The sequence below is a fragment of the Aulonocara stuartgranti genome (assembly GCF_965226115.1).
Source record: "Aulonocara stuartgranti genome assembly, chromosome: 19".
NCBI lineage: Eukaryota > Metazoa > Chordata > Actinopteri > Cichliformes > Cichlidae > Aulonocara > Aulonocara stuartgranti.
The window spans coordinates 8,061,587-8,176,876 of record NC_138955.1 but is presented as its reverse complement, the minus strand read 5'-3'; the positions used below and the strand labels follow the sequence as shown (position 1 = coordinate 8,176,876).

At 40.9% G+C, this 115,290-nt stretch overlaps 2 protein-coding genes across 4 annotated transcripts; both read left to right on the top strand.

The window, feature by feature from the left end:
• Nucleotides 1-41,088: 41,088 nt before the first annotated feature.
• ddhd1a (DDHD domain containing 1a) lies at nucleotides 41,089-61,626 on the top strand. 2 transcript variants are annotated; one of them, XM_082515856.1, is made up of 14 exons: nucleotides 41,089-42,366; nucleotides 43,617-43,793; nucleotides 47,348-47,449; nucleotides 50,425-50,553; nucleotides 51,566-51,713; nucleotides 53,824-53,933; nucleotides 54,055-54,161; nucleotides 54,248-54,510; nucleotides 55,323-55,398; nucleotides 55,630-55,779; nucleotides 56,540-56,604; nucleotides 56,705-56,877; nucleotides 57,552-57,749; nucleotides 58,647-61,626. In XM_082515856.1, the coding sequence occupies exons 1-14, from the start codon at nucleotides 41,721-41,723 to the stop codon at nucleotides 58,829-58,831; spliced, it is 2,529 nt and encodes an 842-aa protein (XP_082371982.1). In that variant the 5' UTR covers nucleotides 41,089-41,720; the 3' UTR covers nucleotides 58,832-61,626. The 2 variants fall into 2 exon arrangements, with proteins under 2 accessions (XP_082371982.1, XP_082371983.1); XM_082515857.1 differs by lacking the exon at nucleotides 47,348-47,449 and having other exon boundaries at nucleotides 41,090-42,366.
• Nucleotides 61,627-63,934: 2,308 nt separating this feature from the next.
• Nucleotides 63,935-100,960, top strand: fermt2 (FERM domain containing kindlin 2). Of its 2 annotated transcripts, XM_082515858.1 has the most exons (16): nucleotides 63,935-64,247; nucleotides 65,412-65,569; nucleotides 78,244-78,477; nucleotides 84,468-84,596; nucleotides 89,418-89,643; nucleotides 89,774-89,876; nucleotides 90,237-90,344; nucleotides 92,300-92,434; nucleotides 92,981-93,030; nucleotides 93,592-93,716; nucleotides 93,906-94,012; nucleotides 94,094-94,309; nucleotides 96,634-96,654; nucleotides 97,880-98,004; nucleotides 98,141-98,282; nucleotides 98,656-100,960. In XM_082515858.1, exons 2-16 carry the CDS (start codon nucleotides 65,413-65,415, stop codon nucleotides 98,827-98,829), a joined length of 2,052 nt encoding a protein of 683 aa, XP_082371984.1. In that variant the 5' UTR covers nucleotides 63,935-64,247; nucleotide 65,412; the 3' UTR covers nucleotides 98,830-100,960. The 2 variants fall into 2 exon arrangements, with proteins under 2 accessions (XP_082371984.1, XP_082371985.1); XM_082515859.1 differs by lacking the exon at nucleotides 96,634-96,654 and having other exon boundaries at nucleotides 63,937-64,247.
• The last annotated feature ends 14,330 nt before the right edge of the window (nucleotides 100,961-115,290 follow it).

The following is a 115,290-nucleotide window of genomic DNA, read 5'->3' as shown; positions in this document are numbered from 1 at the left end:
TTGTACATGAGGGCTCATTTGAAATGTTTTGTTTATTTATGTGTGTGTGGATATCCGGGGGCAGGATCTAAAAAAGATATGTATAAACATCTTCTCCAAAATTTGATCTTAACCAGAACACAACTACAAATCTGAAAAACAGTGAATGCAAGTGAAACTTCCTCCCTCCCTTCCTCATTGTTGTGCAACCGACACCTTTTAAACCAAGCTGCTTTTACTCTTCTGGAGCTGTAGGTGCAAAAAAAAATAAAAAAATCTATTGTGGGATAACACTGGTTACCATGGCAGCTACCTAAACATGCCAGTGGTTGGTTTGGGGTTTGCTGCCAAATTTGTTGCCTTACTCCTCCAGTTTCCTCTCCAGGAACCTGGATCATACCATGGGGTAGGGGGATTGTGTGCTAAGAACCATCTTCTGCTGCAGGGCTATCAACACAAACTGCTTCTGTAATGACTGCAGCAGAAAATAAGCAGAAATGTTATGCGTTTCATCATCTCATCAACATGCACACTTACACTATGCTGAAAATGCAGGATTTTCTTTTCTTTTTTCTTTTTTTTTTGTCCACACCAGTACCTCATCCTCTTACCTAAATGAAATTCAACGTAAAAGGGAAGGAGTTGTAGACACACAATTTCAGGTAATCTGAATTTAACTTCAATAAAGCTAAAAACTAAAATCAGAATAAGTGGCGGAAGTGGTGCACTGAAGGTGATGACCCATAAGAGGAAATTTAATTGGAGATTATGTATCGGAATTTCAGGAGCGGGACCACGCCTCCAAACACGCTCCTTCCGGCTGTCATCTATATAGGTTCCCCCAGTTCTGCAAGCTGTTCATTCTCGTTTACGTGCCCCACCCTCCCTCCCTCCTTGTTCTCAATTCCATAACTTCTTCACTCCTATTTAGTACAAGGGGATCTGCCAGGCCCAGCAGCCGTCGCCAGTCCCCTTCGAGGCCTTCCCCAAACCGCAGCTCAGTTCATGTCCAATCATTCACCTTTACCTACTAAAATGCTGTCAAACCTAAAATGAGGACGTGGGCCCAGCTAGTGAAATAAGGTATGATTTATTTTAATTGTCCAATCACACTTCATACTTCTCTCTGCTACAAAAAGACTGCTGGATTATGTGTCTTTGTCATTTTTCCTTTAGTCAAAAATTTAGCACAACCCCAATTCCAAATCAAGCTGCCACACTGTGTGAAATTTAAATAAAAATGAAATGATCTGCAAATTGCAAAAACATATTTTATTCACAATAGAACACAGAAAACATATAAAAAATGTATTGGAGAAATTTTTCATTTTGAATCTGATGGCAGGAATATGTCTAAAAAAAGTTGGGAACAATGTAGAATAAAGTTCCGCAACAAAGACTTTGAATATCTCATCATCTACAGTACATAACATCATAAAAGATCAGACATCAGGGACGAAGCCAAAAATCAATATTGGGCCCCCTCAGGTGGCACTGCATTAAAAACAGTCCTGATTCTGTCATGGAAATCACTGCACGGGCTGAGGAACACTTTCAGAAATTGTCTGTAAACATGGTTCAATCTGCCAAGAAACAAGACCTAAACGTGATCCAGAAACATATTTATCCACAAAGCAAAGTGGTCCCATTACATTGGATAACATTGGATAACATGCCCCCACCACATCTTATAGATGGAGGGACTATCTGGCTTGTTATCAGCACTTACCGGTAGTTCAAAAGCCTGCATCTCTGATGGTATGATGGTGCATTAGCACCTATGAAATTGGAAGCTTGCACATGTGGAAATGCACGATCAGTGCTTAAAGATATACTCAGATTCTAGAGCATCAAATACTCCCATCCAGAGGGCATCATTTTCAGGGAATGCATTTCATATTTCAGCACCGCACATTGCATGCATTACAACAGCATAGCTTCATAGTAGAAGTCTGGTTGCTGAACTGCCCTGCCTACAGTTCAGAACTTTTACAATCTGAAAGCATTTGGTGCATCGCAAAACAAAAGCTGCAACAAAGAAGATCCAGGACTGCTGAGCATGTGCTAGAATCCTCTGTCAGACAAGAACGGGACAACGTTCCTCTCCCAGCAATGGTACATATTCTCACTTATAAATTGATATGTTCTATTGTGAATGCCATATTATTTGTATTTTAGTAAGCATCCTATCTTTTTTTTTTTACTTTTTTTTTTTTTATTGAGGCTGTAAAGTGTTTAGAATATCAGATGTTTTCTTTTAATTTTTTGCCCCCGCAGGCTCAAAGACACTTCAGCGGGGTTGCTAAAGGATGGCAGAGAAGAACAAAATTGTCATTTTTTCCAGTAAAGATTTAATCTCCTTCCATTGTGTAATCAGTATTACATACACTTGGCTGACTCATGCTTAAATTTAGTTGATCCACCTTCGTGTCACTTCGGCACGATACCAAATTAGCAAACATATTTGAATACAAGGTCCTCAAGAGGGGTTGTTGACAAAAGAACAACAAACATTTACAGAAGCTGCTGCACCCTCCTTGGCAAGAAGAGCAGGAGATGACATCAGAGGGGGGAAAAACACAGAAATTCACTGTTTATGTGGTGTATTTTTGGGGCTTGATTATGTGGGACTCCACAACGTTTTAGAGGCTTTAAGAAAACTTTAACCATTGGAGCCTCGGCAGATCTTATTATTGCCTGCATCTGTTGAAAACCAAATAATGGCGGGTGGTCACCTTTCATCATGGAATGATGAGAATGGGTTCTGTAAGGTAAAACCACACAATGCAAGCATGGATGTGACATCACTGCTTTTAAATGTGTTTTGTGTCCACTGGCTAGTAGAGACAGGAACCATCTGGGCTTGTTAGAGAAGGCTGGATGATAAATGGAGTAGCACTGTGACCGTGTGCATGTGTTTGTGCCTCTGCACTTGTGATAATGCATGGAGAGCAATATGGAATGTTTGAGGCTCACTTTTCCTCAACACTTCTAACCCATATTTAACTACGAGATACTTTTCTTAACAGCGCATGAATAAGCAACAGCTGAGACTTTATCTTACTGACATATATGTATTGTATTGCTGCTGAGTTTAGGGCTACATGGTTGTGGCCAAAAGGATTATAACGATTAATTTGGCCTGTATTGTGATCACAACTATTGTAATGAATATTCATTGATTTTAGTGACAAAAGTTAAGAAAAAAGTTTTTACTTTACCTTCACATAAACACAACATTGCATCCATATTGTGTTGCATTTGTGCTAATGTACAAATCTTTGCAATAAAATAAAACTGGTCTACCTTAAGCATCTAAAATGATTGGATCTGTTAGAAAAGAAATATAAATACAATTTAAAAAAAAAAAAACTTTAAGTACTTAGTAAATTACTTGACAGCTGTGAGATCCCTCTGTTTCCTATGTAGCATTTTGCATATAGTACATGTACTGACACTATCAAAGTTTTTATACAGGTTCGCTTTTATGGACCAGTTGTGCTGTATTGATTGGCTTTAATACATTATTATACTGCAGCCTGCAGCGTTTTCAGGCAGCTAAATAAGTCTTGGTTAACTTTCCCTTTTGCTAATTCCAAAATATTTCCAAACAGCAGATTAATGATCTGTTCCAAGTGACAAGTTGGTTCAAGATACTGTGCCAGATATTGATTGTGCAGCTCTAACTGAGGTTAGCATGCTTACCAGCACACAGGCCTGCACCCAGTTGTTACAGTTTTTTCTTTTATGCATCAGTAGCTGGTTCCATACATGAATTCTGGAAAATGTTCTAGGGAGCAGGCATTTTGAAGACTAAGGTTAATGGTTGCTCACACACGTACCCCAAAAACCCATGGCCACAGTGCATGTGTTAAAAAACACTCAGTATTCAAATATGCTAATGGACAGGCAACAAATGAAATGGTAAATATATCTATTATTCATGATGTGATTTAATACTGATCAGCTAGGGTTAGACTTTGGTAAAGGTCCAATTAGTTCACTTATCCTTCATCACACCTCTTTCAATTATCAAGAAGACAGAGGACTCAATGGCAGGACTCAGAGAGGTCAAGTTTAGAGCATTTATTTACAATGAAAAACCAGGGAGATATATACAGGTTGTGATTCAGGAAGCAGGGGATCCAGGGAACCAGGGAAAGGGACACCTAAACAATCCAAACTCTCCTCACTCAGCTCAGGCAGTTTCTCCAAGCACTCCAGGGCGAAATCCAGGGAAGGTCTGTACACGAAGGAAAGAACAATGAGATTAGTCACAAGGGGAAAAAGGCAGGGAAACCACACTAGACTAAAGAGCTGAGGTTTTACTAACAGCACAGTTCAATGCTCCAACAAAGAATGAACCTCAACCGCCCCGTTAAGTAGTACCTGCTGACGAGATCATCGGCAACAGGTGATTGATTATTGCAGGTGTGTTCAGCCAGAGGCGGGAACCTGCGATGAGTCCTGCCCATGAATCCAGATACAGACACACAAGCACAGAGAGAGGAGAGCGAGACACAGAGAGAAAATGAAGGTCAGGAGGACTGAGGGACCGTGACAGGAATGGCTTCTCTCTAGCTACCAGCATCAAGAGTAGTCTGGAAGCCTGTGAGCATGAACATGCTGTTGAACTGGTTCCCATGTGAGACAAAAATAGAACTAAAGAGTTCTATTACAAAACAATAGCAATCTCTTCTTGAAATAATGTATTCTACACATTGCACCTTTAATGTATTTGCAGGACTATGATTTATAGGACTGTCAGGGATGTCAGGTTTTGGGTGAATTTCAAAAACACTGGTGTTTGTGATAACACAGGTCTGGAATCGCTAAGAGATGATCCACCTTAAAACTCTCTGACACTCTTCCGGCCTCTTCAACTAGGCTCATGCTATTTATGCAACCCTGCCTACATTAAATACACATATAACTGCACACACACAACCACAGAGACACACTCACAAGCACACACATAGCTACCCACTACCGCCACCCTGCCCACACTCTATTTCAGTCTGGACTTTACCGTTCCAGAGACCACAGGCCCCACCACATAGAGAGGACTGTGTTGGGCTCTCTAAACCCAGTCAGACCAGGCGAGCTGCTGGGGTGGGGCGGGGCGGTGGTGGTGATGGGGGTGAAGGTGGTGGTGTAGGTGGGTGGTGGTTGTGGGGGTGTAGTGCTATCTCGCAGCTGTTTCGCTAAGGACGGCGAGGTCTCTCAGCATAAATTTCACTGATATCACCTCCATCAGAGGGCCATAAAGCTGATTTATTATAAATACAGCTCTCATGTGTTTACTGCGCACATTCTTGAGCCTGCAACATCTTTCAAAGTGAGCACTTGCAGGTGCTCTGGCTCGGTCTCCATGGGGCAGACTAGAGGAAATCAAGAAAAAAACAAAAACTGAGAGACACACCGCGAGGGGGGCCGATAGACAGGAGGGAGAGAAAGAGAGGGATGAAGCCGGTGAACTGGGAAAACATGGCAGCCATTATGGCAGTGATTTAAGTGTCTCTGTGATGATACATATGTGTGCTAAAGGATTGAGTTACTTTGCATCACCTTGCATTATGCTCTGAGAAAATAAATCTGGAGGTGAGATTACAGCTAATCAGCCTCTGCTGCAGCTCATACATTCCTCCAGTTGAGAAAGAACTAACAACTGTGGCAGATGATGGATGATGGCATAGTTTATGCCAAGTAGGCTTTAATTGTTTTTAGAGATAAATGAGAATTAGGCACGGTGCTTGAATTTTAAATTCGTATGTGCCTTATCACACCTTGGGCTGTTTGATAAAATGGTAATGAGCTGTGCTAGAGTTGTGCTTTTTGTTGTTGTTGTTTAACACTGATATTAAAACTTAGCAGATGTAAACAGTACGGCGATGGATCCCTGCACTCTAACCACATTACTGTTGGTATCATTAGCTTTTACGTCTCAATTAACAACTGCATCTCTTCTTAAACGAGCAGCATTTTAGGATAAAATCTTATGTGTCTGTTTCTTGTGTACCAGCAGTGCTGACAAGGAGCATGGGGAAAAGAAAACATGTTTCAGTGATGACATGAAGTGGCATTTAATCTTGTTTATGAAATAAAGATTTGGCGCTTCGTTTTAGTGTTGAGAAAATGAGCACTTCTCATCTTACAACCCCTGTTTATTTTAAGCTGTTTAATCCACTCACATAACAGGGTTCCTCTCCCTTAATCTTGTCACTTTATTGTTTGATTGCAAAGCAGCATGACAGGAGGATAACATCTAAAGGAAACAAAATGGAGTCCAGATGACCAAGAAGGGAGTATCCTTCACCGCAGCTTGGTGGATTTGCTTTCTCTTGATCTCACCTCAGTTTCCGACAGTGACACAACGGTGAAAGGACAAGTCAGAAGGGAGAAAGGAAAGAAGGAGGGAGAGGGGGGGGATTTCCAAAACATCTTGGCTCTATTTTGGAGATCGGCAATAATGAAAAAGATGACAGAGGGGGAGAGAAGAAATGTGAGCCATTCCAGAAATGCGAGGGAGCTGCTTGCTTTGTGGATACAACAGGAGACTGAGTAAACCTAACACCAGGAACTGTGAACACACCGCTGCACCACTGAACTGCATCATTGTGTCTGTCTGACCTCACACTCATATATTTTCTTTTCCAAAACATATGTGATGCAAAGATGATGCCAACAGTGGAAAGACAAAAAAAGATTTGGACATAGGAAACACTGAAGGGCTGAGGTTAGTCTGAGGATCTGCAGTCAATAGACAAAAAAGTAAAGTAGCAGTGGGAGCACTGGATTTTTTGGCATGCGAAGAGACAGAGAAGATTATGAAGAAATCCTTCACTTTGATGGAAGCCTTTTAGCAAACCTGTCAGCGATGAATGTGTTCAATTCGGACTCAAACAATCCGCTGCAGCTCTTCACTTTTGGCCTTCGTCCCTCTTCTCTTTTATTTGCCCAACACTTCAGAGTAAAAGCAGGGGAAGTGGCTTTGGTAAACAGTAACATTAGGTTACAATTGTTTCAGAAGCACCTGCTATGCCAATTTAGGGTGGTTAGACTTGGTATTTATGCATGCACACACACAGGCAGACACACATGCACACTGAGAGACATGTAAACAAATACCCACAATCGTCCTACCACTAGTCCACAATCTGGCTTGTGTTTGCTTTCCAGCATTTTTTTTACAGGGTGGAAATATTTAGCCCTGATGAAACATGCATTTATCTAGTGTTTTTTTTTTTTCCTTCCCAACCACAGGCCCTAAAATCAAATAAACGAAGGAACTCTATTCTGTTTTTTCCTCCATAAAACCCCATCAAGAGGAATGCTGGTAATCCATGTCTACTCCTCCATCGTGTCCTGTTCCTATCATTACCAGCCATGTTGTTCCTATTACGCCTCAACATCCTCTGCTCTTATCGAGATAAATGTGCTGAGATATCATTTCATGTTCCCTCATTTTGCTTATTGCCTGCCCAAACAGAGAACGCAGGTTCACTGCACTGAACCAATTTACTGCATGGTTGTGGTGTAGGATATTTTTTTTCTTCTATTCTTCTCTTTCTTTTTCTCAGGAAAAGCATTTCCACTGACTTTGTGGGCTGTACCGTTTGCATTTTTTTTCTAACTTTAACATGAGGAGTTGTTTACTTGGATCCCATTAAACAGGGAACACAAGCCTCCGAGACTTGAGTTAGTTAAAGTGATGCAGGGGGAAAAAATGGTATAAACATGTACATGGAAGCCGTCCACACAGAGGAAGGGCAGTGAGCAGAAAAAGGGACTAAGCTGACACAAGATGTATTGTGTCTCTTCCCAAACCATAGTTTGAAATTCTTCGTCGTTTTAAACAGGAGAAAACAGCTCAAGACCCCGAGGTATTACGTCCACGTTGGGCGATTCCACATCTCAAAGTGTAAGTCCCATGCCAACATCCGTTGCTAGTGAAGGGAGAAATGTATCCATGTTAAGTTTTCCTACATATATCTGCATTTTTAACAACTGCCACCACCACTGCACAGTGTTTTTGCCTCCTGGGTTCAAATATGCGATCTGGCTGGGCCTTTCCATGTGGAGTTTGTTCTCTTCATGTGTGCATGGGATCTCTGAACACTCTGGCCTCCTCCACCCATCCAAGAACATGCTGTTAAGGGAGTTAGGTTAACTGGTGATTCTAAATTGAATGATTCTTAAAGACTGCTATTATACCAATAAATAATTATATTACCAAGCAAATCAATTGAATGTGAGTGTCTGTCTTCCTGTACTAGCCACGTGACAGACTGGTCCCCTGTCCATTGTGTACCCTACCTTTCACCCTATGACAGCTGGAATCGTCTACAGTCCTGGAATGGGCCATTTGAACACCTTGATTCTTTTCTTTTTCAGTCATTCTGTTATAGAGTTCCTGCTTCGCTCAGCATTGTCCTGTTTCAGCCAAGTTTTAGCTGTTAGACAGATGGCTCACATTTGACTCTGGCCTTGTAAAGCCAAGTGTATCATATTTGATACTTGAGTTTTTGTGGGTTTTTAAGACTTCCACATCATCAGTGTGATGTTCCCTCCCCTCAAAAAACAAAATTAATTCAGCAATACATGTGTAAGCATTAAATTCCAAAAAGAAATCTTTTTTATTTCATCAGAAGGTTCAACATATACTCCATTTTTTTTAAATGATTTTTTTGGTAATTATTTCATGGTTCAGGCTTTAAAGGGCTAAAATACTTTGGTATGCTTAGTTTTTCACACGACTACATCTTGACCAAAGTCAGATTAAGCAGCTAAAACGATTCCCAAAAAGAAACATAGCAGGTGTATGATGTGACCCAAATGTATTACATGGCTACCCACAACTTGCGACTAAAATGACTTGTTGCTGTGAATGGCATCAGACAGCTGCTTCCTTTCTGGGAACACTAGAATATTGACTAAAACCAAAGCCAGGAACTGTGACCACACCGTAGGTCATCACTGTCTGCCTTGTTCGTTCTAATTCACACGTACAACCTCCAACACTTTTAGCCCCATTTGAAAACCTTATGACGACGATAAAGATGATGATGCAAAAGTGACGCTGAAACTTACAGTAAAAGAGCAGCACAAAAGCTGCAGTCAGTACTGTGGTGTTTAACCTCTAATAGTCTGGGACTTGTGCTTCTTAAAGACTGCTATTATGCATATAAAAATAAATGATAATATCATTACTAAGCAAATCAAGTGAAACGTGTTAAGGAAATTATATCACAGGTGTATAATTCTAAATGGGGTTTTCCTACATCTGGGATAAAAGCTCAAAGATCCAGTTTTATATCACGTCCTTCACTTTTTTCTTGTGTGTCCTCTTAGCACACGCTGGAAATTTGGAAAGGGACCATGGCAAAGAGAGAGAGAGCGAGAGAGCGAGAGAGGAAGGACAAGAATGAGTACAATTAGCCAGTGTGTGAACAAGCTCTTGTTTATTGACTTTCAGGGGGAAACTTTATTAACCTGCCCAGCCTTGAATGGAAGACACCTGCTGTTGGCACTTAGGCCGTTATTACTGAAATAGCCACAGGGAGGGTCCTTACTATGCCCAGCACTGCCTGCTGTTCCATTGTACAGCGCTCCATCGTCCAGCAATTGAGTGCTACAACGTTTATAATGAGATTGCCCTTTGTTAGATATCGTCACTAGGCTGACAGACCTTTTTCCCCTCACTTGTCAGCAATCAAATTATAGTGGGCAAACCCACCGACTTCGGTTTTGTTCCTATTGTCCGTCAGTAAAAATAGACTCTGCCCGTGATTGACTTTTTTTGTTGAGGTTGCCACTGGTGAAGTGAATGAGTGCAAAAGAATTAAATTCACGACAATGCAAACACAAAACAGCAAGTTTGGAAGGATAAAGAGCCAAAAAGAGAGATACTGAGTCACTGTAGGCTACAAGCGAATCAGTGTGGACACCATAGATATGGCTGGTCTTTCTGATTTGACACAGTTCCATGTCAGCCAGGAATTCAATTGTCTGATATTTGCTTAAAAAACAGGTTTATGGTAATTTACTACAGTTTGGGTCTCATTTTTCATGTTGATCACCGTAACATTAAATGGACTGAAGATATTTGAGAACACATCATCATCAAAAAGGACACACTCAGAGATTCAGGTGGGCTGTAAAACAAAGTTTGTGATCTCAATGATTACTGATAGAATGTAAAAGAAAATTTAAAAAAGTATTTTCTCAGTAAAGCCTCAGTCTGCAGCAACAATTCTTGTAATTTCTATGGTCACTACCAGTTCGTCACAGCTATTCGCAGTTTGCATGGAAAACACCAACTTGTCTGCAAAGACTCGTCCATTACCTTCCGGACTATAGTGACAATTAGAAAAAAATGCAGTGCAAGCTGAAAGAAAAGTGTAAAGTGACTGGAGCCTTACCGCTGCAACTAACACACTTCAAAAGGTGCAACTATTACTTTGAAGCGAATGGGCTCGATGTCCAGTTTGCATCGCACCTAGTCTCGCTACTGTTTGGTGAGCAGCTTTCAAGTGTTTGCAGACAGGTTAGCTTGTTCTATGCAAACTACAGAAAACCATGCTAGCACCTGCTAGCATCCAAAGCAATTGCAAGGAGACATTTGCATAGATTCACATGCTATTATGTGAATCTTTCTGATGAATTTCAACTAGCTAATGCCAGGAATCTTCCCTAACCAGTCAAAAAATATACACTTAGTGACTAGTGGAACTTTAGCGATCAATTTCACAGTAACTGGCAGCAACCATTCACAACTGGTCAGAGAATATTCACATCTCCTTTGCTGACTGGTGGTTGCCAGATAGTCCTTGACAGATCTCCAGACCTGTGTGACTATGGCTTTATGAGCCTCATTGATAGATGGAAAAATAAGGAAACCTTTGTATAATTGCATGAAGAAATTTTACAGGTAAATTTCAGGGTCGATGACTGAAACCTCACAAGTAAGTTAAGAACAAAGAGGCTGAAAACTAAGAATTTTCATGTTTGGGTATTGCAAAGATCCAAGTGATCCCAAGTAGACTCCTGAGCTAGTCTACAGGAGTCTACTTATCTTCATTCTGTACTTCGTTCTGCAAAAAATGTAAATTAGATGAGGTGTCAGACAAGACTTTATAACCAATAAATGTATAAATCATCTACATGATCATGGAATAAACATGCTAAGTTAATTCTGATCTATGCCCAGAAAGGGGACGTGTCACTGAGGAGATGAGAGGATTGATGGGTCTTCCTACTGAGTGATACTTCCTCTAAAGTGCATAGTGTCAATAGCTGACTTTCAGCAGAACCGATAAAACGCAGCTACTCTGGCTTTTATCGTCCTTCCTGAGCTCAGGGAGCGCTGATACCGGCCATTACAAGGACAGCACTGAAGGCGAGCCTGGATGCGTGGGCTTCAGCATGTCTGCAGCTAAAAATAGTATCTCTGTGTAGACTTGTGTGAGTTCTTGCCTACTCATTGATGATAGTCTACTTAAAAAGATGGAAGGGGAAGGAAAATTATGGCCATAAAACCAGAGTATACTTAACCGTCTAAAGTCTCTTTATGTAAGTGTGTATTTAGTTATTTGTTCTTATTCAGGAAATTAGGTAACTGGAAACCAAAAGCAGTTTAGAACCAAATATCCACAAATATACAAGCTGTGCACATCCAACTTTTAACCTTACTGGGGCCAACATGTACTCTGTAGACCCCTCAGGCAAACACAATGTTGTGGATCACAGCTCAATAAAAATAATGTTGCAAAGTCAGCCACTGGCTTGTCCTTCCGTCCTCCCGGTGCCCAGCAACAAACTATTCATTTGTTTATACACTGTTGGAAATTATTTGATAGCAGACACTTAATTTCCTGCTTTTGCTTCTTTGTGTGTAACTTTTGTTCTCATTCCTATCAGATGGACCCACAGTTCTGAGCATGTATAAGAGCTGAAATGATTAACTGTAGCAAATTCCCAAGGATTACCAGTCAACTAACAGCTACAGGTCAGCTATGCCTGCCTTCAGAAATGCCAAACTATAAACAAGTCAAAGAATGAGATAAGTGTGCATTTTAGTCCAGCTTTTCTGCAGAGCTGGGTTCTAGTAGACCCTCAAACATGCTGCTGTATGATTGCATTTAAAGAAAATCACTATAGTGCAAATGAGCTGTGAGTCTCTGTGCCTGCATATGTTGTGTGAGGACTGTTAATTAGGTGTGGAATGATGACCTTTGCCTGGCCTAAAGGGACCCTTATGCATAGCAGCCATGGAGAGATTAATAGCTATTGCTAAGCAACATGAATGTGGGGTCTGAAAATTCTGCCTCAAGTCATTACAAACACTTAATTTGACCATGCAAACACCAAAAAGCTGCACAGAGGGTTTAGATGTGGATCTTAAAGCTATGATTTAATCCATATAAATTATCGGCATGAATTCTGTTAATTCTAGGTTATCCAAAATAAGTGACATGTAAGGCTCCAATAGTTTGTGCTTGTGGCTTCTTTTTGCCTACAAAAAGTAACTGCATGTTAAACAAGATAACAGAGTGTATTTGGGCAAATGAGGAATGAAAGGTATTGTTAGAGCCTTAGCTCATTGTTGTCTCTCATAGCCTCATCCTAACAATAACATGTATCTTCCAGCAGAAGCCACGTTAGACGGATTGATGTCTGTATAAATATAAATGCATTGTTACCTTCTAAAGGCATTCATTTGGTGCCTCTTAAAACCTCCCTTCAACCATTTGTCTGCTGCTTGCTGGCCAGACACTGCTAACCAGCCCTCTCAAGAGAAAAGGCAGAGGAGCTAGGGTACTGAATATGCCTGTTTAAATAGATATTTTAACACAAAGGCACCGCCACTCTCTCTCTCTTTCTCGCTGTAGCTTCTTGTCTTTCTGGAGTCTTTCGATCTTCTGCATTACGTATTCGACCGGCGCTGAAGCCACTTCTGTGGTGCTTTTCAAGAGGAACCCCTTTGAGAGGCAGCTCCTCAGGGACTGGGGACAGGCAGTCGGCCAGCTTCCAGAGTAAACATATAATCATCCCTCGGACAGCTATAATTATATCTGGGACGTGAAGGAACAGAAGCAAGCAAGAGCCAGGCAGATACACAGTAGCAGAGGTAATGCAGAAAGCCATGCACTTAATATTTGTTTTCTGCTGGAATATAAAGCTCGGGTTGTGTTTGTGCAAACAGTGAGGGGAGAGCGGCTGATGGAAAAGCAAGTCAGCGCTCAGCCTGTTGTGGCGGGTTTGGGGCAGTGGCAGTGTTTTGCGCTCATGTGCACACACCGGCTTTGAATGTTAGGACACGTCTGCGTCGATATGAGCGCTGAAAAACACACAGGCGCACACACACACACACACACACACACACACACACACAAACACACACACCTTGCATGCACATCTCCACCCTCATGCAGTTGAACCACACATGAAACAGTGGGTGGTTTCAGGGGCAGTATGGAGAGTTCCCCTTAGCCCTGTTCTTTAATCCAGCATCTCTCAACAGTGCGACTTTAATGCGGTTAACTAACTAGCAGGCTTTGTGGTCAACTACCATTCCAACAGTCCATGCTGAAGAGCAATTGATTATAGTGCCTGGCTGGAAAAAATCTAATGACTTCCAGGATGCTTTTTTTTTCTATAATTAAAAATGAATTTGTCACAACTGAGCAGCAAAAAAATGAACCCAGCCTGTGAATGCCTGTTTTCCTTTACATCACCTGACTCTCTTCTAAACCGGCCAAGCCTTGGTCTTTTATGTGAAAGTTCCCCTCTAATTTTCCTTGTCTGCGATGCCCTCGAGCCAGGTTGGATGGGGATGGAAGGGGTGGGGGGAAGGGTGACATCACAGCATTTAGGCAAATTCCATATGTAAGAAAAAAAGAAGCTATTCTCTATAAAGCAGTGGAAACACTATAAAGTTATAGGAAGCGATTACCTGATAATTAAGCAGCCTAAACAAACCCCCACCGTTCTCACACATCATTACTGCCTCCCAAACAGACAAAGCAGCACACATGTGCACACAAACACATGTTGCGGAGGCTGAGAAAGGGCTGTCTCTAGGGCTGCAGGTTGAGGCATCGGGAGCAGCAGGGACCAGGGAGGGAGGGCTGAGGGACCAGGCTGCAGCTGGGGTCAGGAGAAGGCACGTTAATCACTGCTATCCTGTCAACAACAAAGAGTGGGCCTCACCCAAATGCTCTGCTCAGTAGCCATAATAACGCCATGTTAGTCAGGCAGAGGTGTCACTAGAGAACCAAGAAGAAGGAAGAGGAGACATGGTGTGATGATGCAATTACAGGAGTAAACCTGGACAGGGGAAACAGAGTAAGATGGGAAAAATTCTCAAGTGATTCCTTCTCTTGCTTGACTATCACTTGTTAAAACCACAGGGTTTTTTAGAAAGAACCCCCCCCCCACCCCCCTCCCAAAAAAACAAACAAAAAAAACCCCAACACACACATACACACCCCAATGAAAATGCAATAAATTATCGTCATTGGCTGGTATCTGACATGACTTATTACTTGCATGCCCCACCCATCCCAGTAATCACAGCTAGTTGTTTCATCTGCACCAGACATGCAGACACGCTGGAACTGAGTGTCGGACGCAGAACTTGGACACATGCACTGATCCGTTGTCTTATTTCTTTTCTGATAGCTTTATGGCTTTGCTTCAAATGATTTAACAGGACGTCTACATGCTGAAGATGCTTCCTTACCTTTTATTTTTCTTTAAGTTTCCCCAAGAAAAATGTGTTGTTTCAAGCTCCGGTAAGTGAAATGCAAACCCTTTCCTGCAGTGACCAAACCATGACCCCACATCAGGTCACATTACTGAGCAATGGACATGTTTAGATGTTTTACTCCAAAGGAAAACATCATTAGGATCTGGGAGCGTATTTCACTTTTCCCTCATGTCCGCAGCTCAGAGGTAATGGCCACCCAACCCCAACCCCCATCCCTCGCAGAAAGTTCGGCCTTAGACCTGACCTTCAGCCTGCCAGGCTTCCGCAATATACACACATACACGCGCACAGACACACACAAACACGCATTATACATTTCGTCATTTGAATTTTGAAAACGCATTTACACAAGTGCAAACTATTTTGAAATGGTCTTTCTTTTCTCACTGTTCCATCTGGACTGTCTCTGCTTCAACAGTTGTCTGATCTGACACGGCCTGATAATAGGGTCGGGCCCAAGTGAAACCAGAAACAATTTGTTTTGGTCTGAGCTATCATTCCATTTCCCATAAGCCATGCCTCTCCCTTCTCTCCTCTCAGCCCCTCTTTGTATCTCTTGCCAAGAATTAAAAGGCATGACTTTAGACACAGTTACAAAAAGCAGCTGCTGAGTAACTTTCCTCTCAGAAACATACTAAAAGACCATTCCAGATTTACATATCTTATTCCAAATCACAAACTGCATGCCTTTTAAAGAGCCCCAAGGCCCACTGCTCGCTCAAATGGAGCAGCAGTTCATAGCCCACCTCTGGAATGAATAAGGGAGGAAGTGGAGAGGCCACACTCACCCTAAGGCAGGAAGTGACATACTCATGATGCTAAGCAGCAGTTGTTTTGAATCTTGTAAGACAAAAAGAAAGTTCTTAAAAGGAATAGCAGATTGAAAGAGAGGGGATCAGGAAAGGAATAAAGTAATCTGATTAAAGTCGTTGCCTACAGCAGCATTTCCAATTCTAAACATGTCCATCCTAAACCTGCTGATGTAAACACGGCATGCTCTTTGACCTTAGTGGTAAACATCTGCTCAAGGATAGGCTTTCACTCTTGTTCAAGCACTGCCTGAGTTGACATTGACAAACTTACTTTTAATCACCCAAAGTTACACATAAAATGAATCTTGATTATCTCTTTATGTTAAAAGAAGAAGAAAAGGAGAGGCCTGCTGTAATACGAGTATCCACTGCAAAAGAAACTGAGGTTTCAAGCTTATGATTTGTTTACTGTTAGGTCTCTGATCTGTAAGAGCTCCAAATATCAGCTCAGAGGAAAAGGGATGCCACCATCTGTATAACTACTCAAATTATTCAAATCTTATTTTGTCTTTATTTCAGAAGACACAACTGCAACTACTGTGCTTTATACAGAGTACTGAAAACAAATATACCACCAATACTCCTGTTTAACAGTGCACGCTCAGGTTAATGTGCATTCTTGGCTTTCTTTAATAGGAAATGAGGTCCTGATGTTTTGCTTATCACATCAAAATACTAAAAAGTAGAGTGAATGGAGACTCTTGTGCTATTTTGGATTTTATGTCAAAAAATGATACTTTTCCCACATTCCGCCACTGAAGGATTTGTCTGACACAGCCTGCCCTCTTTTATGTCTTCAACTGCCTTCTTGAAAAGGACAGTGTTGCAATATTTGCATGTATCCAAAACCTGTTGCTATCCAGGTCTTTCATGATGTTTAAAAATAGATCACTCTCCTTTTAATCTGAAATGTGGGTTATTCTTGTCGGCATGCATCTCTACCACAGCTTTGGAAAGTGTTGGTTTTGTGTATGCTCAGAGCTGACTGTAAACAAGAATCCATGAGCTAAAAGCTGTGGTAAAACCCCCATTTGAGACGCATATCCAAAATGTGCTAAATACATCCAAAAAACCTCCTAAAAGTTCTAAAAACAGAATGAAAAAAAAAAAAGATAAATCAAACATCCAAATGGAATATGCTGTTTGCTTGACGTATATCAAATTCAGACTATTGTCATATTTAGAATGACAGTGGAATTGTTCATTCATAGCTATCTATCGTTTGAAAATGAAGACATGCTTTAGGAGACATGCCTTGGGGGAGAAGGAAGACCCTTGAAAGGGTGAGCAGCAGCCGGTGGGTCCGGGGCCCTGGGGCTCATAAAATTGCCGCCACCAGTGAGGAAGGAGGGGGAGGAAGGAGGCAATTAAAAGAACTCCAAGTGGCCTGAACGCTGTGCACCAGCTGACTTTCTTTCTGCTGTGATATGAGTAGATGCAGAGGTGGAGGAAAACGAAGTGAGAGAAAGAAATGGGGAATAGCGGTACAGTTGATAAGTGCTGTGACTCCGCTCTGGATTGAGGCTAGACCTGGCCAGACCACCACTGAGAAAGGGGCAGACTATCAAGACAGACGACTTCCTACTACCACTGCAGTCTGATTATCCCCTCGAGGCCCAGAGAGAGAGGCCTATAAAAGCCTCCTCATTAAGACTAGACCATTTATAGATGGCTTAATGAGTCTAGGTCTCTAAAAGAATAGAGGGAATGAGGGACTGATAGAGTGTCCACATACTACTTTGAGGTTCCCGTCTCCGCACCTCCCTGCCCTCGGAGGTCTTGTCGAAGAAATCACAAACATGAGTGAAAATCAGACACAGCAAAGGTTAGTTTTCCTGTAATCTTTGTCTATCTCAGTTAGGATCGTTACCTCAGAATGGAGGTAGGCTGTTTTTTGTTATGTTCAGTAAGACACCCTTACCCAATTCGTTCCCTTTAGAGGTTCTCATCAAAGTGTGTGAGCCTAACCTCTCTCAGAAATGCCCTGAGCATGTGCATTATATGCTTGAATGAGCACCCGTTCTAGATAAGTTGCGATAGCGATCTAACTAGGTTGGACTTAACATTTCTGTATCACTTTTAATGCTGCATAAGTCAAAACTGGATTTAGTCAGAGTAGCAGATAGGCACCTGCAGGATTACACATAGCTGTATCTCATGTCTGATCAACTGTGTCTTGTAAAGAAAATAATAAAACATTCCTCTATGATGCATTTTCAGCACTGTCTCTCGGAGCCTGTGAGAGAGCAACGTGTAACTAGTTAGAACGAACATGATCCGAATGACAGAATAGCATAACTTTAACAGAACTGCTGTATGTGCCATATTTAAAAAAGGATGAACATGGCCACAGCACTAGTTGTTATTTAATGGCTTATAACACAATGTACTAAAAGGATGAATAGACCGTAAAAACTTGTTATGTGGGTGACAAACTGTTCTTGGTGACAAATCAAAACCACTAATTGCTCTGTTAAGTTCTCCAACACGTAATCTTCACAGGTTCAATCATCAAAATTCGCTGGAAGCCATCAGACATTACTTTTAATTAATCATTCTTGGAAAACTCTACACAACAATTTACATTTTTTCCCACAGAGACACAAAGAAAAAAAAGAATCTCAACCAAGCGACTGGATTGGTTCTCAACATCTGATAAGTTCAACAGTACAAACACAGCGATAAGCTCCTGTAGGTCATTCATCATACCACTCCCCCCTAAGCTCCATGCATCCTGGTCACCGCCCTCCATGACTTGATAACCCACATTGATTCTATCTGTCCCCCCAAGAACAATAAAAGCTACATATTGATACCATGTCCCATCAAGTTACCCCATGTGCGTGGGCATGCGTACACACCTGTTGTAAGCACGCACAAGTACTTAGATGCTTAAACGCAGGCAATTACAAAGCACGTACAGCTGTAATCTTTATGAGAACAAAATGCTATTTAGCGAGATGTTTTAAGAATAGCTTTAATTTGTTTAATAAGCGAAGAAAGCGAGAAAAACGAACAAAGTTTTCCTCTTTTAAACTTAATCCAGCACTATTGTTGAGACCACATTGTAAAATCCCTGTCAGACTAATCAAGCAATACTTATAATAATGTAATGCCTATAAATGGTGCAATAAAACTGCTGGCAGTAGTCCTGGAATCCTTTCACAGAACATTTGTAATGAGCGCAGATGGATAGGTCTCTGCCTCCTCACTTTCTTGGTGGCACGGTGGGTGTTATTCTCTTCCCCACAAAATAACGAGGTGTTTTGTTCTGTGAGAGAATGGATTAGGGATGGTATCAGTGCGCCACTTTGTGCCAAAGCAGAGAAAAAGAAAGTGAAAGCAAGTGAGACAGGCTGAAGAAGAGCCTGAGAGGAGTTAAGGATTAATGATTGTCCTGCAAGCAGAGACCTGTCAGGTGGGAATGAGCTGCCAAAATAACACAGGGTGATTAAACTCTTACACATTTAATTAGATAGTTCCCCTCCTACAGATCTCTTTAGCATATGAATCCAGGTTTCAGCGTAATGCTGCGGAACCCCAATGTGACAGGAATATCATAAAGAAAAGTAGTGTCTGACAATCGAATAATAGCTGGACTTAGGAGAACTTTTTTTTTCTTTCAACCAAAATGGGAAGCACCTTGGAGCATGAAATGTGGCTCCAATTGTTTCTCTGTGTGTGTATCCACCCATAGCGCTGGAGAAGGGTTATTGGCAGGCAGGAGGAGGGGAGTTTGGGGAGGGGATGCTGAGCTGAGAATGCCAGGAATGTCCAACCCTGTTTACAGCTCGGGCCGGTTCACACCTGCAGGTCAGGGTGCTATCACCAGCCCCGGCCCCTCCTCTCCCTTTGCCCCCCCACCCCCACCCCCCCACCCCCCTCATTACAAGGGGGTCAAACTCAGAGGTGACCTAATTAGAAGCTCATTACATCACAGACAATCTCCATTAGCATGCCAAGCCGGCCTGTTAATCCATTAGCACCACAGAGGCCCCCAGTGCAGTCTTTACATTCCTACCCCTGTGGCCCTCACTCAGGGCCCCTGCCACACACAAACACACACTTCTATTGCTCCTATGGGAGATGCTGAAATAGCCCAAACATTCTTATCAAGGACACAAACAATAACAAGAACATTAATAAACTGCTACCTATCCTCATAAGCAAAAATTAAGATCATACATTCCTTCAAGTGAAAATCTAGTTTGTTGGTTGCACCTGTCACCTTCTATTCTTTCGTCGTCCTTGAGCTAAGTGTGTATCTTTTTACGAAACACATTAGTTAAAATTGAAGCCGCTCATTGAGCAAATTTGTTTCAGGGTTTTTGTGAAATCACACATAAATCACTTTTTATTTATTCAAAACACAGGAGATTCATTCTGATGAGGCAGTGACGTCCTGACACGTCAAGGTGTTATAGGCGCACTGGGACAGGTAGGAGAGGATGACTGAACTTTTATACCACAGTGGTCTCTGAGCGGGTCTACACCTGCGGGTTTTGGCTGCCGAAATACACTGTTAGATCCAGTGTGTCTTTCTACATCTGCTGATGCTGCTGCTCCAAGATAAATCCTTTCTTCTCCCATTTTGACCATTAGAGAGAAATGAGAAAAAATGAAAGTCATATTTCAGTGAGCTGCTTTTGGCATTGAGCTCTCAGAATTACGACCCTCTAAATACTTTTGTCCTAGGTCTGCTTGTCATTATTGTACAAAGTTTTTTAAAAGTTTTTAAAAAATTACAACTCGTCTCAGAGCGAGAAGCTGAGCTGCAGTCAAGCATGTGTCAACAAATTTCCCTGCTTCTCTTTTCAACTGTTCAACCCCATAAATGAACTTCCCTCACTGAGTCTTTGTTGGAAGAGGCCTCTAAAGTGCTGGATGCAGCTGTGGGGTTGTGGCCCAATACAGGAGACTGAATGAATCAGTTTCTATCTCGTCACTGGGGACCTGGGAGACACTGAGCCCCACTACCTTCCCTTTGAAACCTCTCCCCTCTGGTGACTGGCAGACCATACAACGCACAGGGCTTTGTAAGTGACTCCATTGTTAGGGGCAGATTGAGAGGAAAAAAGGGGACTAGCCCTAGGGATAGAAAAGCAAGGTGAAATAAAAAGGTCTGGCTCTGCGGTCTGAAGAGGGCAGGAATGGATCAAAGGACTGGGTACTGACCTGCGGCCTTTGTCCATCAGACAGCCATGGCTTCATTTAACCTCTCTCTGGAGGTCGACAAAGTCCATTGGGATATCGAGCTTCACAGGAGCTGTGCCCTATGGGCACATCTCAGTGCCTCCTCTCCAACCCCTCCACCTGGGACAATATCACAGGTGAAAGTGGATGGGAGGGGTTGGCCTGTGCATCGCCCTAACCTGTCAGGGATCCACCACAAAGGGAGCTGAGCCCTCTCCCCGGATGCCCGGCGGCCAAGTCTTACCTTACTATACGGTATTCACATGGTCTTGCTGCCTCCCTGCCCTGGCTCCACTGGGAAAGCCACAGCATGGAGGGAATCAGAACAGAGAGGAGCTCTCAGCTGCTCACCTGGGGATGGTAAACCTCAGCTATGTGGCAAACAAAGGTGAACTTAGAGGCTCTCTGCTGCATTGTTTAGTTGTGGAAACTTAAATCTTCTAGCCTTAATGAACTGTTGAATAGAGAGGATTTTCCATGGTTCAAGGGGCCATGTGTGACTTTCAAAAGCCCGTCTATCCTGCTTTCTACAGAGCCAGACCTAACAAACAGGCTGTGTGCAATACATACAGGACATATTCTGAAATAGCCAATAGCAATTACACAAAATGTTCTCAGTTTTCCATGATACCATAAAGCTTGTTGCCAGACGAGCTGATGCTGAGTAAAATATTCACATGCAGAAATAATGAAATTATTAAATTGTTAAATGTCCATGTTGCTATTCATTACATTCACAAGTTACTGTTTTACAGGAAATGCTCAACTGTTGCAATACGGCAACTGTTAAGCATTTCCAAACATTTGCCCAATTTGTGGGATTACCAGGTCACTGTGCCCCAAAAGGAGAGGAGAAGGAGAGGGAACCAGAATAGAAGATGTGGAGCAGATGAACAGGAAAAAGCAACACTGCGGATGGGAGGCAAATAGAAGCAGGAGTACCTGCACTCAAATGAGGATGGGGGTCTAACTATGTTGGGAACGAAAGCGGCCAAATTGTCCTGCTTTCATTAATGCGCTGAGTGAAGCCTCTGCCGAGGCCTCGATTCCCAAGACTCTCAGATAACAAGTGGCTTCCCACACTGAGGCTTTCTGTTTTCTGTTTCCTCTCCAATAAAACCAGCCACAGAAAGAAAGCGAGAGAGACGGGGAGCAAGAGTGATAGACGGGTGGGGAAAGGGGAGAGGGGACCCCCGTGGTCTACGGTTATCTGGGGCAGTTTGGTTTATTTTCCCCAACCCCAATGAATGGCTGCCGACAAGGCATTTCTGATGGCCATGATAAGATATCCCACCCCCGGTGTCCTACCTCTGTAGCCTTGACCAGACCTCCAGCTCCATCCTTTCAAGTAAACAGGTTAAGCATCCCATCAGGAGGTGGAGGTACTGACAGACAAAGTAAGGTGGTCTTGTGCTGAAATGCACAAATGTAACAGACTGAGTGAAAGCGGAAGGCAACGAGTGGAGGTCACTAATATGACCTCCCACACACAGTAATGCACAGACTACGACAAAAGCATTCCATTGGCATCCTGTTAGTGATAGGTCTAGATAGGAACCACTGAGCACTCCAGTGTATGCAGCTGGCTAGTGGATGGAGAAAATGTTATGATTCTCTGAGGCCTAACAACAATCAAATTGATGCAAGCGATTTAAATGGCTGTGTCTTGAATCATCTACTGCCATACTTATCCATTTGCTGTTTTGAGAGAATAAGAGTGAATATTTTTCAGGTAGGCTACAGCTTTATGAAGTGTACCCAGAAGGTACTGTATACACAAAACAGTCAAACCCTTCAGTATGAAACACTGTAAACGTTTCACAGTCAGCAGCTGCCATCTTCGCCACACATGGAAAGGGAGGGTCCACCAAAAAATATGTATCCATCAGAAGTAGAATATATTGTCAGCATGAATGATGTCAACAGGTATCGAGCTAACAATGGCAGATTTTATATCACATTAAATGGGCTGTGACATATTTTAGTATTTACGTGTGTTAAACTGTCATCTAAATTTTAGAGGAAAAATTGTATTATGTGCGATCTGAGGCATGTTTTTGATAAGTTCATAACTTGTACATAGAGTATAGTACACAACATGGACATATAGCAACTGAACTATCTTAACTGAGGTAGTAAATATGACTTCTATACAGTCATTAGTCACTTTGTTAGGTACACTTGTTCACCTTCTGGTTAATGCAAATATTTAATCAGCCAATCACATTGCAGCAACTCAAAAGACAATAGCCAGGCTGCATTGATCTGATATAGAAGAGCAACAAGAAGCTCAAATGGCCAGTCGTCACAACCAAGGTATGCAAAAGAGCATCTCCAGAACACAGACGTGCTACAGAAGCAGAAGGCCATATTGGGTAACACTCCTGCCAAGTAAGAACAGGAAACTGAGGCTCAATTTGCCCAACAAAATTGGACAATACAAGAAAATGTTTCCTGGTCTAATGAGTTTTGACTTACATTGCAACATCAACTTTTGTTAAACACAAAGTCAAAAATTATAGTTGTATAAAATCTGTATATAAACATTAATCATTATAACATTAATCTAATCTAGAACATGAATGGACAGTTTCCTCTAGTCTTTAAAAATGACTTGTTTAATACCACATAAAACGAAGTAAGAAGGCAGGCATTTAGGGAAGGCAGAGATAAAATCCACCTCGGGTTACCTTATTACTTCCTGTCATAACAGCTGTCCCTCCGTCCTCACAGACACATATTTGTGTATTGCCATAAATGTGAACTAAAATGTATGTAACTGCACATCACATCGCAAAACACCACACATAAACATCCAACGTAACTGGATGAATGTAAGATTTTTAGTACTTTTTTTGTCCACACTGGGAATACAGCAAAAGGGATTGTGAGCATTCATGGTTGTAGAAGCTAAACACAAGTATACAGCCACAGCATACTGATGCAACTGGATTCAAATTTAAAGGTTCCACTCTCACATCTGCACCAAATGGTCTTCACCAAACCTTCCTGCTCTCCCCTCACCTCTGCTGATAGCAACTCAAGGACTCTCAGCCAGCCGGCGGAACCGATGCTGAAGGTGGAGGAAGAGACAGAGGAAATACCAAGAGGGTGTCTGTGTTGGAGAGGTAGGGTGGCAGGAATGATAAACTGCGACCTTCTCCTCATACTTGCAACATGCCTAATGGCTGTTCTGAGTGCCACAGCTCAAGGTGTCTGAGCCTCTAAATGGAGGGGTATTTTTATCCTCATCACACACTCACTCACATATTAACAAACACTGTGAATTGTGTGCATATCCATGGCTGATGTCCGGGTGCACCACAGGGTGAACGAGGACTGGCGAGTTGGCACGCAGTGCTGGCAGTACTCAAGTTCCTGATAGCTTTCAGGGGCCTTTGATGTTCTTTGCATCCCCCTTAACCGCTCCATCCCCCGGGCCTCCCCCTTGCAGGAAATTGCATTCTGTCCACTGCCATAGCAGATAAATGAGGCAGGAGAGGGTGCTGCACACTGTCACCAGCCGACCTGGCCTGTCTCACACCACACCGCAACCTGTGTGTTAGCCGCGTGTCCTCTTATTCAGCACCCATGGCAGTCCTTGGGGAAAGAGAATGTATTTAGACACATAAATGCAGTCCTGCACCTACACACTGAAACATACAAACTGCAGGCAAGCATGGCGGTGTATACAATACAAAACATTGTGAGTTTAACGTTTATGCTAGCAAGTGGATCTTTGCAGGCTTAAAACATACAGTATATTATTATTTTTACAGTACAAGGTCCCAATCACACCACAAGCACATGCTCACTTTGACTCTGTAAGATTAGCTTTAGCATCCAACAAGGATAACAATGCATTTCACACTTCAATCAAAAGTCAGTGATATGTGATTACATCATTGTTAGAGTCCTGTAATCCCCCCATTGACATTGTCTGGGAATGTCAAGAAATAATACAGCTAAAAAGAAGTGCTCACGCAATGGGGACCCCAGTGGTACTTAGAGGGATGGAGGCGGCTAGAAATTTATGACAGGTTGAACGTACTTGGATGTGTGAGATCATGCTTTTTGTTGTATGCAATGACGTGTAAGTGTGCACTTGTGAATATAGGTGCATGTCATGGGCGTATGTGCAAATATGTTTGATTAGTGTTTCACTACATACAGCACAGTTAGTGGTAACAGAATGAGTTAGAGCTATAAAATGATGTCAGTCCTATTGGTACCCAATGGTACAACCCCACCCTAAATCCTGTAGGTTTAGATTCCCTACACTTAACAACCACTATGTCAGAACGAAGAAAAAACAAACTGCTGCACTAACATGCTTAAGCTGAACATGTACAGTGTTCATAGATGTGCATAGATTTCACAACAGCTTTAGCCACCAAAATGATGTAAGAATCCTTTCAGAAATGATGCCACAAATATTTTTATTTTTTGCACAGAGAACAGTACATAAAAAGGGAAAAATGGTATGACCATGATTAGCTGTGACACAGCACCAGTTATTTGAGGTGAACTTGAGTACAATGGCCAGTTATATGAGCACTTTGCTGAGTTTCTTCTGTGGATTTAGCCTGTCTCAGTTGCCTCTGTCCCTTGACTTATCTACAACCAAGTTAGGGCTCAGGACATCTGTGTTTTGGACTGCTTTGTATGTTGTTTCAGGAGACAATTCTTTATATTTCCTGATGTACAGTTTGTGATTTTGACATGGTTGCTGTGAAACCAACCAGATGCCTTCTGTATGGTGCTGTATATCCATCAGATACTTCACTGAAATTCCATTTTTAGGCCAGTTTCTAATTACTCTTATCTTCCTGAGGTTTTATCACAGTGTTTCAGGGTGAGTCGTTGTTATTACACTCTCCCACATCACACATTGTGTACATCAGTATTTACAGAATTACTTATATATTGTAGTTCATTTGTAACTTATAAAAAGTGAAGATCTCAAATACGTTTGGCTTATGTTCCCAACCATGTGTGGCCTAAAGCAAAGCAGGAGGCTCCAGAGTTTTCAGTCATTCTACTCTCTGTGTTGTTTTCCTTTGATTGATCTCTGCCCACCATGTCAGCATTAAATAAACAGGAATGCCAAGTAGACCTCTGATCAAAGGTAGAGTTTTTCTTTCATTCTAAAACCCCACCCTGTTGTGTTTCTTTTCCATTTAACATGACAGTAAAAGCAACACCAAAATGTATTATACTACATGTCAGTTACAGTAAGAGTTACAATAAGCCTTACAGTAAGCCTTTTTTCTTCCCTGCGTGTAGCTTCTGGTGTTTCTCAGGTTTTATGTTTGTAAGAAAGCAGGTGTCCGAATGACACAAGCACAAGTCATCTAACCTAAAAGAGCTGTGAGTAAGATAATGTAGATTTCATTGCTCATTTTTCAATGATTTGTGATCTTTTCAGTCAGGTTAATTCAGGTTAATTTGAAATTTTATTTTAAAATCTGAAAAAGAGCAACAAAGTCAAGATAGGTTAAGTCTATTCAACCAACATCTTTCCCTTTTTCCACGCCAGCAGCACGCTCCTGTTGATGTGAGCGATCCTGCGTGTGGTGAGTGAGGAGAGCAAGGACACCATGTGGTTCTCTGCTGTGTAACACACATACCACATGCACACGCACACATTTATGTACACATCGACCCCATTACCCACCACCATCTCCACAAGTGCTCCATGTGACCCTTCATCCTATCCTGAGCTGTAGCAGAGCCCCCCTACACATCAGCAGGCTTCTGATTGACAGGCCGTGAAGATACACCAACATGGTCTCCATTTAGCTCAAGTACCACACCACCATCACCTCAGACACCCCCACCCTGTCCTCCTCTTCGAGTCCCAGGAGAAAACACACTTGAGCCAAAGTGTTTCAGAGCAGGATGTTTCCTGGGGAGAAAAGGTTTCGTCTCAGGTCAGTGTGCACTGCTGTGATGGAGGGTGCTTTTTCACGAGGGTGTGGGGGAGCGGGGGAGGCGGCGCGTTGGGGGGGAGGCGGTCAGCTTACGATGAGAGGGAAACGAGGAAGAGGAGGCGCGGTGAGAATTAGAGACAAAACTTGTGGATGTTTGAAGAAGCAAACTGCAGCACAGGCAGGGTGGCAGAAGTTTGTGTGTGTTTGGAAAGGGCCAGAAGTGGAAGTTGGGTGATTGTGTGATGAAGTAGTGGGGTGTATGGAGGGGGGGTTACAGAGTTTGGAGAGGCGAGGTGGTGGCGAGGGGTGCTGAGGGTGTTTAGTCCTGAGAGGAAACATTAGCAAAGCGAAGAGGAAAAGCTGCCAAATTAACTTCTCACCCTTTCAATCACACCCCTGAGAATTCTTGCCCCACTTTACCTCTGCTGATCTGGCTCCACTTTTTGGATGAAGGAGTTTCTTTTTTACTCTTTTCCTTTTTCTTTTTTTCCCCCCAGCTGCACACTGTGGAGAAACATCACACCCTCACACCAACCCAAGCGCAAACTTACCCCTCCCCATGCATCTTGTCTTGTTCCCTCAGTTGCAACCCTGTTTCATCCATTGGCCAAAACTACAAACATGAGTACCGCAGCCAATGAGTTCGCAGGACCTCCCTCTGCCTCCGTTCCCAATTCGGCAGCAGCAGAAGGGCTTCAAACATGTCCCCCCGGAATAAGACTAATGTATTAAGAATCAAACCCGTACCTTGTTAAGTATGTCCACTCCCAAACACCGGCCAATAGAATGAATCAAGCCCCAGAGAAAATTTTTAAAAAATCACTCAGGGTATTGCATCATTCTGTGAAGAAAGAAAAAAAAACTGCATTTATGTAGGTTTAAAAGATCACCAGAGAAGTGGAGCAGATGGTCTGTCATGACTGGTGCTTTTGTAAAGCTATCCATGTACATTCAGCTCAACTAGCTCCAGCCTGTAGAGCAAGATCTGGAGTGCGGTAATAAAGTTCAGACCTCGGTCCTCCTCTCTGTCATTCCCTCCCACCCTCCCTGGCATTCCTACATAGAGCCATTCTGCTCTAATTTGTTTGTATTTGTGCATTTTTCCCCCCAATCATCTCCACTTTCTGTTTTGCCTCTTTCCTTTTCTCTCTCCCCCTCTATCATTTTGCAGATTATGTGGTTGGTTCCTCCTCTTCAGGTCCTTTCAATCTAAAATAGATGATTAGAGTCATTCTGCAAGACAAATGTAACTTTTCTGGACGCTCTAAATCTGTTTAGGCACATTTAATAGTGTCAATTATTGTGGGGCCAGACAGGGGACTTGGGCCTTTCTGTAGTCAGGGCCCTTAATAACATTGGCTACAATGAGAAGCAGATGCTGACCCTCTTGGTCCCTTTGAAAAAAGACATTTGAGTAGCTCTGCTTCTAATTTATGAGCCCCCCTCCACATCTGGAATTCTTTATAATTAAAACATAAACCCCAAAGTTCTACTTCCACCTGTCAAATGTTGAGAAGATGAACATAGTAATAGGCTTCTCCTGCACTGGTTGAGAGATGGAAAGACTGGTTTTGCTTGTTCTTTCTTAAGGGAGGGGATTGGGCTGAAAAGGTGGTGCAAAGAGAGGCCTTCTTATGTGATTGTTTTTCTTTAAGCCCAGGTCTGGTGTGCCACATGACTTTTAGCTCTACGAGTTTAACCCAAGCAGCTACATATGCATTCAAAAGTGAGCTAGCAGTTAGCATATTAAATTACACTCTGGTTGCGGGAGTGCATAAAATCATATTAGTCAAATAATTTCCGGCTCAACAATTTAGCAAAAAGAAACAACAACAAATGTTGAGCCATTTTTCTTCTACAGTCTTTTCCTCTGAAAGGTTCAAAGTGATGTGGGACAGACGTATTACAGCCAGACGGAAACACAGATTTCCGATCTCACACCCAAAGTGAACAGGAAGCATCACGTTCAAGCTTAATAGAGTTCCTTTCCATGTATTTGCAAGTAATAAAAGCAAAGGAATGGATTTGCCACGGCTGGCGAATAACATAATTGCCCATAATAGGTTTGTTCCAACAGATCAATAAGACCTACATGAGTGAGCGTTGAGTGTGTGTGTGTGCATGCGTACGTGTCCGAGGAAGTGTGTGAGCATAAAGCCTCTCAGACTTCAAGCTCCCTTCATTAAATCGAATTAAGATCCTGCACCCAGCAGATTAATTTTCTTTGTCTTTTTCTTCTTTCCTCTCCTCCCACCTCCTCACACCCTCCTTCTTTTGAGAGCAAGACAAAAGCAGCTGTGAGAGGGGCCGTCAAGCTTGTGGAGGTTGGAGAGTGCAGCTCGTGCAGTTAATCCTGCTGTGGGTACAGCCATGAGGACAGCATTCCTTCTGTTTTCTCCTCTATTGCCAGATCACCGTAATAAGGTTTTTGGTGTTAAAGGTGGAACACGCCCTGAAAACACAGCTGATCAACACCAGCCTCTTGTGCCTGCACACCTGTAACACCTACAGTAGATATAAAAGGCTGCATAGATAACACTTTCAATTCCCAAAGAGGGGTTTAGCATACTGCCGATTTTGTGCTCTTACAAGGGGTCCCTACAAATCTTCTTCAACACTCACTGGAATAAACTACTCTCTGTTCCTACAGGTAACTCATGCCATCAGCTGTGATGAAGAGAGTCAACGTTATCTGCAGGTGTAAGGCAGTTAAAGTACTTCCCAACAACAAGCATAAAACGGAGAAGGAGGCGGGTGTTTTTAAAAAAAGAAGGAGGTTACGCTGCTGTCCTGAGGAAATGAAATGAGCACAGTGTGTGACAGGTTTGGGAAAACAGCAGGGCAGCAGGGAGGGGAAAATGAGCTAAACAAGGCAAACTTAGAGGAGAGGGTAGACTGCACCAGAAAAAAAAAAAAGGGGGGGGGTAAGTGGCAGAAAAATAGGGTGAGAGGAGAGCATGAGAGGGCAAGCTACTACACAGAGAGGAAGAGGGAGAGGGAGTAAGTGAGAGGAGGGCCTCTTTGTGGATCATTGGCAGATAATGGGCTCATTAGGCCAAACGTAGCTTTAAAAGGCTCTGGCTCTCTAAACAAACAGAGCAGGCGCTGAGGAGACGGACTTAAGGGCCCAACATGGAGAGAGATATAATGAGGCCCTCCGCCCCCATCCTGCAGAGCTTACCAACTGGCTGCCTGCTCAAATTCTCCAATGATCAGGCAACCTGCATCAACCCAAGTGGTCTTTACCTTCCACCTTCAGAAATTACCCTCTCCTGATTTAAGCTTGTCTGTACTTATTTCTTTCTCTGTTTCGGGTTTTAAAATGAGCATATTTTTCCTCTTCCTTTGGTTTTGGCATTCTGTCTACACTAAACTTTCCGTAATTAAGAAGTCTGGTGCATGTTTCCTGTAACATTGCTCTTTCTGGCTATGTTAGTCTATTGAAAAGGTTATGACTGAGCGCTGCGGAGATAACTGGTTTAGATTAAGGGTAGGCTGGATTGAGTACATGCATTACAGTAAATGACTGGTTTTGGTTAGGAAATAATTTGGGCTCAGGTTGAAGTAGAGGAAAACAGAAGTCTGTGTCGGAGCAGATTCCAACACAACAAAAACCGTGCTTTATTGGGCATGGGAGAGTTTTGGAAAACTATGGCATCCACCAGCAGCCATGTGGCATTACACAAAAACTGGTTAATGGTTTTGCTTTGTTTTTTCACTTTTACACCCACCTCTGATCCTCTGTGTGATCACTTATTGTAAGCTAATGACACATCGTTATTGTTTACTTTACATTATTTCCATTTGTGTTTGTTCAAGTTAAGACGCATTTATGATGATAAACTGTTCACCTGGTTAACAGAGGTTAAATCAAATCAAATCAAATTTCAATAACTCTGTCACACAGAGAAAACCCGGATGAGTGGGAAAATTATTACGTGCTTTGACTGTGTTAAAAGAGGTGATCACATATATAAGTAGGTACTCATATCTGTATGGACAGAAGAAGAGACCGCCTATTAAAGTAGAGGTTGTTTCTAAAAATCAGAAAACACTAGTGTGGCTCATTTAGTGTGCCAGATCACCTGATCGCACTAACAGTCGACATACAGTAGTCTAAGGGTTTAGCTGATATGCTTTGACACATCTATTAGAGAATGTCATCTAGTGTGGACTCCGAAAGCCCCTTTGCAACCCGTCTCTTCCTTTTTCCACTATGTTTGTCTTAGTTGTTAGTTGTAATTTCTGTCATCACCAATGCCTGTCCTTTTCTCAGACTTTCCATTATAAAAATGGAAGGGGGAAGAGTTTTCAAACCAGAGCCCTACCTCCAAATATAAATTGCTGCAGATGGAAATAACAGTTTTCTTTTGACCATGCTGGTCCTTACTGAAATAAACACTTTTCATCTCCTTTCACACCACTTAGCGGTTTGGCCCATGCACCATCCCCCCACTTGGTTTTACTCACCGTAAGCAGTTCGGTTTGTTGATGAGTGAGAACTACTCATATTGACTCATTGGTACTCAATTGCAAAACACATAGTTTCAGTCACCTTATAAAATGCAACAAACACCCCATGCTGTATTTTTCCCTCATTTAGCTTAGCAGTCCAGCACTATCCTCAAGCCCTCCCCGAGGACAATGCTGCAAAGAAAGAAAAAAAACTCAAGCGATACAAATAAAAAGTTACTGAGAAGTCACAAGAAATGTGAGCTGGAGTGTTTAATGCTTGTGGTAAAAGAGTGCTGTTCCAACAAAGAAGTCTGTGGGAAAGTTGAATTCTTATTAAGCAATTGGGATGTGAGCTCCATAGTCGGGAGGGGATGGCCTTTAGTTGAGCTCATTTGGATGCCACTCATAGCAAAAGCAAAAAAAACAACCTCTCTTCAGGAGTAGCTTTGGTGAATAACATATTCCCGTAGAGGTCCAAATTGATATTGTATGAGAGTGCATGCGATTGAAGTGCTTCACTGTAGCATATTATTAGGTACTGTGGCTGTAAGCAATAACAGAGCAGTTTGCCTTGAACTCCTTTGTAATCAACTGAGGGAAACAGTGCATGGCTATCCAACCATTGAAACTGCCACAAGATTTATAGTGAGAAAAACTAAAGAGACTGCCGTCTGGTTCTCCAGGAAACCAAAATATCTTCCTCTCCCATTACAGAATGTTTGCCTTTGTTTGCCTTTATTAATGCCAATATATTACAGTGTGAAAAGCAGGAGAACATTACTTGGAAGGACTGAAGTAGGGATTAAAAATGGAGGTATTGTTGGGGGCGAGAGGCGGTTTCTGTTCATCTCCAGCTGCTTCCCTGCTCATCATGCTGAGAACTAACATGAAACACACTCACGCTATGGCCTCCTCTCACACACATCTGACATCCATTAAAAATACTGTGATGGAGGACCAAGCCTCTGAGGGGACTTGCGGTCCCATCTCTCAGCTCTTCTCGTAGAAAAGTAAAGAAAGGAAGGGGGAAGACGAAGGAGATTGAAAGAAGGGGGTATTTCTGACAACTGGAAACCAATCCAAACTTGGACTGTGTATGGGGGTTTTTTTCCGTCTCTCTCTCCTCTGAACAGGAATCCAACCAATTCAACATGTGCATATGTTTCCAAACCATGCTTAGATACCAAGATATGTACAATTCACATTCTTTGTATTGAAAACAGCATTACTTACCATTAAGATAAACACTTTATCATATCATCATAAGCACAGACCATGAGACTAGGGGAAACGAATATTGTTTTGGCATGTCTTTTCAGCTTTACCAGGCATCACGCCAAGATTAGGTGGTCTGACTCTACTTGAGATTATCAGGTTAAATATTTAAATTGACAATTAAAAATGATAACTGAGAAAACTTAAGAAACATCTTCTGGACAACACAACTCTTGCCCTGATTGTGATCCCCGTGCCATAGTAAAAACATTCCAAACCTTTCCAGAGGATATGTCTATTCCCTGGTTCTTTTTCCCTACTCAGATAAGTTAACCCTGACAGTGTGAAACATCATTTAAAAACACAGAGGTTGGTCAAACACATGTAGGTCTCTGTTTAGGTCCACAGAGGTCCTAAGGGCAAAGTACTCACCTTGTAAATGACAGCCAGAGAAATTTTACTCATGGACTGTGTAATAGGCATCATTTTCTGCACTCATAGAGTCATAATCAGGGCTGGAGAAGAAAACAACAGGCACTTTCTTGGAAGTAACAAACCCTAAACTTTAATGCAGGTACAGACAGTAACAAAGAAAAAAATGTGTTTGTGTTTGTGTTTGTAGCAATACACCCTGAAGTGTGTATTAGGGTGTATCGCTACAAGCACAAGTGAATTTGGAATACATATTCAATATATTCAATAAAGTATCATAGCAAAATATGAAATAATCACAAAAAAGCAGTATCGTGAAGAGGGTTTCAAAAAAAAATTTTCTTCAAACCTAACACAGTAGTTTTATTGCCTAATCCTAACCAGATTATTTCTAATTCTCAAACTAGAACTGCATTTGTGATTAATAATGTATTAAAAATAAATACATATGTAATATGAAGATCTGTTACATGTATGAACTGAATTGCCTGGTGTGAGTGATTAAATAATTCACTCCACCACCACTTCTTCACCCTCCAAATGTGACCTTTTTCACTCCATGTAAGTGGAAAATATAAATTTTGTGTGCACAGAGACAAATTGGTGCACATGAGACTGAAAAGATGAGCAATCACAAAAGAACACAAAAATAATAAACTATAGGTTGAGTATTTCATGATCTGCCACAATATTCTGTTGCCGCAGATTAATTACTGTGCTTTATTAAATGTACTTTATACAAATAAGAGAAAAAAAACATACATTGAAGCTGTAAATATATCAATATTTCACTGTTTCTATTGGACTGGCTGCTTGCTGTGGTATTTTGATCAACAGACATGTGCTACACCTGTTAGCAAGAGTAAAAATTAGCCCATTTTTGTCACGCTCCTTGGTCTTCGACCCTGTTTTTGAGTTTGTTCTGGACTCCTACTCACTTCTTTGGATTTATGAAAAGTTTACAATCATGTTTTGTATTACCTAGTCTTGAGTTTTGTGTTCTCTAGTGCATCTGAGTTTTGTTATCTCTAGTTCCTGGTTCCTTTTTATTACATTAGTTCGCCTTCATGTCCAGTCTGTTCCTTGTCTCGTCTCTGTATCTTGTCATCTGTGTCTCCTGTTGTAGTCTGTCTGTTCTCCGTGTTTTGTTATCCTTTCTGTCTCCCCGGTCAGTCCCCTGTGTCTGTCTGGTCTCTCCCTGTCCTGTCTCTGTGGTTGTCTGGTTTGCCTGTCATGTCATGTTTATAGGTCTGTTGTCCTGGTCCCCGTCTTTCTCCCTTCCTGTTTCTGTAATCATCTATGTTTTATCCTTTTCTCACTCGTGTCTTCATGTCTGTTTATCTCCAACCGCCATATGAAGTTCACGTGTCTTAGTCCGGTCTCAGTGTGTGTTATTTCCTGTTTTGATTGTCTGTCTCCTGCATGTGCTGTTCAGATTTTGCTTCCCCTGTCTTATCAGTCAGATTCTGTTTAGCTGTCTTCCACAGGTGTGTCCACTCTGCCCTATTCTCCTCTTGTACATATAATGTGTGTGTGTGTGTGTGTGTGTGTGTGTGTGTGTGTGTGTGTGTGTGTGTGTGTGTGTGTGTGTGTGTGTGTGTGTGTGTGTTCTTTTGTTGTATTCTTCCTCATGGTGTGAGAGTTTTAGTCCGGCAGTCTTTTTATCTCTCAGTCTATTTGGCTTTCTTTTCCTTTTTTTTTTTTAAGTCTGTTACAATCCTTCTCAGTTACTGTTACTGTTTGTTTTCTCTGCCTTTTTGCCAGCATAAATAAAGCTGTGATTTTAAGTATGCTTCCATCTGTTGAGTCCTGCCTGCCACACACCCAACTCAAGACAATTTTCCAAAATATTAAATTATTAATGTGCTAATTATTTAATTTGGGGAATAAATGTATTTGTCTGGTGAATACTAAGCAGTTTTGTTATTGTTAGTCCAATAAATTAATGCATTACATCACTTACATTTCTACCCAACATTTTAATGACGTCAACTTTCTCCATTTAAATCTTCTTCACTTAACTAAACCTACACTAAGTGTGTAATAAGGTAGAATAGCGAGGGTGCAGATTGAAGATGCTACCACTTGGAAAAAATAAGCTAGAAAAGATGTCTAAACAAGGAAACACAAGCTTCTTGTTTGATGTGCATAGAGCTAAGTGAGAGAAACATCACCCTGCTGTGTTCGCTGCCTGTTTACTTCAGCACGTTACCCCTTACGCCCACCCTACATGGACCCCCACACACATCGACCCATGGCCTGCGCACTTAAACAGAGCGAATGAGCGAAAGGCACACCTCATTAATCTTTCTGGCACTTTCCTCTCTAAGGCTGTCTATTTTACCAGTAAGTTTACTTTTACATGGAGGTGAAAGTGACAGATACTCAAACGGCGGCCTTAAAACGCGAAATGTCCAACGTCACCCACAAGTAATAACTTACACGGTTTGTAATTTACCCAGCGTTCTTTTTTTCTGAATGCTTCCATTTCCTCTGCATTGGACTTGTATCTTAAAATGGAATAAGGAATTCCAATATGTTTGGACACATAATCTATATTCTCTTGGCTTGGTAAGGAGTGAGGCTAGTCTCATGACATGCTTAAGAGAGTATATCCAAACTTTTCTTGATAAGTTTCATCGTCTAAAGACAGCCTCGGTGAAGTATGCTGACTCACCCACACCAAAAGGGTTCTGTCTGCAGACACAAACCAGGCAGGCTTAGACGTTCAAATATGTAAAAAGGTGCTTTCTGTAAAAGGAAAATGTTTAAGGAACTGGTGGTCACTCGACATTTAAGGTAATATGTTCACTCTGTTTCTTACCAATAGAATCCCTGCCCTTTATACATGTTAAGAGCCAGATTTCTTAACCTTTGTGTAGAACCAGGGTAGCTGTTTCCCCTCTTTCCTGCCTTTATAGAGAGCTAAGTTTTCCCTCTTTTTAAGCCACTTTGTTTCGGTTCCAACATAAATAATTTTGACTAGAGAGGAAGAAAGTATTTCTCAAATTGTCACACTGTTTCTTTAACGTTGCTTGCATTAAACTTACTTAAAGTTAAGCTTTGAACTAAGTTTTCCAAGTCAGATAACAAAAGTGACACCAGCACTGGCACAACAACAAACAAGAGGCTTGAATATTAAAAGGTGTCACTGCTCTGTCATTGTAATTAAAATCACACATGATGTAAAGACGTCTTATTCTCGACAAGCTCACTTTCACTCACACAAGCAAACACAATGACAGAAGTCAGGTGACAGTGAACTGAGGCATCAGACTTATAAACTGCAGCAGGGAATTTGAATGACAGTGGACCCTAAAGAACCCCAGAGGAGAGAGATGTGCCTGCCGTGTGCTGGAGTCAGCAAGCCCAATCCTGAAACCTTGAGCCCAGACAACTGGGGGAAAGGTGGAGCCGCTGGCCTGACTTCATCTACAGGCTGCTTGGATGGAGAATCCCTACCCAGAGAAAACAGCCTGTAGTATAATATGCAGCATCTCTGGCACAGATCTATTCCCAATAAATCATATTAGCACTAAGAGAGACCTCGAAGTTCTTTACCCATGAAAAGAATGATAAATGTAATGAAAAACAAAAACATCTTTGTTTAAAATAATACCTAAAAGAAGCTAACTACTCATTCCACGACTGTAATTGTTGCAGCACAGCATTAGCCTAACCTCCCTATTTGCAACCCTATTCAAATGTTAATTTTGGTTCATGCTGTTAATAGAGGAGGAACGTCATGCCAGAGAAAATCTCTTTTGTTTCAGGGTGTGGAAAGCAATTACCTGACCTGTGAACTCCCTTTGCATATGCAGTCTAAAAGACCATCACCACACCCATTCCCAGCTCATGATCCCAAATCTGCATGAATATGCATTTTTAGAAGAAATTCCAATTCACAGTAGAGAAAATTAATGTGTTTGAACTTTAACAGAACTACCTACCATTTTTTTTCTAATGCAAAAACTTAAGATACTGCTTAAATAACATTCTAGTTGAACTTGGGCTGAATTCCAAGAAGCATTTCGCCAAGACTGCTCGTATTTGTTTAAATTGACAGCAACTAGTGCAGCACCCAGTGTCACAGATGTCATTATGAGCTGACATTCTTGATAATGCACTACTTACTTTGATTCCTGCAATATGTCCGCCAGGTATGAAACGGATCAAATGAATAGTTCTTAAGACAAGCAAAGCACTTTGTAGTTTTTTAGGCAGATATCAGAGGATGCCAACTTTCTCAGAATTTCTGAAAATACTCTCAAACTGAGCCCAGGTCCTGCACTGTTGGTGACCTGCATGAGCCCACCTTTTCCATTATATTTACCCCAAATCAGCCCAGTTAAATTCCCTTCCATTTTGCTCATCTACTGCCAGCTCCACCTCAAACTGCTGGGCTCCAGTTTAATCACCTCTGTATGTGTGTGTGGAGGATGGTGGGGGTGGAGGCAAAAACCACACATTACATCATGTATTTACTTATCCAGGTTAGCTAGCGAGTGACATGGAGAGTGGAGCTGGGGGTGAAAGGTGAAGGATTCAGGAGTAAATGAGTCATGACCAAAACCAAAGGGTTGGATTCTGGGGACAAGGTTGCTTAAACACCAAAAGGCGCACAACACCGACACAAAGACTCTGGCGTATCTGCGGTTTGAGCGTAAGAGCGCTAAAACTTTTCACTTGAGCTTCATGTGATTGTTGCAGACAAATTTCTAAACTAATCCTCTGAGACTTCCCAGATGTACACATTTTAAACATAACCCCATAATGTTTCCCAGAATACAGAGTAAGCACTTTGAGATTATTTGCTATTAATGAGAACAATTAGGGGCTCAGGCTTTTGGTAGGATGCCAACTACTGTTTTAACATTTTTTCCTTCCTTGCAAGTGGAATTTGAGCTCTCCAAATTGCTTCCCTTTAGTAACAATGCAGTAAACACCCTCCAATCCTCTCTCAACCATCTGTGCATGGTCAACATCACCTCAGTAACTGCTCGTGACATGTGCTGAAGATTGGCCTTGTAGCGCATCCAACTGCTCCACCTTAGCGAGGTGGTGCAACTCAGAGAAACCGAGCAGATCCGGGGAGGGCAATCTGCAGACCGTTCCATTTAGTGTGAGCGTGGGATTTCTTTATTTCAGTGGGGGGATCCATCATTATGATGCAGTTGGTGGCTAACAGTGTGAAACAGAGTTTAAAAGAAAGAGGGACGGGATGAAAAAAGTAAAAGAAAGAAAAAAAAATTAGGTCAAAAGTAGAGATCAGTGGACGAGCTTCCACTCATTTGTCTGCTATGTCCCAGAAACCTTTCCCTGTCTGTTGGAGTGGCGGTGTCCCCGCGCGGGAAACATCAAGCACATTCCAAGAGTAGGCCCAATTACGGGCAGATGAGGGGCAGTTCTCTTTGTTTAAGAACAAAGCCAGAAGTGACACAACTGATCTTTAAAGGGAGCCATGGCTGGAGGGTTGTTGGGTGTGTGTGTGTGTGTGTGGGGGGGGGGGGGGGGGGGGGGGGGCATCAGTGTGTAGAGGAGGTGACCAGGTGGTTATAAATATCTATTTGGTCAGTTACTGGAAGGGAAAATGTGCAGTTTGTTTGTCATCCACTCATCCAGGTGGTGGGCCTGGTGGTTGCAAAACATCAAGACAGGGGGAGAGAGAGCAAGAGAGAGAGAGAGAAAGAGCAACCTGTTTAGACTAATTCTTATATGAAAGCCACATGTCATCCTCTAGTGTAAACCTGCAGTAAGAGAAAGCTCTTGGCAAGATCTGGTTGCATATTTAACCTGGTAATTATTCTGGTCATACACATTACCACAAAGGGAATTATCCTTGCACTTATGATTACGCGATGTTTGAGCAATTTTTTTTAATGATTATTACCAATATGAGAATGCTCATGTGGAGTTGACTATAATTTGGGAGGGGGGGGGGGGGCAATTTTCCATAATGCAATGTATAAGTAAGCAACAAAAATGACAGAAAGAAGTAAAACACATTTATGGTTTTATAAGACAATGTGTCGTGGCTCAAATAGTCTTCATATGCTGCTTTTATATGTCTCTATTGCACTCGGGAAATCCACAGTTCCTCCGGAAGCTGATTCTGTGCGGATGCCCCCCCTTTTACAACCACCTCTCAAGCCTATAGGGGTTGTTAATTTGATACTAAAAAGACAGAATTTGGGTGGAGTAACACTTTAATAACTCACATTGTGCAAGTAGTTGTTGATGGCCAGAAGAAACGAGTGCAGAGGGGCGGGACGAGCTTAAAGTTTAATTCCCACTCTGCAGTAAATTAGAACACAGCAGGGTAATGTCTGTTTATTCCAAATACAGCTGCATGGGCCTCTCTCCTATCTCTCTCTGTCTCTCTCTCTCTCTCTCTCTCTCTCGCTCGCTTCTCTCCCCACAAACCGCACCACGGCCCCAGGATCACCTGGACCAGCAGTATACACACACAAGTATTGCTAAACAAAACACACATTGTGCAAACACGCGCACTCTGCCTAAATAAACAGGCACATGCATACATGCACGCATAGGCAGATACAAACTCACACTGCACTGATGCACTCTCATACAAACACACCAGTTAGCACTATAACAGATATATTATAATCCACGTTGGGAAGTAGCCAGCAGTCCAAATAGTTCAACTCCTTTTTCTTTTTTTTTTTGCTGTTTTCATGTAGTTAACCACTGAAATGAAAAGCTATTGTGGGCCATAAAATTATTATTATTATTTTTTATTTTCTTTAGCATTAATTCTCTGATGTAATCTAACTGTCTTTGACAACCCCCGCCCTCTCCGCCTGTTATGATACTGACCATAAAGGCATGAAGACATGCCCAGGCAGTGCATCTTGGCAGACACCACCACACTATGTAGAACATGTGCAAAAGGGCAGGCACTAAGTGTTCACATAGTGAAGATGTGGATGAATGGGTAAACTCCTCAAAAGTATTGCTTACTGCTGGGCTATTCATTAGCAAATGTTCAGAGAAGCCATTGAAGAGAAGTTACCTGGCTAGAAGGACATGCTTGCCTGATGGACATAGTACAGAAAACTAAAACTAGGATTCCTTTCGTGTTCCTATAAATAAATAGGTGTTTGATTTTATTTCTTTTGCATTTATTTCCCTGCAACATGGCCAGGGTGTGCCCCATCCCTTGGCTGGTGAAAGCAGGGATCCAGCCCACCAATTCCCCTGAATTGCATAAGCATTTTAAAAAATGGATGAATTTATTTCAGGTTGTAATTTTGTTTGCCTCCACTCTGGTAACAGATGTGGCCAGAGGCCTTGTGCATTCATCTCATTCTCATCAATGTGATATCTGTTTTTTTTTAAAGAAAAAGAATGCAGCTAAATTAAAAAAAACAAAAAAACAAAAACTAAACTAACAGCATGGTACCAAGATTTCTGATTAGATACATTTAGCTTTAAGACTGACTTGAACTCAGGGATGAAGTGATTAGAACTGATGGTCAAAGGTCAGGATCACTGATACTTTATATTATTAAAAAGAGATATGAACACCATACCTTTAAAAGATATTCCCACATGTATTATTTTGAAGATGGTGGTAGAGATAGCTGTTGACACATTGATGCAAAAAAAAAAAAAAATCATATATAGGTGTTCAAAGGACTAGAGATCTGATGACTGAAAGGCAGTCAGCAGGCACCATTTTTGTTGTAATTACTTTATTAACCTATATTTTGCACAGACACCAAATAAGGCAACATCTGAACTCAGAGTCAGTGTAAATTAGCATAGACTTGTTCAGAGTGATGACCTGATGGTCCTCTTTCAGGATAACAATGGCCCCATCCACAAGGCACGAGAGGGGTACAGAATAGTCTGATGGATCTTAAAATTAGGTGACCTGCTATGTCCTTTTCAGTCACCAGATCTCAAGTCATTTGAACACCTATATATGATTTTTTATTTTTTTTGCATTAATGTGTCATATGTGTCAGACTTTTAAAGGGCATTCAACACTGTCAACTGTTTCTATTAATATGTCCCTATAATAGTTAATTGTGTATAGAAATGTGTTTTGAAAGTGTAAACTTGCAGTTCCTTAAACAGTTCCTAAAGCGGTGATATTAGGAATCTCTTTAAAATGAACAAGTCTTTACTGTCATCTAGTGGGAATTAGAGCATTGTCACGATCATTGCAATAGACTCGTGCCCAACGGCTATTATAGGTTTCTATCTCCATCTAGTGCACGATAAGAACAATTCAGTTTTTAAACAGAGGGCGGAGTGACGTAATGTTCTCACAGTTTCTACGTGCGCGTTCATGGATCCCGTGACCTGCTGTCAAGCACACGCATGCTAGCGCACTACGCGAGATTTGTTTGTCAACGAATGAATCGGAAATTCCACAGTGACCCGGAACACTCAAAGTATAGTGACGGTAATATTTACTCTTGTCAAGCAGCGTTACAGCAAGTCGATAACAGGAAAGTGGTTTGACATGTTTTTATTTCACTTAAAGGGCAAGAAAACTCGTTTCTCGTTTTATCGCTGCAGATTCGCTAATACGCAATTCTCCGAGTTCTCCAGCCGGTATTAGCTTAGCCAGCTAGCAAGCTGGGCTAACAAGGTGATGTAGCGACCGCTGTGGTGCGCTCAGAAAATGTGATGGAAGTTGGTCTAGGCGTGTTTCTTTATGAAAGTTTCATTTTTGGACTAATATGAAGCCTGACGATAGCTGCTGCGGAGCAGTAACCGCTTTCTGAAGGTGCAGTGAGCACAGCGCTGAGGTCGGGTTTCTTGGATAGTTATGAGCAGCATCAACATTACAACCAAAATCCCTCAATTAAGCTCTTTTTATACTAAAAGGTCAGCGCTGACACTACCGGCAACAAAGAGTGAGTTTTGAGAAGCGATGTGTTTTCGTGCTGTCACGAGATGAGTCTCGACGATGAAACACTGCAGGCTGGGATGTCCTCAGTCCAGTCGGGACTGGAAGGGCAGCTGCCGCTTTTACACGCCAGACATCACAGCGCTCAAGGCGGTCTGGTGTTGGATCTGAACTCCCAGGAAGACTACCTCAGCAGTAGCTCTCCTGAGTATGACAACTATGGGAATAACACCGGTCCTCTGTTCGAGAGAAGAAAGAGATCTAGATCCAACAGCTCCAGACATAGATTCAACGAGGTGGTCACGGAGCTCGGTCCGGAGGAAGTGCGGTGGTTTTACAAAGAGGACAAAAAAACTTGGAAGCCCTTTTTGGGCCACGATTCACTTAATATTGAGCTAATGTTTCGGAAACACTGCGAGCTGAACCCCGGTGCAGCATGCCCCCAGGCCAGTGGAAGAGAGGAGGAGAGCGGGACTAGAGAGCTGGAGAGCACAGGGATGAATGGTGCAGTGCCAGCAGAAACGAGGACCAGCAGTGTGCACGGAGGCCGCGGGTCCTTGGACACATCCACCGTGTCCTCTGATGAGAGGGACGCTGAAAGCATTGAACTCAATGTAGAGTCAGTGTGTGTGCGAGGAGGACTCTATCAGGTTGATATAATACAGAGACAATGCTATCCTGTCTACTGGAAACGTAAGTATAATCACCCCAATGCAACCCAAATTAAATCACCTCTGCATCAGTCACATGTAAAGTAGCTCCTGGTAGAGAATAAGAAACACAACTTCTATTAGTCAAACCTCACGTAGATGTTATGAAAACTACAGAGATCTGCAATATATTAGCTTACAAAACACTTCACACTGTTCTGTAAAAGGTTCTAGTTTAAATGTTAAACCTGTAGCTGAGTATACATTTTCTGTAGACTTTTACTGTAGACTGCATAGTTGTCTTTTCTTTTTCTTTTTTTTTTTTCTTGCAAGCTAAGTACTTCATCTGGCCTTTTTTTCTGGATGTCAGTGTATTGAGCTCAGCTGATCTGCATTAACTAATTCGTGGATATTTCCAGGAAAAGGCAGGGAACAAAGGAAGGCAGTTGCTATAGAGCTTCGGAAAACCTGACCTGAATGAATAGGGTTCATGGTTAACTGGGTCTTTTGAAGCTTAATTTCAAATGACATTTACAGAAGAGGTTATTTTCACAGTTGTTGATGCTGTGGATGCATTGAGACCCTCTCTGTACTCTTTCAGTGTGGTCTGACGGCTACGTTAACAGTTAAGAATGTGAAATAGATACTAAAGGAGGACGTTTGAATAGTCATCCAAAGCATATCAGTTCACAAGTGAGAGATTAGTTTACACAATGGAACATGTATAAAGGTCATTGATATACTATAAGATAGAAAACATCAGAATATTTAGAAAATAAAAAAATAAAAATCAAGGTTGTGTTAAATAGTTCTTAGCTTTAGTTTGGCATATTGCCGACAAGCCTAACAAACTTACTTGACTGAACTGTACCTACTGTCAGTCTATGTGTCTACATTAGCTTTAGAACACTTTGTCTTTAAATAGAAATAGACAGACTTTGAACAGGCTCACTCTGTAGAGAGAGAGAAGTTCTCTTTCTAAGGCAGCCTAATTTAAGATCCTACACTCTTATTCACCACCAGAGAATTACTTAATGATGTCACTCAAGACTGTAATCAAACATGGCCTCTCTGCATTAACCACTGAGACTTTGCCCCCCAGGATTTGTCAGACTTGTTGAGTTACAACGAAAGGATTCAGTTTCCAGAAACCGACTTACTTTCATTTCTACTTGCTAAATAAAACAATATATTTATTCCTTGCCAAAAATTGAAATTTGATGATTCCCATCCATGCAGGAGCTATTTGTTTTGTTTTGGATTTGATACTAGATAATGGCTGTTGTCCTACAGAACAAGACCATATCCCAGTGATGAGAGGCCAGTGGTTTATCGATGGTACTTGGTTGCCATTAGATGAAGACGAAAGCGACCTCATCGAACGGGAGCACCTTAACCATTTCCGTGGGCAACACGTGCAGGATACCTTTGAGATGGATTTGGTTCCCAGGACCATTGATAGTAAAGATGGTGAGCTCTGGGGAAGGGCAAGGGCAGGACAGCCTTAACCTTGGTGCAGTAAATTCTGTAATATAAAGCGTTTAAAGACAAAAATGCGTTAAAGAACACAGCACTGAAGCATCCATTCTTATAACTAACACAATAAATGAACTTATTAACTAGATCATAGCTTAATCTGATGCTGATTGTTGCATTAGCCAGAATGTCTTTGAGTAATAACCTTCCAATGCATCTACTGATGACTGCGAATGCAAGTGAGAAGATTAAATGCTCTCATAGCCATTGCTGGTTATAAATTCCTTTAAAAAGTAAGTCAGTGAAAAACGCACCAAATCTGTGAAACAGTGAAACTAGAATAAAAGTAACCAGAGTCATAAATGAGCAATTTTGAGACAGCTCAAAATTGCTAGTGTAGATGCACGTTCAGTTGAAATGAATGAGGCAGGTGTGTCCATTCATGTGGGTGTAGGTTTTGTCATGTCACCCTTCTAGTATATAGCAGGTGCAACTCGTACGTTCTGGCTGGTCCTCCTCTGAGGGCTGGCTCAAGCGAAATGTAGCAGCATTTAGCTGTGAAAGGCAATAAGAAAGGGGTTCTTTGATTCAGCAGTCTCCTTTACGCAGCCAGATCTACAGGACCTTCACTGGTGATAAGTGTGTGGGTGTGTGATAAATAGAGCAAAAGCAGAGAGAAAAGCATGCAGCAGCTGATAAAGATGGTGGGAAAAGTTTAGTCTTTATTGTAAAAACAAGACTCACAATATCACCAAGGTAATCTGGGACTTGTGTACTACATTGCATACCTTGCTTCAATCTTAGTGACATTACATGTCACTATTTTTCTTCAATTTTTATTTAATCTCAAGACATATAAGAGAAAACGATATAAAGTCGCTCATGTTTGACACGCATTGTGTACACGGACGCTAAGAGATTTAGAAGTATATGGATGCAAGTGTATAAAGTCTTAGTGGAAAGAAGGCTCAAAGTCCAGTTATTTGCAAGGTGAGAGAAATAATGTACAAGGCCACACAAATTGGTTTTGTGACACTTGGCAGACTCTCCATTACTCAATGCGCAGATCATAAGACTTTAACTTGTCTAATGTACTATTGCAAGGGAGAATAACCTACTCACCCTTTGAAAGCCATACGTAAGATATATATGTTAATAAAACCTAAAGAACCATCATTTGCATGTGCATTCATGTAGTGCGTATCTTGGCAACGTTCAAGATCTGCATGGGAAAAAAAAAAGTATTTTCCTCTTATATTTGTAAAAGCATGAAGGGAAAGTGAATGGTAGCTCCTGATAATTCACCTTGTTTGAGTTCCTCCTTCAGGCAGCTTTTAAAGAAATATGTTTTATCTTGAAACTAATCATTTGAAGCCCTGACAACAATAAGGGCTAGCACCACGATCTATAAATGCGTCATTCAATAAGGCAGCAATCCCTGACAGTACTGCAGTAAATACATTCCCCAAGATATCGCTGTCTCCTTTACCTATTGCTACTATTTTTATTGTGTTCCCTAGCGTAGACTAAATGTTAGTGCAGCAGAAGACATGGTAGGCATACCAGTATGCTCTGCAGGTACATCGTCATCAGTGTGGTGCAAGTGCAAAATATGGGCTGATATACTGCTTCTGCTGGTTCTTCTTAAATAATAAACAAGGAAGAGTTAAATCTGATGTGTCACCCATGCGTGATATGGTGTATTTTATGAAGTGAAGATTCATTGTGATTTTTACTGTTATAGAAAATTAAACAATGGCGTCACCCCCTATTTCCTTTTTTAAAAATTTTTTTATTGTTATCGTTTGACACTTTCTTCAAGGAATGCCTGCTGTCATTTGAGTCTTAAGCTGACAGGAATCACAGATGGTGATCACTGGTGTAAGCCAGTAGTAAAAACTATAGGGCGTGTCCAGTATGTCAGCCTTAAAAGACGTCAGGGAAAAAACAAAGCGTGCAGGCTGGACACTGTGTCATCTTTGAGCAATGCAGTGTGTGTCGTTTGACGTAGGCAAGCCTCATAAGTTAGTTTGTGTGCTGCATATTCTGCTACATTTTATTAAACACCAGAGTGTAGGAACACCATGGGATAATTGATGACTGATACATACTTAAAAGAAACAGAAAATTCACACTTAATAACATAGCGTACATTTGACAGATGTATGGTACTGACTTGTGCTTAGGATACAAACAAAGAAGTCATTTGGCAGGAAGAGTCAGGTTTACAGTGTTTACATTCACAGCCTACTGTAACAAAGAGTTGGTAAAGGGATTTGTTTTATCTTATCCGCAAAGATAGTTTTATATTATATGATGCAGAACAGATGAAGGTTATCAGTTCACTGTGACCTGTTTGGACTGCTTCCTCTCATACTCGGTATCTCAATCATAAGGAACCACTTAGTTATGAATGGATCCATCAGTGCTGTAATACCCAAATGCACATTACTGGTAGCTTTTATAACAAAACCCTTCCATACACTCAGCAGTTCTGTCCTCCACAGCTTTTCACCTCTACCAGTATTTGCAAGTCTGATGTCTGTGTTGTCTTTGATTGAATGTTTTAGTGAGACATGTCTTGTGCACTTGCTGATTTGATTAACAAATTTGAGAAAGCCTACATGTTTGTGGAACTGATTTTGTCACGTAGCATTTTTCTTACTAATTAAAATACTAGCATAAATTTAGTAATAAAATCAATAGAGAAAAAATTACCCAGTCATGATAAAATATTATGAATAACCAAGTTTTAGTTTCTATCGAACAGTGGACATATGTGTGTGGTTTTACATGGCTGTTTTCACAAGCTGACACTCATTTATTGAAGGAGAAAATGAAATTAGATCAGTCATCCAATAAGATATGGCAGTAAATTATCCTCATTCTCACCACTTCTAAGCGCTTGCAATTAAACTAAAACACCTACTTATCTCTAACTAATTAAATCATATACAAAGCAATTAGATTATTCACAGTGGAAAGAAATACATCTTCTAATCTGTGCTCCAGGTAAGAGAGGCATTGGAGATAATCTCCCAGATACTTATTCAGAGCTCTTTGTAAAAATGTAGTCAGTAGGTTGGTTTCAGCATCACCTCCTCAAAATGGTTATAAATAGGAACATATGAATTATTCATTAAGTGAAATGGAAAAATAAGTACTGTTAATGCTGTTAGACATGAACTTATGTAGTACACGTAAACAAAAAGAAATAATGGGGATTTGTAGCCTGTATAGTCAGAGTCATGCCATGTGTAGATATTCTCTGTATTTCTTTGATAAGTGTAAAAATGTCGTCTATAGCACATGTCAAACAGTGCTGCATTTTCGGCCTGAAGGCTCACAATAAGTTCGCGTTGTATCAGGACATTTCCTATAGCCACCAGGTCGCTGCGGTAACCAGCACAGACTCTTAGTCTGTCCTGGTTAAAGTGGTAACCTGACTGCAGCACTACTTGATAGAGCTACTTGTTCAAGAGTGATGACAGCAGTAGTTTGTGTGACACCAGGGTAATGGCCATTACTCACTCACTGTTGGTTGTTAGTTCTCTCCCACCTGCCCCCTTTCTACCTCCCTTTTCTGTTCAAATGGAGTGGATATCAGATGAGTACTAAACCTACATGTCACAAGCGCAAACGCTGCCAAGGTACTGTAAAATACAATTTTATTTTTTCTTCTCCCTAAAAAATCTGGTGTATTAGATCTAGCTTGTATCCCCTTCTTATAGCAGCTTGGTCTCTTTGAAACTTGAGTTTTCTTTCTTGTGTGGTTCAAACTTTTGAAATAATTTGACTATTTAAAAACTAGACCTAGGCTCAGTTAGCAGTTGTTTTAAAGGGAATTTAGGCTGCTTTCTGTGCTGCAGCCTTAACTGGGCCTAGTTGCTAGAACATCTTCCTTTGTGCATATACTTAAGAGTTTTGTGCTATAGTTGTTAGCATTGCTGCTTTTTGGGGAATCCTGCATATGTGTCTTTCATCTCCTTGCTGGAATAGTGAGTAGACAACAGGGTTCACTCAACTACCAGAGCAAGATCCCTAATGCCAGTAGACATGGAATAAATAAGCTAGTCTTCAAAAAGCCTTTTGAAGGCTTCTGCTGTCTTTAAAAAAAAAAAAAAAAAAACGAAAAAACTCCTTTCCTCTCCATTTCTTACTCACTCTTTCTTTGCTCTCTTTATCTCAGTCCTCTGGCAGTATGACTGTACCATTAATGAACCACCATCATAAGCTCCCACTTTAAGGGCCATGAACAAAGCTCTTTGTTGAGACCCAAGCACAATTGATGAGCCAAACAGAGAAGCCATTTATGAACAGTTACTATTATAACCCTTAACAGCTTCTTTCAAGTCCATCACTGTCCTAGTTCTGGATTTATTGAATAGAGAAGTCCTGGGGTCTGTGTCCTCATCTTCTAGTAAATCTGAAGCAGCCGATCTAAAGCCTAGCTGCTATATTACATGAAAATTGGATTGTCTTTGCTGCTCTGAGGTGGCCCTGGATGAAAGGAATCTGTTATTTTTGTCAAGACATAGTCAAGAAAAAAGTTGAAACTTTTCGTCAGGAACAAATGTCACAGTCCCAGGCCAGTTTATTTCATTTTATTTCAATTTTGCCTTTTATTCTTATTCCCAATATTTATTTTTTACCTCTCTCCAGATTTGAGATTCTTGCATACATGAAGTTTCTTTCTTCAAGAGTTTCCCCAGTTCCTTCACTCCTTGCCCATCCCTGTATAACAAATACTCTCATCCTGTGTTTCTTGGTCATTCTTGACAGGCTGTTAGAGATCTAGCTCAGTGAGTTCTTTTTTTGGGTTGTCTGTCTGTCCCTGTGTACATTTTGATCCCCTCCTCTTTTACCTTCATTTCCTTACCTGCTGCCTTTCACTGTAAAACAGGAAGTGTTATTTTACAGCACTAAACATCAGTCAACAATTTTCACTCAAACTTTTGATATTAATAAAACCAGTAAAGTGGAGAAGTTAGGCATACTTCCTAGTTTTTTCCTGTTATTAAGTATCTCCTGTTTTACTGTGGATTTGGCTACAGATAAGTCTCAACAGTTTGAGTTGGCCTCAAACTAGTTTGTTTAGAACTGTGCAGCTCTTATAGCAAATGCCACCCTCCTTTTCACCTGTATGGTGTCTTCTGGGTACAGAGATATGAGGTAAGGAGTCTATTTGAGATGAAACCAGCCTGGTTGGCAAAAGGCGCTCTTCTAAGAAGAACTGCTCGTTTCCCTTTCTTGTTGATTACTGTCAGTATTTGGTGATGCAATTTTAAAATGACCGGAAATATATGTGACAGAGAAAACTTTCTAAGAATTGCCTCAAATGGAAAGAATGTCACAACAAACTATTTTTTTTATCTGCCAAATAAAAGTGACAACCTGTCACTTTGCCTGTTCTTTTCAACAAACGTTTCTTTTTTCAATCTCTACAAGTTATCCTCATTTCTTAGAGGCAGTCATTCAGCTTGGGACTGGTTACATTCAAAGTGAACAGGTCTTTAGTACAGTTTAATAAGGGCTTGTCATCACATTACCCATAAAGCAAACCTACCCACAGTGAAAGTATCCTGCCAAGCAACAGTAGACCAGTTTAACAGATGCATCAGCACATTTTAAATTCAGGTGTATTAGAGGGAGCTGGTAAATTCTCAAATTTATTGACAGATGTCTTATTTACTATTTATCTTTCCATTTTGTTAGGAATGTTTAATTAATAAAAATATGGAAATGATGCATAGTTGTGACACATGTTCATTTTTTTCAGTACTCTGTTATTAAGTAAAAACTGCATTTAAACTTTAAGAAATTAGATTCTCTGCGTAATAGTAATGCAGTTCCATTTTTTTCCCCAGGGTTTGTGTGACCATATTAAAGAGTTTGAAACTAGAGAACACAATCTGGAAAATGGCATTTTTCCAAGTACTATACTTTTTTGTTCTTAAGGGTTTTAATTCCCAGTTTGGTTCCGAGCAATGTGAAGAAATGTGACCTTCAGCTGCTGTACAATAGTGTGTGAACCAGACAATAGACTGTGCACTGGACCAGTGCATGAGTTTTCCACCAGTCTTGTTCAAATTAATTTGATTGCACAATGCACTTAAAGGACAGAGACATAAATAACTGTTGAGTGAACCAGTCTCACCTATTGCTCTTAGCTTCTGTAGCAAATGGTGCCTGCTCTCTAGTCTACCTCTGCTCTTACTTGCTCTAGTCACTGCATTACACTTTGAATTGAGAACCAGGAGGAAAAAAAATAACAGTAAGAGAACTAAATGTAGATATCAGTACCAAATATATCTACAGCTGATGATGCACAAGGAGGGCAACAAGCCAGAGCTGAAATCTGCAAACATAATTTGTGTTGGTTTGATGTGTTTTTCTGTCTGCAGATCAATGCTCTGTGCTGCATTTCATCAAGCCGTTAGACTAGTTTGTTCCTACTTTTGCTAATTTGCACCACATTCCTAATTACTGCTTTGTAAATTTGATTTATTTTGATTTTTCCTGTTACCTAAGTTTTCCTTCTATCCCCCCAAGACCAATCTCCTTGTGTCCTGTCTTTCCTCTAACTGTTCATGTACTCACTCCTCTCTCTCACTGCCCCCTGCAGCCATCCATAGTCTAAAGCTGAGTCGATCACATGTGGATTGGCACAGCGTGGACGAGATCTACCTCTACAGCGATGCCACAACTTCCAAAATTGCAAGAACAGTCACCCAGAAACTGGGCTTCTCCAAAGGTCTGTAACCACTTAAGGTTTCCTTTATTTATTTACTAGCATTTCTGATGAAAGCACGGTACAGAAACGCATCATATCTGCTTAAATGATTTCAAACTACAATTACTAGCATCCCTTGACTTTACATGCATGTGTTCTACTGTGTAGTATTCAGCCGACACCAGCTTGCTAACACATTGTTATGGTAAGCATATCTGCTAAAGGTTAGCATGAAGTAACTGACTCAAGCCTTACAGATTTCGACATGCACACTTGCATAGGTGGAGAAAAATTTTATTTCAATAAAGTTTATCCTCTTTGCTAAGGATATGCCTATAAAATGTGTGAAGCCAAGTGTTTAGTCAGAAAATCGAATTGATTTCCTATTTCGTGAGCTTGAGCAAGCGTCCAGTGCACACAACGACCTGTATATTAATGCATTTGTAGTTTGCATCAGGTATTTAAACGCAGTGTCCTAACTGGATTAGCCCAGGAGGTCACTCTGTGTCCATCTGCCAAGTGCTTAAAGGGCCCATGTGCTACTGAAAAGATAACAAAAAGCAATTGATGTTTGATCCGGATGGATGACTCTATTCTGATCTACAGTCTTCAAGCCCTACAGCACATTAATCTCTCCTGCTTTCAGGTTATTGGACAAAATGGACCTGGTTATTTCAATTTTACCTGAGATGTTCATTTAGTGCTAACCAGGCAGCAGTCCAGTAGATTCTATTACCCTGCTGTGTAACACATGACTAGACTAGATTATAGATTCTAAATAAGGTGACACACTTGGCCCCATTGACACATTGGCAGCCACAATCACAGCAGGGTTCCCAGGTTTCACCTACTGGCCTCTTTGGACTCCATCACTGCAGCTTTTTATAGCTTTCTGGTGAACATAGTTGTAATGTGTTTTTAAATACATAAATTCTACAGAAAACACTTAAGTTTAAATAGCTGGGGTTTTTTTTCTTTTTAAAGCTTGCTTTTGTAAAATGAAACTCCAACCCCGTCCTTACTTGTCTTTTAGCCTCAAGCAGCGGTACGCGGCTCCATCGGGGTTATGTTGAGGAGGCCTCACCCGAGGACAGACCGCCTCAGACTACGCACATTGTCTTTGTGGTTCATGGCATTGGACAGAAGATGGACCAGGGGCGCATTATTAAAAACACTGGAATGTGAGTTGATACCTGTATGTTTGTTCTTTTTATGATAGCAGTACTTTCAATTTCATTCCAATGGAATCCGGAATAAAATTAAAACCTAGTATAGATGAAGTCAAAGGCAATGTAAGAAAAGTCTTCCTGGGACATACTGTGGTGTAATGTTGGAACTGTCACAGTTCATGTTCTCTCTGCTAAAAACAAACAGTCTCACTTCTTGTTCCTCTTTTGTAGATTCATAGTTTCTCTGTGTTAACGTTTCTGTGCTCCTAACTAAGCTTACATCGTTTTGTTGTGGTTTTTTTGCAATGTGATATGATGGATTTGACATAAACCTGACACATACCTGTCTGTCTTCTTTTGTTGCCAATTATGTAGCTAGTGCATTTCTGAAGTGTCAGAGTGCATAACTGAAGCACTGCTCATACAACAGTATCCACTAAATCATTCAGTTTTCCCCCCTCCACTCCTGCAGACTCTGTTTTCTTCTCCTGCCTGATTTTCTCTACCCATCTTTCTCACTCTTGGTCTGCTCATGCCGTTCTGTTAATTTACACTTGCGTTGTTAATGTGTGATCACACAGTGTACCAAACCTTAAAAATAACACACATAGACACAACAGAACAGGGAAATGCAGTTCTATAAAAGTAAGTAAAGAAAAATGACAGGATTCATGTTGCAGAATAAAACCAGCTGTTTCCAGGACTGGAAACATAGGCAAAAATGTGGTTACAGTTTTTGCCCATGTTTCCAGTCCTAATCAGTTCCTAATCAAGTCGTGCCATTCTGTCTCAGTGTTTTATATACTTATTGGTTATATAACCTTCATCTGTCCAGATTTCATGCCAGTGGGAAGATGTATCTCTTTTATTTGGATCTTCTATAGAGCACTCGACACATAAAAACAAAACAGTCAGCTTGATGCTGTGTTGATACTTTACTTGAATAAACCTACTGAGTTTCTTTTGTCTTTCAAAAGTTACATCTGGTTATGAGGAACTTAGAAAATTGTAAATTATGTAGAGCTTAAAATGACAGTGCACAATAGACACTTCTGTCTATAGAAATCTGATAAAGTAAGTTATCACAGCATCAATTTCTCTTTTAAACTCACTGGAGTTCAGCTGTGTATACAGTATTGATCATATGTTGCTTAAGCTAGATGCAGTCCTTTCATATGTCTGTTTTTATCTAAAGGAATAACTGAAATAGCCTTGGACCATAGGTGTGGAAGCTTTAATTACACTTGTGCAGAACTGTCACTGTGTCACAAACTAAGGAGTTAAAGCAGATAAAGTACACAGTCAAGCTGCAATGTAAATGTTTACTGTAAACATATTGTAAACATTTCTTCTATCTTCATGTCGATTATAGCGCACACACTTTCTCAGCCAAGAGAAACAATCATCCTGAAAACCTGATGTATTTGTTTGATTTTTGATTGCTTCTTTTTACCTGAAGTAATATTAGGTATTTGTCTTTTCAGTCTCTTACATGTATGTTGATGAAGCAAATTGTGGTGAGATGTTCCAGTTACAATGTCCTAAAACAAAATCAGACAGTGTAAACCTGCTAATCCTCAAATGCCAAACCTGACTGTCTTCATTAAAGCCAATCTAAAAGCAAGGAAAACCTTACAAAACTTGGGAAAGCTGTAAAGCAGCACTCAGACCTTTGAGCATTTCCCCTGCACTGAAAGTCCTGTCAAAACCTGCATTAGGTGCTCTTTTCACAGTGCAGTCATTTAAAAGCCTCTCCCAACCTCCATTTATCCATGTCAACAACTGCCTCACCCCTCTCTCTTTGTGTATTTAGTGTATCCTGCAAGCTAATGGTGTCCCATATAGGGCTAATAGCAGTGTAGCCTTTGTATGCATGCTGCACAAGGGAAGCAGCTGCATCAGTAAAATGGGCATCATTCTTTTCTGTCTGACAGTCGTATGACTAAGACTATATAGATTTAGACTTCGAATCTGTCGTTATAATAAACTGCTCCTGAGACAAAGTGACAATGACATGGTTACTAAACAGCATATTCCCAAATGCACTCTTAAGTCCTTCAGTTGTATATCTGCAATATTGTTGTTAAATACATTATATGCTGTTTTGTTATTGTATGTTTAGGCTGCGGGAAGGTGTGAGGAAGATGGAGGAGAAACACTTCTCAGAGCACAATGAGGAACATGTGGAGTTCCTGCCTGTCGAGTGGCGCTCCAAACTCACACTGGACGGAGGTGTGCATGCATGTTGTTGTCTTTTGTGGAAGAAATACATTTTTGATGACTGCATATATGAACAATAGTCTGTTGTCGTTAGCTCTTTTTTTTGTGCTCAGATGTGGGTATGTTTCTGCAGATACGGTAGACTCGATCACACCAGACAAAGTGAGAGGACTGAGAGACCTTCTCAACAGCAGTGCCATGGATATCATGTATTACAACAGCCCTCTTTACCGGGATGAAGTAAGAGTCATACAGATTCAGTAATTAGAGTCCCTGGTGCTCTCTCTTTGTCTCTTCTCATTATTTCACATTCTCTCCCTCTCCAGATTACCAAGGGTCTAACAGAGGAGCTGAACAAGCTCTACTCACTTTTCTGTTCACGGAACCCTGATTTCGAGAAAAAGGGTGGCAAAGTGTCTATCGTGTCTCACTCTCTTGGCTGTGTCATCGCGTATGACATCATTACTGGCTGGGATCCCGTGCGGTTTTGTTTGCAGGAGCATCGCGTTGTGGAGGAGGACCTAGACCTTCGCTGGATGTCCTATGAAGAGAGGCACCTTTTAGAGCAGCAGAGGCAAACAAGGAACAGGTAGAGCTTTCCTTTGTAGGTTAATGACACCCTGCGCTGTATGTATAGTTGTGTTCAGTTCAGTTTTGTCTGTTTGGATCCTAAAAGATATGAGTTTAAAGTGGTTAATGTCAAGGAGCCTTGAGAATTGAGTTTTGATACTTTAATGGCAACCCCCGCTTTGTAGTCGAATTAGATAGGTTAAATTTAACATGTTTATTAAAATATTTTTAAAAAATAGCCACTCATACTGAATTTTAATGAAAAGCTCATAATTAAATGTTTATTTTGCCTCCAAAAATCTGATTAATTGAACTTTACTTTACTCCGAATGTTTCCCTTAATCATCTATGCCATAACATCAGTGGCTCAGTGTTACTGTCACTCAGTTTATATCCTTAAATTTAACATCAAGCCTAATATTTTTGTGTGTGTGCGTGTGTTGGGTGAGCAGTTATATATTTATTTAAAATAAATACGCCATGTGCTGCATGCTGCTCTTCTCGTGCCCTATTTTAAAGTTTTATTTTTACTTGTTTGTTTTTAGTGTGTGTGTGTGTGTGTGGGCTGCAGAGTAATACATCAGCTGGCCACTGCCCATCACGCTGTGTGCACAGTGCCATTATTGTGTGCACCATTAACTTTGTAAGACAAGAAAATGCTGTAATAAGGTTTATTGATCTGACTGAAAAGGGGACTTTTTGATGACTGGCCTCTTTTGTTAATAGGGCAATGGGTATCAATATTGAAAGAGATTTTCACGCTGGAGTTTAGAAGTTTCAAATTTCTTTATAAGGTGTAGTTTGGGCTTCTTTACTTGCTTCTTGTTGCAGGTTACAAGAGCTGGAAAATCAACTCGCCACACTTGAGGCCTCTAAACCCTCAGCCCCCCCAGCCCTGAAATTTAAGGTACTATATTGCTTTGTAAAATATCACTACTGTAATGTGTAAGAATCTTTGACAAACTTTTAGGTGTTAAACTAATATGTTCTGTACTCCTAAAATAAATGAATATATGTCCATATAGGAAATAAAACGGAAATTAAATGTGGCATTTACACAACAAATAAATCCTGTCTGTATAAATACGAAAGACTTCTACATTTACAGTAAATAATCTTGGCACCTTTCATTTCTCAGGTAGAGAATTTCTTCTGCATGGGTTCTCCTCTGGCAGTATTTTTGGCACTAAGAGGAATCCGCCCTGGTACCAGTGTTCACCAAGACCACATCTTGCCCACTTCAATCTGTAGCAGGCTCTTCAATGTCTTCCATCCCACAGACCCTGTGGTCAGTACCCTTACTGTACCCATCACTGTCTTGTCCTTTATAGATGAGCAGGAAAGGAAATCGAGAACCGGTTCCCAGTAGTTCAGTTCTTTGGAATTATCGGTCTGCTTACCTATCGCGTCGGCTTATCAGTTCCATTTACACTACAAACAGCTGATTTCAGTTCGTGTGTCTGAGGAGGAAATTAGTGGCGCAGTTTACAGCATGGATATGGACGATACTTTAATTTTTATTTACATTCAGAGCAAAAACAACGGCATTTTGCTGCTAACAGCACTTTGGGTCTTTGCAAGCATCTGCACAGACAGCATGCTAATGCTAAGCTAGCCAAAATCCCAGAGTGATGATAAAGCTTTTTTTTTATAGCAGGTGCATTTTTCCCCTTCCGATTAATCTGAATTGGCCTCCATTTGCTGTATTAATTATTAAAGTGAATATATTAGCTGATGAAATTGTTACATTTCAAGTTGATCAATCTCCATACAGTCCTACAGCAGTCCATCTTGACACTTTGGCTGCTCTGTGTCTGGGAAAGTGCACTTAAAGGATAAAAGTTAGCTGTGAGAGCAAACTTAAACTCTGCTGGTGAGCACACGTTTTTTCTGAATGCACATGAAATGTGGTGGATGTAATGTAACTGCTTAAGTCAAGATTTAGTTTTGTCTGCATGAATTTAGAGCGCGCTTTGTTCTGAAGAGTTTAGGTTTTTTGTTTTTTCCACTGTGCAATGTCAATAACTCCTGTTTTACTGCCTTTTTAGGCCTACAGATTGGAGCCACTCATCTTGAAACATTATAGCAACATTGCACCTGTTCAGATACACTGGTAACAATCTGAATTTTATCACCCTGCTATTCCTTGAATGGACTCTTAATATTTTATAAGTAATTATTCTCTGACTATTTGTGGTCTGTGTATTCATCAGGTGTAGCGCCACTAACCCCACAACTTATGATGAGATCAGGCCTACTTTTCTCAACCCTGTTAAAGATCCCACGTCGGATACAGAAAGCATCCCCAGCCCCAGTACATCACCTGTCCTACCCCGGAGGCACTATGGGGAGTCAATCACTAATTTGGGCAAGGCCAGCATATTGGGTAAGTCCAACACAAACTGAGCACATGTGTTTATGTTATTACAAGTGTTTGTTATCCAGCATCAGTTATACACTTTGAAAGAATTTAAAAATAGTCTGTAAGGAAGTTTAGAGTAATGACTGTTCAGGATCAAAGTGTCTGTGGTTGTTCACTACTTCAGGATAAGATTAGATGAACCTGAAGGAACAGACTACTGTGGTAAAAGGTAATTGATGTGTTAGTCTGAAAAAATGCTTAAGTGAGTTTTCGCTGTTGAATTAATAGCCATGTGAATGCGAGGATCCAAGGATTTCCAGCTGAACTTTGCATTGTACTGAGATAATTTTATACACTTCACTCGTCTATGTTCGTAATACTGTCGCTGATCAGTGCAGGTTGTTGACTGTTCTTTTAATTTCTGATGACAACTATGTGCTCAGAATGAGAGCTGGGAAAAAAATCCCTGTGCTATTTGTACTTTGTAATTAATGAATCTATTTTATCCTAAGAGGTCGCTGTATGTAGGTAAGATGAGATTTTTTTTTTTTTTTTTTTAAATCACAGTTTTAGCTCCACAGTGCCATCAAGTGGAAATGAGAGGAATATGCTCCTTTTATAATAATGAATGCATTTATACTTTGAAATCATAATATAGACACTTTACCTTTATCTACTGTCTTATTCCGACACTACAGGAGCAGCAAGCATAGGAAAGGGCATTGGAGGAATCCTCTTCTCACGTTTTTCCCGCTCCAACAGCCAGCCTTCAGTGTCTCTGGGACTTGAGGGTGGAGCAAGTGTTGAAGAAGAGGAGCAAAAGCGCACAGAAAGTCAGTCAGCATACGGCCTCTCTATGTTGACTCGACCCACCTCACCCACTGCTGACACATCCTGTAAGTTCACTTATCCCTCGAGTAATGTTTATATTCTTTTTTTTTTTTTTTTTTTTGGTTTGTAAATAAGGCAAAAAAGTATATCATCCACATCCATCTGTTAACTTTCTTATTAAGTATTTTGTTTTTGAAATGGCACTGAGGTTCACTGTACTCAAGATTAGATTAAATCTAATTAAATTAGATTTAAAGATAAATAAATAATGCAGTAACATAGTTATAGTATAGTGTAGTAATATAGTAATGTTTTTTGTTTTTATTTAAAAGAAAAGGATGTTTGTAGCCTCCAGAGAAAGTGACAAACGGCCTACACCTGCATTCTTTCTCATAGCCAGCAGGGGGCGACTGCTCTTTGCATAAAGAAGGAGGATAGAGTAGATGTCTATGAAAATAAACCTACTGTTCTCTTGATTCGTGATATTAATGAGTTTAGTCTAAAAATATGAAAATGTGAAAAAATACATAAATAAAAATGATGTCTTCAGGGTCATGGTAGTTCTTTTTAGAACTGAAGAAGCTTCGCGGATGAGAGGTGATATGTCTTTTAAGAAATGTAATGAAGTCCAGTCACTTTCTTTCCAAGCTCCTTAGACTAAATAAAAATGATTTTTTATTTGTAGTAAGTGAAGTTAACGGATACTGGATAAAGCAGAGTAATCTAGGGCATGTCTGCTGTGTGATGAACAAGGCACTACTATCAGCATGATGTGCCCTTGGTTTCCAGGCAGATTCACACTTTCACTCACTACGTGCTCGGTCGACTAGATGTCAGTGTGGCTATGGACATCTTTTATGTGCAGGCTATTGATGTCATGTGGTGTCTGTTTTTAATCATGTATTATTATGCATTTGTCTTGATACTTCCTGTTTTTACTCATTTGTTTTTCTGTCTTGCAGTGGAGCTTGAGCGTCGCATTGACTTTGAGCTCAGAGAGGGTCTGGTTGAGAGCCGCTACTGGTCAGCAGTGACCTCACACACAAGCTACTGGTGCTCACATGACATAGCTCTCTTCTTGTTGACCTTCATATATAAACAGAAGGCGACACCCTCTAACCCAGCAGATACCCCGGATCCAGAGTGAGGCAGCATGCTTTTTAAAACGGAACACAACACTGAAAGAGTGAAAGCATCTCTTGTGACACATAAAGTGACTTTGTTCATTACTTTTTCTTGCTTACAAACTTAAATACGCTAAGAAAATCCTGTCTTTGTTTGGCTCCCGATCAAGCACTTTTAATACTTGGGAATCATTACTTACAGACTCAGAACTTTCTTCCAAACTTTTCATCTTTTTTGTTTGTTTTTTACGTTCTGCACAATTGCTTACCCTGATGGTGGATCCGGTGGACCAGGAACTCTTATTTAGGAACAAAAGCACTGATGCATAGGTGATTGTTGCACCCAGAGGAAGAGACTTCTAACTTCATTCCCAGTGTGAATTTCGACAGCTGAACTGTGTCTATCATGTCCATCGATTTCATGTAAAACAATACCTAAGTCAATTTGCTCAGCTACAGACTCTGTCTGAAACTTTGGGGCACATTTGACTAAGCCTCAGTCACTAAGGTGTCAAGTTATGTCTGATATTTTTGTTTGTTTGTTTTTCTCTGTTACACAAATGCGCGCACACACACAAACATAAAGAAAAGAACAAAAATGTTCTTTTTGGCAAAGTTCTCTTCTTCAAGTTGAATATTTAGCTACTGCATGCTAAGAAACCCATGGGAGCAAACAAAGGCAATGTGTAATATATAATATTTCTTTACTTTCCCACATAAAAGACACATAATGCATTATAATTAAATCATATTATTTTGACAAATTATTATAATAATTATTATTTTGGTACTTTTTTCCCCTCTATTTTTTTAAATTTTCAATTATTTGAGTCTTGAAATAGAGTGCACCAAATAAAGCCCAAGTAAAACACTAGTTTTATACTGCACAAATAGAGTATAACATTTTCCTTTGTGTTTAATCGTCACTGATAAATAGTGCAGTACCAAGGGGGCAGATGTGTCTTACAAACACAGTGACTAAATTGTATTTACTTATTTTCTTACAGTGTAGAGATCTAAACCATAGTCTAAAATCTAAATCTTACATACTCACTCGAAACAATATCACTATTTCCTCCTAAATACAAGCTTCTATTTTAGGGATAACTTATGGAGATGATTTTTGCCCGCGTGGCTTTGTATTGATGAATCATTGATACTAGATGTATTTTTTCTTAAAACAAATACAGAAATATTTTTTCCTAGTAACTTTCGGACACTTTGGGGATCTTAAACTGGATGTTACCTCAGGAAAAAAAAAAGGGATTTGAGCTTGTGGCCAAATAACTTGTATGTGTCACCTTTTATTAGATGCCCTGCTCAATTAATGCTAAGGCAAAATTGTGGTTGGCCTGGAGTTAAAAAAGTAGAGTAGATTATTTAATTTTTAAACGTTACCTTCATTATAAAAACAAATGTCTTGTTTGCCTTTTTTTGTCCACAGTTCACACTTTGCTAGCTTGATCGTTTACTTACAAATTCAGTTGAAATAGAAAAGAAAGATGACAAATGATGGAAAATCATAAAATTTTATATATAAAAATATAATAGTAGTACTGATGGGGGTTATTGTAGCTATAATTCCAAGTACTGATTCAGCACAAGTTAGTGCTTACTCACTTTGCATGGTGTCAAATTAATAGTAAATGGATTGTTGGGACAAGAATAATGCTGCGTGCCAACACACATCCAAGAAACTTTATTCTGACTAAAAACGTGTGATTGCTTTTGGCTTTTCTAATGAATAGATTTTATTTGCTGTAGATTATGAAATGAAACTGTCCTCGTAAATATTTATGTGACAGACGAGCCTTTCTGTCATTGTCAACTTTAACTTGTGTTCTGCTTATTGTAATGTAGTAATCAGTTGTTTTTGAATTTGTTATGGTGCAAGCTGCAGCTTTACTGTGCCACACAAGGGCTGTCGCTGACTGTCGTTTCTTTAACTTCTGTGTTATGTGTACAAAGGCCTACTGACTTAAACCAGGCTGCCTTGTGGAGATCACCTGATAGGTAACCAGGAAGTAGTGCAGAAGCTGGGTCTAATAAGGGAGGGGGGTAGTTAAGTGTTACTGTATTTGATCTGGTGGCTCTTGAACATTCATGGGCTATAAATTGCACAGAAACTATTTTAACACAGCCCGTTTTTGACTTTTTATTTATTCTTTACTTCCCGTCTGTTACGGTGCATAAAACAATCTGGATATGTATTTCAAATACACAGTGCTGTTCTTACTTTGCATTCATTGAGTCAAACATTGTGAGTTTCAACACAGCAAATACGTAGTTGTAACAATAACATTGTTTCTAAAACTTGTGTGAAAATTTGCACATTTTCATATTTAGGCTTATTTTCAAATGTGTCACAGGCAAGAAACTGGAGCGCATTAAAGATAATTTTGGTAAAATATGCTGTAAGTTTCACTGTATGAGATTTTGATGTACAACATTTTGAATGACAACAATACATTTTTTTTTTTTTTTGTCTTGTCAAAGATACCACAAGTATCAGGGAAATGTCTGCTTGTACATTTTTTGTAGGTTCAACACTCTTGTCAATACCAGATTAAAGCCATAATTAAACAGTTTAGCACAGGTGTCCACAGACTAAAGACCTTTATAAATGGCTTTTGGGGAAATGGATGTACATTAAACTGTGGGTGTGTTGAATGAAATGGGATGATGAGGGATATGGTGATCTGGAGAAATGTCCCAGGAGCTGTGCAATAACTCATGCCTGTATTGGATTCTAACTGCCATCCAAAACACTGTATAAATGTCCTTTTTATAAAGTATTCCAATTTGGATGTAATCAGTACTTCATTAACTGTCTTTTTTTTTTTTTTTTTTACTTTTAATAATCAGAGTAAAATATTGAGATTGGAAACTTTTTTTGTGGAGGAGGACGATGCTTTCATTTCTCATTTCCAGACTGAGGACAAAAGAAGCGTTTGTTCATCTGAAACTCAGACCAGATTCTTTCCGAGGCGCCCCCTGAAGTGAACAACAAAGCCGACTTATAGATTGTGAATAGCCTGCATTGTATTAAAGCTGTTGTGGCTTCCACTGGGGGCGAGTTTAATGCAGTTTAGCAACATCTGCAAAGGCGAGGCTCACAGATGGGACCAGTTAGAGGTGACTCACAAAAGGCCCTGTTGTTCTGTGTTTGACCACAAGAGGTCAGTCATTGGTCATCTAATGATAATACTCAAAAAAACAGGACCACAGTGACCAGCTGTCCAGTGTCCTTCCTCTTAAGTCATTTCCATCTATTGCTCTTACCTAGTTGAGCTATTTTTGGCAGTATTAATATGCTTAAATATATTCATGACTGCTCTGTTGTGTTCACTTATATACCTTTAAGGAAAAATGGAATGTACTACAGCCATCTACAACCACAAATGCCAAAAAAAACCAATAAATGTGAATCCCTGAGCACCCCGCTACCTCCTACCCTTACCTCCTTCACTGCTCTGCTTCCTCCACTATACCTCCTCTGTCCTCATCCACATCACCAGCAGCCAAGCCAGCTCTCCATCTGACTCTCCTGCTCTGCATCTGGCTGACTCAAATGTTTACTCTGCAATTAAAACACAGCCTATAAAAGGCAATGGGTCGACTGCCAGACACTGACGAGGGGGTCGGAGCTGCAAGGAGAGCGGTTATAAATCGCTTTGATGCCGACCGTAGTCTGAAGGCCCAGATTCCTGAGCTGGAGGATTGGAGCTCAGTGAGTTCATCAGAAGACAGAGCCAGAAACACTGATGATTCATGGCCCTTTACTGCATCTCACTTGGAGAGCGGGTATTGTTCTGCTGCTCTGGAGAGAAAGGAGATGGCTGGCTTTCTGATTCCCCCCCCACAAAGTTTTCATTTGATCACCTCACAGAAAGCATGTCTAAAAGCTCCCAGTGTTCCCTTTTCTCTGCAGTTACTGATGATTTATCAGCACTCAACATGTGATGCTTCTGTAATTCAATTAGTTTCTAATACAGTGTAATTAGTGGCTTAGAGACAGTTAAATATAGTTTACAAAAGATAATATGTGATGTGGAATTGGATAATCTAATTAAGATTATTTATTCACTACTGACCTATTTCTTCTTTTTTAGATTTCTTGTCTGGAGTTTTACGTCTTATGCTCTGGTATATTGTTTTCTATTAGATAAAAATAAATATTTGTGAGGAAGTTTTCTTCACAGGCTCAAATTTTACAGCCAAATGTTTCAATGTCAGCAAAGAACAGAGGGATCTGCATTGCTTGGCTAATTTCCACACTTCATATTAATCGACTGGCTGAAATAGTGTTCACTTAAAGAAAATAACAGTATTTATGGCTATCAGTAAAGTGGGATTTTGGAAAAACACATTGGAAAAGTGATGAAACCAAAATTCCCTGTTATTCTGTCCACTTACTCCCATGAATAAAGAACCAAAGATCCCTGGATGCTGCTGCAAGGCTCAGCAGCACGATTGCCATAAAAGGTAGCTTGAGATCTTAACTGCATGTCTAATAACACTACCAGAAACGGATGAATTTCTTATTCCAGAAAGCAAAGCTGTAATAAAACAGCTTGCACATATAGCTCACATTCACACATGACTTATATTTTTAGATGGCGTGATTGTCAAATAAATGTATGGATTTGTCAGACAGCTTTTTAAAACCTGAGCCATTATGTTGGATTTTATGTCTCATATGCTGCATTTAAGATCTAGAATAAGGAAGATGATATATTTGTAGAAGTACATTTTTTTTTCATTCCTGTTGCTTAAAGCTCCAATCTGTAGCTATATAAAGTAGGCAGAAATACATAATGAAAATCACATAGACACACGATTTTCTTCCATCATGGATTTACTAAAAATATTAAAATACTGTACTATATATAGGGGATATACATTACTGGTATATCTATCAGCACCGCACTTTTACTTTTGAGTTCATTTTGATGCTATTATTTTTACCTTTTTTAATGTCCTGTTTTATTGCATTTTAATTAAGTAATAGTTAAATGTCACGCTAATTATTATTTCTACAACGTCGCATAAAGTATCGGGAGGGAGGCGACTCTCTCTCACACACACAGAGGCACACAAATCATTTGAAAGCTTCGAGTGTTACGTGTGTGAGAGGCGACAAAGGGACCAGTACGCGACCAGAAAAGCTCCCAGTATGAAAGGAAAAGTGGGATTGGAGAAGTGACGGTGACGTTATACTGCTGGAAAGAGAGGGAGGGAGGAAAGGGGAAGGCTGGACTCCATTAAGCCGAAGCCTGCGGGAAAACAGTTTGGGATACTTCACTTCTTCAGCGAGTTCTTCGGGGATTTCTTTCTTCTTTTTTATTCCTTTTACAGACTTTCTACATGATTTAAAGACGGGGGACTTATTCTCTACCGTGTAGACGACTGCTTCAGCGTTTTTTCGTCTTTGTGAAGGTGAGTGTTCAGAGTTAAATGCTGACCTCAAAGCTGTGCCCGTTCTCTGCTGTGAAATACATAAAAAGAAAACCTTTTTCTTTTTCCTCCTACAGCCTGTGCTGCGTTCAATAAAACGTTCAATATTAATAACTTTTCCGGCTAATTTAAGAGGCTTGTCTGCTTTTAGAGACACTTTCTTCTGAACTTACCGCTTTACGGACCGACTCGGTGAATGTGCAACACGGGGCCGGGTAGTTTGTTGTACGAGCTCTGCTTACATAATTTCCCCCTCTCTGCCTATTTGTAAGGCTGCTTTTACCGTTATTTTTAACAGGTGAACCGGCACTTTTGTGTAAATAACCGCTGCCAAAGGCCTCTGGTTAACTTGTAGCCTGGGGACTATAGCCTTTGTTCTGTTTTTTATTGATTGGACGGCTGTTTTGATCTGTCGGACACTCTCCGATCAAGGAATGACAAATTGGCTATACTGTAACTTTTTGGCGGTCCTCCAACAGCAGAGCTCGTCTTCTTCCCAGCGAGAGATGTGGCGCGATGGAAAAACGGTTAATTCCGTCCTGCTTCACTTAATCATTCTCCAAGGGTCAAATGTTCACCACAACTGTCAGAACTACAGCTTTGCCATAAGCGTGGAAGTGTTTTCAAGAAGTAATTAAAAAGTGGCTGAATGGGGGTTAACTATTATACCAACATTCAGATGTTTGTGGCAATCGGTAAATTCTTTAATCACAGAAGGTAACACTTCCCACAGTGCCCTTGCACACTCCCCTGGAAACACTGTATCCTGGATTTCCCCACAATGTGCACCAATTGTATCTCAAAATACCCCCTGTCCCTTGTAAATGCCTGTGTTGTTCACCCTAATGACATGATAATGTCATAATTGAAAGCACAGTAGGTTTGTGCTTTCAAGAAATGAGCAAGTAACATGTTTTTAGTAAACTACTAAAGTAAATGTACCCATGCTAAGGAAATCAGCCTTCTGTTTGAGGCATCTAACAGGCTTCTTACTCAAGGTCTTGAAAGCATGCATTGGGGGTTGCGACACATGCATTTACTTACAGTGGCCAAAATGCTTCTCTTCACATCAGTGTGACAAAGGTTAGATAAGACCTTTGCCACCCTCTCTCTTTCAGTCCCTCAAACTTTGGCTCTGTTTGGCAGGATGGCGCTGGATGGGATCCGGATGCCCGATGGCTGCTATGCCGACGGGACGTGGGAGTTGAAGATTCATGTCACCGACCTCTACAGGGACGTGTCGCTGAGGGTCACTGGGGAAATCCACATCGGTGGAGTCATGCTCAAACTGGTGGAGAAGTTAGGTATGCGAGTGTGCTGCTTGCTGGAGTGGTTGTGACTATTTTAATCAGCTAATCTAAAGTGTAATAAACAGGCACCGCGTGGTCTTAACACAAGAAAGCAATCCACAGTCAATAAGCAGATACATAATTAGATGTATTCCTGTTGTAATAAACCTTTCCTTGTGTCATCCTGCCACTGGTGAATTTCTGACGTGTGGCTGATTTGTGTTATCTGTTCATGTTTGCTGGGCAGTAAATACTACTTCTCTTCAAATTAGATGTGAGCATCCACACAGAAACACAGCTCTTCTTGTGAAAGCACAAAGTCTATATGGGCAAAGCTTAAAAGTATGGATTTAGGAATCAGAAGGAAAGTCAGAGGAAGGGGATCAGTTTAGAGTCTGGACACAGTTTGCTATTGTTTTTGAAAATAAAGGGCAGCCTGTTGGTTCGCCTGTGCAAATTGCTTAATGAGAATAAAAGTTGCTTGCAACCAGCTCAAACGGGGCTTAATGTTGCTCTTTGTTACCCTGCAGCATATATGGGTCAGTAACCCAAGGTATAAAATGAACCATACACTGTTTCCCTCCCCCCACTCTTTCATGAACTGTTGTGTAGCTGCAGTTATGCACTTGACAAGTTTGGGTGAAAGTAAGCATAAGAGTCTTCTGTTCCAGCCACTTGAACACAGCCCTGTTTCATGCAGTCTGCAGAAAGGTCAGTAGCGGTGGTGGTTGCAGTGCCATTTGGGAGTGACAGTTTGTTGTGTGTTGACGACGCTTGAATGCTCAGAATTCCTGCAGCGCTCCAAGGTTTTATTCCCTGCCCATGGTACTGTTTTTAGCTCTCCTGTTAGAGCTCCACATAATTGAGGTCTTTGTTCGCTGTGGTCGACTGTGCGGAGTGGCATCTCTGCTAGGAGAGGGAAGTGTTGCTGACGAGCGTGGGACGAGATGAATTCATTGGTCTTTCTGCTCAAGGCATGGCTTTGTCACTTTCTCTGAGTTAACTTTTCTTCACCTTCTTGGCCATGTAGTGTACTGAAAGCACATCAAACATTTGTTGGTGTTTGTGCGTCATTACGTTTCATACATGGGATATGATAGGTTTATATCGTAACATAAAAGGTGTTTTAGGTTAGACCAGTTTTATTACAGTTAAATCATCATGTATCAGAGGCCGCATCAAGGCTGATTGTCTATCTTTTGTTTTCACCATCTCTAATTTCTGTTTTCCTGTTTGTAAGGATGTTGTCATTGATGACTTATTCTTTTATTCTTCTAATCTCCTAAAGAATCCAGTGACTTGAGGTCTTCACGTCCACAACTGAAAATAGTTTTGATTTGTTAAGCTTGATGTTGGCTGTAAAATAGGAGGAGGTGGGTTCACATATTTGTTTGTGCCTTTGTCACATCCCATCAAACAATAAAAAAGTGCTGTAGCTTCAGCCTTGTTTACATTCATAAAATATATTGGAATCTTTTCCATACTGTCATGTTGCAAGCAACCTTTTTGCAGTTAATTTGGCTTACTCAAGTATACTTCAAGGTAGAGCAGAGCTTGTGTAGTAGCATTAAATTGCTTTCTGATGGTTTGATGTTTTTGTGCTTTCTAACATGTTTATGGAGACTGTTGGGACTTTCTTCTATCCCTAAACACGAGTTTGTTTTCCACTGTAATCATTAACCAATAGACAGTATAAGTTATCCACATGACTGCACTTTGCAGGACAGCATGCACTATTATTGTCACACAGAATTTTGGCTGCTTTGAACACGCACTTCTTATCTTAGTTGAAGTTTTGTTACTGTGTTGGTGTACAATATGAATTGTTTGTTCAAATTACATTCTGAGTTTGGGGGAAATGAAAAGCAAGACGTTTTCAGTAACCTGTTTCCATATCTCGCAGCTCTCGGTAGTGAGAGTGCTGCGTACTAAACACCCTTCAAGTGTTGTCGGGTACTCGCTGTTGGATTTGCTGGTGGCTTGGTCGTAGTGGTTATACATAGATGGCATTTCTCACATGGTGCTTTGAGAAAGAACACAGGTGTAAGAGTGTTTGCAAGCAAGGCCTCTGTCTCACACTCCCTCCTCTTTTCGTATTTTGGTCTTTTGCATTTTAAAATGAAGGAACCACCTTTTGACTCAGTTTTTTCAGCTGCTTTCCACAATGATGATAGCACTGTTTTGTTTGCTGTCAGCACCATTTGTTAATATGTGTGATAGGGTATATTTGCACACACAGTACGTATAATAGTTTTATGAGCGTGTTTGTGTGTGTTGTCTGCCTGTTATGCAAAGAACAACAGGCTATACATTTGTTCCTATTAGTAGTATTTGTCCATGTGTTTCCACATGCGAGTATGGTTGTGTGGGTTGGTGGGTGTGTGTCAACCGCATGCATCCTGCTTTCATCATTCAACCCTTCCTCTGTGCTGCAGGTCTCCCATCCACAGTGCAGGCTCAGATGGCCTTCGATAATGGATTAAATAGACAAATGCCAGGAAGGCACTCCGCTATTGATCACAGCAGCGGACACTGCTTCCATTTCCCTGCAAAACTCCAGGAGAGCAGTATTTAAAGCCAGCTGATTAACCAACCCCTCGTCCCTTGCTCTTATAATCCTTTCATCCTGCCATTGTGCTCAATCATTGGCGCTTTCTCTGACTTTGTTGATGTTTTCTAAAAGTGCTGCACTCCTCTCTAAAAGGCAATTCTGCGCCATTTAGGAGGCAAAACAAGTATTGTACAAACAACATTAGGAAGTTGTGCAGCTTTTAGTTTGGGTAAACTGGGGTAAAGTGCATAATCGATTAATGTTTTAGAAGTGGCAGGCCTATACTCTATACAACTTCCTCTCCCTCGCTTTCTACTCTAATTTCTTCTTCTTTGCAGGAAAAAAATATATAGTTTCATCTTTTTCCCGCAAAGAAGAAGAAATTAGAGTAGAAAGCGAGGGAGAGGAAGTTGTATAGAGTATAGGCCTGAACTGTCTCTCCTGTTGCTGTCTGTCCTCATTGTGACGTTAGCTACGCTGCTAAAATTCCATAAAAGTCTTCGACGAAGCAGGAAATGACTCCAAAGGTTTGGCATGCTGCTCTGGTCGCTGCCGTCATTGCTGGAGTCTTTGCTGCCTGCTTCAACCACCTACTGCTCTGTTTCTGTCTTTTCCTTTCTCCATGTTTCGCTCTGACTTCACCCTCTTTTCTCTGTTCCACTTTTTTCAAATATATTTTGATTATTGTGTCTGAATATTCAAAACCATCCACTTCTCTGGCGTAGCAAGGCTTAATAATCAATAGCAAACACAGAGGTACACAGGTTTGTTCATTTACACTGACTGTTAAGTGTTACAAAAATAGAGCTTGCATATTTTTGAGAGTTAATGTGATTGTTTCCAGTGAGTGACCTGCAGTTTTTGGATCCCTCACCACAAACCCACCACAGAAAACCTTTGCTGCATGTCCTCAATGCATTTGTGATGATCACCATGTTCTTTTTTTGTTAAGTGTTGAATTAGGATTGATTTGCAAGTGACTGTAATGTTTGCATTGAACAAATTTGGTTTTCAAGATAATACTTTATTTGGTCAGCTATTTAACTTTGGTGTCTTTAATAAAACTGATCTTGCCGCTGCTGCAGGTTGTGGTGACCAGAAGGCCCTGGTTTAAGACGGTGGTGTCCAGGTTTCATTGGGAAACAGCTGCCGTTTAGCACAGGATGTTGACCTTCCGCTATGGTTTTTCTTTTTTAAATGCACCTTCTCCTGCCTGTGTGCCTTGCATCCTCGCCTTGGGCTGAGGAGAGAGAGATGGGTCTGCAATATCAGTTATAGCTTTCCCGAGGAGAGCGAACACATCTCTCACATCTTTTACTTTTATTACAGTACACAAAGGACAACACTGACAGGTGGTTATAACCACCTGTGTTCTGTTTTCTATCATCGTGACCCGACACACGGTTTAAACAAATTGCTATACTTAATGAGACTCATTGATTGTGGCTGTGGAGCCTTTCGAAAGGTCTGCCCTCATGAAGTGAGAAATGGCCTGGCAGGCTGTGTGTTCATCTTACTGTCTAATCTCTCTGGCAGGAAGTACTTATCCTAAGTGGTGGTCCTGCCCAGGCTAGAGCTTTCCTGTTTCACCGGTAAGATGCTGTGATTGTGTTGCTCTGTACTTAGACTTGCAAATGTGATCATATGCTGGCCATTGGTCAGTATAATTCTATACATACTCTGTGTTGGCCATATATAGAAGTGTTTGGCAGCCCAATTAGGTCTGCTGAGCTACTTCTTTTTTCTTTTTTCCTTTTAATATTCAGCTGATTATACAGCTGAAGTTGATGCGACCAGAATCTCATGAGTGCTAGGTTCAGAGCTTGAGCTATTAGTGGATTAATTTAATAATGATTCATTTAATGCTATCAAGATTATGATTTACCCACTGAAAATGGCTGGTAATCTGATCCCCTTTACAAATGTAGATTTGAAAAGTGCACCATTATCCAGTTGGATTTTAATATCATTGTTTTCCATTGCCTTCTCTCTGTAAGCACTTGTATGAAAGGACTGCTGTTTGTTATGGATGATTTAATTAATTATGTTTGGCATCTGAAACATGCACCGGAACAAAATATTATTGGCTCCTCTGCGACACTGATGCCAGGTTGTTGTTTTTTTTGCCCCCCCCCCCGACCTTTCTGTAGTACAAACAGCACAAAGGATCCAGTGGAAGGAAATGTTAGCGCTCCACATTGTTGTTGTAACACCACACACCTGTGTGTCAATGGAGTAAACTGATCTGGAGTTTTTGTTCTGCTTCTCAGCCCACATTCATTCATTTTAAAGCTGTCCCCACCTCTTTTTTTCCCCTCTGCTCTCCCATTCATAGAGAAAAGTTTTGTTTCAGTGATCAAATCATCTGAAATAAGAGTTTCTTAGCTGCCTCCAGTATTTAGAACTTTCACTTTGGTATGTTTGTTCTCCTGAGAATTTCTCATGATGTTGCAATATAGTTTTTTGCCATCCAAATCACAGGGGCATCAGCGGGCCAGCTTATCACAGTCCTGAAGGCACGTCTGGTAGGTTTCATACATGGAGGACAAATGAGTATTGTGTGTCTGTTCCACTGATCTTAGTCCCAGAGTAACTTTGTAATGTCATTATTCCACCGGGTCCCTGAACACTTAATTGCATAAAGCTGTGTTAGGGTGGAGGAGGAGTACCCTCACTGTTTTGCTGTGTTTGGATTATGACACAAATGGATACAAACTATCTGTCTCTAAGGAGTTTTCCTTTAATAGCCCTCTGGCCTTTCCTAATGTATCAAAGCCAGCGCTGTTACACCCTTTTTACTCCTATCAGTAAATTTCATGTTAGGATATCTCATTCAATGTTATAAAAGCCTAGTTCAGCAGCTCTTACACTACCATCTTACGTGTAGGCCTCCATATTGTCTTCTTCATTTATAGTTGAAGCTGCTTGATCTTGTCCTGCAGAGTTGTAAGTTGCTGAGATGAGACTGGGATGTAAAACTATAAGGCCTTGATTTCACTTCATGTGTCAGCGAGTGCACGAGGGTCTGCTTGGTTTCTGAGTGACCTAAATTTCATCATTAGGCAGTGAGCACGAGGGGTAATATTAAATGGGCTACTTACGTGGCACTTTTCTAAGTGAAATTCACCCATTTACACATACACATTCATGCAAGTGCTTTTTCCCTATATGCCTAAACACTTTTAACCTAAAGCCTAGGTTTTACCGCATTGCAGCGATAGACATCTAGATACACGACAGACGAGTAGCCATTTGGGTAAGCAGGAATTATACTTTCCACATCCGGGAGTCTGCTAGGGTCCACTTTGGTCCCAGTGGCGTAAATTTTGAAATCAACGAGCTGGGGTTTATGCAGACTTTAATGTGACCATGACTCGTTTGCAGAAAATTTACATTACAATGCTCCAACTATGCATTCTCATCAGGTGGAGGACCTCAAGCGTACGTCAAACAAGTATAACAGCAATGACTACTTGATCATTGTTGTTGTTGCATCTGCAGTGGAGTCTAATCTAGGCGTTATATGTCTTTTGATGTACGCTCGAAGACCACTGCCTGGGGCACATGCGTAGTTTGTGTATTCTAATGTAAATTCTACATGGACGAGTTGGTGTGGTCACAGAAAACAGGCAGGCACAAGGACTGTCTGATGACAAAATTTATGTCTCTGGGACCTGAGTCGATCATGAAGATCTTACAGACACAGATAGTATAATTGCTGCTTAACATTCACACACTTTTATTTCATTGGAGGCAATTTGTGGCTCAATATCGCCCAAGGATTCTTCAACTTTAAGGTTGGCGAAGCCAGGTATTGAACCACCATCCTTCCCATCAGTAGACCTGACCGTGATGCCTGCCAATTATATGCGACTCTGGGGTCTTTTCTATAGATTGTGTAATGGTTCACACGCGCTGCAGGCAGTGTACTTCAAAGAAGTACAATAGGAGTAAGTACTTGGGTGTGCTATTCATGTCTATATATAATCAAAGGTTAACTGAAGCAAAAAAACTATCCTGGCTGAAATCGTATCTGAAATCTTATTTGAACTTGTTATTTTCAACTGAAATCATAACAACAGACGCGGCCAGTTTCCTGTTTGCAGGAGAGACCAGCTTGGTCTGGTTTTAGCTGCTGCTGACAAATGCTGGGGCTCATGAATCTGTGGCTGTTTCATTATAAAAGTATTATTACTGTGATGTGTTCACACCCACGACCCTAAGTGGGGTAAGTTTCCATGGATAGATGGAAAGTCCAAAGTGTTCTGCACCAACACTGGTAAAACATGTTAACAGAGACAAGTTACTGTACTGTTCTTTTAGACAGTGTCACTGCCAATTAAACTTTAAGCCAACGATAAAAAAAGAGTTCAGTAAATGTAAACCTTAATAAAGCTAGCAGCCATGAAAATGCAGGGTAGATCTTTTTCCTTCGGTGATTACAGACCAGTTCTTAAAGGCCACTGTTGTGGTCATTTTCCTCCTTTTTAAAGTAAAACTTGTTATTGTCTAGCAATTTTGGTTGAATGAAAGGGTGTTGACCAAACAACCAACCAGATTACCTCTGTACCTTGTACACAAGCGTTCAAGTATATACCAGCCTAATGTGAAAACCCAGAGGGCCTGTTTATGCTTGAAAAGATGTAGTTTGTAGCATGTGATGTAGGTGGGAAGACAAAAGACTAAAGACCTTTAAAGGCGTGGTGAAACCGTCATGAAGATGACGTCAGTAATGGTATAGTTTCGAGTGTTGTTGTGTAAATAGGAGTCTTCTAGGCTGGGTGTGTGTGTTGGGGGGATTTATAAATTCCAAAATACATCAGAATGCACTTAAATGGTTTTTGGGCACTGTGTGTATTGCATATTTCTTTCCTTTGATAAATGGCATGTTTGAGGTATTGGAAGAATTCTGTGTTACGTAACAAAAGAGGCTGAAGTAATCTCTGCTAATTTAACTTAGCCTGTCAATGGAAAGCACTGCAGTTTTAACAGTGTTGCTTTGTGAATAGCAAAGGGATTAACACTGCATGTTTGTCTTATTAACTTTACACTTTTCTTAGTTGTGTATCACATGGAACATGTGCATCGTGTGGCTGTCTTCTGATGTGTAGTGATTAACACTGTTTACAACTCCATACATTGTCTTTAACACCAGCTGCTGAATTCATTGTATCGCTTTGATCTTTAAATACAATCCACCGTGACTTTGTCTGATGCCCTGCATACAGATACTGTCATCACCTCTCTTTTTAACCTGTTGTGCACATGTTGGCTATCTGATGTTGATGCTATCCAGCGTGACCGTACGAGCTACAAAGAACCTAAAAGCCATTTGCTGTAACTCTATTTTAGTGCATTGCAGTTGTTGGCTGTATCTTTGCTTGTCAATACCAACCTTCACCCTGCTTTAGATGTGGAATATATTTAGAAGGGCTTTCTCTTTGTACAGGGGGAGAAAGTGTGGGTGTGTGTGTGAGATATAAGGCTGACGAACCTGCTGCACTGTCTTTGTTGTGTATGAAAACAAATTGTCACCCTGCACCACTTCCCCGTGGCGTCAGCCAGAAGTCACCAAGGAAACTGCATGACCGAGCTAATTTTTATCAGCAGCTTTAAAAAAAAAAAGATACAATCTTGCACTGCGTGGCTTTGGATATCACTGACAGCTAACAGATTTGTTGTGATAGCCACAATCATTTTGTTCTTTGCTAACACAAGAAATAGTCTAGAGCTGTAACCATGTCTTCTCTTAAATCATCTCCATCAGTGAAGCTAGAAATGAGCCTGGATTTTGCTTTAGGCAACAGCTGACTGTCACTGTGCTGGTTGAAACCCAATAAAGAGAGGGCATGAGTCACTGAGTCCACAGAGACCACATCTAAGAATGACTTGTGTGGTTTTTTTGTTGTTGTTGTTGGCGTCCCATCTACTGTAGAGCTGCAACAATTAGGTAATAGGTTGTTCATCTAGTGATCAATAGAAAAATAATCAGCTATTTTCAGATCATTTATGTTTTTAAAATTCCGTCCTTTGTGGGCTTTTCCTGCTCTTTTCAGTCTTATTTGTTGGTAAATTGGTTTGTTAATGGAAGAAAATTGGCCGTTTCATCATTTCAGGTTGAGCTTCAAGAAACTGAGAGAGACACTTTGTGACATTTTAAAGACTAGCTGATTAGTTCAGAAAATAAATATAACTGTTAGCTGAAAACATGGTCACATGATTGCAGAACTGCTGGTTGTTTTTTTTGTCGTCATTCTGTACATTTTAGAAATATAGAAGCATTATTCCAATTGAGAATTGGTTTCCATTGATCAGATAAGATTTATTTATGAGCTTATGACATTGTTCTGCAACAGATGCAAACATGAATGTTTTAGTTTTTGGAGGCATGAGGACAATCGAAGATGTTTCTGTATATTTAGTGTTTTTCACAGATAGACCTTCATTTTGAAATTCCTCTTCCTGATGCTTCCTATCACTTGTCCTCTCACATTGTGTCCCTAGACAGAGCTCCTCCCCGTCCTCTGCTCATCCTCTTCCACTCCTCCTTTCCATGACCTTTCTCTCATTCCCTTTTTCTCATGCTTTTCTCTGTTGTCCCGTCCTCTCCCCCTCACAGACGGGCTCTCTACACACAGTCACTTAATATAAACTGCACCGATGCTGACTAAAAGAAAATGGATGAAGAGGCAGGATGTAGAAGGGAGTGGCAGTTCAAGCCCTTTAGAGTACAATTTTAGCATTGTCTGTCTGTTGTCTTTTTTGCTAAATGCCTCCTAAAACAATGGCATTATTAATCCGTCCTCTTCTTTTTCTAAACCAGTAATTCTGGTTGTGGTATCTGGTGCACAAAGCAGAGGAAGTGGTCTTGGTTGAAAGCTGCGGCAGTAAGGGTGACGAATGGGGAAAGAAGTTGGTTGGGCACAATTTATGAATTAATTTCGCTTGTTAAATCATGAACACGCACATAACACAGGGAGCTAATTTAGTTAGTGCATGCATAAGAAGACCACCCTCCCCTAGACTAATACCCACACCTCCTCACACATACTCTGTATCATCTGTCATATCCTGCAGAGGTCATAAAACACGGTTTTCCCATTCTCTTTCCCCTCCTCATGTCATTCAAGCTGTACACATGCGCACGTGCGCGCGCACACACACACACACACACACACACACACACACACACACACACACACACACACACACACACACACACACACACACACACACACATCATTCTGTTAAGGCGCTGTGGGTCCACATTTAATGCAGCCAATTACTTAGGCCCCCCATTCCTCTGGCTGCTGTATTACGTCAGGCTTGGCAGACTGCATTTTTAGCTGGTAGATGCCATTGGCCCTCCCTCTATCTGTGGATTGAGTTACCATGTTACAGCTTTAAGAGTCCAATGGAGGCCTGCCCGAGCTGCCCTTATCCAATCACGACACATCGACCCACTGCGTAATGATACAAGCAACGAGACGATAAAGTCGTGTCCAGGAAGGTTTTGGCATAAGATGGCAACAAAGAAACAGAAGCAGGGGCCGTAGAGAGCTTCTTGAGGGTAGCTGAGACCAGCCAAAAAGTGCACTCATGTCTTGCCACAGATTGTATGGTGGTCATGCATGCCGAGTATAAGGATATTTCTATAGAATGTGGTCTGTGGTGAAGACCTGAGTGCCAAACGTTAATGCTAGTTGTTCTGCAGGGCTCCCAGACACCAGAAATTACAAGGTTGAAAGAGGAAAAACTGTGAGCAGAGTTATGAAAATACATTCAGGATTATTTTCAGATTTTCTCTCTGTGCTCCCTCTCATTATTTCAGCCTTTAATAGCTGTAGAAGACTTAAGGGAGCAGTTTCTCTAAAGGTAGCATATGAAGTTGTTATCTGCACAGCTGAGGCATCAGAACTGCTTGATGACAGCTAGACCCCATGCTGCTAAAGCAACTCTCACAGGGCTTCAGAAAGCCTGGAATGTTTTCACTCAAGTACCAAGTGTTTGCCCACTGGAGTAAACAGTGCCAACAGCCTGACAAACAACCCCTCCCCAGGAGAATTCACAGAGCCCTAGGCTTTCACAATGCCATCTGCATTGACATGCTGGTGGCCACTCTTTTCCTTAAACTTGTTCTCCCCATCTCTTGTAATCCTTTCCTCAGCCCAGTTTGCTTTACTCACATCTCAGCAGTCTTGCTTCCTTGGTCTAAGGAGAGACAATCTGTTGTTTCACTTCCTCACCCACTAATCCCATTCATTCAGCTTTTAGGCAGAGTCCGCAGGAGTGTGTCAACAGTGTGTATAGATGCCTGTATGTAAAGGTCGTGGAAAACAACAGCAGCACATGGAAACAAAAGCCCACCATGGTGGCACCAAACTGTTTGACTGACAGAGAAGGTCGCAAAGAGAAACATTCAAGATCATCTTTGCAGTCTTTCACTTTGATGTACTTTTCAATTTATAGAATGAATTACCAGCAAACATCAACATTATAAAGGGAAAATGGATGTGAGGTTTTGCGCTGTTCTGTGTGTAACTGCTGCTTGCTCACAGTGTACTTGAAGGTAATTGCAATCCATTATGGCTCCAGTTTGTGCATTATTACCTGTGTCCTTCCTCGTGTCATAACAGCAGAAGATGTAATGAGCTGACGACGTATTCTCTCCTGTGCTACCAGCCTTGAATGCAAACTAGGTCGGTGTCCTTAATGAGGAAGAAAGCACATATTTTTTTCCATTAATGTACAGACTCGATAATTCATTGAATTAGAGTTAGTTGAGATTAAATAGCACAATTGGAAGCTTCATAGGGGTATTTTGTGGTAAAACCTTTCCCTTAGTCTGCATATGTAAACTTTACTGAGCTTTTGTATTTTCTAACTGAAACCTGAATCATGATGTGCCAATATACTGTATTTGCACTATATTCCTGTGATCTGACTATTGGTTTCTTATCTTTGTAGGGATATCAAACGTCTGTCTGACAATAGGTTGTTGACGAGCATACAGACCTTTTTCAAACACCCTCACTGACCCCGCAGTATCAGTATCGAATGATTTGATTAAACGGTGACTGAGCAAACTGACGTCTCTGTCTGGGCAATGACTCACTAAGAGCATAGAGAGACTCAGAGTGAGACTGAGAATAAGCTGGAGAAACAGTGAAGAGGTATGTGGGTGGAGGAAATGAGACCGATCTGGGAAATGCCTTCCTGAAATAATGTCGGGATAATGACATCACTACTCGGGGGACATCTGAAAGTAGTCAAAAAAAACCTTCAGGCTTATTCACGTCATCTCAACTATCAGTCTGCTAACAAGACTGTTAAATTTTACTCTTGATCATAAAGGAACACATGCACAGTGTGGGGTACATAAATAGCCGGTTGGTATTTTAAACACCGTGTAAAGTTATGAGCCTTTGAGCTAACCGCTTAACTTGCGTGGCTAATTTGTGAATGTATCCCAGTCACTGATGAATCGCATTAATACATGAGAACAATGGTTTTAACAGAGCTACCACTATGTCTGTGAATATTCGGTTTTGCTCACCACTTTGATTTGCAATTCAAATAGAGCTTCAGCATATTGCTGAGCTGCTCACATACCGACGAGAACCAGGTGATCTGCAAAACAGATGCTTTGAGTTCCCTCAAATCCCTGTGGTTTTCACCTTCCCCTTGAAGTGAGACACATACACCATGAGACTACAGGTCAGTCGCTATTGTTGGTGATCCCCTGCAGAGCAAAAGCCTGGAAGCAATGCAGGGTTTTGGGTGCCTTGCGTCTGCTTTAAAGGGATCACGGTGTGACTCTGGAACAAAGAGGGCGGTATGAACCTGATATTCCCTCAGCGTCACACAAACAGCCACGTCTTTCACACATTCAGTCTTTTCCCCCCCTCCTCTGTCTTTGACTTCACCGTCTCTGCAATAATGTGCTGGTGCCCCTTTTCAATCAAGTGTGACCTCCAGCTGGGAGGGGATATACTTGGTTGGGTTATCAGTAGAGTGTTATACAGTGTTCTACCATACAGCAATATCAATGCTCCGTTCTTTGCTTAGTTTTCTTTGCAGCTTTTCAGTTTACATATTGATCACTGTAACTTCTCCATCTTTTTCTGCCTTCTCTTAGATGTAAAGAGGGACTGGTCGGACCATGCTCTCTGGTGGGAGAAGAAGAAGACATGGCTGTTAAAAACCCACTGGACGTTGGATAAGTACGGCATCCAAGCTGACGCCAGGCTGCTCTTTACGCCGCAGCACAAACTGCTACGGCTCCAGCTCCCCAACATGAAGCACATGAAAGTCAAGGTCAACTTCTCTGACCGGGTCTTCAAGGCCGTGTCGGACATCTGCAAAACTTTCAGTGAGTGAACGATCGACTCCTTTTCAGAGGAATAGAATGAACAGTTTTATTTTAAGTGGACATGTGAAAAGTTCTCATGAAGCCAGTGTGAGATGAGGTGTTGTTGGCAAGTAGTTATGTATTTGAAATTGTTTCACTTGCAAAATGGGGCATGCAGTTTACTTATGCACACCCTGTTTAACTGGAAACTTCCTGTGGTGATAGTATTTTTGGAAAAGGTCTAAAATGCTCGACATCAAACATAGCTAATCATGCCCTTCCTCCCTCTTTGTTTTTATCCCTGGCAATTTGTTGTGTTTATTAAACACAGTCTAAGCTCACAGAGCCAAAGTGGTGTCTCCTGACTTTCAGCCCAATCTAAAGTCATGTCCTTGAAACCTGGGCTCCAATCAGTCTCACAATAATGTTTCGTAAACAGAGATTATTTATCTGTCTCAGAAACAAAGGTGTGCAACAAGGTACACAGAAATGACTCCTACTGTTGGTCACAGTCTCCTTCTTATAACATCAGTTCTAATTTAAGTGTCCTCCATGGCGTAACTAATGCCTAAAGGTCACACGCACACACTATAGATATCTGCTGATCTGCCAAAGATGACTGAGGTCACATGCTGGACTCCAACAACCCCTGACCTACTAACATCCACTTTTCTTCAGCTCAGATCTCAATCCTTGCCCCTTGCCCCTTGCCTCTGCCTCTCAATCACTATCTACAGTACAGTTTGAAGGTTTGAAAAAACTCCCACGCACGTGTATCCTTAGACAGGATCATAACACACCTGTTGTGTCCTGGTCACTGAACTGTGTTCGGCAAGTAGGATCCGGGGCTCCAGTGACAGGGTCTCCTTTTGGTATCGCTTGACTTAGCTTTTAGTTTAGTTTCTGCAGAGCATTTTATTTAGTGTAAATATACAAAGAAGCTTTTTTTGAAAATACGGGGCAGAGACATCTGTTATATTCACATTTACATAAGCATACATTTTAGAAAAACTTATTTTAGCTGACTTTGCAAGTTGCAAGATTTTATTTTCAAAAATAGAGAGTGGGGATGTTTTTTTTCCTTTTGCTGTAGATGTATGACAGTTTACAGTTGCAGTGACCTGGAAGCATTTTTTGTTATTTGGGCAGCTTTCAATTTGACAGTTTCCTCTGCATAGTTTCTCCTGCCTGCCTGTGAGCTGCATAGTTAATACGAGTGGACAGGAAGAGTGGAGGCCTGTCCAGCTGGCCTTTGTTTCAGACAGCAGAAAGGGAGGAGCAGGTATAGTGAAAGACGGAAACCAGATTTGATTCTTCTTTTTTTCCAGTGATGATGAGCTTGGCTTTAAGACCAGATCTAGTTCTCGTGTTTAGTTCTTCAGTCATTGGGTTACTTGTGCAAGTCTGCAAAACAGAAAGAGAAAACAGTTTTACAACTACCTCATGCAACAGTCTTTTACTTTGCAGTATTAACAAACATTATTCTTTCCTCCAAACTAATGTCTTGTCTGGTTTTTAGTCTCGCTAGAGCAATTGAATTCTGTCAGTGAACATCCAGCATAAGAAATCAACATAACACTCTCATTGTCATTACATACTTCTCCCATGTCCAAAGCAGCTTGTTCTTGACAAATGCACTCCATCTGGTAAGACTGGAAAAGAGAAGAGGGCTCAGCAAAAGGCTGATGTACTGTAATACACAAAAATCACTCAGTTCCACTCCTGTTTTGACCTTACATCGTGTCCTCTACTGCTTAGTTGATAGGAAAAAGAGGCATTTGGGATTTTCCACAATTAGTTTAAAGATAACAATTTTGAACTCTGTAAACAATTCAGAGTTCTCCAAAATTATATTTTTTCCACTTTTTGTAATGTCTTCTGTTTTGTGAAGAAATGCAACTACAATGCTACAGGGAAAACTTCTGTCACAATTTCCTGGCCCAATTCACACCAAAAGATACTCAGCTTAAAGTTTTAGAGAACAGAAGAAATTGTTGAATCTTCATTTGCTTAATGATGCAACCAATAACTTCGGTATATTGTGTAATTAAAGTTCAGACAAGTCATGAAATCCAACTCACTCCCCAATCCTGATGGATCAGCTAATGTCATCCCACAGTAGGGTGTACTGTTGTTAGCTGCCTTTCCTGCAAGCTGCTTTGCACCCCACCAAAATTCCAGCTCCTCCTTTTGCTCACTGTGCCATCTTCACAACCTGGTTTCTCATATTGACTAAATATATATTCAGCCCACCCACCCACACACACACACACACACACACACACACACACACACACACACACACACACACACACACACACACACACACACACCCTCTAACACCATTTGTTCTGTGAGCCAGCAGACAGAATGTACTCTTCATAACTGACTAACACATGACTGGGGACATTGGAGCCTGAGGTGGTGCAAATCTGCTGCCTCCCTTAGAAAAGCGTCATTTCAGACTAACAAGAGTCAAGCTGCTGCACTCAGAGCAACTGTGCAAGCTCTTTTAAACTACTGTGCGCTTGAAAACCAACACAGAGGGTTTTCTATGGAATGGCTAATAGGCAGCACCAGTAATGAAATGTTACAGTGAGCCATTAAATAATGTCTGGCAAAACAGATTCATGAGTAATTTGTCAGTAGCACCTCACATGAAGAGTGACTTTGAAGCAGACATCTGTAATTTTTTGGTCCCACCACTTTGTCCTCAAGAAACCTTTCTGATTTTTGTATGGACCTTAGCTCTGTCGTTTTGGTCCAGCAGAGTTATGACCCATCAACCTGTGGCCTGCTTGACTGGGCCCAAATGTGCTCTCAACTGTTGTCATAACACAGGAGTACTGTGGTTTGGCCTCAGCTCCATCTCCTAAATGTAAGTGCATCATTATCCTTTCTGAGTTGCCTTTTAGCACATATTTAGCCTTGTGTCTGACAGAGAAAGAGAACTGTCACTCTTCCCAAGCCACTAAGGCCGTTTGGTATAGATTGTCAAAGCCAGAGTGAAAAATAGTACAAGAGACTTGTGCCATTTTAAGAACTGAATGAACTCGTAGTATGATTTGACTTAATATAAACACCAAAAGTTTATCATTCCTTTATGTGTAATCAGCTCAATTCTTGAAACATATAATGCAAATGGTGTGTGTGTGTGTGTGTGTGTGAGTCTTTAGACCTGTGACTCAACTGCAACATCTAGCTTCCATGTGTGGTGACAGCAGAGCCTGTTCTGAAACTCATGTGAGCTTGGCTTGGAGCTGCATGAACCAGTTCTCCACTCCACCTGTTACAGGTGCAGGTTTGAAGTGCCCTTCAGCGCTCAGTAGATCTTCTGAGCTGAAGGACTATCCTCGCCACTTGTAGTCCTTTCCACTGGGAAAGGTTTTCCATATTTTATATGGAGGACCGCTACAGCACCAGACTGGTAGCATGTGAAGCAAAGGGCCCGGCTTGGTGGTGAGCAGCTAAAAAGAACAGAACTAAAAAAAAAAAAAAAAAACGAGTCGCCAAATATCCTAGGCCTGTTGTTAACATACCTGGGCAGCCCGCCCAAGTAAAGCCTATATGTGGGAACTAGACCACCTATTCTTAACATTTAGGAGTATGCAAGGGAAACACAGGAACCAGATGATTCCTTTGTAATTTTTTGCCCATGTAGGTCTATATCAGTTTATACGGCAAACTTAAGTGCTGTAAAATTAGACTGTGATGATGTTTGTGATTCTTCTGCGGCTGGTCTTACTCACTGCAGTGAATCATCTGTTCCAAAGAGTAAATCTTGCATGCGCTGCTGGCTCCCAGTCAATCCTTTTCCTCTGGCTTCAGGCCTGGTTACTGCCACAAGTCAGCAGGACAGAAGATTGGGATCTTATTGTCTAGGTGTCATTTCTGCAAATGAAAATCCACCAAGCCTTTGTAAGCATTCTGACCATCACCCTCCTCCTCTTTCCTCCTCCTGACACCAGCCAAAAGTGGTGAGCGTAGGAGTATGAATATGTCAGCAAAAAATTAACTACAACACTTGCCCGGGATGAGAATTGGCATTTCCAAGACCATGGTTGTCAGCCAGAAAAGGGTGTACTGCCTGCTCTGAGTTAAGAGTGAAGTATTTCTTTAAATGGAGGCATTTAGCTGTCTTGAAGCCTGGTTGCCAAGTACGAGGAGAGCTGAGCAGAAGATCAGCAGGGTGATTGATGTAGTTTCAACAGTTATGGAGATAATCTACATTCCTACCACCTATGGCCACTAACTGTGGTGGGTAGTGACCTAAAGAATGTAATCATGCATACGAGCAGCATAAATGATCTCCTGAGTAGATAATTTTTCTGGATGTCGGTGCATTTTAGTGGAACAAATTTGCACGTTATTAAGCAGCCACAGATTTTTCCAGAAATCAGATACGTGTACATGTTTATAGTTCTTAATTCTTAATAGTTTTTGAGCTGTCTGGTTTTGACAACAAACTCAAAGTAGTGTAAACAATTGAAAAACATGGCGTTAACTCATTTCATTGAAATAATAGAGATCGATTACATCAGATGCATTATCTCCCCCAGAGTTTGTCATGCTAATATTTATAATATGGAAAAGTTCCCAGTGTTGATGATAGGCTCATAACAATTAAACAGAGTTAGGTTGTAATTAAATGCCACATGGTTCTGCAATGTCTCACAAAAAGACACAGTCCTATCCATCTACTTGCCGTTTGATACACACTTTACTGTGTATATTTGCCTCCTCGGGGGCTAAAGCGCAGCAGCAGGCCTGGAACTCACATGGCTGTATAAGGGCACGGGGACTGTGCTCGTCTGTTACAGCAGAGTGAGAATGGGGGAGGAGGGAGGCAGAGAAAGGGTGAGCTCCCATCTGGTAGTTCTTAAAACTCCTGGAATGCTTTTGCTTTAGTTACACAAACCAAACAAGCTTGCACATCAAGCCAAGACGTTCTCTCAACCCTTCTGCCTGTGCTTTCAACAACACCTTCTTCAGTTACTTGAAAAAAATGATTTGATTCAATAGATATGAGAAAATGGATAGCTATGCACTTGATTACATAAAAATATGAAATATTGCTCTCAAGTATCTGCGTGCTCGTCAGTTAATATGGAATCCTCGAGAAAACCAAGTCCAGCTGTGGGTCCAGATGTGCGTTGCTTCTAGCCGAGCTCCATCTATTCTAGTCCTGACACATTCTGGCCGTCTCACTGCCTATATCAGAACCGCCCCAAGCCATCCTAAAACATCATTTCTGCTGCTGCTGAGTGATGGTTCCCTGGCCTCCAGGCCCAAGGGAAGGAGGGAAAAGAGCGAGAAGCCAGGGAATAAAGACTGCTCTGTTTTAGTCATTATATTCAATATGGCGGGTGTCTTACTGTCCGAGTTGGATCTTGCACACTTCTCTTCCATTTGCATACATGCAGTTACAGTTTGGTTCATTTCATCTTTATTACCTGTTTGTTGTGAATAGTTTTGGGAGGGTTTTTGGCGGGCAGGGGGGTAAAAGTAACGCTACCTTACTATTCTCCAATGTCGGCTGAATTGTGTTATTAATGTGTGTTGGAGGAATTGTCTAAGGAAGAGGAGTAGGAGGGCGATGGAGGATGTCTGCTCAGTCTCAGCTGGGGATTAAAGTTAAAGCAAGATTTGTTAGAGCCCTGAGAAAAGGGATTTACAGTATTCCACCCTTTATGTGCACGGCTGTCTGCATCTGTTTCCCTTTGCTTTTTTGTCCTTCTCCCCCCCCCCCCATCTGCCTCTCACCTTTTTTTTTTTTTTGAGATTTGGGTTGGTTTAGTGTCCCTATTTTCACCTACTATACAGCTTAAAGTCATTGAGGTCATGTGGTTTTATTTCAAGCCTATAGTTGAAAAAACACAAATTACTGTATGGTTTTGGGGACTCTATGACATCCAAGCCTGTCTGTCTTTGTGTCCAAATGGCTTTGTTGCTAGTCAAGGTTTATGCTTATGTGACATTGAATGGATCTTCTTAATGTTTCTCCCCAAAAGATATCCGCCACCCAGAGGAGTTATCTCTACTGCGCAAGCCCCGTGATCCCAAAAAGAAGAAGAAAAAGTTGGAGGAGACAGAAGAAGATGATCTGGAACTGGAGGGTCCGATGTTAACACCTGGATCAGGTGAGCTGCTTCTATGGCTCGTTAACAATGTTTCCTAAAGAACTCCAACTGAGTTTGGAGTTGTTAGGAACAAAAATATTTCTTGATGAATAAAGCCAGGGTATTTTTGAGTTCATATTCCCAACCCATGAGTTGAAAGTTTGTATAAACCTAACCATTTAGGTTTTTACATTCTGATCTGTTTTTAGGTAATCAGGAAGAATTTTCACTTTCTTTTGTTGTGAAAAACAATTGCTCCTATTTTCCTGGGACAGCAGGTTGTATGGCAGGTTGTGCTGGCCCCATGAAGCTTCTTAGATTCTTTTTTGTATTTCATGCACTTGCGATTTAAAAAAAAAAAAAAACACCCACCCAAAACACTAAGATGACCCGAGTTTGGTGCGCCCTGCTTCTCGTGACCAAATATGAATGTGTGAGTTTGAGGCCTGCATGGGATCTACAGCCCTCGCTCTCAATTCCTTGGCAGGGAGGACTAAAAATGGCTGAGATTCCACACATAGTTGGTCACGCTGCCATTTTAAACCCAAACCAGGCTACAGGAGTGCAGTCATACTGACCCTCCTCCCTCCTGATGGGAGACTTACAACCATCTGAGCAGGGAGGAGCAGAACAAAACAGACTGCTGTCACAGAGTTAGCATTAAGCAGAACTGCTAACACCATCAGACAGGGTGAATGAGACTCTTTGTGCGATTAGTCTTTTCTGCTCTGCAGAGTCAGCTCTGTGTGCACTGAATGACTATATAGACTCACCAGTTGCAGGGATAGCAGCCTGAACACTCATTGTGAAAAACAAATTCTCCTGAAATACAGATTTGGATCTAGGGTTGTCAAAAAAATTGATACTCGGATACTATTTGATACTAAAAATGGCTCTCAGATTAGATACTCAACCCGGCAGTGCTGTCTTTGCCTCCTCTAGTTGACACAGACCTTCAAAAAGCACTGCTGCAGATAGGCAGGCACACAGCCCCTCCCCTCACTAGTTGAACACATGAACAGTAAGTTCAACACTGGACAACACTTCAAGGAATTTCAAGACATTTTAAACGGTTATCAGAAACATTAACCTGGCTACTGGACTCATAAAAGTTTGCTGTTTAACTATTAGCATTTACCTGGTAGCTACATTAGCCTGCTGTTAAGTTATCATTAAGGTGCTAATGATGATGCTAATGGTGGAACTAGGCAGGAATCGTTATCAGTACCTGCCCGACATTAATAGGCTGTGTAAATTGTGTTAGACTAGCACAATTATTTGTGTCTAAAAAGTGTGTTGCTCTACCCCCTAACAGTACGATTTGATCAACAATGAAAGGATGGTGCCAACTCACCAGATGCACAGCACTACATCAGACAACCTCAAATTTTGCACTGCTTAAAATGATATAAGATATTGTTAAATATATAAAATAACATTGATGTTATTGTTGGTTTAGTTCTTATCTTGTAGAAAAGAGTCATGTGTCTTATTTTATTTTCCTCCCATGGTACTAAGAATGCTATTGAGCATTACTTTGTATCAAGTTTAAAATTCTAGTATCATTACAAACCTATGTGGATCAGAGTGAACGGTGTATTTATTCACTCATATATTTAAACGTAATGAGTGATTGAAACTGCAAAAAGCAGTTACTTCCCAACACATCGACCATGCCCAGAGTTGCATCACCACATTTTAAGGGGTGTGCTACACACTCCTCTACGCCTTTGGTTTAGATACATTTTGTTCCCAGTGGGTGAATGTGGTCAGAGTATTAGGTGGTGAGGAGAAACAGAGTTTCAGTAGGAATGTGGAGAATCTGTTTACTGTCACCAGTCTCCTTGTGTGAGAGAGTGTGTGTGTGTGTGTGTGTGTGTGTATGTGAGCGCACACACACACATCAGATCGCAGATCACATGCTACAGTCAAAGTACATTTTATGGCCAAGTTGTAAGATGTTATTCCGTCCCCTCGTGAGGAAGGGCTGGCCTCTTGGCCCAGATCTCCTGATAGAAATCACAAGGCTTTGAAAAGATGCAATCAGTACCACAGAACGACCTTTATCACATTTAGAACTGCAATACTTAGTTAACCAATTATTCAATCTACAGGAAATTAATATGCAACAGTTTTATTAGTCTTTTCACAATCCACCTTTTTAAATGCGATTATTATATTTTCTCAATAAGCTGATAAAACAACACATTTGATTATAATACCATTCATAAGAACGCGACAGTTATTTTAACACTTTTCTGAAGTATTTGAGTCCGATTGAATGTTTTGGAGATACTCAAGCTTTAAACAGATCATTTTGCCTTTTTCTCAATGTCTTTTTAACTGATTTATTACTGCCGAGAACGGTAAAAGAAATACATACAAGAAATGTGTGCCTATAGAGTACCTAAACACATGCAAAATAGCCTATGTGTACTGTACAGTGAGCTCCACACTGATCTCAGAAGCAAATGAAATGGGTGTTTGTCTAAACAACAAGTCCATAATGGGTACATGACCATTTATTTCCACTTGTAGACTGGCAATCTTTTTCCAAAACCTCAATCTCTATATTTAAAATTACTATTTAGGAAATGTCTCCACACTCATTTGACCTGCCTCACGTAATTGGTCATTTTTGGCAGAAAAACCATCCTCAGCTGTTGTTGTTACACGAACATAGACACGACGCTGCCTGTGATGCCAGTTCAGCAGCTCCCAGTGGAGCGGCTACGCCTTGGCATGCCCGCTGTTTGTAATCGTCTGTCTTGTCAGTGTTGAGAATGACAGACCTCGAACGGCCTTTACTTTGTAAAAATGTGCTGCACTTTATACATGCAAGGCTGGGTCATTCTGACCAACGCCTTGCCTGGGTTTTCAATCAGTCATGCTGCGTTGGATGGTTATGAATGGGTGGATGGAAACTGCAGAACTTCACTAGTCATGCCAGGGCGATCTCCCTCTGTGAAGAGGGTAAACTGAGTCATCCACTCTGAGGCTAGCAGTTGGCAGTGTCTGTGGAAATGCCAAAGATATACCCCATTCTTGTATTCCTCAACTGTTGTCTTTTTTCCTCTGTTTCCTTCTATGCCTGTAGAGTTTTCTGTGTCTTAAATCTGTCCACTTGAGTTGATTTCTACCCGTTTCCTTCCCTCTACATTTTCCTGTCTTTCTTTTTCTTACTCTTTCTCTTTTCATCCTAGCCTCTGAGATAATATACATCGGACCTGTGAAAGGTAAGCTTTCCCCTTCCTCTGTCCTTTCTTTTCAGCACTGCTTCCTCAGCATTGCCTCCTTATTCCTCTCTACACCCCACAGCTGGTGTGTTAAGGTCACATGACATATGTAGCATTTGAGACTAGCAACCGAGTCACCTGACTGGTCCTCCTAAGGAAGTCAGCTGATTCGGGTGGTGTCATGACAAAGGCTTTGCGCCCTTTTAGCAATTAGCTCATTGCTCACTTTTCTTAAAGCTACTCCAGGGGCCTGCTCACTGTGCCTGCAGGATAGCCAATCACTTGCTTGAGTATGCAGATATGAGATGGTTGTTATCGGGCAAGTTATAGTAGGACATTTGTGTTTTTACCCATAAACTTGTGTTCAGAATTAAAATCACATGCTTATAATCCTATCTGCATGCTTCAAATAGCAGCCCACACAGGAGCGCTGTAAAAACCAAATCCATGACAGTTCATTTATTGACCACCATCCCATGGTTTACTTGTAGTCTCAACAGCTGATGGTGGTCCTGCTCCTTCCATCTAAGCCCTCTATGAATCACTAGTGTGGGAGTATTAGGGAGTAAAGTCATGTTAGCATTCTTTGTTTTTGCACCAGCATTTGAGATTCAATAAACAGGATGGAGGAGGCTCCTTTGTGTTATTAATGGAACTCCAGCTTTCAATTTATACACACTTTCCCTAGATATTTGGCATTCCCCAGGGGACCCTACGGGTGATAGGATAAGTCTTCTTGACCTGATGAACTTTGCATTGGGAGGAAAACCTTGAAAGAACCACTGATCACCCTCCCCCACAAGGAAGGGGAGGCCATAGCCAGCAACATGTTCTCATGACCTCAGTTTGCAAACATAAACATCCACATGCACACTCACATACAGAAACCAAGCCCACTTCCTCATTTCAGAAGGGGTTTAATGGTTTAGCCAGTGTTGCTTGACCCTACAGAGGGAGAGTTGGAATGGAGGGGAATGAAAATACTTTGGAACTTGGACTAACAGGAAATGCAAATAACTTCACTTTGGGGGCTTTTGTTTGTAGCCAGACTCCCAAATTAAAACACTGCAGACCAAATATACATATAACTCAGCATTTAAGTTGCTTAGACACTTAGTTTATCAAAGGTTTTTTTTTATTTAGTTATATTCCTTTAACATGTTTAAAAGATATTCAATGTATTCTCCTCCAATATTTTTGTACTCTCTCTCTTTCTCGTGGGTAAATTGTGCTGTAGTTTGCTGTGTGCAGTGCATTCCTGCTGGTTTTTCTTTTGGTCTGTAAGTAAATGGGTAAACCTGATCATGTTGTGCATCACCTGCATGCTGATCAACATCTACCCCACCATCAGCAGGAGGGTGGTGTTGAAGTCACTCATCTGCAAAGTTTGTGCTGGTAGTCACATGGTGTTTTTGACCACTAACTGGTCAGGCTAGGCTGCATTTGCGTGTGCTGAGAAGTCTTCACTCTTCCCCCTCAATGCTGTGTTAGTGACTTATGTGTACTTAACTTGATTGTGAGTGTCAGTATTTGGAAGTTTTTTGTGTTAGGTTTGTATTTCTGGCTCCGCAAGGGAATACGGTAACTGATGGTTATCTTTTTTCAGGGAGCATCTACTCTAGTCCAGGCTTATACAGTAAGACCATGACCCCCACCTATGACTCAAGGGACGGCAGCCCTTTGTCACCAACTTCCGCCTGGTTCGGAGACAGTCCCCTGTCAGAGGGCAATCCCAGCATCCTTGCTGTGAGCCAGCCAATCTCCTCACCAGACATTCTGGTCAAACTGTACAAGCCCCAGTCCCTGCTGGACAAAGCCAAAATCAATCAGGGGTGAGTTAAACTTTGCCTAGTGGTTTAGTTTAAAAAAAAGGTCGTTAACAGACAACATTTACAAGAGACTGCTTTCATGTTGTGTGAAAAAATAACATATTCTAATTAGCTGTAATCCCTGTTTGTACAGGTGGCTGGACTCGTCCAGGTCTCTCATGGAGCAGGATGTAAAGGAGAATGAGGTGCTGCTGCTGAGGTTTAAATATCACAGCTTCTTTGACCTCAATCCAAAGGTAAATCATACAGAAAAAGCACAGCACATTGTAGTCAGTTGAGATAATTATTGAGACCCTGCCATGCCGAATAGCTCTGTATCATCATAACCTAAAAGCACCAGATATAAGTTATTATAATCATAAAGTAAGCAGGGATACATCCAGCCATTAGTTGCCATGATTTGGGTAAAAATATTTGTTTAACACTGGCCTGTAGAGCTTACGTTCTATATCTGGTACCGATGACCTGAATGGGGCGTTTGAAAGACTAGTTATTTGATACTTTTGTATCATTAATCTCATACAACCTTTACCTTTGACATCACTGTATTCAAAGTTGTCCAGTTTGCTCAATAATATGGTTTGATGTGCCCACAGTATGATGCCATTCGAGTGAACCAGCTCTATGAACAGGCCAAGTGGGCCATTCTCCTGGAGGAAATTGAATGCACAGAGGAGGAAATGATGATGTTTGCTGCCCTCCAGGTAAGAAGGTTGAGTGTTTGCGTACTGATACAGTTTAAGTTGGCAAGGTATGAAATTTAAAGAAACGCTGACCTTTTTTTATTGGGTGGAAGGCACGCTTTCTTCTCAGCTTCAAGGTAATGAATTGGATAGGATTGCAGCTCAGAGTGAAGCTGTAATGCTGAAAGCCCTGTTGCAGCATGCAGGCTAAATCTTGATTATTGTGTATTGTTTCCTATTTAGTTCATACTAATAACAAAGTAAATAGGCTTTTAGATTTAAAGAGAGGTTCTTATTACAGAAGTGTACTCGTCAAACAGTTTGAACCCAAGAATTATTACGTGACTCTCGGTAAAACAGAAACACAATTTTGGTCTGGGTGGACTTTAAAGGCACTGGTGGCATTGGATTATTGGGTTTTGAGACAAGTTCAAAGTAGATCAGTAGAAATGACAGTCGCTAGAATGGATATTGGCTCGAATGGGAGTGATGTACAGATTTGAAGCTCTTTTACACCCCTAGGTTTCCTCATGTACCATTGGGGTGGTGTTCCTTCTATTTCTGACCCCCATAAACTGTGGGTGCCAAGACCTGAGGACGCCACCCTGTCTTCACCCTGAGGGTAATTATAGGGCATCTTGGAGCACAGGACCCCATACCTCAGACCACCCACCCCAGAAAGACAAGGTCTTGTAGACCTGTTCACATTCCTTTTCCCACTCTTTCACTCTGAGGTGTTAGGTTTGTTTCGTCTGACCAGTTGTAATTACACTTCACTGGTTTCTTCTTACACTGCACTGGGAGAGATGCTAATCTAAGTTGGGTGTTTGGGCCGGTAGGTAGACTGTTGCTGCCTATCTTTTAGCACTTTAGTAGCTACTACTGCGTTTCAGTCTTGGCTTTTAGCTTAGGTTTCACTGTTGACAGATACTAAGGTCTAAATAAAGAGCAATGATTGTCCAACTCTGGTATGCAGCTGGCTGGACTTAGCATGCTGTCACCCGGATGTATCACTATGGTAGTTCTCAAATATGAGGTAATCAGTGGTCAAGATTAGTGATTGACCTCATAGTCATGGACTTGGGACACAGGTTGTAGTCAGTACTTCAGCAGATAAAGAAGTAACTCTGATGATCACACAAACAAACAGAAAAATGGGAAACACTCCTTCACAGAGTTGCATTTTTTAAAGATGAGCCAGAGGATTGGACATCATGGCAAGCTCTTTGTCCTACAATATGAAGCCTTAGCCAGCTAAATCCTAGCTAAATCAGCTAAATCTCTATCAAACGCTGCATTGTATCGCTCACTTTCTTGACAGCTGTTCATTCATATATTGGTGGGGGTTGCTGATGGGGTGACATTATAAATACCATTTATCTACAAGCTAAATTTGGTATCTGTGACTCACTGATGGGTTTGTTTGTGGGGGGTTTGTAATAGAGAACAATCTCTTACTACAGTCTTGCACCAGTCCTACATTCAGTATACACTTGGTAAAAACAATTTCATTGCCTATAACAGCCTGACCTCAGTGAATCTTTACCAGTAACTTTAGCACACTTCTCTTCTTTAGACAACTTTCTTTATCTTCAGCTTCTTCCAAAAAAAACGGCATAGCTGGTAAACTCAGTGGTGTATGCTGGCAGCACTTGCTAACACAAATGCCATCACATCTTAAAGTATTTATATGGCAATTATCACAGATTGTTTTTCCTTTTTATAAGATGTAGCTGGAGCGTTTATGCACTGGTAGCACACAGCAAAACTTTATAGAAAAAAGCAATACTGTTGACCATGTTGGTGCAACAGATAACAAGCTGCTAACAGTCTATCTCCACCTCACACTTTCTTTAAATCCCCGTGTCTCAAGTGTTTTATTTTAGACCTGGAAGCTTTAAGGGAATGGACACTTTAGTAATAGATTGCAGGTTTCATGCTTTTAACCAGAGCATCGCTCTTTGTTTCATTCTCAGTACCACATCAACAAGCTGTCAATCATGTCATCAGACAACCACATGAATAATAGTGAGAAGGAGGTGGATGAAGTGGATGCAGCCCTGTCAGATCTGGAGATTACCTTGGAGGGAGGGAAGACTTCCAACACACTGGTATGAGACAAAACCACTGGTGCTTGAGTGTGCACTGGGCTTGCCTGCATCCTTTTTGTCCAAATGGGCGTCATTATGTGAATTTGTTTTTCCCAATTGTGAAATCTTGGCATCAGTTAGGTGCTTTTGTTTCTACTTGTGACGAAGTCTCCTTTCATCAGCACTCATAAACATGACAGGAAACGCACAAAGACAATGCAATGCACTACAGTTTGCTGGAAGTGCAAAATTTCACAGTTATTCAAAAGCTCTGCATCTAACAAAGAGCTGGGGGTTCTAAGGCCCCACTGAAAATATGTCTCTACTGTTACAACAACTTCTTGAAACATGTATTTAGCTTATCAGAGGAAACTGACCTCTGAGATATTACATAAGAAGCCAGCTTACTGTGCTGAGCAATGACATTGAAAATGTACAAAGTCAAGTGTGAGGTCATTGTTTTGTGTTTAATCCTTTCCCTTTTTTTCTTTCCTTTTATTCACATATATGTATGTATGTTAAAGTGTTCCAGGCTTATTTTAACAATAGCTTTCCCCTTTCTCCTAGGGTGACATCACATCTATTCCTGAGCTAGCAGACTATGTTAAAGTCTTCAAGTAAGTCCAGTGCCATGAGGTTAAATGCACCTTTACTATTAGCAAAACCACTAAACACTGCATGTTAGTCTATGCAAGATTACATTTTATCCAAAAGCTGTTGACTATGGCGGGACCATTCTCTGGCCAAGTAAGCCTGTTTTTCTATTTTTTTATGAGCTTAAAAGGCAACCTGAAAGCTCAGCCTGCAAATATTCTTTGGCAAAAAATCTAGAGTGATTATAGTTGGACCAAGCTTTCGAATCATATTCATTTTTGGCTTGAAGCTTTTGCTGATAGGCAGGTGGCCCCTTGGGTGGTTGTCTCATAAAATGGGGGGTATGATATCAAGAGGCATTTCCTCTTTTAATGGTTTTCCACAGTGCTGGCTTCTTTCCTATTCATCTCGCTGACTTTGCACTTGAGAAGCTCTACTTCTTTTCCTCCCCCTCCTTTGTACTTATGATCTCCCCTCCCCCGCTGTTCCTCCTCACCACCAATAAAGAAAATGGTTGTTTTTTCCTTTTTTCTTTTTTTCTCCCACCTGAACTCTGACATGTCTTCCGCTTTTTTTCTCTCTAGACCCAAGAAACTGACGTTGAAGGGCTACAAGCAGTACTGGTGCACATTCAAGGATATCACAATTTCCTGTTACAAGAGTAAAGAGGAGGCACATGGGACACCTTCCCATCAAATGAATCTTAGAGGTGCAGAGACATCCCTAGTTGCATAAGAGTACACACACACACACACACACACAAAAAAAAAAAACCCTCAATGTCATGCCCATTTATTTTTTCCCTGCAAATAAAAAAAATCTGAGGTTGCATGTCTAAAGAACAGGCTCTGACACTTGACCTCTTTTTCCTGCCTGCACCATGCTTTTCTATTTGTAGGCTGTGAGGTAACGCCAGATGTTAACATCTCTGGTCAGAAATTCAACATCAAGTTGCTAATCCCTGTGGCTGATGGCATGAATGAGATCTGGCTTCGGTGTGACACGGTGAGGCTGAAGTTGGTGCACCCTTTAATGCGCTGTCTTATTCCTTTTTAGAGTTGGTTAATTATGACTTTTCATCTCCAGGAGAAACAGTACGCCCACTGGATGGCTGCATGCCGCTTGGCCTCCAAGGGGAAGACCATGGCGGATAGCTCATACAACCTGGAGGTCCAGAACATTCTGTCCTTCCTTAAGATGCAGCACATGAACCCTGACCTACCCATTGAACCAGTTGCTACTGATATCAACCCAGAATGCCTGGTGTCTCCGCGCTACCTGAAGAAGTACAAGAACAAACAGGTAAGCCATGTAGTCCAGGTTAGGATCTGTTTACAGCAATGTGGAGGTTAAAATGGTAGAAATGTTTGGTAAGGGGAAAAAAAGGGTTATCATCTAGTCTAGTGTGTGTTTTTAGAAAAGCTGATTACATGGTTGAAAGGTTGAAAAGCATCTGATTCATTCCAGGTGGGGTCCTCCTAACATCTGAGTTGTTTAAATACCTGTTCCTCTACTCCTCCTCTCTACATTTCTACCCACCACGTTCTCAGCTCTGTGATTGTAGACAAAAGGACTTAAAGAGCAGAGAGTCATATGGATACATATCAGATGCAATGGATCAGAAAACCCGTTATTATGGACCTCGTTATAATCTGGTGTAACATTTAATCATTAACGATGAATGTTCTCAAGTATTATGTAGATTTGTGTGTTTGTGTACCCTGGAACAGCTGAGTACACAGCTGCCATGGTCAGGGATGGGTGAGGGAGGGGGTTCTCTTCTCGTAGCTTATTCACTCAATCTGGATTTGTTCTTATCGTAGTAGGAAAATACAGTGGTGCTAGGAGGCTAGAATGATGTTGGGAAGCTGCTGCTGGTACAGCAGGTGACGACTCAAATATTATCTGAAGCATAACTTTAAGTATCATTGATGTCTGGAAAAAAATTGCTCAAAGAAATGAGGGAATAAAGGGGTAAAAATGGACGTAGAACAGGAAAGGATCTAGGCAGGTTTGAACCATAGGAAACCAGGAATGTTATTAAAAGCAGTTGAAATAGAAATTATTGACACTCTAGGAGAAGTTAGACTTTGTTAGTCTGTGCTGCAAACTTCCTATAGGTTACCACAGTACAAAGCAGTGTTTCTCTTTAATGCTCCTTTCATAGAGGAAATGTGCATGTTAAGAGATCAAACACACAGCAGTACTAAAAGTCAGCAGTTAATCCCAAATTACAACAGCTCAAATTTAAAGTTTCAGTTCTGTCTTTCTATTTGAGCCTGACTCGCTATCTTCTTAGTTTAGTCAGGAAATCCCTTAAATATATTTGGGGTCACCCACATGAAATTACTTCCACATCTATAACAAAACCTACTGATAAAAAAAAATAAAATCAAAGAGTTGATTTAGTGTCAGGTAAAAATGCCATAAATGTGTGTCACTGCCCAACCTACAGTTTACCTGATGTCACTGAGAGACAGAGAAGAGTCCTAGCTCACTTTGGCTCAACTTTTCCTGCACTATTTTAGAGTTCTTTACATTTTTCTTACATGCTTGCTGTATAACTTAATCAGAGCTGCAGTTGTGGCCAGTGACAAAAAAGGGGTGTAGAAATAGATAAGGGTTTTTTTTTTTGTTTGGGGGGGGGGGTTTACAGAAAAGAAACACTCTGTAGCAAAATAATTGCATGGAACTGGGGCTAGCTTAAATAGGAAGGTTTTTTTCCCCTTTTTGTTTTTTGAGTATTAGTAGTAATAGCACAGGATGTGTGTCTGTCTGTGGTCCTTTCTGGCACAGATCCAGTCTCGCACTCAAACACAGTCTAATAGATGATCTCCCTGGGCATAACATTAAAGCGTAATGGTGTACAGTCCCTTGTTCACACACACACACACACACACACACATATGTAGTGGGCGTGGGACATCCGGAAATGAGCCATGCTTGGGAATGTTGCGCGGGAAAACTGTCTGGGATAAGCCCATTAACTCTTTGGCCAGCTGCAGCCCCTCCCCACCTCCCTTAAACTGGACTTCCTGTTGCAAGATTTGTCAGAGTAGACTTCTGTGCTGCATCTCCAGCCAGATACACGCACACAGGAGTTTTGTGATTACGTGAGTCAGGGTGGTTTCTGGATAAATGGGTTTATTTTAAACAGAAAATAAAGACCTGCAGCTTGGAGAAGCCCAACACCTTTCACTGCTGCTGTCACACATCGCCATCTTGTGGCTGACAAAGATATTACATAGAAACTGACTTCAGGGTTTTTTGGTTTGTTTTTTTTAATGGCTCATTGTGTTTACAAAGAACAGGCAGGCATGATCTGACCTAAAATCTGCAGTTACACTGCCCACTTCCTTTATGTGAAAATGTGTGATTTCCTTGATTGCAGCTGTACTTTCCTCCTCCTGGCTGAACGCTGCATGCCCCTTTAGCTCCACAGCCTTCCTCCCCGCTTTCTGTTATTACAGTCATGTCCTGCATTGTTGTTGTTGTTTTTTTTTATCTTTCCTCTCTCAACAGTGATCTTACTGTCTTCTTCTCTTTGTCCAAACGTTGTATTCCTTCTATCTGTATGCATCTCCTTCATTCCCATCTATCTTCCCATACCTACCTCTCCTCCTCAGCCAGGCTATATCAGGGACTTGGTAAGTTGTGTCCACTGGCTGCTGTTTTAAGCTTTAGATACTTGCATGATTGTTTGAACTCTGAACAATTTATGTATCTGGGTTATCAAACCTAACAATAACTATAGCAAGTCATAGTGGCCGCCATAGTAGATGGTATAGTTTCTGTATGTCACTTGTTATTAACTCTAACAGTGTTCTTTGGGGTGTACAAGATAAGAAAGTAACACATAATTGTATCAAGTGAGCATCTGTGTGGTGTGGGGCTATAAATATACAGACTGAGTGAAACAAATGGACCATGCAGGTCTTTTGCATGTTTTAGCTCATTTAACACACAGTCCATATGCAGCATTTAACGTTAGCCTCACTGATGTAATAGAGCAGACCCTTGTGAAAATGTTTTTAGACTGATGAATAGTTTAATGTATTTTATTCTTTCTTTTTTTTTAATAATATGTTTAGCCTTTAGTTAGATGCTTATTTTAGTTCATGTATTTCTAATATATGTAAAGCAGAGCCCAGACTGCTGAAGATAAGTGATCCATCACGGTAAATCTAATTTACGTATTTTATTGTAATGCAGTCCGGCAGAGACCACTAAAGCTTTTCAAGTGCATTAGAGAAGCTGTGATGTTCAGGCAGCTTCACTGCAACCTTTTTAATGTATAAAATGATCAGTCCATGATGGATTACTTATCTTTAGGGGAGTTTACTACTCATTCTCTAAGTGTACTGACAGAAATGGTAGAATCCTTGTTTTGGGCTATGTGGTCATTTTGACTTTCTGCTCCTGTGCTCATGGTAAGGTTTAGGTTACAGCCTTAAGAATCATGTAGCACCACTGGAGGGAGGCACACATGTGTGAATACATGCATGCCAATTCACACAGTTCACCCTGAAAGCTTCCTTAAGTTGGCTCATTAACCTCAGTCTGGGTTCTAAAGTAGACTCGGATTCATAATTGTTTTCTAGCTGTACGTAGTAGACATTCACTGTGAACGTTCACTGGTTATTGACACCCTGCTCTGAAAGCTTTATGGGGTTAACCACAGCTTGTTTACACTTTAAGCGTGTGTTAAATTGGTGCATTGGGTTGTTAGAGTGTGGTGTGTGGGATGCATTTGTTTACAGTCATTAGTGTGTATGTTCGTGAATACTTTAAATGGTGGGAGTAAATAAAAAATACATTAAAAAAAAAAAAAAAAAGTCATGTGTGTAATGAGTGCGGTTTTGTTTCTGTCAGATTTCAGCCCGGATTCTTGAAGCCCACCAGAATGTGGCCCAAATGAGTCTCATTGAGGCCAAGATGCGCTTTATCCAGGCATGGCAGTCCCTTCCTGAGTTTGGGATCACTCATTTCCTTGCAAAGTATGTTTGTAACAACTGACTAAAGATGTGTCTTCATCCAAAAAAACTCATCATACATACTGACAGTCACATATTTAGTCATTGTATCAACACACTTTCATTCCACAATAGATTCTAACTCTTTTCTTCTTTGCAGGTTCCAGGGTGGAAAGCGGGAGGAGCTGATCGGTATCACTTATAATCGTTTGATCCGGATGGACGCCAGCACCGGAGATGCCATCAAGACATGGCGCTTTAGTAACATGAAACAGTGGAACGTCAACTGGGAGATCAAGATGGTAGGAAACCCACATAACTGCTTTACCTTTAGTATTACCTTCTTAAAAACATTATTGGAACATGACAGGCACACTGATTCGATCAGATACAAAATTAACACAGTGTTATAAAACAGAAGAGGCAAATTTAGCTTCCTTTTAACCTTCTTGGATTTATTTTGCTGGTTTGTTTAATTGTGTTTGATAATCAAGTGAATGACTTGAATTTGTTGATCTATTAATCTAGTAAAAAGGGTGGAAGTCAACAGTGAAAGTTCTTTGCATTGCTTGTTGTGATGTTAGCTTAGCTGATCACACATATAAAACGACTATGTCAGCCAAAAAACGACTGATGTGACTGATGTGACTGATGTGACGTGCTCTGTGTGCACAGGTGACTGTGGAATTTGCAGACGAGCCCAGTCTTTCATTCATCTGCGCCGAAGTGGACTGTAAGGTGGTCCACGAGTTCATTGGTGGCTACATCTTCCTGTCCACGCGTGCCAAGGACCAGAATGAGTCTCTAGATGAGGAAATGTTCTATAAGCTGACAAGCGGCTGGGTCTGAGCTGTTCCAGGCTGCCAGGGTTCAATGATTGTAGGTCAGGGGCCAGGAGGGGGAGTGGCTGGAGGTCGGGGGGAAACCTCAATATATGAATTTATTTTACTTTTTCTTTTTAATTGTTTAGGTCTGCGCTGAAAAGCCCAGAGCAGCATGACTATTGCCATGGTTGACGCTATTTTTAAGGTCATAGTTTTTTGGAGGTTTTTTTGCATTAATGCTGACAAGGTCATTTGTTGCAACACTAATATTGTGGTGGATGCAGTTCAGATGAACTCCAGTGGTTGAGCAGAAAGCTAAGTTTGTCTGTTGTCCTACAACCACCTGTCTCCTCTCCTCCTGGACTGGCCACCAACTTACGTCCATGACGACCCTTTAACACCATTCAAACATCAGAATAAATCCCAAAGAATCTTTTTTCCCCACTTATTCTTTTTCACTTTCCTTTTTTCTCTCTCTTTTGGAACTGGACTAAAGAGGCTGACATAACAACGTAGATAAAAATGTAATTGTAGTGCCTCAGGGACCTACAGTTACTCATCCTAAAAGGTGGTTATCAAGAGTATCTATAACAGCAGAGGTCAGTCGATCAGATCTGCATGTCCATCCTGTCCACTCTGTGAAAGGTTTTTCTTTGAAGTCACGTGTAAGTGCACTTGTGCAGTATATAGTCCTGTTTATGAATAAGCTGTCCTGAACTTTCCGTTTATTTTTTTGCTTCTGATTTCTGTCGTTGCCTCACAACTCGTGTCCTTCCTGTTGAGTCTCTCTGTTGATTATGTTTTAGCTGACAGGTTTGACATTGTGAGATGTACTCTGTATTTAATAGACCGCTAAAAATGAGAGCACACTACAGTTCAGTGCAACAGCATGAGCATCAAGTGGGTTTGAGTTATCTGGTTTCCGGCTGATGTAAATGTCCTTGCTGCAGAAATGTTGATAGAGTGTAGCGCTGACTACAACCGCCTACTAGTTTTTTTTAAAGTAAGGTGTAAAAATTTTCAGTTAGAATGTTCAACTAAGGTAATTAACATGCCTTTAAAACATGATGTCTTTTTATATTTTCCAAACTGTAAGCAGTCTTCTGTTTAGACAAAGCTTAAAGTGCACAGATTTTATGCCAGAGAGCATTAACACATCTGTTTATGGCTCTTTTTCTGACCACAGTTTTAGGTCAGCTTTGAACGGCATCCTCAGATCTGAAACCACTGATGTCTCATAGCGTAGTGCATGTACACTACATAACAGGAGGGACATTATCACATATCCCTTGTACTGGCTTTTACATTAACGCTGTTTTGTTTGTCACACCATATAGTATTATTACTATTATTATTATTGTTGTTGTTGTTATCGTTATTATCAGTACACACCAGCAAAAGGTCACAGAGTTTAAAAAATAAATATGCAAACTTTTTTTGTTCTGTCCTCAGTATGAAGGATCAGTAAATGAAGTATTTTTTTTGTAACTAATGTAAAAAAAAACACAAACATTTTTATAGAATTGTACAGTTTTGTTTTGTTTTTCTGCATTTTGGGGGTTTGCAGGTAAGCCATCTGTCAACACGTGTAGTAAATGTGCCTGCTCATGTTGTAGTCTTACTGAGTTTCAGATGAAGATATATGTGAATATATATGAAGATAACACTAGTCTCAAACTCCAGGTTTGGTTAAGAAGTTCTGTTGAGTATATATATTTTTCTAAAATACAGATACACAAGCCTTTTTCACTGTGCCCTGTCTCCCCCCATTTCTGCTTTCTCTTCTACATTTCCATTTGTAGCTCTGTCATTTTTAGCTCATTTAAAAAAAGAACTGACATTGTCATTGATGTGCTTTTTTTGCTGCAAGTTTGACTCTATGCCATTTTAGGTTACTTCACTACTTACTATTTGTCTGGTATTTGACACAATTGAAGTGTGCAATTAAATAATGTCCATATGAAGGAGAGACAAATCAGCAAAAAAAAAAAGAAAAAAAGAACAGAGGTAAGCGAAAACTGTTCTGTTAATTTTTAATTTCTCTGACTTTTTGTTTGCCTTCAGTGTCAAGAGTAGCAGTGCATGTCCTGCTGTTCTGTTTTCTGACTGTAAAAATGCATTTATTTAAAAAAATGAATAAAATAATTTTTATTTAATTACCTGTATCTGTCCTTGATTTGACATAATTTGCCATTACAATATAACATTTGCACAAAAGTAAAATATGACATTAAGGCTGCAACAATTCGTCGTTATAATCGACGACGCGGAATTTTATTGTCCACACGTCCTATTCTAAAAAAACAAAAACAAAAAACAACCCACAAGTGTGTTTCTTGTACTTGCAGTACACTACAGTAAGCTATATTCTGCTAAGACTGTACTCAATACTACAAAGAAGAAACTAGCGCGAACGGCAAAACGAAGAAGGAAGGAAATGGAAACAGGTTTTTTAAAAAGTGAAAACATTTCACAGTAAACAAATGCAGACTGTGTAAAGTGGAGCTTTCCCACCGCGACATCACTACTGCAGTGTAGCAGAAGTGGCCTCAGAAGGTCTGCTCGATAATGTTAATGCAGCACTACGGATGATATCTACAGCCACTGTTACACCCCGGCCTAGGCAACCGGGGTGCAACGCAGGAAAATAAAAATAAGGAAAATAAAACCACGAAGGCCCTCCACCAAAATCCCAAAACGAAGGTGTCTCAAACGAAAATATTAACAAACCCATTCACAACTATTTACAACAGACTATTTATTTACAACACGGGGGAGATCGCGACCATGACATACTGAAACACAAGGCTTAAATACATAGAAGGGGCAATCAGGGAATGGACCACAGGAGGGAAACACAGCTGGGGCAAATTAGAACTGACGAGACAGGGAAAATGTAAACTGAACACACTAAGATAACACAGACTTTCAAAGTAAAGCAGGAAATACATAACAGTCACGCAAAAACAAAACACTGACACACCGAAACGTAACACCACGCTTACCGAGACTGATCTACAATACGGCAGCATTGAGATGCTTGGCTAGAAGTTGGCAAGTGGATCTGAGGGCAGACCATAGCAACCTCCTCCCCCTGAACAGGGTCCAGTAACCATCACGGTGGCAGACATCCAAGCAAGGGTCTCTAGTATGAAGAGCATGAACCAGGCCCCGACATAGTTCACGCCTATTGGCTGAAGAAGCTGACTGCGCTCCACGAGCGTCTGGCAGCACAAATGAACCAGCTGCTAGTTGACGAGAGATACCCGGAATGGCTAACCGAAGGTCGGACGGTCCTGATCCCCAAGGACCCCAAGAAGGGACCGGTCCCATCCAACTACCGACCAATAACCTGCCTCAGTACTACATGGAATGTAGTACATGTCAGGCATCATATCGGCTAAGATGAACAGGCACATGGGTCAATACATGAGCGGGGATTGGCAAGAATACCAGAGGCGCAAAACACCAGCTACTAGACAGAACAGTCAGCTGAGACTGCAAGACAAAGAAGCTTTTATACATTAAGTGAAGTTGAGAAAGATTATACTTACGGAGTTTCCCATTGAAACATAAACAAAAACTGAACCTTGTGATGAGGATACAATTTCCAGTTGCCGAATAATATACCCAACAAACACTACTTGAGTTGCAGCGTCATATACAAGTGTACTGATTATATTTCTCCACCAGAGGGCAGTCTACAGCCATCTGTACTGCCCATGTTTCTCCTGCAGTCCAGTGCTGGGTGCATTCTTAACCAAAAAGAGCTGCTTTTGCCTACATCTGAATGGTATACCTGGCATCCCAGCAGAAGCCAAATGCCAGATTGTGGAGGAGATTAGATCAGAGAACGCCTGCAGACAGTCTGCCTATTTGCAAGCTTTTGCCCATTCCTCTATAGTGGGTACGGTGTATGTCTGTCACCTGCAGAGATGCTGGGCGATGGAGGTATTAAACAGGGAGCTCCTACCATGATATTTGATGGAGACTGTAAAGATGACAGGGACTGTGAGCACAGGGTTGGATGAAATTATGATTTTATGATTAGAATTAGGTGTGGTAATTAAAAACTGCTTTAAAAATCCAGTGATCATTATGAATATATTCTTTTTTTTTTTAAAGTTAATTGTTGAAAAATACTGGCCCTACTATAGAACCCTGTGGAACTCCATAACTAACTTTTGTATGTGGAAAACTTTGGGCCATAGACTCACTGCCAATGCTTATGTTAAAAAATATAGAGAAGGTTGTACATCTGAAGTTTAGTCTTGGAAACCTTAAAAATGTGTTTCACAAAAAGTACCGTAAATTTTTTTTCTCTGGTTGCTGAGATTTCAGCTTTAATGATCCCTTTAAAAAAAAGAAGAAGAAGAAGACTCTCCAGCATTGGCGTTGAGTCCTCAACTCCTATCCTCCCACATTTCATTTAATAATCTTACAGTGTATTTTAACAGCCCTGCGGTCATTTGTGCGATCAGATGAGGTGTGCAGCATGACAGCGGGAATAATAAATCCTCCAAGAACATCTTGTTCTTGCTGAAAAATGTGTCACAATCCAACAGTTAAACTGGAAAGTTGGGCAGCGATAACTTCCAAGAAACCATTTGATGCGGTCAACAAATCAAGTTTCATTTGGCAACTGGATCTAGATATGGAAGCATAAATGTGGCTATTCTTCTAAAGCTCTCTGATGTTATATAGCCTATACTCCAGTGGGATCTTGCCCTATTGTGTTCAAAGCGTGCACTGGAAGTAAAGACGTCACAATAACGGCTCCAGCCAATGACGTGGAGTTCTTTGAACATCTAGACTGCCTTGATGTGAGAGAAGAATATGTTGCAGGAGACCTAAAGGTGACATTTATAGACTATATGCTTCTCACAAACATTTTTTTGCATTTTGCAGGAAGTAAACACATAAAAGAAGCAGCACAATACAGAGAGCAAAGTAGCACCTGTTGTCATTCAATGCAGCAGCTTCCTGGCTGTATAATTCAATTACAAGGAAGTTCTGCTCCGCTTTCCTGTAGTTCACAGCCAGTTAAAGTCATTGTTAATGTCATGGAGCTCTCTCTCTCTCTAGGAAACCCTTTCTGACATTTACCCTCTTTGCCTGCAGTGAGCAGTGTGCCACAGATAATGTGAGCGATGCCGGCAGATGTGCAGATTTTTTTTTTTTTTTGCTTTTCAAACCAGTTTTTATCTAGATCAATATTTTTATTATCTTCCTCAAACTCCTGGCACCTGCTGTTAAAATGTCATTTTCAGGGGAAAATGTGTGGCGATTCAACTACTAGCGGTAAATATAATGAGAGCGAAAACTGATTTTCGGGATGGCGATGCTGTTCTAATGGTTGGTACTCCAATATTTTGGATTGGTCCTGACTGTAATATTTTGCTTTTTTTGTTGTGACTTTTATAGTCACCGTGTCTTAATGGTTTTAGTTACCCTTTTTTACCATCAAGAGCCACAATGAAGTAAAAACTTGAGTAGATTTCCATTGGATTTATGATGAAACAATCTTGGCATTCTCCTAAATTCTTCTCCATTTTGTTCTCCAGCAGCAAACAAATATATTTCTTATGTTTCAACTCATGTCAAAACCTAATTTTTAAAAAGTTTTAAGCATAATTAATCGCCTTATTTATTTAGGTTTGTAAATCAACAACAAATGACTATAATCCCTGAAAGTCTAGTTTGTCTCCAGCATTATTTGAGTGTTTCTTTGTGCAAGCCAATTAATTTTGGAAGTTGAGATCCTACTCGTTATGAAAAGAAAATAATGTCAGATTCATCATTCTTTCTGTGTTGATAGGAGTTATGTGGGTAGTTCAGCTTCACCACTAGGGGGCTGTCTAACCAAATTGTGATATATACTGTGTCGTAGAAGCAGCGGCAGGTTATGTTTACGTACATGGATGTGAGCCACGTTAAAATAAAGAAGCTTGCTAACTACTACGGATGTTTTATTGAAAACACGACATGGTACCAGGAGTGGGGTAGTAAAGCAGGTCATCATGGACAGTGTTAAGCCACCAGATGCCGTCAACTGGAACGGAAATGTGGACTGTGAGTGGCGAACTTTTAAACAGCGGTTTATGCTATACCTGCAAGCTGTCGGCCTAGATAGTAAGCCTGATACACGGAAGATTGCACTGCTTCTTACCGTAGCAGGTCCACAAGCGGTGGAAGCATATAACACGTTTGTGTTCGCAACTGCAGAAGACAAAGAAAAGTTTGACGAAGTAGTGAGAAAGTTTGATGAACACTGTTCGCCCAAAAAGAATGAAACATTTGAGAGGTACGTCTTTCGGTCACGTATACAACAACCTTCAGAGAGTTTTGATACGTTTCTGACTGACCTCAAGTTAAAGGCAAGAACATGCAATTTTGGACAGCTGCAAGAATCTATGATAAGAGATCAGATCGTATTTGGAATAAAAGATATAAAGATAAGAGAGAGGCTTCTGAGAGAGGCGGATCTGACTTTAGCAAGTGCTGTGAAAGTATGTCATGCCAGCGAGCTCGCCATACAACATGCAAAAACCTTCAGCAGGTCGCCGAGGGAAACAGACACGGAAAGCACAGCTGTAGCTGCAGTTAATACACGGCAGGCAGGGCGCACGTACAAAAAAGAACAGAAAGAATCAAAAGACACTTTCTTGTGCAAAAGATGTGGCACAAAACATGGAAGGAAACAATGCCCAGCTTATGGTAAAATATGCAAAAAATGCAATGGACAAAACCATTTTGCCAAGCAATGTTTTTCAAAGAATAAACAAAAAGAAAGAGTACACACAGTAGAAGAAACTGCTCTCAGTGACACGTTTTTTGTGGGAATGGTAATGCAGCAAGATACACCCATGGACCAACCTGCAGTCAGTACAGTGAAGCAGGACAAATGGACAGAGATGTTACCAGTGAACGGAGCCCTGGTAACTTTCAAACTGGACACAGGAGCCAAGGCTAATCTGGTGAATGAGCTGGATGTGAAAGCGATGAAAACGAAACCACACATATTCCAAAATAACAGTTTACTCCAAGCATATAATGGAGAACCAATCAAAACCAAAGGTAAATGCAGGCTCCGGGTACAAGTAAAAGGAAAATATCACAGTCTGATGTTTATCATTGTGCCAGAGGGACATGAATCTCTATTGGGAGATAAAGCATGTGAGAGACTCGGCCTAGTCAGACGGGTATACAGTATAAACAGCTCTGAGCCCAAAAGTGTGAAAGAAATCGTGGATCTGTACCCAGACATATTCAAGGGGTTTGGAGTCTTACCCCTCACCTACAAGATAAAGCTGAAAGAAGGAGCTCAGCCTGTGGTTCATGCACCTCGACGTGTTCCAGCTGCTCTTAAAGACAAGCTTAAAGAGGAACTAGAGCGGATGGAGGCACTGGAAGTCATAAGAAAAGTTGAAGAACCTACTGAATGGGTTAACTCCATGGTGTGCATTAAAAAACCAACCGGCGCTCTTAGAGTCTGCATGGATCCGAAAGACTTAAATGCTAACATACAAAGAGAGCATTACCAGATACCTACAAGAGAAGAAATAACAAGTGAAATGGCTGGTGCAAAATTTTTTAGCAAACTAGATGCGTCCCAAGGATTTTGGCAACTCAAGCTTCATGAGGACAGTACAAAATACTGCACGTTCAACACGCCATTTGGGCGTTACTGCTTCTTGAGAATGCCTTTTGGAATTTCTTCAGCTCCTGAGATATTCCACAGGACCATGGAGCATATGATCGAGGGAATCGAGGGAGTCAGAGTTTATATGGACGACATCATTTTGTGGGGATCCACACTACAGCAGCACAATGAGAGACTAGTAAAGGTTTTGGAAAGGGTGAAACGTTATGGACTTAAACTGAACAGAGTAAAATGTCAGTTTGGCGTGGGTGACATTACCTTTCTCGGTGACAAGCTGACAGCCGAAGGCATCGAGCCGGACAAGGAAAAGCTACGAGCTATACTGGAAATGCCACGTCCTGAAGATAAAAAAGGTGTGTTGAGAATCCTGGGAATGGTTAACTTTATTGGAAAATTCATCCCAAGCCTGGCGGCCAAAACAGTGCACCTGAGACAGCTTCTACACAATAGCTGCGAGTTCAGATGGAATGAAGAACTGGAAAACGAGTGGCAACAACTGAAAAAGACACTTACAACAGAGCCAGTTTTGGCGTATTTTGATCCAAAAAGAAAAACAAAAGTGTCAACAGATGCATCGAAGGCCGGGATCGGCGCAGTGTTGTTGCAGGCTTATGGAGACCACTGGAGGCCAGTGGCATATGCCTCAAGAGCAATGACAGAGACAGAATCTCACTACGCCCAAATAGAAAAAGAGACATTGGGGCTTGTTTTTGGATTTGAAAAGTTCCACACCTATGTCTATGGTTTGCCAACATTTGTGGCAGAGACTGACCACAAGCCATTGATAGCCATAATCAAGAAAAACTTAAGTGAAATGTCTCCACGCATTCAAAGATTGATGATGAAACTACAGCGCTATGATTTCAACTTGATCTACACACCAGGTAAACACATTGTGTTAGCAGATGCACTCTCTAGGGCCACAACCCCAAACAAAGAGCAAAGCTCCACAGAGATGGATGTAAATATACATGTAAACCTGGTAGCAGAGTCACTTCCTGTGTCAGACAGAAAATCACATCAGATCAAGGCTGAAACACAAAAGGACTCTAGTCTGCAAAGAGTTATAACACTTTTGAATGGGAAATGGCCAAGAGGTGAATGCAAAACATACTACAACATAAGAGCAGAACTAAGTGTTGTGAATGGACTTCTGCTAAGACAAAACAGAGTAGTAATTCCACACTCACTGAGAGGAGACATCCTGAAAAGACTGCATGAGGGACATCTAGGCATAGAGAAATGCAAACGGAGAGCCAGAACAGCAGTCTATTGGCCAGGTATAAATGCAGACATTGAGCAAATGGTTTCCACTTGTGATACGTGTATCAAACACCAGGCAAAACAACCAAAAGAGCCTCTGACCATAACAGACATACCGGAGGAACCATGGCAGAAAGTCGGAACAGACATTTTCCACCTAGGAGGAAAAAACTACCTGCTGGTTATTGATTACTTGTCAAACTATCCAGAGATGGCATTATTGTCCAACATGTCAGCTACTTGTGTCATAACGCACATGAAATCAATATTTGCTAGACATGGGATACCACAGATTGTTCATAGTGACAATGGACCTTGCTATAGTTGTAGAGAATTCCAACTATTTGCTCAGGAATATGACTTTAAACATGTGACCTCAAGCCCCCTGCATCCACAGTCCAATGGGAAAGCAGAGAAAGGTGTGCACATTGTGAAACAGTTACTAAAGAAAGCACAAGATGGTAAGGCAGATCCTTATTTGGCACTACTGAGCTACAGAGCATCACCACTGGAGCATGGCAAGTCACCAGCAGAAATATTAATGGGAAGAAAACTACGGACCACTCTTCCTTACACAACAACCAGGAAACATAAACAAGTGAGAGACAAAATGAAACAGTTGCAGAAGAGACAAAAGGTCAACTTTGACAAGTCCTCAAAAAGTCTAAAACCACTCGCACCCAATGAAGCAGTCAGAGTGGAAGATGCAAACATCTGGGAAAAGAGAGCAACTGTACTGGAGGAGGTAAACCCAAGATCGTACAATGTGAAAACTGAAGATGGACTGATATTAAGGAGAAATCGGAGGAGTTTACTGTACACTCAAAAGACAATGGGACCATCGGAAGAACAGTGTGATGACAACAACACACCACCTGAACCAACAACACCCGTGAAGGACAGTGTGGAGCAAAGAGACCAGTCACCCATTGTCAGAAGATCAGCACGCTCTATCAAGCCACCTGATAGACTAAACCTTTAAGCATATATATATATGTATATGTTGGTGTATACATATATAGCTAGATATATATGCATATATCAAAAAGGAACTTTCTGCATTATTGTGTGTTCCGTAGTTTACACTGTCACAAGTGTTTGTGATGTTATTCAAGCTATGCAATGTTAGGTATGTTTCCATAGTGTTGTTCAGCAGATAACATCTAAAGAAAAGGGGATGTGTTGATAGGAGTTATGTGGGTAGTTCAGCTTCACCACTAGGGGGCTGTCTAACCAAATTGTGATATATACTGTGTCGTAGAAGCAGCGGCAGGTTATGTTTACGTACATGGATGTGAGCCACGTTAAAATAAAGAAGCTTGCTAACTACTACGGATGTTTTATTGAAAACACGACACTTTCCAAACCCTTTCAATTTCCTTATAGTATCTTCAGCGTACACACAGTCAGTCAGTGAGCTTCACCGTTCCATTTCACATATTAGATGACAGGAATTCCACCCTTGACAAACCTCACATATGTTATTGCCATTATCTTGGACAGTTCAGTGTAGATATTTCCATGGAAAAGGCTCAGTCTGGGCTAAACACTAATGAGTGCCAAGAATCTTATCTTGATGTCATCCATTACACTCTGGTGCTGCTAACCTGACTTTAAAGACTTTATGAACACATGTTCTTTTGTTTCCAAGGCTAAAAAGTTAATTCAATAAGTTTCCTAAATCCTCCCTATTTTCTTTGTTACTCATAAATTCAAATGGCACTGGTCAGGTCTTGGTTTACACAATCATACCATCACTGCTTTAACCTGTTCTGGTTTTGATGGAAACCAGAAAGCAGTCCCCTTCCATGACCAAAATTAGGCATTCCTATGTCTCATGTGTTGGATGAGCACTGTGAACCTTTGACCACCAACTTGTTAGCCTTGCTTTGAATTCCAGGACACCTCACATGCATTTGCAGAAATATAAGTGTGTCATTAAAGTCTCAGAGCCAATCCAGAGGGTGTCCTCCAAGCAGATGAGGTCATGTCACATGCTGTTTATTGAGATGAGATGGGCCTGTGGTGAGCCAAGACGCTTGCTTCATCACTTTCTGCAGGATTGCATGGTCATGCGTACAAACAAGTGTAAGCAATAAGGGTTAGAAACCATAGCTAAAGATACAGATGTTGTGTATTTCAGCTCACGTAACAGTTCAGCCTAAGTCTGCTGTCAGGCTATTTGCTGTGAGAGTCTTTAAAGTAATTCCCTTCTCCCTCAGGGATCTTTTGGCTTTAAGCACTGTTGCACTTAATTGGGTAATTTGCATCACCTCTCTCTCAAAAATGTATTTTGTGTGGCTAAATCATGCAATTTAAAACAGAGTTTTGGTCAGGGAGCACATATGGAACAAAAAGACAAGTGTCAGGTCACTTTGCATGGCAGTAGGAGAACTTATGGTTGCCTGAGGCATAATGAGAGTACATCTATTCAGGTCTGCTGACTTGTCTAACAAGGAAAAAAACAGAAGTAATCTAATGGGGGAATGTGCAGTTTAGAGCAATCCGACAGCACTTTTTATTGCATTATGACCTATTCCTTTGAAAAAAAAAAATCAGGTGTCTATAAATCGATCCCTGTGCATCAATAGCATTAAAACAGCCTATACAGCCATAACTTTTAAAGACCTCACTGGTGCGTTCTCCTTCAATTTCGCCCTCATTTTTTATTGCTTGTTTGTTAATAGATCTGTGTTTGTCCCAAAGTCTCAGTGGCTCCCATGTCCGTCCCTGCATCTCTACCTTATCTCCGTTTGGACTCATGGGTATAGCAGTGTCTTTTGTTCTGTCGACAGTATAAACGAAATTGAAACGGCAAATTGAAATAGGAATCTTAGCTTACTGTGTTACCCAGGGAGCTTTGCACTTTGATAAGCTAATTTAGGTGCTTTTGACTGTCAGCTGGCAGTGAAACAGTGATAAGGGGTAGAGTGAGAGTCAGTCACTGACAGGCAGAGATAGGAGAAAGAGAAGACACAGGACTCTTAGATGAAAACTCGAAAAGAGAGCTGAAAACCTGAAGTTGTCCAACCAATGCACAGAGTAAAATGATTCGCTAGTTTTGCACTGCTGTAAAGAAATAACTTACCTTATATTTATGGCACCAGGTTCCAACATTTGTTAGACATTTAGAAACATATGTAGAAATGACCAAGAAAGTAGAAAGCTGTATATATTAAAAAAAAGTAAAAGTGCTGTATTAAAGGACGTCTTTAATGTAATGCATGAATACAGACAGAGTGACTCCTGTGATGATTGCAGGTGCCTTTAAAATGATAAAGGTGACAGTGTTTTGAAGAGTACCATACAATACCCACACACACACACACACACACACACACACAGAGACACTCACAAAGCTATCATTTAGCTGTCCCGCTGCTGTGATAGAGATGGATTGAGTTTGTATTGTTTAATGGTGCGTGCCTCCATTACGGAGTTTTTTGCCCAGTGAGCTGCTCTCAGATTTGGCTTCAGCACACCCCAGGGTATTAACTTTGATTCAGGATGAGCTCTTCTGAAAAAATAATTTTCCCCCCAAAAACGCTGCATAAAGCAGCTGCCTGTGGACAAAATTAGTTTCTAAAGTGTTTCCACAGTGGATGGTGGCAGGCAAATGCAAAACAGAGGCAGACTGAACCACGTTTCACAGTTATTAAGTGTTTGGCATTTCACATTGTGTTTCGTTTGTACTCCGTACTACTGCAGCGGCCTTAGAGTGACAGGCTGAATGGTTCATTTTGTATTCACTACTTATTTGTGTTACTCGCCTCTGTCAGTGCGCCCCAGGGTGGCTGTGGCTACAATGTAGCTTGCCATCACCAGTGTGTGAATGGGTGGATGACTGGATGTGTAAAGTGCTTTGGGGTCCTTAGGGACTAGTAAAGTGCTATACAAATACAGGCCATTTACCATTTACTGATTTTCAAGGTTTTCATGGCTGATTTCTGTAAAAACTGCTAGATTTTCAAGCATTGTACTGGAATTTTACACTGTACATTCTGTAATCTAAATTAAATTATTATTAATAATAATTTTAATAGTAAACAAAATCTACAAAAGCAGTTTTCAAGGTATAGTAGTTTACCACTTAGTTGTGCTAAATGAGTGAATGAATAAGTGTGAGTGGTGCATTAGATGAGTTTGGGACAAATTCAAGCAACAGTGTGAGACTGAAAAAACCCTTTGTTATACTATAAAACTGTAAAGTAATTTGTTGTTATTCTTGAACATTTTCTTTCATTTTTTTTCAACAAGTGCAAAGTTTGCCTTTCCCTCATAAGCTGGGTCTTGATTTAATTAGACTTTTTTTTTCACACTAACCTGCGTCACTGATTCAAAAACCAGCATTTTATTAGGAATGCAGAATTCAAAACAGAGATTCAAAGCAAATATATTTGGCATTTTTAATAAAGAGACAAAGCCGCGCTGATTGATCAGACCATGAAAGTCATTACTTGCGGTTGGCTGGGCATTAACATGATTGATGGTTAATATCTTCTGCAAATCTAATTAAAGTGTCGGTCTCTGGCAAAGGAATGGTCCTGTGTTGGTCCCAAAATTCAGCAAAACTGTTGTCAAGAATTATGTCAGTGTGAGCGGTTATACGATTAGCTGGTGAGATCATTTTTAAGAAGTGACGGGTCCTTATGTTCCAGCAGTGGCTGAAAGATCATATGGATAAGTCCTGCAATCAAAATAAACAAAATGAATGAGCAAATCATATGAAGCCTTTGGACAGGCAATGTCCTAAAATGCCTCACTGTAAAAGGATAAAGTCTTAGAAACTCTGTAATAACCATCAACACAGAGGTGCTTGTTTGTGTCTTCATGCTACACTGAGCACAACTGTGCACACAGCCAAGCAGCTTGTTTACTCCAGGTGTATTAGAACTGGTTCTGATTACCAGAGGATTTTAACTAAAACTCACTCGTGCAAAGAAACTTAATTGTAAGATTCAAGTGGAAAATACAAATGATAATGCTAGAAAGTACCTTAAAAACAACACAGGTCAGATGCTTCTCTTTCAAATGTGATTAGCTGGGCTACGTGTGCATGAAGAGTGCAAATATACACTTTTCTTGATAAGTGAAATCTAAACGAGGAGTTTCAGACACACCCTTTTCATAACCGTACTCCTCAGCTCTGGATGAGCCAAGATTCAGGAAGAACTACAAAACAACCGATGGAAGAGTATAAAACATACGCTGTCTTGGAACACAAAGCCATACATGGAAAAATCAATGCATGCCACAGCTCACACACTGTGCACACTTACTGAAGTAATGTATGCAGCCACAATAAGACATGTTTTTCTCCCGAGTGAGCTCCCATGCAGCTCTGTAACCAGTGTCTGATGAGTGTGTGTGTTTCATACTTCACACTGTGCAGAGTAAGCTCCAAACCACATGAATTCAGTGTTTGATTTAGCAGGAGTGAAAGAGGGAAGAATGGAGATGGCGGCCATCTGGCCATGGTGTGGGGAGATGAGAAGCAAAAGCGGTGGTTGGAGCAAAGGGTCCCTCGCATCATTCCATTCCTTCTGTAGTCAGATCCCTGTGTTTACCCTGCTCGCCACATGGGACTGAGGAACCTCCTTCTCCCTGATCTCACGAGTGAAGTTGCAGGCTGAAAGCGTGTTTATCTTTTCCAGGATTTTGGCGGGAGGGAAAGAGGGGGTTGGGGGGTAGTGATGGAGCCAAAGGAGAATAAGTGCCGGAGAGCCCTGACAGTAGCTTGGAATTGTATAATGTTCCTGGCTATGAGGAAATGCATTCCTCTGTGCTAACAATGAGCATAAAATGATGCACAACACATCTAAATGTCTACTTGATATAATGGTGCAGCTGAAAAGAGGGTTTCAACAGTGGTTTGAATATCACTCAGTATGACAGTAAAGCAGTTTTGAGGAAGCAATGTAAAAAAAAACTAGATGCATTTTGTGCTTCTTGTGTTTTACCATAATGTTTTACTCATAAAACTAAGCATCAGAAATTACAAAAAGTATAGATTTTACAATTATTGACTGCTGTCTTGTAACCACCTTGATAAAACAGAATGATTGCCTCATTAATGATTGAAAATTGTTCCTCTAAAGAGTGAAACAGTTAACAATTCTGCATATTTGCCACAGACCTTACTAATGTTATATCTCTTTGCTGATAGAGTCTGTTTTTCAGTGAATGGCTGTAGTTTGTTTTGTTTTTTTCCAACAGCCTTCCCTACGCAAAGATTCCACTCCTCTAACGTGTCTTGGAAACTTCAAACCACACAAGGGGAACCTGGAGGATGTGTCAGTCTCTGTGGTGTGTCATGCATCCAAAATTTAACCTCAGCATCGAATTGAGCAATGAGCATAGCCAAGGTTCCGACATTTTCGTTGGGCAATCAGTCTTGAGGCTTTTATTGAAACCTTGTCGTGGTTCAATGCTTTGCCTCTTTCATCAGAGAAATTCACTGACCAGGCTTTCCCTGGAGAGACTCAAGTGCCCCAAATCCCAAACTCAAAAGCAGGAAACTAATGCCTGCTAATGCCCTTTTCACCCTCTCAGCTTGTGTGTGTGTGTTCTCATATATATGTGTGTGTGTGTGGATCAGTTTCTCGCCCTTTGGCCACTTTCTGCTTTTTCCTCCACCTGGAAAAAGGGAGTCATTACATTAAAAAGTGTTTACTCATGTAGGAGAACACAGAGTGTGTGCAGGGCAGTGTCAAAGTACCTTCTTGTACTTGTCCCAGGGGCCTCACAGCCACAGGAGTCAACTATTCCCCTTTCAGATTACAATTTATACTCAACAGAAGGGTCTCTGTAACAAAGTGGATGGTCACAAGGTAGCCTCAGGTAGTCTCAGAGGATCAAGAGGGTTTTTTTTGTTTTTTTTCAAATTCCACATTCCTGAAATGAACTACATGTTGTGCCAGATTGCTAAGCTACCTGCTGCAAGGAATAACAAAGCCATACAAACAGTAATACGATCCCAAGGAAGTTTTGGGAACGTTCATATTTAATTACTGCTGTGCTGTTTGCCAAGTGAAAATGTCCTCTGTTTCTGCATGAAGCAGAGTAATCTGACTATCAGCTGTACCCGTTATCAGTGGAATGATAAATAAGTTGCATTCTTGAATGAAAAACCGATTGAAATCTGCCATAAATACAGTTAGACTTATATTTCAAAAAATAGCATGTTGTAGTAGATTCCTCAGGCTCCAGAATGTAAAGCCAGGCAAACTCCTGCAAGTTGTTTTCAATGATTTTTTCCTGGACAAAACAGAAACATGAATTTCTGATTACAGCGTTGCTGTTTTTCCAGCCACAAGTGGTTTTCTTATCATGCATTTCATCTCATAAAGCTGACCTAAGGACATCTGCTATAGTACAGCGGGTCCTCTGCTTATCGTGGTAAGTAAGGATAGCTTAACCGCTCAACAGCTCCCTCCGCAACATGTTAACGATCAAATCCCCATAGGCAAAAAAACAGAAGCACATAAAATATGAGCTATCTCAGATGAAGCAGAGGTTTCCAAGTTTCTTCAAAATGAAGACAGAGCGTGTAAAAGAAGC

Excerpts from the sequence above, each read along its gene's own strand:
- ddhd1a (XM_082515856.1), top strand. The coding sequence starts at position 41,721 with ATGAGTCTCGACGATGAAACACTGCAGGCTGGGATGTCCTCAGTCCAG. Across the intron at positions 53,934-54,054 it reads CAAACTCACACTGGACGGAG|ATACGGTAGACTCGATCACA; the intron begins GTGTGCATGCAT and ends ATGTTTCTGCAG. Across the intron at positions 56,605-56,704 it reads GCACCTGTTCAGATACACTG|GTGTAGCGCCACTAACCCCA; the intron begins GTAACAATCTGA and ends TGTATTCATCAG.
- fermt2 (XM_082515858.1), top strand. The coding sequence starts at position 65,413 with ATGGCGCTGGATGGGATCCGGATGCCCGATGGCTGCTATGCCGACGGG. Across the intron at positions 84,597-89,417 it reads GATGTTAACACCTGGATCAG|GGAGCATCTACTCTAGTCCA; the intron begins GTGAGCTGCTTC and ends ATCTTTTTTCAG. Across the intron at positions 90,345-92,299 it reads TGATGTTTGCTGCCCTCCAG|TACCACATCAACAAGCTGTC; the intron begins GTAAGAAGGTTG and ends TTTCATTCTCAG.